Source organism: Callionymus lyra, chromosome 17 (assembly GCF_982586985.1).
Source record: "Callionymus lyra chromosome 17, fCalLyr1.hap1.1, whole genome shotgun sequence".
Taxonomy (NCBI): Eukaryota; Metazoa; Chordata; class Actinopteri; order Syngnathiformes; family Callionymidae; genus Callionymus; species Callionymus lyra.
Window position 1 is genome coordinate 11400515 of NC_141834.1, and position 142454 is coordinate 11542968.

Below are 142454 nucleotides of genomic sequence, written 5' to 3' on the forward strand. Positions count from 1 at the left end.
CACCGGGACACCAAACGCGGAACTGGCTGCTCTCGACACTCTGTTAAGAGAGGAGAACAGCCTCTGGATCACGTCATCAGAATGAGTTTCCGTATTTTTAACAACTGACGGAACCCGCCGGACCAGAACAAATGCCTACCTTGGTGAACCAGCCGATGATGAAGGCTCCCCCAAGAATAAATCATTTATATTTATCGAGTTTGTGCGCTTCATTTTCGGGGGGAAAAAAAGGACATTCTACTTGAATTTACATGATTGTTTCTCAAAAGTAAATCTTATTTGTGTTGTAGTAAAAAGTAACAACCAACAACAAAGTTTAGTGCTGTGTCCATTTATTAAAATAAAGCGCCATACAATTCTCTTCTACTAAAAACATAGGCACTGAAGTCAACCTGAACACTGGAGTAAACTGTAAACATTCAAACTGGGCGAGGTAGCTACACAGCTGAGAGCAGGAGCAGAACAAAGCTGTGTTACCCTTCTGCCTTTAAGTGTGCATGTGTGAGGGAGAGAGAGACTCACAGAAAGGCTAAACGACTTTTAGTAGAGTGGCAGGCGGCGTCTGTGGCACAGTGACACCATCTCTCTCCCTGATGTTCAAAGTCCCAGATGTTTGGATACAATCAATAAAAATCACTCTGAGATCATAGAACTAAATCATATTTTAAATATGTATTCATTGTTTTTTACTATGCACCTCTCAAAACATTTTTAAATTGATTTTCATATGTTAACGTTTGTCAAAGCAAAATTGATTGAATTTGTCTGGAGCTTCAGTGACTCTTGGCAGTTCTAGCGGCTGCTTTCAGTGAGCTCTCTTCGGGTGTGTATCAGGCAATGACTCGCTGGAGCGAATGTCTGATGAATATCCAATATGAAACTAACTTCACCACAAGACAACAACGTCTGCCAGGTGCGTTCAATGCGCTCAACACGTCTGCCAAGTGTTTCTCTGCCTGTAGTTTTGATTTGGTTTCTTCAGCCTTCATGTTGAAAATGTGACTTGTGAGACGTCAGATCGACTTCTCTGTTTACACTGTTGTGTCCAAGATTGGGCTCAATCCTTGAAGGTGTGTTTTAGTAAAATACTGTTGTTGTGATGTTGTCAGTCTTTTTGTTAAAATAATTTATTTGTTTTTATTTATATTTTGATCTTTGGAGAATTTTTCTTGCTGCTGTACTTGTAAAGTTGGCATGCATTTGTGGTATTCTCTGTGTAAGATTGTTTTCTCTGAATTTCTGTGACTTGACTGAGAGTTCATGTGTCTGTGGAAACTATTTCTTGGTCATAAGAAGACGTGCTTCTTGGCAGACGTTGTTGTCTTGTCAGCTGCCAGACGTTCAACTGAGCTTTGGAAGAAAGTTTGCTGGTAAGTGGGAGTGGTTTCACTTATGGGTTGGTCTTTTAAGACTTCCCTGTTTTAATGTTTCTTACCTTCTCTAAAGCACAAACATTTTCTCGTCATCTCGAATTGTCTCCCATGTCCGTCGATTATAAAACATAATTGTTTTTAGGTTTTCGGATGCGGGAAGATGCCCGAAAGACTCAAGCGGTGACGTCTTCTTAGGCCCGCACCCTCACCGGCGCTTCGGAGGCTGACTTGGATCGATCACACACACACACACACACACACAACACACACACGGTTGAGCCAGTGACATGATCAAAATATACAGACACCAACAATTTTAACAAAAAGATCGAAAACACCACAAGCGCCGGTGCTTTTTTCGAACAAACGCTGACCGATTATTTCATGGATTATTTCTTGTTTTTTTGCTATTCTCTGTGTAAGATTGTTTTCTCTGAATTTCTGTGACTTGACTGAGAGTTCATGTGTCTGTGGAAACTATTTCTTGGTCATAAGAAGACGTGCTTCTTGGCAGACGTTGTTGTCTTGTCAGCTGCCAGACGTTCAACTGAGCTTTGGAAGAAAGTTTGCTGGTGAGTGGGAGTGGTTTCACTTATGGGTTGGTCTTTTAAGACTTCCCTGTTTTAATGTTTCTTACCTTCTCTAAAGCACAAACATAGGTTTTCGGATGCGGGAAGATGCCCGAAAGACTCAAGCGCCGACGCCTTCGTAGGCCCGCACCCTCACCGGCGCTTCGGAGGCGCTGACTTGGATCAGAATTCGTTCACTCTCTCACTCACACACACACAGGGAGCAGGTTGAACCAGTGACACGTTTTTTCTTATTCAATTTTACATTTAAAGATCAAAATATACAGACACAAACAATTTTAACAAAAAGATCGACAACACCACTTTTTCGAACAAAAAAGCGCTGGTGCGGGTGCTTTTTTCGAACAAACGCTGACCGATTATTTCATGGATTATTTCTTGTTTTGCACAGACTTTACGGTGTAGTAACGTCGTTGCTTTGAGCCACAGTGTATCGAGTTCATTGTTTGGGATTATTTTGTGGACGAGCGTTCGGTCAGCGTCGAACACATGAGAGACTAGCGACGTCTCGCTGGGAAGCACGCGTTTGTTCGAAAAAGTCACCCGCACCGGCGCGTCCGAACGCCCTGAGGATCTCCACACACACCTCCAGAGCTCCAGTCTCAGTGAAGGCACGCATCTCTCCAGCTGCCTGACCAGCAGGAGCGGTAGCTCCTCGCCCTCGTCTGGTCTCGGAACGGCGAGAAAACCCGCGCGTAAAAGGTTCCATGTTGGTGCGTCCGTTCCATGGCGATCCTGATCTTCAAACATGTCCCCAAATGTCTCGTCATCAGGGGCGATAGTTTCGCGACCCCGTAGGTTCCCAGGACGACGCGCCGAGAAGCTCCGTTCCATGGCACTCCCGCCCCGAAACACCGGGACACCAAACGCGGAACTGGCTGCTCTCGACACTCTGTTAAGAGAGGAGAACAGCCTCTGGATCACGTCATCAGAATGAGTTTCCGTATTTTTAACAACTGACGGAACCCGCCGGACCAGAACAAATGCATACCTTGGTGAACCAGCCGATGATGAAGGCTCCCCCAAGAATAAATCATTTATATTTATCGAGTTTGTGCGCTTCATTTTCGGGGGGAAAAAAAGGACATTCTACTTGAATTTACATGATTGTTTCTCAAAAGTAAATCTTATTTGTGTTGTAGTTGAGACAGACCCGGCCAAAATCTAAAAAAAAAAGTAACAACTAACAACAAAGTTTAGTGCTGTGTCCATTTATTAAAATAAAGCGCCATACAATTCTCTTCTACTAAAAACATAGGCACTGAAGTCAACCTGAACACTGGAGTAAACTGTAAACATTCAAACTGGGCGAGGTAGCTACACAGCTGAGAGCAGGAGCAGAACAAAGCTGTGTTACCCTTCTGCCTTTAAGTGTGCATGTGTGAGGGAGAGAGAGACTCACAGAAAGGCTAAACGACTTTTAGTAGAGTGGCAGGCGGCGTCTGTGGCACAGTGACACCATCTCTCTCCCTGATGTTCAAAGTCCCAGATGTTTGGATACAATCAATCAAAATCACTCTGAGATCATAGAACTAAATCATATTTTAAATATGTATTCATTGTTTTTTACTATGCACCTCTCAAAACATTTTTAAATTGATTTTCATATGTTAACGTTTGTCAAAGCAAAATTGATTGAATTTGTCTGGAGCTTCAGTGACTCTTGGCAGTTCTAGCGGCTGCTTTCAGTGAGCTCTCTTCGGGTGTGTATCAGGCAATGACTCGCTGGAGCGAATGTCTGACGAATATCCAATATGAAACTAACTTCACCACAAGACAACAACGTCTGCCAGGTGCGTTCAATGCGCTCAACACGTCTGCCAAGTGTTTCTCTGCCTGTAGTTTTGATTTGGTTCCTTCAGCCTTCATGTTGAAAATGTGACTTGTGAGACGTCAGATCGACTTCTCTGTTTACACTGTTGTGTCCAAGATTGGGCTCAATCCTTGAAGGTGTGTTTTAGTAAAATACTGTTGTTGTGATGTTGTCAGTCTTTTTGTTAAAATAATTTATTTGTTTTTATTTATATTTTGATCTTTGGAGAATTTTTCTTGCTGCTGTACTTGTAAAGTTGGCATGCATTTGTGGTATTCTCTGTGTAAGATTGTTTTCTCTGAATTTCTGTGACTTGACTGAGAGTTCATGTGTCTGTGGAAACTATCTCTTGGTCATAAGAAGACGTGCTTCTTGGCAGACGTTGTTGTCTTGTCAGCTGCCAGACGTTCAACTGAGCTTTGGAAGAAAGTTTGCTGGTAAGTGGGAGTGGTTTCACTTATGGGTTGGTCTTTTAAGACTTCCCTGTTTTAATGTTTCTTACCTTCTCTAAAGCACAAACATTTTCTCGTCATCTCGAATTGTCTCCCATGTCCGTCGATTATAAAACATAATTGTTTTTAGGTTTTCGGATGCGGGAAGATGCCCGAAAGACTCAAGCGGTGACGTCTTCTTAGGCCCGCACCCTCACCGGCGCTTCGGAGGCTGACTTGGATCGATCACACACACACACACACACACACACACAACACACACACGGTTGAGCCAGTGACATGATCAAAATATACAGACACCAACAATTTTAACAAAAAGATCGAAAACACCACAAGCGCCGGTGCTTTTTTCGAACAAACGCTGACCGATTATTTCATGGATTATTTCTTGTTTTTTTGCTATTCTCTGTGTAAGATTGTTTTCTCTGAATTTCTGTGACTTGACTGAGAGTTCATGTGTCTGTGGAAACTATTTCTTGGTCATAAGAAGACGTGCTTCTTGGCAGACGTTGTTGTCTTGTCAGCTGCCAGACGTTCAACTGAGCTTTGGAAGAAAGTTTGCTGGTAAGTGGGAGTGGTTTCACTTATGGGTTGGTCTTTTAAGACTTCCCTGTTTTAATGTTTCTTACCTTCTCTAAAGCACAAACATAGGTTTTCGGATGCGGGAAGATGCCCGAAAGACTCAAGCGCCGACGCCTTCGTAGGCCCGCACCCTCACCGGCGCTTCGGAGGCACTGACTTGGATCAGAATTCTTTCACTCTCTCTCACACACACACACACACACACAGGGAGCCGGTTGAACCAGTGAAACGTTTTTTCTTATTCAATTTTACATTTAAAGATCAAAATATAAATATACAGACACAAACAATTTTAACAAAAAGATCACAATCGACAACACCACGACAACAGGCCGTAGACGATCAGGAGTACAGAGAGTTGACCCAGGACTTCGTGGACGGGTGTCAGCTCAACCACCTCTATATCAATGCGGGTTAATCCAAAGAGCTGCCGAATGTTCTCAACTGGCACAATGGTTGAACACTGCGATGGCGCCATCTACAAGTACACTTTAATGGCACTAGATAAAACCTTCAGTACCAGACTGATGCAAGAAAAATAATGACCTAGAGAAATTGTTTCACTGCCCGAACCAGGTAAGTTATCTGGAACAGCCGCTAGACGAATATGTACAACATGGATTCACATGTGAGCGTCCTATCCGTATGATTTGCAAGGTTCAGCAACTCTAGTCTCGCACCGGCAAAACTAAAGCTGCATGGAGTCAGTATTGGAGTCAATACAAGAACACAACAACACTCGTACGAAGTTACTTACATGATCGCAAAGCAGGGCAAGTGTCACTGGCTCAACCTGCTCCCTGTGTGTGTGTGAGAGTGAAATAATTCTGATCCAAGTCAGTGCCTCAGAAGACGTCGGTGAGGGTGCGGGACTACAAAAGCGCATCTACTTTAATTCCCAAATCGCTTTTCGGACGCGGGTAGATTTTTTTTTGAAAAGTGAAAGAATTCTGATCCAATTTAGTGCCTCAGAAGGCGTCGGTTTAATTCCCGAATCGCTTTTCGCGGGTGAGTTTTTCGAACAAAAAAGCGCTGGTGCGGGTGCTTTTTTCGAACAAACGCTGACCGATTATTTCATGGATTATTTCTTGTTTTGCACAGACTTTACGGTGTAGTAACGTCGTTGCTTTGAGCCACAGTGTATCGAGTTCATTGTTTGGGATTATTTTGTGAACGAGCGTTCGGTCAGCGTCGAACGCATGAGAGACTAGCGACGTCTCGCTGGGAAGCACGCGTTTGTTCCAAAAAGTCACCCGCACCGGCGCGTCCGAACGCCCTGAGGATCTCCACACACACCTCCAGAGCTCCAGTCTCAGTGAAGGCACGCATCTCTCCAGCTGCCTGACCAGCAGGAGCGGTAGCTCCTCGCCCTCGTCTGGTCTCGGAACGGCGAGAAAACCCGCGCGTAAAGGTTCCATGTTGGTGCGTCCGTTCCATGGCGATCCTGATCTTCAAAAATGTCACCAAATGTCCCGTCATCAGGGGCGATAGTTTCGCGACCCCGTAGGTTCCCAGGACGACGCGCCGAGAAGCTCCGTTCCATGGCACTGGCTGCTCTCGACACTCTTTTACGAGAGGAGAACAGCCTCTGGATCACGTCAGCAGAATGAGTTTCCGTAGTTTTCACAACTGACGGAACCCGCCGGACCAGAACAACTGCCATCCTTGGTGAGCTGTTAGGGTGAGACACACCTGCATGTGTCGGTGACAAGTTATTTTTCTGTCTCTTGAATTTGAGATGATTATTTCTCAAAAGTAAAATCTTATTTGTGTTTCAGTTGAGATGCTTCCATCAGGAGCGTGTGCTGCTGCAGATCGTGAGTTGAATAGAAAGAATAATTATAGTCTAACAATATTAATATTAGTTCTGAAATTCTCATTCTCTTTCTTCACGTCGACACCAGGTATCTTTGATCCAGAGAGTGACCAACATCCCCCCGATTTTGGACGAGCTCCTGGCAGCTGGTGTCGCCCACGACCAGCTTTATCCAATCACAAACAACCGGAAAAAAAGCGAAGAGGACCTCACGACCTTTGCGGGGAGACTCATGCGGACTTGCCCGACTTTCAGACACTTTGTCGCGGGCATCTGAGCGACCTCCCTTTTTTTTCTTTTTTTTTTTACCTCCAACAAGGTTAAGAAGCACTGCTCTAGGTGATCTGTCGATCAAGTCTGACATGGTGTAGACCTTGTAGCGAGCGCTCAGAGAGAAAAAAGTCCAGAGAGATCGTTCGGATCTCAGGAGAGCGCTCTCATACAATTGTCCAGGTTGTGACACCATAACCTTTTCACTTCAATAAAAAAACGACTTATAACCTATTTTCACTTCAAGGAAAAAAAACGTCTCAAAACTTTTCTCACTAATGATTCCCAGCATGTCTCTGGGAAGTTAAGATTAACATCTGCTACTTGGCAGATTCAAATCTGCTGTTTTGCGTTTTATTTGTGTCCATTTGTTGAGCGTGTAGTAAGACATTAGCCGCCGCAGGTCAGGTGGAGAACAAGGACTACCTGGGAATAAGTGACCTGACGGTGTGTGTGGAGATCCTCAGGGAGGTCGGATGCAACGACGAAGCGACGTCACTGGGTAACATTCATCTACTTGAATACAAATCATAAAATTATAAAATGTAAAAAATGATTATGATCTATAAAATACACTGTTTTTTTTTTTTAATAAAAAGATTAAAAATTCAAGATTTTTATTTGTGTCCCTGTGGGGCAATTGGTTATGCTGCTGTTAAGACAAAGACAGTGACGCACGAAAAAAGATAAATAACATAAAATATAAAAGCATACACTAAGATACTGTGGGACGAGCTATAGGTGAGTTGGTGGGTCTGTCTGTACTGTGTGGAGTAAGTAGTGAGATGGAAGAGGTGATGAATGAGTGTTTGAAGCGGTTTGTTTGGCTGTTGGTTGTCTGAGAACCAGAGGGAAGAAGCTTGTAGTACTTGAGTACTATCTGACATGATGGATTTTGCTTTCTTTATTACCTGGTTGTTGTAAAGATCAGTGAGTGTTTGCTGTTGTGAAATAATCTTACTGCTAGTGATCCTGATGAGTGAGATTTTCTGCGTCACTCGAGAAGTTTCAAACAGACTTGACAGGGAGAGATTATGAAATTGTATCTATTAATCAATATTTGTTTTCATAAGCGGCTTGTATTCAATGTTTACAAAAAGTATACAAATCCACGTAAGTTACACACTTGGTCGAAGCAAAATAAACACACACATAAACAACATCGACAGGTTTAGGAACTGGCGAGTTTCGAGGGCGAACCTGTCAGTACAGGATCGAGACAGTCTACAGTATTCCGGCTGCGCATGTGCAGTGACGTCGCAAACTTGATGACGCCACTAATTAAATGTATATTATTATTATCTTCTGTTGAGCATCAACACTGGGCATCAAAGCCTCTCATCCCTCGGCTTCCTGCCCATGGAAAATGGGAGGATCCAATGTTGCAAAACATTAGAACCAAGACAGTTGTTTATTTACAGAAGTAGTTTAATTAATTATTAAGTTGTGTTAATATAAATAAATGTGATTGTGTTCTTGTACACGCTGAATATGTCTGTTTTTATGTCTGCATACAGTAATTGTACTATAGTTGGAATTTTCTGTATTTTTAAATCTACAACAATTTAATTTATTTATAATAATCAATGTAGTTATACTCAAAGGCCACTAGATGGTATAAAAAATGAACTTAAATGAAAATGTAAGTAATGTGTTCAAAAACAACAGTTCTCTCACAGAGACGAAGCTCATTCAGCCTACAGTATCGTTGCTGCGCATGCGCGGGATTTGATATAAAGCGTTTTGAAACTATTTACCGTGGAGAGTCAAAGTAATCCAACAATGATTTAAAACATATTTTCATGCTGTCATGAAGTAAACACGTGACAAAGATCCGACCTCTGTTTACTTTATTAGTATTTTATTCACATCGCTATTATTAAACGGATAATAAATACATTTTTGGACAGAGAATAATTTAATCTAAATATAAACTTTGACTGTTCGATATGTAACCTTTGGCTCATTCCGCTTCTGATTCGACCAATGAAGCTGCGCGCGGTGGATCCCTTGTCTTTTATTTTGTAGGATTCTCATTGCAGTCCTGCACGTAAATACTGTCTGAGGATGGATCGCTCACACACTCGTTTCTTTCGCTCTAGAAACACCACACAACATGTACATAAGTTACACGCTAAACAAACATATACAATACTACGGCTACTAAACAAAAGAGAATATAAAGTACGACAATAGAATGAAAAAGGTGTTTCTATCATAGTTTTAAACAATAATGTTCACAGAGCATCTCATCCTCCTGCCTCATTGCAGTCCTCGAGGCAATGAGAATATCCCACAATTCAGTGCTACAGTTCAAAGGGCAGAATTGAACAAACAACTATAATAACAGTAGGTGGCACTGTTGCCCCATTTTAGTGAATTTAATGCACAGTCCTTCACTATGTTACAGATGAAAACAAGTAATTTGTTTGAAAATAATTGATCCAAAAATTAGCTTCATTAGTATTCAGTTATTTATAAAGTAGAATTTGATGATCTACAAAAAAACGTTTTATCAACGCTCGTAGTTAAGTAATTTTCATTTAAGTTCATGTTTTATACCATCTAGTGGCCCATTAGTATAACTACATCAATTATTCTAAATAAATTAAATTGTTGTAGATTTATAATTACAGAATATTCCAACTATAGTACAATTACAATTAGTTTGTAGACATCAAAACAGACATATTCAATATACAAGAACACAATCACATTTATTTATATGAACACAACATAATAATTAATTAAACTACTTCTGTAAATAAACAACTGCCTTGGTTCTAAGGTTTTAGCCGAAAAAAGACAATGTGCCGATTATATTCCATGTTAAGTTGGTAACAGGTAACTCCACTGCTCACTGAACTTGACGAGAGATCAATCTCCTAAACGTCATACTGTAATATGACATTTGGAAATTAATTAAAGAATAGGAATTAAAATAATAAGAGAGTTGATAGAGCAAAATGTTTTATACATTACCAACAAAATAAAGTTACATTAATAATCATTCCATATAAAACAAATTACTTGTTAATACAGAACCCTTAGTCAGTCACCACTTGAAGTCTATTCTCATGTTTTCATTATGTTTGACGATATAATAATAATACAAAAAAAATAATAATAATAATAATTATTATTATTATTATTATTATTATTATAAAACCAAAAACACATCGTACTTGAAATTCGAAAATTAAGTTAACAACGTTTTGACAGTCATCAAGTGGTTACTTCGTGACAGCACGTAAATATGTTTTAAATCATTGTTTGATTACTTTGACTCTCCGTGGTAAAGGGTTTCAAAACGCTTTCTAGCAAATTACGCGCATGCGCAGCCGCACAAACGACACACTGATAACAATCTTGCTACATTAACTAACATTAAAACAACACACAACAAAGTCGTTTTCAATGTAACTGAACGCAGATTTGATCGTAATTAAAACGGATATGCAATAAGATGATCAGTAGAATTATATTTGTTCAGTCTAATTATAGATTATTTTGCGAAAATATGAAGACTGAGGTAAACAATGCACTCCATGACTCCTCCACCTGTCATACTTAGCGATAACTCGCCCCTGAGTCATCACTTCGACCGCCTTCTCTCCTTTGAGATCCGAGGGATCTCTCAAATTGTTTTTCTCCTCTCGCTCGACACAAATTCTACAACTGAGTGACGTCACCAAGTCAGGATCGATCAACAGATCATCTAAAGTAGATCAATTACGTATTTTTAAAAACTTGGAGGTGTCGTTCTGGACAGAACAGATGCAGTGGCTGTTCTAGATAACTTACCTGGTTTAGGAAGTGAAACTATTTCTTTAATTAATTCTCTAAATGACTTTTCAGGTCCATCATTCAAAATATTGTATGAATACTGCATTTAGACTTTTAAAAGTAAAAAAATGATATCAAGTCAGATTTTATTTATAAAGCACGTTTCAAAAACAACCAACCATTTTGTCCAAAGATGACGACTTCAGTTTTTTTCATCATTAAGGTTTAAAAAGCTTCTTTTCATCCAGGATTTGACATAATTTAAGCAGTCAAACAAAGTCTGAGACGAGGGAGCTATAAAAGCTATACCTTTGATGCCTACACATTAATTCAGGTGTGGTAAAAGAATTTAGTGGTCCACCGTATCAAAAGCTGCAGTTAAGTCCAGGAGCACTGGAACAGCAGAGTTACCCGAGTCAACGGTTAACAATAAGTTGTTTGTGACTTTTTGTATTGTATCTATGTGTATTATAATTTTTTCGATCGATACTTTTGAACATGGAGAGAATCGTCTTGTTTACTCAAGAGAGGATCTGCAGTCACTGAAGTCAATGGCACGGGCTGGAGATCGTCATGATATCCGGACCGAACTTCAGCGCCAGTATCGTGTATATAGATCCAGCAAGAGAATAAAGGCTAAGCTCACGGACAATCGGAGCCGTCACAGACCATCGATCCCACGATCAAGATGGGGAACGTCAATTCACTGACAAACAAGATTGACGAGCTGTCTGCCCTCGACAACCAGTGGATCTACCGAGAGAGCAGCTTGTTGATCTTCACAGAGACATGGCTCACTCAGCTGTCTCGGAATGCTAACATGGACCTGCTGGGCTTCACCACCGTAAGAGTGGATAGTGACGCACATGCTTGCGTGAAGTGCCAAGGAGGAGGTCTCATCATGTACATGAAAAAGCGCTGGTATAGTCCGGGACATGTTTCTCTGAACAAAGTCTTGTGTCAGGATTTAGAACTGTTGGCTATCAGCCTGCGCCCATACTATCTACCACTCGAGTTCAGCCACGTGATCGTGCTGTGTGTACATACCTCCGAGCGCTGCCATTTGCCTGTGAGAAGATCCACACAAGGACAGCTAACATAATTTCTGCTAAGACGTTGTTGCCCCTGCTAAGACTGTCCGCTGTTACCCTTATAATAAACCGTGGGTAACAAAGGAGGTCAAGGATGTCCTTAACAGGAAGAAGGTGGCTTTCAGGAGCAGGGACAGGGACCCCATGAGGTCAACACAGCAGGAGGTGAAGCGATGCTTGACGGAGGCAAAGGACACCTACCTAAGAGAGGTCTGGGATGGTGTTAATACCATCACTGTACACAAGACCAAGTCCTCTCTGACTGCAGTGGACACGGTGGAGAACAGTCTCAACAACTTTTTCAACAGGTTTGAGCAGGTCCCCTCAACCTCACTGCTGCCCGCTGCACTGACTTCGCAGCTGATGAAGACACTGATAAAAACTCTTAGGCCACAAGTCCAGCACGCGCAAGACCCCTGCAGTTTGTCTCCTGGCCCGCGGTTTGTTCACCTCCTGCATCGGACCTACTCCTACCTAAATAAAGAAAGTGGCTCAGTGAGGATCCTGTTCCTGGACTTTTCTAGTGCCTTCAACACTATCCAGCCCACTCTGCTCCAGGACAAACTGACACGGATGCATGTGTACCCTGGTCTGGTCTCCTGGATTTCAGACTATCTTACTGATCGACCACTGTATGTCAGGCTGAAGGACATCAAGTATGACACTGTGTTGTGCAGTACAGGAGCACCTCAGGGGACAGTACTGGCCCCTCTCCTCTTCACCATCTATACTTCAGACTTCTGCTACAACTCAGAGCTGAGTCTCGTCCAGAAGTATCTTGACGACACTGCCATTGTTGGATGCATCAGGGACAACAGCGAAGATGAGTATAGGAGTCTGATACGTGTTTCTTCGTTTGTTTAAATTGATATATGCTTTACAAGTGTCTATTTATAATGGTACTGTTTATACCTTAATATTTTGTAGTTACTATGTCACAATAAAGACATTGTTATTATTCATTTAACTTACAAAGATTATCTGAAAACACAAACTCGCCCATAAAATAATTAAGGTAAAGTAACGTGATGCTCTTTGTTCTTCTTTCAAGTAAATGTTATTTAATTCTTTTGCATCATCAGCTGGTTCCTTGGTTCCCCCGAGAGTAATTCATTTATGTATTTGTCGAGTTTGTGCGATTAATTTCCGAAAGAAATAGATGAAATTCGACTTGAATTTGAGATGATTATTCTCAAAGTTCAGTAAAATCTTACTTGTGTTTCAGTTGAGATGCTTCCATCAGGAGCATGTGCTGCTGCAGATCGTGAGTTGAATAGAAAGAATAATGATAGTCTAACGTGCTTCAATTAATCCTAGTTCTGAAATTCTCCTTCTCTTTCTTCAGGATGACACTTTGTGGACAAACACCGGGTATCTCTAAACCAGGTCAGTGGCTGGTGGAGAACAAGATCTACCTGGTAATAATTTCCCTGCTGGTGTTGACCTTCACTGCTCTGGAGGTGTTTGTGGAGATCTTCATGGAGATCGGATGCAACAACGAAGCGACGTCACTGGGTAACATTTATCTTTGATTTTTGATCTTTGAAAATCTTACTTTCACTATCAAACACTTGGCTCTAAAACGTCGAATACTAAATATATTTAAAAAAAATCTAAATGAATTATTTTGACTTACATCAGTTAATTTATGTTGATGAGTAACATTGTTGATTTATAGCATTGATTAAAACCTGCTTATTTAATATTATCGGTATTTATAGTTAAAACAGATGAAAAGGAATGAAATGTGCGAAAATAATTGTGTTAGAAACCGGATGTTGTCTGACAGATAAAGACCTGAATTTTTTTTTTTACAATTTGACAGTGAATGAGCCAAGACAAGACATTTTTTCTACACATTTTTTGGTGCCGAAACCCGGGATTACAACGAGCCACGGACACAGAAACGGAGAAACACCTCAGACTGAAGAGGAACGTAGAACAGAAATGGAAAGAATGAGAATAAAGCGAGGAGCGATCAGAGGAGCAACGACGCGTCTTTTGAACCAGATTGACGGAGAAATGACGAAGCCAGATCCGGACATGGATAACTTGAGCACTTTGTTGGACATGTTGTCCGCGAAGGAGAGAACTCTACTTGAACTGGACTCTGATATTGAACAGCTCACGGCGATGGAGGATTTGGAGAAAGAGGTTGAAACGACGGAGATCTATAAAGAAGGCGTCATCTCTTGTAAGAGCCGCGCACAGCTTATGATGAGGCAACACGTCCCTTTGAGGGATTCATATATACTCGAAAAATTAAACACAAAAAAGGAGAGTGAAAAAAGTAGATAAGTGTTATGTGAAAATGTAAAATAATAAGAAATACATTTGCTAATGCATTAGAACCATTTCTACATGATCACACTTTGACTTTACGAGGGCCGCATAAGTCAAAAGGCCGCACACAGGTCTGACGTAGACAGTGCGTGAAGATACACAAATTTATTATTGACAAATACCACGAAGTCAGTGAATGGCGGGAGTTTTGGAGCATGTATGAGACTGCAATTCACACAAATGAGCTTTGGAACGATCTTCCTCTCTGCGTTTGATGGATCTACTGAGTCCTTCAAGAAACATCTTAAGACGTTTTTATTTGTTCAGGCTTTTCCTTGATTTTCTGGAACTCCTGTTGTGTTATCAGTTTTATCTTGAACTTTAAAGTATATACTTTATTGAATATTGTTTTGATTGTTTAAGCGCTTTGTGACCCTGGTTTGGAAAAGCGCTATATAAATAAAAATGACTTACTTACTTACTTACTTACTTTGCAAACATGAAAAGTTCACCTATTTAAAAATCTCTCTGGACCTGATGCGAAAACAGTAGCAGGACTGACTCTAACTGAGGCAAACTATGACAGCGCCATCACTCTGCTGCAAGATAGATTTGGAAGAAAAGATCTGGGATCAGTGCTCACATGTCAAGGCTGCTAAATCTAAATCCTGTCAAGAGATCCTCTGATGTCCATGCATTAAGGCAGCTATAAGATGAATGTGAAATTGTCAAATTAGGAGCTCAAAGTCACTGGGTGTAGTGTCAACACCTATGGAAGCCTACTGTGTAAGTAAGTAAGTAAGTTAGTAATTTTTATTTGTATAGCGCTTTTCTAAACCAGGGTCACAAAGCGCTTAAACAATCAAAACAATATTCAATAAAGTATATAGTTTAAAAGTCAAGATAAAACTGATAACACAACAGGACTTCCAGAAAATCAAGTAAAAGCCTGAACAAATAAAAACGTCTTAAGATGTTTCTTGAAGGAGTCAGTAGATCCATCAAGCACAAAGAGAGAGGAAGATCGTTCCAAAGCTTAGGAGCAACAGCCTGGAAAGATTTCTCTCCTCTGGTCCTGAACCGTGTGCGAGGAACCATCAGTAGATTCTGATCCACAGACCTCAGAGCCCGAGCCGGGGTGTAAGGCTGGATCAGATCAGTGATGTAAGGAGGAGCCTGACCATGAATAGATCTGAAAGTAAGAACTAGAATTTAAAAGTTGATCCTGAAAGAAACTGGAAGCCAGTGAAGAGTTTTAAGGATTGGAGAAATGTGAGTTCTTCTACTTGAGCGGGTCAGAATTCTCTCTGCAGAGTTCTGAATCGACTGCAGGCGAGACAGCTCCTTCTTGTTAAGACATAAAAAGAAACTTTTACAATAGTCCAGACGAGAAGACACAAACGCATGGATTACAAGCTCCAGATTATGTTCCGACAACATTTTCATAAATTTAGAGATTTTTCTCAGTTGAAGGAAACAGTTTCTGGTCAGTTTTCTGCAGTGTTGAACTAGAGACATGTCTTTATCAAATACAACACCCTGGTTTCTCAGGCTCAGTTTGACAGACTGACCTAAGTCACCCAAGTACTGACTCAACCCTGGAATCTTATCATCAGGAGCTATCACCAGAGTTTCAGTTTTGTCCACATTTAGCTGCAGAGTCCAATTATAATGAAGATGATTCCAGATGACATAACTCTCGAATATAGTCGTCAGAGGAGAAGTGATGATGAATGGAAAGTTGACGAGATAGTCAAGTTTCTAGTGAAGGAAATTCGGAGCAGAGAATGCACCCCACGCCCCCACCGCTCAAGATGTCAACGAAGAAAGGCGAGAAAATTGATGCCGTCCCAACGCTGCGCGAACTTGATATTCAGATGCGAGAAGATGAAGGGCACCGGGTGGAGCGGGAGCTGAGCGGCGGTGATACGTGGAGCAGAGCCGGGAGGAGACGAGGAGCGCGGCCCGCGGTGCTGACGAGCACGGATGTTAAAGCCTTGTTCCAGGAGCCCGAGTGATTTCCTCAAAACGGATATGCCGAGTTTGAAAAACGTTTGGAGTTCACTGTGACACAGTTAGGATGACTTTGACTTTATATTTTTCCACTTTTGACGGAGCTTAACGACGGCTCTGAAAGCGAGTTCTTTCCTCATGTGCAGCGACTGCTTAGTGAACCTGACCACAGCTGCAGACTCACACTGGGTGTGTCAACCCCGGGAGGAAGTGTCACCATCCTCTGCCCAGGATACAATCGGGCAACTGGCTCTATCAGGTTTGAAAATGTAATAGCTGCATAAGACAACTAAGGGACCAGTCGGGTATGTGGAAGTTATTTTTGAATCTTGTTTATATAGTTTTTGTGTGTGTTTTGTTCTACCTTGAGACCGTGTTGAAACTTCATTATTATCTTGGGTTTTTGTTCGAGTTCAGCAATGGAAGATTTCGGGAAATGTTTACAATGTGGAGGGTTTTTGAGAAGAAGGGAATGACGAGTTTACTTATTCACTAACTTATGAACAAGTTAAAGTTTGTGACTTACAATGTAAAGGGTATAAATAATCATATAAAGCGGAAAAAAAATACTTATTCAACTTAAACAACTGCACTGTTCTACAGCAATGATCCAGGAGACTCATTTAGACACAAATGAACATAAAAAATTGAAAAGAGAATGGGTGGATCAGGTATTTAGTGCTTCCTTTAAACATGGTAAAAATAGGAGTTGCCATTCTTATAGGCAAACTGGCATACTTCAAACATGAAACTACAATAGAAGATGAGCAGGAGATATGTGATGGTCATCGGATTCATAAGCGGCATAAAAATAACACTTGTTAACATATATGGCCCAAATGAGAACGCTGCAGACTTCTATAAAAATATTTCATTATTACTAGCTAAACATGCAGAAGGAATTATTTTATTTGGAGGTGATTTCAATTGTGTTTTGAGACAGAACTCGGACCGACTTCCCGCAGGACCATTAACCAAAAAATCACGTGCCCTGAAGTGTATGATTGAAGAACTGAGTTTAGTTGATATATGGCGCTTGCGCCATCCTAGAGTAAAGGACTTTACTTTTATGTCACAGGTTCATGGCAGCTATTCAAGACTGGATATGTTTCTTATTTCAAGTTCTGACATGTGTAGAGCTGTTGAATGCACTATAGAACCCATAAACATATCTGATCACGCCCCAGTCACACTAAATTTACAAGTAGGGCAAAGTGATGGAACAAAATATTGGAGATTAAATGTGTCATTACTTAACGACGAAACTATCAGAAACGACATTGCCTAACAACTCTCTGAATACTTTACTATTAATGATAATAATATGGTGTCACTATCTACACTATGGGATGGCGCTAAAGCAGTAATGAGGGGCAATATTATTGCCATCTCATCTAGAAAAAAGAAGGAGAAGCTAAATGAACAATTGCAATTAGAGAAAGAAATCAGAAAATTAGAGATAGAATATCAACGAGCAAAAAATCGGATTACTTTTGATTTACTAAAGGAAAGCCGACAGAAATTAGATAATCTCTTGACATATAAAGCAGAAGGGGCACTTTGATTTGCAAGTAGAAAATACTATGAGATGGGTAACAGAGCAGGCCGCCTGCTGGCCTACCAGTTGCGTAAAGCTCAGGCCAGTAGAGTAGTGCACAAAATTAAAGGTCCTAAAAATAATCAGATGCTACTACAACCTAAAGAAATTGCAGATGCATTTGCTTCTTACTATGACACATTATACAAAGGGCATGAAGGACCCGACAAAATAGAAAATATTGAATCATTTTTTGAATCAGTGAAACTAAACAGTTTGACAACAGAGGAGGCTGATATGATCATCTCAGAAGATGAAATCAAAAACACCATTCTTAAACTTAAAAACAACAAAGCACCAGGTACTGATGGCTTCCCTGCCGAATACTATAAAACATTTATCAGTGAGTTATGTCCAGCTCTATGCAGAATCTATAACTATTCCTTGACTAAGGGAGATCCACCAGGTTAATGGTCAGAGGCATTAATAAGCGTAATTTACAAGGAAAATAAAGACCCAACTTTATGTGCCTCATATCGATCTATTAGCCTCCTCTGTGTTGATCTTAAAATTCTGAAATCTATTATATCAAACAGGATACAGAAATATATTCATAAATTAATAAAAAAGCCAGATCAGACAGGTTTTTATTAAAAACAGACAAGGTACTGACAACATCAGAAAAGCTCTTAACTTGCAGCCAACCGTATACAAATAAGAAACTATGTCAATGTTCCTTAGCTTAGACACAGAAAAGGCCTTCGACATGGTTGACTGGGTCTTTCTCCAACATACCTTAAAGCATATGGGCTTCAATGAAACATTCAAAAAGTGGATTCAAGTGTTCTACAAAAGTCCTAAATCAAGAGTTAGGGTTAATGGGCATTGCTCGCAGTGGTCCACGCCAAGGGGATTTTTTTTTCTTTCTTTTTGATTTGCCTTTGTATTACTGTGTTTCTTGTATCTACCTGATGGGTGACTTAAATAGGAGTACCTTGTTGTATGTATACTACATATTATGGATATGTCATCTTTGATTGATGTGAATTGACAATAAACAAGTTCAACAAAAATGTATATGATAATGTATAAACAGTACCAATTATGAATACACACTCATAAAGAATATATCAATTTAAACGAATGACAAAATAACGAGATACATTATCGAAATAAATAAAGTTTATCCTACTCATGATCGCTATTAAAAATAATACATAACACAAACAAAATCTTGTTTTTTGTTATATTAAATCAGACACGCTTCCATTTTAAAACATATGAAAATATGTATATATGAATATTATAAATACACATTTTCAGTTCACAATTGTTCGTTGCATCTTGAATAAATGACAGATAAATACGGGCTGAATTGAAAGGGGCGCATGCGCACGCAGCGACCGGCAACAGTCATGTTTTTACGGTGCGTTTCAAACACCTACAGCTTAACTTATCAAAAGTCACTTGATAAGGCAGTCCAAACTCAAAATAGTGACCAGTTCGTCTATCACTATTACAAATAAACGTTGCAGGCCTGAATCGTGGCTCGGGTGCGTTGAGACCAAAAACGATGAGGCCGCTTCGCTCCGTAGAGACAATACTTTAAAAATAAAAGAAACTGAGCGTCTGGTTCCGTGTCCAGGGGACTTGGAGGTGGCTGGTCATCTTATCCAGCTAACCAGCTTCAGGTGGTGTTGGCGATCCTCTCAGCTGTGCGACGTTAACGAGAAGTTGCGTGAGTTGAGTCTCCTTCTTTTTCACTCCTTTTTGTGTGTAATTTTTCGAGTATATATGAATCCCTCAAAGGGACGTGTTGCCTCATCATAAGCTGTGCGCGGCTCTTACAAGAGATGACGCCTTCTTTATAGATCTCCGTCGTTTCAACCTCTTTCTCCAAATCCTCCATCGCCGTGAGCGCTTCAATATCAGAGTCCAGTTCAAGTAGAGTTCTCTCCTTCGCGGACAACATGTCCAACAAAGTGCTCAAGTTATCCATGTCCGGATCTGGCTTCGTCATTTCTCCGTCAATCTGGTTCAAAAGACGCGTCGTTGCTCCTCTGATCGCTCCTCGCTTTATTCTCATTCTTTCCATTTTTGTTCTACTTTCCTCTTCAGACGTCTGATGTGTTTCTCCGTTTCTGTGTCCGTGGCTCGTTGTAATCCCGGGTTTCGGCACCAAAAAATGTGTAGAAAAAATGTCTTGTCTTGGCTCATTCACTGTCAAATTATAAAAAAAACAACTATATCAGGTGTTTATCTGTCAGACAACATCCGGTTTCTAACACAATTATTATCGCACATTTCATTCCTTTTCATCTGTTTTAACTAAAATACCGGTAATAATAAATAAGCAGGTTTTAATCAATGCCATAAATCAACAAAAAATTAACTGATGCAACTCAAAATAATTCATTTTAATGTTTTTAAATATATAGTATTCGACGTTTTAGATGCAAGTGTTTGATAGAAGAAAGAAAGATCAAAAATCAAACATGAATGTTACCCAGTGACGTCGCTTCGTTGTTGCATCCGAGCCAGCGTGAAGACAAGGTGAAGGCCAGCAGGGAAATTATTACCTTTATTATTATTATTATTATATTACCGATGTTGGTCACTCCCTGGATCAGAGATACCTGGTGTTTGTCCACAAAGTGTCGACCTGAAGAAAGAGAAGGAGAATTTCAGATCTAAGATTAATTGAAGCATGTTAGACTATATTTTTCTTTCTATTCAACTCACGATCTGCAGCAGCACACGCTCCTGATGGAAGTTTCTCAACTGAAACACAAATTAGATTTTACTTTTTAAAGACAGTCATCTCAAATTCAAGGTGAATTTAATTAATTTATTTCGGAAATTAATCGCATAAACTCGACAAAAAGGAACCAGCAGATGATGCAAAAGATGATGCAAAAATAATCAAATCACAATAATATTTACTTGAAAGAAGTAAAAAGAGCATCTTATTTATTAATTCATCCAACAAAATGTTTCTTTATTTCTCCAACAACATCTCGTCACGCTTAATATTTCACCATCACCACCATCTTCCTGTTGTAAAGACAAACAAACATACACACGTCAGGGACATATTTTTTCTACAAAGAACGTTTATTTACTTTATATAGACAATTCATATTGACTGTAAATAAATGTATAGAGATGTGTTCAGCACAAATTAAATTTATACCTTTAGTAAAAACTGTAGTTATTCTTTCAAACCGTGAAATTCTGATCATTTAATTATTTGTAAAGAAGGCTTTTCTTTTAAAATAATGAAAAAAATACAATTCTAAATATTTAACGTTACTTTACTTAAATTATTTATTGGCGAGTTTATGTTTTCAGATAATCTTTGTATTTTCAATGAATAACAACAATCTCTTTATTCTGACATAGTAACTAATATAAAATATTAAGGTGTAAACAGTGCCATTATAGATACACACTTGTAAAGCATATATCAATTTAAACAAACGAAAAAATTGCGATATACATTATCAAAATATATAGTTTCTCCTACTCATGATCGTTATTAAAAATAATACATAATATAAACAAAATCTTGTTATTGTTATATTAAATCAGATACGTTCTTATTTTAAAAAATCTCTCTCTATATATATATGAGTATTATAAATGCACATTTTTAGTTCACTATTGTTCGCTGTATCTTGAATAAACGACAGATAAATGCGTTTTTATGGGACAAATACATTATATTTATAGATCACGCTATAATCATTTTTACATTTCATAATTTTTAGAGTTTTTTTTAATAGTATTCGACGTTTTAGAGCCACGTTTTGATGGTAAAAATAAGTTTGTAGTATAGTAGTTTATGGTTCTCCTATAAGCACATCGAGATCGGCTGCATTCCTTCACTTCCGTTTTAAACACGCCGGTCCGACGGGGTTTGACGGTAAAGTGAAAATAGACCTGAGACCGGAGGTTGTGTCTCCCGCAACAGTGTTGTCCAGAAACATCTGCGCCATCGATGGCGTCACGTTTGGCGGCAGAGAAACGCCTTGGAACGGACGCACCAACATGGAACCTTTACGCGTAAAAAGCTGACTTGGATCAAAGATGAATGTTACCCAGCAACTCTGCTTCGTTGTTGCATTCGATCTCCCTGAGGATCTCCACACACACCATCGGAGCTCCAGCCTCAGTGAAGGTCGAGACCAGCAGGTCACTTATTTCCAGGTAGGTCTTGTTCTCCACCTGCCTAAGGCTGACGTGCGGCTCCTCTTTGCGGTTCCTGAGCCTGTGGCAGAACCTGTCCAGGTTATCCTTCGACAAATCTTCCAGAGCACCAGAGATAATGACCGCAATGTTCGCCATCTTCCACTGAATAACTCTATTTCCCCGATAATATACTTAAAGAGGACACGCCCGATTTGACTTGTCATACCATGCAGAAAAACATTTTGAGCATCTTAGAATATGTTTTGCGCGCATGTAAGTTATAGTTTGCATTTTATTTTTACTCGAGCGAAAAATAAAGTGGTTTGAACAAACAAAAATCTATCTTTGACAGAGACCTCAGAAAGCTCGTTTCTGATTGGCTGTGTAGAAGTCGAGCAATCGCAAAAAGAAAATCCGAACGCGCCCAGGGAGATTAAGTAGACAGCTGGTACCCACGTTACCGCTGTTCACTTCAAAACTAACAGTGACGCGGCGTCGTCAGTGACGTCATCGGTGCTGAATGTGGGACTTCTTAATGTTCGCTCCATTACTAATAAATCCTTTATTCTTAATGATCTTTTCACAAGAGTTAATTTGGATTTATTATGTCTTTCTGAGATTTGGCAGAGAGAGGAAGAGTTTATTCATCTGAACGAACTCTGTCCAGTAGGGAGCGCTGTTCTGGGGAAGCCTCGCCTCTCTGGTCGTGGGGGAGGTCTTGCTACTGTTTTTAGGGAGAGTTGTTCTTGCAAAGTGATTCAGACACAGGAATTCACTTCTTTTGACTCTCAGATGATCTTGGTTGGTTCTACAAGACCTTTATATTGTGTGTCAATCTACCGCCCGCCTGGTCCTGCGGCGGTGTTCTTGAAAGACTTTAGTGACTTCTTATCTTCCATTATTAAAATGGAATCTGTCCTTATTCTTGGAGACTTTAATCTTCATGTTGATGACGTCACATCTTGTTCTGCTAAAGAACTTTTAACTTTAACTGAAGCCTTTAATTTTGAGCAACATGTTTCTGAACCCACTCATCAAAAAGGCCACATTTTAGACTTAGTTTTTACTCTTGGCCTGGCCATTTCTAATGTATCTGTACATGATGTCCATCTGAGTGATCATTCTCTTGTCTTGTTTAACCTGGACTTCATCCCTGAACCTAAGCCTTTGAAAGTTAGGTCTCAGAGGCGTGTCATCTCAGCCGATACTGCAGACAGTTTTTCTGCTATGTTTGACGCTCTTTCCTTTGATGACTGCCCAGACGTGGACAGTTTGATTCACTGTTTCACTGGTCATTGTGTTGAAATACTGGATCAAGTGGCACCTGTTAAATCGAACTTGAAAATTCAGAAAAAACGGTGCCCTTGGACAAATGAAGATCTCCTGAGTCTGAAGAGACTTTGTCGAAAGACTGAGCGTCTCTGGAAGTCCACTAAACTTGAGGTGCACAGACTTCACCTCAGGGATCTGTTGACTTCTTACAATGAGATGGTAGAAACTGCTAGATCTGATTACATCAGAAAACTGGTAGCAGCAAATAGAAAAAAAAACCAAAGTTTTGTTTGACACAATTAATTCTCTTGTGTCTCCTGCTCCTCAAATCACGCCTGTTTTCTGTGAAGCTGACAGCAATGCATTGTTGAGATTTTTCATTGACAAAATTAAATTGATCAAAGAGAAAATCTCTCCCCCTTTGTTTGGAACCCCTACTGTCTCTGAGCCCATCTCCTCCTCTTGGTCCTCCTTCACTGCTGTATCTTTGGGTGATATTTCAGCACTAGTGAACAAGATGAAACCCTCCTCTTGCTCAGATAACGTCCTTCCTTGTAGGCTTTTTATCAAAGTATTTGATGTAATTGGCCCCTGGGTTACCAATATGGTGAACCTCTCACTTTCCACAGGGGTTTTTCCCAATGCATTTAAACATGCCATAGTGGAGCCTCTGCTCAACTGACCTCAGTAATTTCAGGCCTATTTCTAAGCTCCCTTTCTTGTCCAAGATCTTGGAGAAGGTGGTGTCTGAGCAGCTGTCTTTGTTCCTGGATCAGAGCGACTTTCATGAGAAGTTTCAGTCTGGCTTCCGTAAACATCACTCTACGGAGACAGCTTTATTGAAAGTGTCCAGTGACATCATGATGTCGGCTGACTCAGGTAAATTCACTGTTCTGGTGCTCTTGGATCTGTCCACAGCCTTTGACACAGTTGATCACCAGATCCTGCTGAGAAGACTGAGGGATGAAGTGGGACTGTCTGGGTCTGTGTTACAATGGTTCTCATCTTACCTTTCTGGGCGCAGTTTTGGTGTATCTGCCAATCAAATGAGGTCTGAATCGGCAGATCTGTTGTGTGGAGTCCCTCAAGGTTCTGTTCTGGGTCCTTTATTGTTTTTGCTGTACTTGATTCCCCTCGGTAAAATCATTCAGAGATTTCCAGATGTTTCTTATCACATTTTTGCTGATGACATCCAGCTCTACTGCTCTTTTGACCCAACTGAGCCCCAAAGGCTGAACAGCTTAGTCAATTGTTTGCTAGAAATCAAACAATGGCTGAGTGAAAACACTTTACAGCTAAATGTGGACAAAACTGAAACTCTGGTGATTGCTCCTGATGATAAGATTCCAGGGTTGAGTCAGTACTTGGGTGACTTAGGTCAGACTGTCAAACTGAGCCTGAGAAACCTGGGTGTTGTATTTGATAAAGACATGTCTCTTGTTCGACACTGCAGAAAACTGACCAGAAACTGTTTCCTTCAACCTGAAAAATCTCTAAACTTAGGAAAATGTTGTCGGAACATGATCTGGAGCTTGTAATCCATGCGTTTGTTTCTTCTCGTCTGGACTATTGTAACAGTTTGTTTTCATGTCTTAACAAGAAGGAGCTGTCTCGCCTGCAGTTGATTCAGAACTCTGCAGCGAGAATTCTGACCCGCTCAAGTAGGAGAACTCACATTTCTCCGATCCTTAAAACTCTTCACTGGCTTCCAGTTTCTTTCAGGATCAACATTAAAATTCTGGTTCTTACTTTCAGAGCTATTCATGGTCAGGCTCCTCCTTACATCACTGATCTGATCCAGCCTTACACCCCAGCTCGGGCTCTGAGGTCTGTGGATCAGAATCTACTTATGGTTCCACGCACACGGCTCAGGACCAGAGGAGAGAAATCTTTTCAGGCTGTTGCTCCTAAGCTTTGGAACGATCTTCCTCTCTCTTTGCGCTTGATGGAGTCTACTGACTCCTTTAAGAAACACCTTAAGACGTTTCTATTTGTTCAGGCTTTTCCTTGAATTTCTCGAACTCCTGTGTTGTTCTCAGTATTATCTTGATCTTTAAAGTATGTACTTTTTTGAGTATTGTTTTGATTGTCTAAGCGCTTTGTGACCCTGGTCTCGAAAAGCGCTATATAAATAAATATTACTTACTTACTTACTTACCAAGACAGGATCGACCTAGTAATTATTGTCTTGTTATAAATGTTCACGGTTGTTGATATATTTCGAATTTTCCATTATTTATTATTTAAATCTTATTTATATTTATAACTGTATTGTTATTATGGAATTCATGATTCTGACAGAGACTTGGATCCGGGCTGGTGAGTGTTTCCTCCTGTTTGCGCCTTTTTTTTTTTTTAGCTCCCCACGCATCTCCGGTAAAGGTGGGGGTCTCGCTTTGGTGTTTAAGTCACATTTTCTGTGTCGCCAAACTTCACCTGACACGTATTCCAGCTTTGAACTGCAGCTATTGGAACTGAAACTGTCCTCTCCTGTCCTGTTTGTGGTCCTTTACAGTAAAGTATGACCATATCCTAATCACTGGGGATTTTAACATCCATGTTTGCTGTGAATCCAGTCCAATGGTCAATGATTTCTGAACTTTCTTATACACATGGTCTGTGTTGCAGGACCAGTCCAGTTTACTGTCCAACCACACACCGAGGTACTTATAGTTGTGAACTATCTACGCCTCGTAGCCTCTGATGGACACTGGACGTGGCTTTGTCCTGGACCTCCCAAAGTCCAAGACCCTTTGTCTTTGAGGTGTTCAGCTGCAATTGGTTCCTCTCACTCCAGTCCACAAAGTCACGTATCAGACTCCTGTACTCGTCCTCACTGTTGTCCCTGATGCATCCAACAATGGCAGTGTCGTTAAGATACTTCTGGACGAGACTCAGCTCCGAGTTGAAGCAGAAGTCTGAAGTGTAGATGGTGAAGAGGAGAGGGGCCAGTACTGTCCCCTGAGGTGCTCCTGTACTGCACAACACTGTGTCAGACATGATGTCCTTCAGCTGACATACTGTGGTCCATCAGTAAAATAGTCCGAAATCCAGGAGACCAGACCAGGGTCCACATGCATCCGTGTCAGTTTGTCCTGCAGCAGAGTGGGCTGGGTGGTGTTGAAGGCACTAGAAAAGTCCAGGAACAGGATCCTTACTGAGCTGCTTGCTTTATCCAGGTGGGAGTAGGTCCGATGCAGGAGGTGAACCAACCACGGGCCAGGAGACAAACTGCAGGGGGTCTTGCGCCTGCTGGACTTGTGGCCTAAGATTTTTTAGGCCCAGCCGCTCCAGTGTCTTCATCAGCTGTGAAGTCAGTGCAGCGGGCAGCAGTGAGGGTGAGGTGACCTGCTCAAACCTGTTGAAAAAGTTGTTGGGACTGTTCTCAACCGTGTCCACTGCAGTTCTAAATCCTGACAACACAAGACTTTCTTCAAAGCAACATGTCCCGGACTATACCAGCGCTTTTTCAGGTACATGATGAGACCTCCTCCTCGGCGCTTCCCGCAAGCATGTGCGTCACTATCCACTCTTATGGTGGTGAAGCCCGGCAGGTCCACATCAGCGTCCGGAGACAGTTGAGTGAGCCATGTCTCTGTGAAGATCAAAAAGCTGCTCTCTCTGTAGATCCACTGGTTGTCGAGGGCAGACAGCTCGTCAATCTTGTTTGTCAGTGAATTGACGTTCCCCATCGTGATCGTGGGGATCGATGGTCTGTGACGGCTCCGATTGTCCTTTTTGTTTGGCGTTTATTCTCTTGCCGGCTCTACATCCACGATACCGGCGCTGAAGTTTGGTCGGGATATCATGACGATCTCCAGCCCATGACATTGACTTCAGTGACAGCAGATCCTCTCTTGAGTAAACAAGATGATTCTCTCCATGTTAAAAAGTATCCATCGAAAAAATTATAATACACATAGATACAATACAAAAAGTCACAAACAACTTATTGTTAACCGTTGACTCGGGTAACTCTGCTGTTCCAGTGCTCCTGGACTTAACTGCAGCTTTTGATACGGTGGACCACGAAATTCTTTTACCACGCCTGAATTAATGTGTAGGCATCAAATATATATATAATATAAGGGTTATCCATGCATTTATCACCTCACAGCTGGATTAATGTAACTATCTCTACTCTGGGATTGACAAAACACTCATGTCCCGTCTGCAACTCGTGCAGAACGCTGCGGCACGCCTCCTGACTGGAAGGCGCAAGCGTGAGCAGATCACGCCAATATTAGCCACACTCCACTGGCTACCAGTCAAAAAAAATCAATAGATTTTTAAAATTCTTTGTTTTTAAAGCATTTAATGGCCTGGCACCCGAATATCTGACTGAATTGCAACACATTCATACCCCAGACAGATCTCTTAGATCAGCCAACCATTTATTGCTCGATGTTCCTACGGCAAAACGTTAGACCAGAGGAAACGGAGCTTTTGCAGTGGCAGCTTCTCGGCTCTGGAATGCCCAGCCTTGGCACATCCAAAGCACTCGGACCGTTGAACATTTTAAATCATCTCTTAAAATGCACTTTTATTCTGTGGCTCCTAAACTCATGTTGAGTTGGACCCCTGTTGTGTCTGTTTGTGTGTCTTGATGTGCCCTGCATTGTGTGTCTTTTATGTCATTGTATCTTATGTTTTTGTATCTTATGTTTTTGCATCTTATGTTTTTGAAAACCTTTACAGCACTTTGGTCAACCTTGGTTGTTTTCAAACGTGCTTTATAAATAAAATCTGACTTGATGTAATTTTTCTAAAGTCTAAATGCACTATTCATACAATATTTTGAATAAGTCGTTAAGAGAATTAACTAGAGAAATAGTTTCACTGCCTCAACCAATTATCTGGAACAGCCACTGCATCTGTTTTGTCCAGAACGACACCTCCAAGTTTTTTAAAATACGTAATTGATCTACTGTAGATGATATTTTGATCGATCCTGACTTGGTGACGTCACTCAGTTGTAGAATTGATGTCAATCTAGAGGAAAAAAAAGTAGAGAGATCGCTCGGATATCAGAAAAGAGAGAGGTCAGGTTTAAAATGGCAAAATTAGGTTTTTAAGGCCCAATGTCTCAATGCGTTATTTTCCTCATTAGGGGTGTTTAGAAGAAAAAGAAAATAGAATCGCGTGAACCGGAAATAGTCCCCAAACACCTCCGGCTGACAACATCGACGTAGCGTTCGAGGTGTTATAAGTCACAGATGGTGATGCTTTCAGGCAGGTGGAGGAGTCATGGAGTGAATTGTTTACCTCAGTCTTCATATTTTGGCCAAATAATCGATAATTAGACTGAATAAATATAATTCTACTGATCATCTTATTGCATATCCATTTTAATTACGATCAAATCTGCGTTCAGTTACATTGTAAACTACTTTGTTGTGTGTTGTTTTAATGTTAGTTAATGTAGAAAGATTGTTATCATTGTGTGTCGTTTGTAATCAAGGCCATGACGTTGTGTTTTTCTTTCTCGTCATAGGTGTTCTCCGTGGCTCTGAACATCTCCAAAGATTCCCCCTTTTTGTCATCAGATGTACAATATAACACAACTTCTGTTAATGTGTGTTTTGTGTCGTATACATAGTATAGCGGTTTATAAAAATGTGTATAGCAATGAATGTATATACTTCGAACCGGTATACCATGCAGCCCTATTATATACTCAGTATTATCAGTAATAGTTTTGTGATGTTGGTTGAAACCCAGCTATTATGTTGCTCCATGTAACCCAACTATAACGTTTATGACATGATACTCAACTATTATGTTATTACATGATGCTCATGAAGCGTAACTATTATGAAAGAAAATGATAGTCATTGATCATTTTATTTGAGATAGTTTTAATTGACATTGCATTCACGCTTAAAACCGCTTGGCATAACATTTGGGTTGACTAATTTGACCCAGCATTTTGGTTTGAACATAGAATTTTGAAGAGAGAAGTGATCTAGACTAGCTTAACCATTACTAGACAATGAATAGGATAAAACACAAAAAGTGGTTCAAAACAAAACAGATCAAAGATACTGTTATGTTCTGCGATGCTGAACCCAAGAGCAGACAGAGGCGAAGTTCCAGAGAGTACAAAAGGGGTTTATTGAACGAAGGGGAAGCAGGTAGTTGAAGGGGAAGCCGGAGGGAGAGCGAGATCGGCGAGCTGGAGTGAGGGATCCGAGTTACACGGTAGAGTAGAGTACGATCTGGCGCCGACCGCGGGGAATCCAAGGGTAGATTGGGGATCAGGAACAGGTGAGTGTGATTGGTGATGAGGACCAGGTGTGAGGTGAGGCGACAGGAGGAGTGGCAGACCAGGGGGAGGGGAACACAGCAGGCTGCTGTGACCACAACAGTACCCCCCCCTCAAGGGACGACTCTAGGCGGCCTAGGCCTCTCTGGGTGAGCCTGATGGAAGTCACGGATGATGGAAGGGTCGAGGATGAGACCCCGCGAAACCCAGCTCTTTTCCTCTGGCCCATAACCCTCCCAATCCACGAGGTATTGATGCCCCCTGCCCCGACGACGAACGTCCAACAACCGCCGAACTGTGAAAGCTGGGTGACTGTCAATCAAACGGGGAGGAGGGGGGAGGGGGGGAGGGGGAGAGAGAGAGCTGACGGAGACTGGCTTAAGGCGAGAGACATGGAAGGTGGGGTGAACGCGCATGGCTGGAGGCAGCTTGAGTGTGACAGCTGAGGGGTTGACGATGGACACAATAGGGAATGGACCAACAAAACGAGGGGTTAGCTTCTTGGAGCCAGTCTTTAGGGGGAGATCCTTTGAGGACAGCCACACCTGTTGGCCCACCCGATAGGCAGGAGCGGGAGCCCGGTGGCGGTCGGCAATGCGCCGGTTCTGCTCGGCGGAGCGCAGCAGAGCGGAGCGTGCGACCCTCCACATCTTGCGGCAACGGCGGAGATGGTGTTGAACCGAGGGGACAGAGATATCCTCCTCCTCGGCGGGAAACAAGGGTGGCTGGTACCCCAGGGAACACTCAAATGGAGACATGCCGGTGGCAGCGCAGGACATGGAATTGTGGGCATACTCAATCCAAGAGAGATGGTCGCTCCATGCAGAGGGGTTGCGCGCAGCCACACAACGAAGTGCAGTCCCCAGGTCCTGGTTAGCTCTCTCAGCCTGCCCATTCGTCTGTGGTTGGAATCCTGAAGACAGGCTGACAGAGGCTCCAAGTGCTTGGCAGAAGGCCTTCCAAACTTGGGAGATGAATTGAGGGCCACGGTCGGAGACGAGGTCAGTGGGAATCCCGTGGAGGCGGACGACATGCTGCACAAGCAGCTGGGCAGTCTCTATGGCACTGGGGAGCTTGGGGAGGGCATTGAAGTGAACTGCCTTAGAAAATCTGTCCACCACCGTTAGGATCACAGTGTGGCCCCTAGAGGGAGGAAGACCGGTCACAAAGTCCAGGCCGATGTGAGACCAGGGCCGACCAGGAACGGGAAGGGGACGTAGCAGACCAGCAGGAGCTTGATGGGAGGACTTGGCCCGAGCACAAACCGTGCAGGCGAGCACGAATGCCCGAGTGTCGGCGTCCATCGCTGGCCACCAAAAGTACCTCTTCAGGAGGGACAGGGTGCGGACCACGCCAGGGTGACAGGCGAAGCGTGATGTGTGGACCCACACCAGAACTTGGGAGCGAACCGCACTGGGCACGAAGAGACGGTTAGGAGGACCGTTACCTGGATCTGGTTCTGTGACTTGGGCTTCCTAGATGAGGGACTCAATTTCCCAGGTGACGGCAGCGATCCGGAGGCAAGAAGGGGAGAGGATCGTGTCAGGGGAGGCCGGTGCGTCCTCAGGGTTGAACTGACGAGAGAGGGCATCAGGCTTGAAGTTACGGGAACCCGGACGGTAAGTGAGGGTGAAATTAAATCGCCCAAAAAAGAGGGCCCATCGGGCTTGGCGGGAATTAAGACGCTTCGCTGCCTGGATGTAGGACAAGTTCTTGTGGTCCGTCCAAACCACGAACGGTTGTTCAGCCCCCTCAAGCCAGTGGCGCCATTCCTCCAACGCCAATTTCACAGCCAACAACTCTCTGTTACCAACATCATAGTTGCGCTCAGCAGGTGCCAGCCGCCGAGAGAAAAACGCGCAGGGGTGAATCTTCTCGTCAGAGGCAGAGCGCTGGGACAGGACTGCCCCCACCCCTGTGTCAGACGCATCGACCTCCACGATGAATTGCCTGGAGGGGTCAGGTTGGATGAGAATGGGGGCAGACGAGAAAAGTCGCATGACACTTGCTAAACACCTCTCCTAGGTCGTGATAGGCTGGGGGAACCAAGGAGAGGTCGGGGGGTACTTGGGGCGAGGGAACAACTCCCTCTGCTGGAGGTAGTGCAGATTGAAGGCATGTGGAATGACAGAAGGTGCTCCAACTCACCACCTTGCCAGACGACCAGTCGAAATGGGGGTTGTGCAGTTTGAGCCAGGGGTAACCCAGGACCAGAGGGGTACGAGGAGACTGGATAACGTGAAACTGAAGTTTCTCATGGTGATTACCAGAAACAATTAATTCCAGGGGCTTGGTACGATGAGTAATAAGGGCCAGGTGGCGGCCATCTAAGGCGTTAGCGTTAAGGGGCGAGGGTAATTTTTCGAAAGTGATGCCAACCTGAGAAGCGAACTTGGCGTCAATGAAGTTTTCGTCCGCTCCTGAGTCCACCAGGGCGGGTACTGGCAAGGGACGTCCGAGGAACAGAATAGTGGCATCCAGGAGAGAGCGTGAACCGAGCGGAACGGGGACGGAAGGAGGGTGGCTCAGCAGGGCCCCGAGTCTCACTGCTGGGCCTTGTCTTTTGGCAGTGACGAACAGGTGGAGATGAGATGTCCGGGTTGTGCACAGTACAAACACACCCCATTCTTTAAACGACGGGACCGCTCAGCTTCGGTGAGACGAGTGCGCCCCAGCTGCATGGGTTCCTCTTCGGGCACAGCACATCTCACGGGGGCAGAGGGGGTAGCTCTCGGGAAGTGTGAGGAATGGATAGTAGAGAGTGCTGGGGATATGGAACTCCCTGTCCTCTCCCTACGCCGCTCACGTAGGCGGTTATCCAGCCGGATAGAAACGGAGATAATTTCGTCCAGAGTCTCAGTCTCCTCCCTAGTAGCCAGCTCATCCTTGATGGACTCACTGAGACCAGAAAGAAAAATCCCACGTAGAGACTTCCGATCTCGCTGCATAGGTCCTAAACTCTACGGAGAACTCAGCTACACTGCGGGAGCCCTGGCGTAAGGAAATAAGGCGTTTGGCGGTGTCCCCTCCCTCCACGGGGTGATCAAAAACCTTCCTCATTTCCGCAACAAAAAGATCAAAATTATCCCTGACTGGAGAATCACTGTCCCATACTGCTGAGGCCCACGCTAAGGCATTCCCCTTAAGTGACCCCATAATGTGAGCTATCTTAGCCTTCTCAGTGGGGTAGGTGAGGGGTTGTTGACTGAAGACTAGGGAACACTGAATCAAAAAGGCCCTGCACGTACCCATGTCCCCGGCGTAGCGTTCGGGCGCAGGAATGAGAGGTTCTCGGGCTCGTGGCAGGTGTGCTGGGGAAGTGGGGGCAGGCGGAGGAGTCGTAAGCAGTGGGGGTTCCGGTGTGTGGGGAACCAATGCATCCAGTTGTGCGGCCATCAGAGTGACTCGGGTGGCGATGTTTTTGAAGGCTTCCATAGCGTCCCGGAGGGCTTGGCTGTGCTCGGCAATCTGAGTGCCTTGAGTGGCGAGAGCTCCGTGGACTTTTGCCATGTCCGCTGGGTCCATCTTGGCCAGATCGTTCTGTTATGTTCTGCGATGCTGAACCCAAGAGCAGACAGAGGCGAAGTTCCAGAGAGTACAAAAGGGGTTTATTGAACGAAGGGGAAGCAGGTAGTTGAAGGGGAAGCCGGAGGGTAGATGAAGGGGGTTGATTGGGGATCAGGAACAGGTGAGTGTGATTGGTGATGAGGACCAGGTGTGAGGTGAGGCGACAGGAGGAGTGGCAGACCAGGGGGAGGGGAACACAGCAGGCTGCTGTGACCACAACAGATACCCAAAGACAAAATAAATACCCTGCGATCAAAGTTCCAATGTTCATGTCCAAAAAAAAATCTGTTGGTGATGTATAAAATATTTTGCTCTATCAAATCTCTTATTATTTTAATTCCTATTCTTTAAAAAGTTATGCAGCTATACACATAAAAGCTTGAATAAATAAATATTGATGTATGATTGACCTAAATTTATAAATAATATTCTGTTTTTATTCATTACTACTCAGTTACTATTTCAGTTAGTAGATATATGTAAATTGCAAATGTCATATTACAATATGACGTTTAGGAGATTGATCTCTTGTCAAGTTCAGTGAGAAGTGGAGTTACCTGTTACCAACTTAACATGGGATTAAAACATTAGAACCAAGACAGTTGTTTGCATTATTCAATCTAGAACAATTTAATTTGTTTAGAATAATCGTTGTAGTTATACTAATGGGCCACTAGATAGTAGTAATGTGTATGAAAAATGAACTTAAATGAAAATGAATTAACTACGAGCGTTGATAAAACTACATTTTTTGTAGATCATCAAATTCTACTTTAGAATTAACTGAATACTAACGAAGTTTATTTTTGGATCAATTATTTTCAAACAAATTACTTGTTTTCATCTGTAACATAGTGAAGGACTGTGCATTAAATTCCCTAAAATGGGGCAAAAGTGCCACCCACTGTAATTATTGTTTTTTGTTAAATCCTGCCCTTTGAACTGTACCACTGAATTGTGGGATATTCTCATTGCCTCGAGGACTGAAATGAGGCAGGAGGATGAGATGCTCTGTGAACATTATTGTTTAAAACTATGATAGAAACACCTTTTTCATTCTATTGTCGTACTTTATATTCTCTTTTGTTTAGTAGTCGTTGTATTGTATATGTTTGTTTATTTGTTTAGCGTGTAACTTATATACATGTTGTGTGGTGTTTCTAGAGCGAAAGAAACGAGTGTGTGAGCGATCCATCCTCAGACAGTATTTACGTGCAGGACTGCATGAGAATCCTACAAAATAAAAGACAAGTGATCCACCACGCGCAGCTTCATTGGTCGAATCAGAAGCGGAATGAGCCAAAGGTTACATATCGAACAGTCAAAGTTTATATTTAGATTAAATTATTCTCTGTCCAAAAATGTATTTATTATCCGTTTACTAATAGCGATGTGAATAAAATACTAATAAAATAAACAGAGGTCGGATCTTTGTCACGTGTTTACTTTTTGACAGCACGTAAATATGTTTTAAATCATTGTTGGATTACTTTGACTCTCCACAGTTAATACGCTGCATCACGATACTGTAGGCTGAACGATCCTTGTCTCTGTGAGAGAACTGTTGTTTTTAAACACATTACTACCACCTAGTGGCCTTAAATATAACTACATCGATTATTCTAAATTAATTAAATTGTTGTAGATTTAATAATACAGAATATTCCAACTATAGTACAATTACTGTATGCAGACATAAAAACAGACATATTCAGTGTGTACAAGAACACAATCACATGTATTTATATTAACACAACCTAATAATTAATTAAACTACTTCTGTAAATAAACAACTGTCTTGATTCTAATGTTTTGCAACATTGGATCCTCCAATTGTCCATGGGCAGGAAGACGAGGGATGAGAGGATTTGATGCCCAGTGTCGATGCTTAACAGAAGATGAAAAGCGCTATATAAATAAATATTACTTACTATAATATATATTTAATTAGTGACGTCATCAAGTTTGCGACGTCACTGCACATGCGCAGATACCGCGATACTGTAGACCTGCCCCGATCCTGTACCGACAGGTTTGCCCTCGAAACTCGCCAGTTCATAAACCTGTCGATGTTGTTTATGTGTGTGTTTTTTTTACGTGGATTTGTATACTTTTTGTAAACATTGAATACAAGCCGCGTATGAAAACAAATATTGATTGATAGATAAAATTTCATAATATTTAACTCTCTGTCTCATTCGCAGATGACAGAGTTTTTGGTGCAGTTTGCTGAGTGGCGCAGAAAATGTCACTCATCAGGATCACGAGCAGTAAGGTTATAGGTTCAACACAACAGCAAACACTCACTGATCTTTACAACAACCAGGTAATAAGGAAAGCAAAATCCATCATGTCAGATAGTACTCAAGTACTACAAGCTTCTTCCCTCTGGTTCTCAGACAACCAACAGCCAAACAAACCGCTTCAAACACTCATTCATCACCTCTTCCATCTCACTACTTACTCCACACAGTACAGACAGACCCACCAACTCACCTATAGCTCGTCCCACAGTATCTTAGTGTATGCTTTTATATTTTATGTTATTTTTCTTTTGTCGTGCGTCACCGTGTTTGTCTTAACTGAAGCAAAACCAATTGCCCCACAGGGACAAAAATAAAAATCTTGAATTTGTGTATTTTATAGATCATAATCATTTTTTACAATTTATAATTTTTTGATTTTTGTTTAAGTAGATTAGACAAACACTGACTTGGATCAAAGATGAATCTTACCCAGCAACGTTGTTCGTCGTTGCATCCGACCTCCCTGAGGATCTCCACACACACCGTCAGGTCACTTATTCCCAGGTAGTCCCTGTTCTCCACCTGACCTGCGGCGGCTAATGTCTTACTACACGCTCAACAAATAGATACAAATGAAACGCAAAGCTTGCACATTTGAATCTGCCCAGTACAGCAGATGTTAATCTTAACTTCCCAGAGACATGCTTGGAATCATTAGTGAGAAAGGTTTGGGGAAGTTTTATTGAAGTGAAAAGAGGTTTGAAGTCGTTTCTTTATTGAAATGAAAAGGTTATGGTGTCACAACCTGGACAATTGTATGAGAGCGCTCTCCTGAGATCCGAGCGCTCTTTCTGGACTTTTTTTTCTCTCTGAGCGCTCGCTACAAGGTTTACACCATGTCAGACTTGATCAACAGATCATCTAGAGCAGTGCTTCTTAACCTTGTTGGAGGTACCGAACCCCATCAGTTTCATATGCACATTCACCCCTCTTTAGTGGAAAAAAAACAAAACATGTCAACATCGGTGGACACTGGTCCTGAACGAAGTTCAAATAGTTCCATTATTTGAAAACTTGTAGCTGCAAGTTGACACAAGGATTTTTTTTATCCCTGAGCTTTTCAGCAGCACCTTTGGGTTTTTTATGCTCCATTTTCCCAGAATTAGCTTGTTATCGATTGTCTATCAAAGTTCTAGCTTTGCTACAGCAGCTTGATTGACAGGTGAGAAATGGGTGGGACTTACCGGCCGAGATGAGATTTGATTGGCTATCAGCATAAACAGTGAACCGTGCACACATGGAGAGCCTATCACAACAATAGCCGCCGACCCAGCCACACAGCTGGACCATAACGCTGTTGGCCGATGAGATAGCCTTTAAAAAAAAAAAAATGTAATTCACAGCCCAACGGCCCACCGGGGAAAGTCCCCGGTAGCCCCGTACGCCAGTCCGCCCCTGTAAGTAAGTAATTTATATTTATAGAGCGCTTTTCTAGACCAGAGGCCTGCAACCAAAACCTTCTTATTGCACAAAAGTAGGATGGAGACATCCAGGATAAATAAGTAAGCTGGGTTCGACGAATCCAAAACATGAGCGTCCAGGCTTATTTGGTTGCACAAAGGCCAAGATGAGCAGACACGGATCGATCAGGTTAAACCAATCCTGGATAAATGAAAATCACGGCTTCCTCAACGAGACCCTGCGGTCGATCGCCGATTCACTGATGCACTGAGACAACAAGGGCAACAAGACATCCTTTTAGAAGCCTATGAAGAACTCAAAGACAAAATAAAAAAAACCAGAAAACATTGCTTAATATAATGCCGGTTCAAACCATGTTCCGTGTGTTACGGTCTTGGGTTCAAATCCCAGATGTGACATCAAACTTTTGTCTCTTCCACTACCTAGAGATTTGGCTACTAAAGGCTTTCAGTGCCTGAACCATTGAGTGTTAGCCCTGACATGTCATATACAGTGCCTTGCGAAAGTATTCGGCCCCCTTGAACCTTTCGACATTTCGCCACATTTCAGGCTTCAAACATAAAGATATAAAATTTTAATTTTTTGTCATGAATCAACAACAAGTGGGACACAATCGTGAAGTGGAACGAAATTTATTGGATAATTTAAACTTTTTTAACAAATAAAAAACTGAAAAGTGGGGCGTGCAATATTATTCGGCCCCTTTACTTTCAGTGCAGCAAACTCACTCCAGAAGTTCAGTGAGGATCTTTGAATGATCCAATGTTGTCCTAAATGACTGATGATGATAAATAGAATGCACCTGTGTGTAATCAAGTCTCTGTATAAATGCACCTGCTCTTTGATAGTCTCAGGGTTCTGTTTAAAGCGCAGAGAGAACCATGAAGACAAAGGAACACACCAGGCAGGTCCGAGATACTGTTGTGGAGAAGTTTAAAGCCGGATTTGGATACAAAAAGATTTCCCATTTTTAAATATCTCAAGGAGCACTCTGCAAGCAATTATATTGAAATGGAAGGAGTATCAGACCACTGCAAATCTACCAAGACCCGGCCGTCCCTCCAAACTTTCATCTCAAACAAGGAGAAGACTGATCAGAGATGCAGCCAAGAGGCCCATGATCACTCTGGATGAACTGCAGATAACTACAGCTGAGGTGGGAGAGTCTGTCCATAGGACAACAATCAGTCGTGCACTGCACAAATCTGGCCTTTATGGAAGAGTGGCAAGAAGAAAGCCACTTCTCAAAGATATCCATAAAAAGTCTTGTTTAAAGTTTGCCACAAGCCACCTGGGAGACACACCTCCCACACACAAAATAAAAAAAACCAGAAAACATTGCTTAATATAATGCCGGTTCAAACCATGTTCCGTGTGTTACGGTCTTGGGTTCAAATCCCAGATGTGACATCAAACTTTTGTCTCTTCCACTACCTAGAGATTTGGCTACTAAAGGCTTTCAGTGCCTGAACCATTGAGTGTTAGCCCTGACATGTCATATACAGTGCCTTGCGAAAGTATTCGGCCCCCTTGAACCTTTCGACATTTCGCCACATTTCAGGCTTCAAACATAAAGATATAAAATTTTAATTTTTTGTTTGTCTGTTTTTTGTTTGTATGTATGTTTTCCTAAGCTTTGGAACAATCTTCCTCTCTCTTTGCGCTTGATGGAGTCTACTGACTCCTTTAAGAAACATCTTAAGACGTTTCTATTTGTGCAGGCTTTTCCTTGAATTTCTCGAACTCCTGTGTTGTTCTCGGTGTTGTCTTGATCTTTGAAGTATGTACTGTTTTGAGTATTGTTTTGATTGTTAAAGCGCTTTGTGACCCTGGTCTCGAAAAGCGCTATATAAATATATATTACTTACTTACTTACTTACTTACACCAAACATGTGGAAGTAGGTGCTCTGGTCAGATGAAACGAAAATCGAACTTTTTGGCCACAATGCAAAACGATATGTTTGGCGTAAAAGCAACACAGCTCATCACCCTGAACACACCATCCCCACTGTCAAACATGGTGGTGGCAGCATCATGGTTTGGGCCTGCTTTTCTTCAGCAGGGACAGGGAAGATGGCTAAAATTGATGGGAAGATGGATGGAGCCAAATACAGGACCATTCTGGAAGAAAACCTGTTGGAGTCTGCAAAAGACCTGAGACTGGGACGGAGATTTATCTTCCAACAGGACAATGATCCAAAACATAAAGCCAAATCTAAAATGGAATGGTTCACAAATAGACGTATCCAGGTGTTAGAATGGCCAAGTCAAAGTCCAGACCTGAATCTAATCGAGAATCTGTGGAAAGAGCTGAAGACTGCTGTTCACAAACGCTCTCCATCCAACCTCACTGAGCTCGAGCTGTTTTGCAAGGAAGAATGGGCAAGAATTCCAGTCTCTCGATGTGCAAAACTGATAGAGACATACCCCAAGCGACTTGCAGCTGTAATTGCAGCAAAAGGTGGCGCTACAAAGTATTATTGCACGCCCCACTTTTCAGTTTTTTATTTGTTAAAAAAGTTTAATTTATCCAATAAATTTCGTTCCACTTCACGATTGTGTCCCACTTGTTGTTGAATAAGTAGATTAGACAAACACTGACTTGGATCAAAGATGAATCTTACCCAGCAACGTTGTTCGTCGTTGCATCCGACCTCCCTGAGGATCTCCACACACACCGTCAGGTCACTTATTCCCAGGTAGTCCCTGTTCTCCACCTGACCTGCGGCGGCTAATGTCTTACTACACGCTCAACAAATAGATACAAATGAAACGCAAAGCTTGCACATTTGAATCTGCCCAGTGCAGCAGATGTTAATCTTAACTTCCCAGAGACATGCTTGGAATCATTAGTGAGAAAGGTTTGGGGAAGTTTTATTGAAGTGAAAAGAGGTTTGAAGTCGTTTCTTTATTGAAATGAAAAGGTTATGGTGTCACAACCTGGACAATTGTATGAGAGCGCTCTCCTGAGATCCGAGCGCTCTTTCTGGACTTTTTTTTCTCTCTGAGCGCTCGCTACAAGGTTTACACCATGTCAGACTTGATCGACAGATCATCTAGAGCAGTGCTTCTTAACCTTGTTGGAGGTACCGAACCCCATCAGTTTCATATGCACATTCACCCCTCTTTAGTGGAAAAAAAACAAAACATGTCAACATCGGTGGACACTGGTCCTGAACGAAGTTCAAATAGTTCCATTATTTGAAAACTTGTAGCTGCAAGTTGACACAAGGATTTTTTTTATCCCTGAGCTTTTCAGCAGCACCTTTGGGTTTTTTATGCTCCATTTTCCCAGAATTAGCTTGTTATCGATTGTCTATCAAAGTTCTAGCTTTGCTACAGCAGCTTGATTGACAGGTGAGAAATGGGTGGGACTTACCGGCCGAGATGAGATTTGATTGGCTATCAGCATAAACAGTGAACCGTGCACACATGGAGAGCCTATCACAACAATAGCCGCCGACCCAGCCACACAGCTGGACCATAACGCTGTTGGCCGATGAGATAGCCTTTAAAAAAAAAAAAATGTAATTCACAGCCCAACGGCCCACCGGGGAAAGTCCCCAGTAGCCCCGTACGCCAGTCCGCCCCTGTAAGTAAGTAATTTATATTTATAGAGCGCTTTTCTAGACCAGAGGCCTGCAACCAAAATCTTCTTATTGCACAAAAGTAGGATGGAGACATCCAGGATAAATAAGTAAGCTGGGTTCGACGAATCCAAAACATGAGCGTCCAGGCTTATTTGGTTGCACAAAGGCCAAGATGAGCAGACACGGATCGATCAGGTTAAACCAATCCTGGATAAATGAAAATCACGGCTTCCTCAACGAGACCCTGCGGTCGATCGCCGATTCACTGATGCACTGAGACAACAAGGGCAACAAGACATCCTTTTAGAAGCCTATGAAGAACTCAAAGACAAAATAAAAAAAACCAGAAAACATTGCTTAATATAATGCCGGTTCAAACCATGTTCCGTGTGTTACGGTCTTGGGTTCAAATCCCAGATGTGACATCAAACTTTTGTCTCTTCCACTACCTAGAGATTTGGCTACTAAAGGCTTTCAGTGCCTGAACCATTGAGTGTTAGCCCTGACATGTCATATACAGTGCCTTGCGAAAGTATTCGGCCCCCTTGAACCTTTCAACATTTCGCCACATTTCAGGCTTCAAACATAAAGATATAAAATTTTAATTTTTTGTCATGAATCAACAACAAGTGGGACACAATCGTGAAGTGGAACGAAATTTATTGGATAATTTAAACTTTTTTAACAAATAAAAAACTGAAAAGTGGGGCGTGCAATATTATTCGGCCCCTTTACTTTCAGTGCAGCAAACTCACTCCAGAAGTTCAGTGAGGATCTTTGAATGATCCAATGTTGTCCTAAATGACTGATGATGATAAATAGAATGCACCTGTGTGTAATCAAGTCTCCGTATAAATGCACCTGCTCTTTGATAGTCTCAGGGTTCTGTTTAAAGCGCAGAGAGAACCATGAAGACAAAGGAACACACCAGGCAGGTCCGAGATACTGTTGTGGAGAAGTTTAAAGCCGGATTTGGATACAAAAAGATTTCCCATTTTTAAACATCTCAAGGAGCACTGTGCAAGCAATTATATTGAAATGGAAGGAGTATCAGACCACTGCAAATCTACCAAGACCCGGCCGTCCCTCCAAACTTTCATCTCAAACAAGGAGAAGACTGATCAGAGATGCAGCCAAGAGGCCCATGATCACTCTGGATGAACTGCAGATAACTACAGCTGAGGTGGGAGAGTCTGTCCATAGGACAACAATCAGCCGTGCACTGCACAAATCTGGCCTTTATGGAAGAGTGGCAAGAAGAAAGCCATTTCTCAAAGATATCCATAAAAAGTCTTGTTTAAAGTTTGCCACAAGCCACCTGGGAGACACACCAAACATGTGGAAGTAGGTGCTCTGGTCAGATGAAACGAAAATCGAACTTTTTGGCCACAATGCAAAACGATATGTTTGGCGTAAAAGCAACACAGCTCATCACCCTGAACACACCATCCCCACTGTCAAACATGGTGGTGGCAGCATCATGGTTTGGGCCTGCTTTTCTTCAGCAGGGACAGGGAAGATGGCTAAAATTGATGGGAAGATGGATGGAGCCAAATACAGGACCATTCTGGAAGAAAACCTGTTGGAGTCTGCAAAAGACCTGAGACTGGGACGGAGATTTATCTTCCAACAGGACAATGATCCAAAACATAAAGCCAAATCTAAAATGGAATGGTTCACAAATAGACGTATCCAGGTGTTAGAATGGCCAAGTCAAAGTCCAGACCTGAATCTAATCGAGAATCTGTGGAAAGAGCTGAAGACTGCTGTTCACAAACGCTCTCCATCCAACCTCACTGAGCTCGAGCTGTTTTGCAAGGAAGAATGGGCAAGAATTCCAGTCTCTCGATGTGCAAAACTGATAGAGACATACCCCAAGCGACTTGCAGCTGTAATTGCAGCAAAAGGTGGCGCTACAAAGTATTATTGCACGCCCCACTTTTCAGTTTTTTATTTGTTAAAAAAGTTTAAATTATCCAATAAATTTTCGTTCCACTTCACGATTGTGTCCCACTTGTTGTTGAATAAGTAGATTAGACAAACACTGACTTGGATCAAAGATGAATCTTACCCAGCAACGTTGTTCGTCGTTGCATCCGACCTCCCTGAGGATCTCCACACACACCGTCAGGTCACTTATTCCCAGGTAGTCCCTGTTCTCCACCTGACCTGTGGCGGCTAATGTCTTACTACACGCTCAACAAATAGATACAAATGAAACGCAAAGCTTGCACATTTGAATCTGCCCAGTGCAGCAGATGTTAATCTTAACTTCCCAGAGACATGCTTGGAATCATTAGTGAGAAAGGTTTGGGGAAGTTTTATTGAAGTGAAAAGAGGTTTGAAGTCGTTTCTTTATTGAAATGAAAAGGTTATGGTGTCACAACCTGGACAATTGTATGAGAGCGCTCTCCTGAGATCCGAGCGCTCTTTCTGGACTTTTTTTTCTCTCTGAGCGCTCGCTACAAGGTTTACACCATGTCAGACTTGATTGACAGATCATCTAGAGCAGTGCTTCTTAACCTTGTTGGAGGTACCGAACCCCATCAGTTTCATATGCACATTCACCCCTCTTTAGTGGAAAAAAAACAAAACATGTCAACATCGGTGGACACTGGTCCTGAACGAAGTTCAAATAGTTCCATTATTTGAAAACTTGTAGCTGCAAGTTGACACAAGGATTTTTTTTATCCCTGAGCTTTTCAGCAGCACCTTTGGGTTTTTTATGCTCCATTTTCCCAGAATTAGCTTGTTATCGATTGTCTATCAAAGTTCTAGCTTTGCTACAGCAGCTTGATTGACAGGTGAGAAATGGGTGGGACTTACCGGCCGAGATGAGATTTGATTGGCTATCAGCATAAACAGTGAACCGTGCACACATGGAGAGCCTATCACAACAATAGCCGCCGACCCAGCCACACAGCTGGACCATAACGCTGTTGGCCGATGAGATAGCCTTTAAAAAAAAAAAAAATGTAATTCACAGCCCAACGGCCCACCGGGGAAAGTCCCCGGTAGCCCCGTACGCCAGTCCGCCCCTGTAAGTAAGTAATTTATATTTATAGAGCGCTTTTCTAGACCAGAGGCCTGCAACCAAAACCTTCTTATTGCACAAAAGTAGGATGGAGACATCCAGGATAAATAAGTAAGCTGGGTTCGACGAATCCAAAACATGAGCGTCCAGGCTTATTTGGTTGCACAAAGGCCAAGATGAGCAGACACGGATCGATCAGGTTAAACCAATCCTGGATAAATGAAAATCACGGCTTCCTTAACGAGACCCTGCAGTCGATCGCCGATTCACTGATGCACTGAGACAACAAGGGCAACAAGACATCCTTTTAGTTTTGTTGATTCTTGACAAAAAAATTAAATTGTATATCTTTATGTTTGAAGCCTGAAATGTGGCGAAATGTTGAAAGGTTCAAGGGGGCCGAATACTTTCGCAAGGCACTGTAAGTGTGGCCTGTGCTGTTCTCCACCATGTGGCCTGAATGAGAAAGAAGAGCGCCCCCTACAGTGCTATCACTGTATATACTGGGACAAGGCTGCCGTCTTCCCGGATAATGACAGTGGTCGGCTGGTCTGAGACCAGTATATTTTTAAATAATTTTCATTAAGTTGAGAACTTAAGTTAAATATAGGTAAGTTTAGGTAGAACCTAAATAATAAATATGAAATATATATATATATATATATATATATATATATATATATATATAATATATGAAATATGGCCTGCAATGGTAAATGCAAAGGGTTATTTTTCATTGATTTGAGTGAGTTGTTAGTATCATTGTATACAGGCCTACATGGAGGCCCCTGCATCCTTTAATGTCTTATGCCACATAGAGACTTTTTGTATAGGCAATTTTAACAAACAGTTTGTCACAAATCTGTGTTTGTTTTTTTTGCTTTGGTTTATCCTTAAATAAAGTAACATCATGTTACTCTTCGCGTATCTATATGGTTTGTGTATAGCCTGTGGAAAAATGTAAATGAGAAAAATAATCTAAGATAATCAGTTTCTGAACCTATGTAAACTAATGATCACACATGCTTTAATAATTAAAGAGGGTCTAGTTGAATATTTTAGAGTGTGAAGTGTGAGGTGTAATAAATATTGATTGATTTGTGGTGACTTCTGACTGAGATAAATGATGAGATCATATATATCCTGGAACTAGTTCCACAGAATACATCTCCAAGGTAACTGATGACATAACATATCCCACTTCCTTCAATCCCGCTTTGTGCAACATGATCATAGATAAATTGAGCCAGGATAACCAAGATTGATCAACTTAATCCCTTATCCTACTTTTGTGCAATAGCCCTCAGGGTCACAAAGTGCTTAAACAATCCAAAAAAAAATACTAAAAAGGTCAAGATAACACCGAGAAAAACAGGTGTCCCAGAAAATCAGGGAAAAGCCTGCACAAATAAGAGTCTTATGACACTCTTGTAGGGAAATATCCGTTGAGAGACTTTGCAAGCTCATCTAAGTGCGTTGCAATTTATTTGCATCAGTTCCGTGGATACAGAAATATCTATATCATACACAGTCGTCCAGAACCGGGAAGTTTGCGAAGTTATTGTTCTCTGTTCGTAGCCATGTACGCTAAAATGAGAATGAACTCAGGATTTTTGAAGCAATCTGCATGACAGTGTTGGTGCTCTTGCAAAAAACAGGGCTAATTCCACACACATGGCAAAAACATGGTTCAGCACCTGTCTTTGGGATAACCACCGAACATTAGAACGGTACAGAAGTACCTCGAATTCAGAGCCCATTTCTTTACACAGCTCACTGAAGATGCAGTGCCTCAGAGCACTATTTCGCACATGGTTCACATGGCTTTTACTAGCGCACCAAAACTAGACTTTCTTCCCAGCAGGACCGGAGCTTCGTCCGTACAAACTGCAGAAACCATATCCCATGAAAGATGGTTGTCTCTGATGAAGTTGTCCTGAAGCTTCTTCACATTGGCTGCCTTAGCTGCTGTTGTAAGAGGATTGCAAAATAAAAAAAAATCTTCTTTTATTATGTCCTCTTTCACATAGCGAATAAAAACAGCAAGCTGGCTTCGATTAGAAATGTCCGTGGTCTTGACGGGCCTGAAATCAGATCCGCGACTACCTGAGCCGAGATGTCTTTACTCGAGTCTTCTATTCTGTTGACTTCTTCATTTGAAAGAGGAATTTGCCAATCATACGGATAGGACGCTCACATGTGAATCCATGTTGTACATATTCATATGACCACTTTCTTCTTTTGCCCGACATAGTGAGTATGGATTAAAATATTGGGGTGTCTTTGCTATTTGTCGACTTTTCCAGTAATAAAGGTTTTGGATGTATTAGATTAAAAATTATTATACACTATATGTATATGCCCTACTTAAATTAATGCTAAAAGATAATCAAAATATAAAGTATAAATTACTAGCTTCATCTAAGAGCTTAAACCTTTGAATACACATTCACAATCAACATTTCACTCAGACTGATTTACACTGTCTCAAGACAAGCTTGGAACAGTATTAGAAAAATGACAGCGGTTAGTTAAACGTCTGTTCGTCTGCCCTTTTCACACCTAGGGGCATGAAACAAAGAGCGAAGTGGGACACACCCAGGAGAAGGAGCTGGAAGACAAAGGCATCCACCCAGGAAACAGGGAAGCTAGGAAGTTACTCTGCATGAGATCGAGACATAGAACAACTTGAAAGAGCCATTTGCCCCAGAAGAGACAACCCCTGGGTCGGGAAATTTGCCTTAAATATAGCGGTGTTTCTACAGTACGAGACCGTCTTTCCTGGAGCTATTGAACTGTAGAGCTGCCGGCAGAGAGTGATTCCTTGTATTTTGTTTTACTTGAAGTGGCGAATAAAGGACCCGTGACACTCTCCATTGACCATTTATCTCCACAAAGCAAAGTACAAGACCCGGCGGTGACGGCGTGTTGGAACACAATCAACATTTCACTCAGACTGACACACTGTCTCAAGACAAGCTTGGAACAGAATTAGAGTCATGACACCGGTTATTTAAACGTCCGTTTGTCTGCCCTTTTCACACGTTGGGTCGTGGATCAAAAGAACGAAGCAGGGACACATCTGTGAGAGGAGGGCTAGGAGACAGGAACCCCCATCCAAGAACATTTGAATGATTAGAAAAGGAAACAGATTAGGGAGGAATCTCCACAGGAGAACATGACACAGGGAGTTTGAAGGAAATAATAGGGCGATAGGGGGAGGACTTCTCGGCCCGGAAATTGCCTTAAATATAGCCATGTTTCTACAGTACAAGACTGTCTCTCCCGGAGCTATCGACCTGAAGAGCTGCCGGCAGAGAGCCAGTCCGATCGATGGTAAAGCTTTTATTTTGTTTGACTTGAAGCGGCGAATAAACGACCCGTGACACTTTGCATTGACCATTTGTCTCCATAAAGCAAAGTATTAAGACCCGGAAGTGACGGCGTATTGGAGCGATGGAAACGGACTCCAGTTTTGACCTTTTTAGACGGAACTGATCAAGGGGCTGTTCCAGATAACTGACGTGGTTTGGGCAGTGAGACAATTTCTCTAGTTCATTATTTTTCTTGCAGCGCAGGTGTAACAGTCTGGTACTGAAGGTTTTATTTAGTGCCATTAAAGCAGGGGTGGGCAAATAAAGAAAACCATTTTTTTTGTTTTGTCAAAAGAAACAACACATTTTAAAAAGTACAGTTAATAGTCAATCATTTAGCTGGGATAACAATAACAGTTGATAGTACACGCTACTGCTGCTTCAACATTACATTTTCCATCATGATAAATGCTAAAGAAAATTTTCAGACGTGACTTCATTTGTGGAGCATCTTACCCGTTTCTTCTCTTCACACTGAATCTGTGATTCATATTTTATTTAAATATACTAAGTTAGTTTATAACAAAAGGTAATATGCTAAGTATGACATGATGACAACTTACCAGGGGCTTTGCTAATGGGTTAGTGTTGTTGTGATTAGCAGGCGATCTGTAGATCGATCTTGACTTGGTGACGTCACTTCAGTTGTAGAACTTGTGGCGAGCGAGAGGAGAGAAAAAATTAGAAGAAAAATAAAGTCCGGGTTGTGACACCATAAAGCACCCGCCCACATATGACACGTGACTAAATTAGTCTTTTCACTTCAAGAAAAAAAAAAAAAAATTCAAAACCTTTTCCACTTCAATAAAACATATAAATACTTGTTTCACTTTGATTAAAAACACAAGATTTCAATTGATTGAATTGATTAACTTATTTTTTGATTTAATAACTAAGACACAAACGTCAAACGTTCACAAACATGCAAAAAAAAGACAACTTCAATCAAAGAAAAACGTTTGAAAATGTTAGTTTTTTTGTTTAAAGTAACTTTTTTTTTTTTAATTGAAAATATTTTTTTGATTGAAGTAATTTTTTTGGATTAAAGAAACTTTTTTTTTTTTATTGAAAACCTTTTAGTATTTAAAAAGTTAAAAAATTAACAAATCTTACTCCATAAAGGCCATGGTCGATGTAATATTATAACCTCACTATAAATATATCTTTGTGTTTATAACTTTCAGACTCAGTAAATATCTCAATCGATTATTTTAACTACATTCACTTCATGAATTAACACTGCTTTATCAGCTAGAGACGACAGTTGCATTCATTTCTGCAATGGGGGAAATTCTGATAGTACTTAGTGAATCATGTAGGAAAAAAAAAACGACTAACATATTTTTATATTGTTGCTGGAAAAACAGTTGCTATTTCAATTTTCTAACACTAGGGGAAACTAAACAGCTGTTCAATCCTATAACACTGACTGGTTAAAGGTCAGGAACATATTCACGACCGACGTTCAGATAGAAAAAAGTAAAAATACAACAGTACAACCTGCGATAAAACTACAATTAAGTGCAGAAAACATCTCACCATAACAATGAATCAGCAAGAGCTCTGGACTGGTTACAACAAGATGTTTGTGTATTTAAATCTATGTACATTTAATTGTATGCCGATGATGTTGTTGTGTATGTGTTTCCTTTTTTTAGAGACTTTGTGTCAATGTGTGAGGTTTGTTTTTAAGGCAGAATGAGGACTCTGAAACAGAAGTTTCTAAATAGTTTGTTTGAATAAATTGAGTACATTTCCAGTGGTAATTTATGTGTATAAAGTTTATTTACATGCTAATATGTTTCAAATACAGTGATGAATAGAGGTAGACATAAGTTTTGTATAAAAAATAACCCTCTACATGCAGACAACTCTCAATACACGACATATAAACAATATTTACAAGTGTAGAATAATAAAAAAAAAAAAAATAAGACAGTTAATGGCTCGAACCCTCTTTAGATTTAGTGTAGAACCGTTTATGACAAAGAAAAACATTTTCCTGTCCCTGATCGTCTCAACAAATGTCTTTTGCTGTCGCGCTTCAATCCCATCGGTCGCTGCTGCTCTCACACGCCGCCGGTGCGTCCGCTTGAGTCCACGACTCGGGGTTGGCGGGCAGGACGTTGAGACTGGCGAGCACCTCCTGCGCCGTCTTCCCCAGCATGCCTTGCATGTCGCACACGAAGCGGTAGACGTAGCGCTTCCCCGCCGTCTTGTGGATGATGTTCTTGTGGTAGTAGTAGCGCAGGCCTCGGCTCAGCTTCTCGTAGTTCATCTTGGGCTTGTTCTTGCACTGACCCCAGCGTTTGGCCACCTGTGAGGAGGACACGACGGCTCAGCACGAATGGTGGTGCACCGCTCCTCGCTCGCACTTCCTGACGCTTCACTTACCTCGGAGGGATCGGACATCTTGAACTCCCAGCCGTCACCCGTCCAGCAGATGAAGGTGCGACAAGCCGAGTCCAGGAGAAGCTCGAGAAGGAACTGCCACAGCTGGATTGGACCGGAACCTGCAGGAAATTAAAACAATTCCATGTCAACCCCGGAAGACGATCTCAACGAGCCAGACTTATAAACCTGGAAGAAGACATTTCGCTGCTCCTTTCTACACACTTTTGTCAGGATATTTATCAGAAAAATATAATGTATAATTTGTGTATGTCACTTCTTTACCATTAAAACATATTATATAAAGACAAAGTACACATAATATCAAAAACAACAAAAATAATAGTATAAACAATAATAAAGACACAATTGATAACATAAATGATAATTAAATTATTTTTTATTTTTTTTGAGAAACACAATAAAATAATAAAATATAATACCAATAGAAATAATAAAAAGTAATGATAAATGTATAACAAAAAAATCAAGATTATTACAGGTACACAAGTACTCATAAAAAATTAAAACAGTAGGGTTTAGAAATCAAGTTAAAGGCAAGTTTTTTGGCAAATAATTGTATAAGTTAGTTGAGTAAAAGGTGTCGAGTTGCAAAAAAATGAATTAAGACAGAATTTGATTTATTATTTTTACACTAAACTCACCTAATACTATTAATTTAAAAAAACAACCAGTATAAATGAAATGAATTAGTTTTTTTATTTCAGAGTACATGTATACTAATGTTTATTGATGTTCATACATTTATCTTTACTTTACATATTATTGTGTATGTTATTTGTATCATAATTATTATTTATTTGAACTATAATATTTTTTTATTATTGTTTTATTGGTGTTGTTTTTTAAGACTTTAATCTATTATCACTAGTTTTGTATCTACCATTGTTTTTGTAAATAATCATTATTTTTATTTAAAAAAATCATTGGGTTTAATTAAATGTATTAAGACTTTTTAATCAAATAATTGTAACAAGTTAGTGTAAAATAATAATTAAAATTGTGTTAAACTCAACCGACTCTTAAAAGATTTTTTGCAATAAAGCATAATAAATGTATTAAAAAACCCACCGTTTTATTTGATCAGAGTTTCTTATCTTATGGTAATAAAAATAAACGGAGCTACTGTACCTGGATACGCCGACATTCCTGTCACGTGGCCTTCCCTCTCAGGCCTCTGCAGGTGCGCGTTCTTGCGTTTGACCACACGGGGGCAGTATTGCTCGGCCGCTCGGGGACCGGCGCTGCTCGGACATGCGGGGGGTCGTGGGTGAGGTGGGCTAGTGAACGGCGGGGAGGGATATTCAGGCCAGAAGGAATTCGAGTCGTACACCTCTGAGGAGTGACAGGAGAAGCTCCGGTCTGCCTCACCTGGACAAAGAGGAGAATTACACTCTGACCTCACGCTTAATAAACTTAACTTTATTGATCCATTTCGGAAAAATCACGCACTTTGTATTTTCCCTGGAAAAGGACTGTGGCTTCCCTCCATGACCGGACTGTACTGACCAGTCTGTGGAACCAGATTCTGGTAGGTCTGTGCGGAGTCCTGGTACGACACGGTCTGAGACTGATCCACTATGAGGACCACAAAAATAAAAAAAAAGTCAGTCAACTGAAAAAAAAAAAAAATGCAAGAGAGACCAATAAGAAAACCCACCATGCGGATATGTAGACCACCAGTTGCATTCCTGGTACGAGTCCAGGTTGAAGAGAGGGGTGACGCTGGTGTTTACTGAAGGAGGAATAAAAGGATCACGAATAAGTGATGATAATGACTCAAATTCATGGACAACAAACAAATTAAATCTACTTTTTACCTTTGGTCGTCTCCGGGAAACTTCCGTCAGCCTCGAACTGCAGCTGCGCTGGAGGTTTGCAATCTAACAGAAAAGAGAGGTCTTCACCAGGGTAGTCTGGGGGGGTCAAACACAGTCCAGCAGGACGGGTCAGTACTGAGCTGAATTATCATTTTTGACTGTTTTCGGTGCTGAAGTTTATTAGTGGCACTAACATCATTGAGGAACAGCTAGAATCCTCTGATATTATTATTATTATTATTAGTAAATGTAATTTAAAGATGCTCAAAGAAACAAACGTTTTTTTATCATCATAACTCCAGCAGACATGTTTGTTGCAGCATAAAAATAAAAATAAATTGTATTTATTTATTGATAATTTACTAATTTAGTTCAACTAAATATAACTTGATTAAGTCCTTTGCTTTAGGACTTTTCTTATTTTTTGGTCATTTCTTAAACCCTTCCTAAATTTAATACTTTTCTTTTTTTAATATATTAAGATATTTGGGTTTCTATATTTGTTGGTTTTCTTTTTTTTAGTTGTGTAAATTTCCCCTGCAATTGCATTTATTTCTATAATAGTTTAAGTAATGAGTGACATTTTTGTTACCGTTAATATATTACTGACCCAACATGAGTTTTTTTTTCTGGTTTAGTAAACAGATTTTGTACAGTGGTGAACAAATGAGATTATCAGCCACAATTGCAATTACACTGTCCCACCACTAGGGGAGCGATAAACACATTGAAGCTTTTTACAGTATCAAATGTTGGAACAAACGATACAAAATTCTCACTTTTGATTTCTATTCATATTAAGTATAAATAGTCACACATCAATTCCTGGTTAAAAGTTTTGAAACTTTTAATAAACGCAAAGGTTTAGATATAACTTTGTTGATCCCTTTTGGTTTCAGGCTCGGTTCTGGACTACCACAAAATCGTGTGAACAAGTTGAATTAAAATGTAAGAAAAGAAAAAAAAAAAAGAAAAAAGGAAATTATTCAAAATCTAATGGTAGAAGAAGAACGAGGAGTGGGAGTTGAAAAGCATTACACTTTTCTTACACTGGGAGGCGCCAGAAACAAACGTGTTGAATCAGACCTAGTGCAGCTTTAAAGCTAGAATTTCAAGAGCGACTCAGAATGCTTTAAAACATCAGTATTTCTGCAACAACATCTCATTACTTATTGATTCACTAGTACTGTATTGTATTTGGTTGGTTAAGGCCTGGTACAGAAGTGAGTGAGTTGAAGTTTGTCAACCATCTCTGGACTCTAAAATCTCAATGAAGGGAGGAAACAGGAGCGGGAGGGGGAGGAAGGCGGGAGGAAACAACAGTGGAGGGAGTGCGACAGAGGAGTGATGAAGGGACAGGAGGGGGAACTCTAAATCTGTTGGAGAAGGAAGTCTGGAGTCCCGGATTAGGAGAGACTCAGAGCGGGGAGCGACACGGAGGGAGTCTCTAACCCGGGACCACCCTGATCCTTTTGCCGACATCAGCCCATTGAATTCTGATTCACGCCCACGGTCCTGACACCGGCCCGGGTGTCAAGGTCCCATTGAGAAAGTTCTGACAGATGTGAGGCAGTGACTGGGAAAATATTTCCTCTGTCCTTCAGATGCTCAGGTTCACAGGAAACAGACTGCACAAACATTATGACCCTCTATCGTGGTGTGTGTGTTCAGGCTTGTTTGGGGTGTGTGTGAGTGTGTGGGGGGGGGGGGGGGTTATCTCATCATGTGATGGATAAATACTAATATTGCCAACTGATGACTTCATGAATGCACGTATAAACCATGTACGACACTCACCATAAGATGCAAAATCAAATCCGACGGGTACTTCCTGGGTCCGAAAGTCGTCGGTGTAGTACGAACTCTGGCAAACTTCCATCTGTGAGGACAGGAGTGTAAAACCTTTGATTGAATGAAAGTTGTTTAATTTGAACACAAGATAGACTTAAGACCAAATAAAGTGCGTTGTGGATTAAATAAATAAATGCACATTAACAACAGTCATTACAACAAACAGTATATGGACTTGCTCGTGACAATTTGAAATAAAATCATGAATTGATCACAAGAAATCTGTCATTTAATATAAAAAAAAAACGTATTAAGTTTCATTTAATCATTTAGAACTGGAAGTTGCATTTGAAGTCACATTAAAATCAACTTTTAGTTGATGTTCAACTTTTATTTTTGTCAAAAAACAACCACATTCTATCAAAGCAAAGTACTTTCAGACTAATACGTTTAGAAAATAATCATGAATGATGTATATATATATACACACAGTATATATATAGACAGGTAACACAATGTGTCCCAAATATAGATCAACGCTTATAATTTACTTTTAATAATATACTTTAGAACTCCTACTGAACATTTTGGATACAAACAATTAAAATTCAAGATAATTAATATTTAATATTTAGACATCCATCTGTGGTTAACAGTTTAGAATGTTCTTACAAACAAGTGTCACAAATCCTTGTCACAGCCGTATAAACGAATAACATAAACCTATAAGAAGCTAGAAATGTAAGTAAAATTGTATTTCTTGCAGAATGAGAATACATTTTAGGTTAAACTTCAATGACATGTTCTGTACTTCAGAATTCTACTATATCTCGTAAAGTAACCGAATTAAAATGTAAGTGGAAAACATGAAAACATTCTTAAAATCGAAGCAAAAAATTAAATAAAAATAAAGTTAAGGCTTCAAACTCACCTTCATGTTGGTGTTTTTGCTCTCGGAGTTTCCAGATCTGTCCCAGTACATCCTTCTCTCGCTCATGCGCGCGGCACAGTGCGCGGCCCCGTTATAAACGCGCCGGCAGACGAGGGTGAGGGGCGGGGTCGCGCTCACGCCGCCGCCGCGTCGTGACCAGCGCTCGAAGCCTGTTTAACCGTCCGTGACGTCAGCCCCGCCCCTCTAACCCAAACACTCATTCATAAAACGACCATTACGCGCAGTGACGTCACGACAGAGAAATAACTTTGACATGAGTGGTCACTTTCTGGAAATTACCTTTAAAAAAAAACAAACAGATTTATTAAGATTTTTTTTATTGTTTTATTACTTGTTGCTTTGATTTAAAATACATTTAACTGTGTTAAAAATAAAAACATGTCACGTGCAAAATCAAGGCGGTAAAAAACCGAATGATAAAAAAGTCGATTATATCGCAGTTATTCTGGGCGTCAATCGTCGCCCGAGTCCACACAAAAGGAAAAAAAGTTAATTCGGGGGTGAACATATTATGGGGTGGCGCTCAGCCTTGATTGTCTGGACCTGATCGTTCCCGTTTAAAAAAAGAAAAGAAAAAAATCTGCGGGTCTAATGAGAAGAAAGGAAGAGAGAGAAACAATCTGTATCTTTAGAAACCATTTGACAAAACAATGGCGCGCGCACGCCCGCACACACGCACACACGCACACACACACTGCGCGCCTGAAATCAACGTGTGAGTGGCCGGAGAGATAAGAGCGAGCCCTGGGTCTTATACAAACAAACAGTCTCCTTCACACACACACACACACACACACGAACGTCCATCTGGAAAAGTGGACACGGGGTCGAGATCGTGCGCGCGCGTCGGTGGGAGCCAGGAGTCGTGATTGGGGTCTCGAGCTCGAAAACAAGGAGTGGGATGAGGTTTCACGAGAGGGTGGTTCAGTTCAGTCTGGTCCAGAGATTCTCTGATAACACCACAGTGTCATGGAATCTGATCACAGGAATCTCAATGATCTTTAAAACGAGTGTCTAGTGTTTTCTCGTCGAATGTGTTGAAATGTTCATTTCAGTGAATATGTTCCTGGAAATATGATCATGAAATGAACCAAATCGTGAAGTAAAACACAAGAAACGAGTCGTGAAATAGATCTAAACTTTACAAGACAACGATGCTACAAATTTAAGATAAGATAAGAAAGCCCTGAAGTTGCACGTTAGAAGCTGTATCACCATTGACGTCTAATCCAAGTGAATTGTTATTAATTTAATCAGAACATTTATAAATTAATTTATATTACCAAGTTAATAACAAATAGCTTGTAAACAAGAATGAATAACCTTATCAAATAGTCAAATAATCAGATATTATTTTTGATACTTACCATACTAATACTAATTTTTAATTCTACATAATATTTAGGGGTTACATTTTAATCTATATTTGGGACACATTGTGTTACTTGTCTTATGTCTTTGCATAATTCATGAATACTTTTTAAATGTATAATTAATTTGAACGTATTTGCTTTGATTGAATGTGGGAAAGTAAACTATAAGTTTTGATCTATAGTTGGGACACATTGTGCTACCTGTCCTATATATATATATATATATATATATATATATATATATATATATATATATCTTTGTATCATTCATGATTATTTTCTAAACGATTATTCATCTGAACGTACTTTGCTTTGATAGAATGGTTGTTGTTTTTGTTTTGACAAAAAAAAAAGTTCAACATCAACAAAAAAAAAAGTTTTAATTTGACTTAAAATGCAATTTCTAGATGTAAATGGGTTATTTTTGTTGTTGCGACCAATTCATGATTTTATTTCAAATATTTATGAGTATAAGTCAAAATACGTTGTTGTTGTATTGCCTCGTGTTAATGTGCATATTTTTATTTACTTAAAATCCACATATTTTATGAGCCTTAACGCTCTTTTTAGATCTTAGGTCTATTTTGTATTTATATATATATTAATTTGTAGTTTTAAAAAAAACGAGTGATGATCTAATTAAATAGCTTTTTACTTACATTTTTAGGAAAGTGATGAAAAGTGCTTAGGGAGACAAAATTACACTTGAAAAAAATATACAAGGAGCAACTAATGTTCAATGAAGGTATTAAATATAAATATATATATAGCATTAAGGGACGTCTATTCAATAATCGGTTGCAGCAAAAACGAATACAATGGTTCAAACAGTTAAATAAAAAAATACAGTAAAAAAAACAAGTATAATTTTAACGTTAAATATCAATTAAAAACTTTCCGCATTGTAAAAAGAAATTAGAAAAAAAAGCAAGATGCAAGTGTGAGTCATGAGCTCTAACTTTATCTCGAGTGAGAGAGCGAGGAGGCGGGAGAGGAGAGGAGAGGAGGGGGGGGGGGGGGAGAACATGACATCCGGTTTATGGTCTGTGCGCAAAAAAAAAAAAAAAAAAAAAAAAAAAAAAATCTAACTGCAATGTTTTTGCGCCCTACAGTCAATGCAGCGGCGCATCGTTGGAAGAACGATTTGCTGTTTGAGGCTGAAATAAAGTGCGTTATTTCCACACTATTGGAGTCAATGACCGAGAGCGTCGCGCTGCTGTGATGGACTGCACCATAAAGGTAAGAGTTTGATGCGTTTTTCACGGTCCACATCCACCCACCGCGGAGTGAGAGAGTCCCCACTCTTTCCTTCTTCTACAAAATTTCCTCTTCCTTCCCGTTCGTGGTTGAATGTCGGCTCTATAATAACACAACTAACCGCTACATCTTTACACTCACTTACTAACGCCTATTGAGGAACGACATTTACGCGTGGATTTTATTCTTTTTTTTAACATTAAAAAAATTAAAACGAGGAGATTGTTTAAAACAGAGTCTCGATCTTATCTCGAATACATTTAATACAACTTTAACGAGTATAGAACAACGAGTATGGATGATAAATGCGCGCAAAGCGGGTGAGCGTGAAGGCATCATGGATGGACATGGGTGCAGTTTTCGACAGACGAGAGGATCCATTTCGACCGATGACCGGTATTTAACTCATTATTTTTAATTTGAATCGTTTTCAAACTCAAACATCTGGATTTTAAAATGGAAATAACCGACGATAAACCAACGTTGCTCACAATATTCACCCTCATATTTGAAGTTTTTCGCCGCGTTTTTCTTGTGCGTTTAAATATTTAAAAGTAAATGACTCGATATTAAACATTATTCTACTTCTATATTCGTTTAAATGTCGCCATTTCTTTTTTAACACCAACGAAACGTCTTGTTGCGCAACACACGAAAAAACATTTACGTCGAGATAAATACACAATTAAAAAAAATAAAACTATATTAAATGGAGTTTAAGTAATAACGTTGGGGATTTGTATGCTTCGAACGAAAAAATAAGTTTTTAAAATAAAGTGTGTGAAAACTAAGAGTAAAAACAACATGAGGAGTTCTTCAGTGAACAAACACAATCGCGATTATCCACAAAGTTGTTCTTTGCTCGCAGCAGATTGTGCTCGGAGTTATTTTAAGTATAATTTATTGCTGAAAACGGGAGCTCTTGTCAGGTGTCGTTATCTTAACTCTACAGGCATCCGGTTTAAAACCTCAGACTTTCCGCGCACATTTCCGCACTCTGGACCTGAAAAAAAAAAGAAGAAAAAAAAAAAAAGAAAGGCCAAAAACAGCAGCAGAGACTTCGACAAAGACACACAAACGTTCCCCGAGAAGAAGGTTGAGGCCTGAGGATTGTGTTTATGACAGAATGAAGCTTGCAAAATCAGCTGGATTTGACTTTTACTTCTGCTTTTTCGGACGCTTGCCTCAGACTTTGTCTTTTACTCAACTTGAACTGTCGTGAGTTTAGGCCTCGCGTTTCATGGGGAGGCCCTTTGGCGCAGGAGACGTTTATTCCTGGATAAATCACAGTACTTTCGTCGGTAATGAATTAATAAATAAATAAAAATAGCTCAAGAAGTAACTAAAATATTAATAAATTACGAGTATTGTTTTTCATAATTAAAAACAATTTAAATTTACAGTAGAACTCCAGATATTCGTTGATGAATACATAGAATAAACATTTAGATAAGGTTTTCATTTCAAATAAAAAGGTTATCATTTACATTTTAAGCTGTAAAGAAAAAAACTTGACAAATAAATGTATACGTAAATGTACGAGTACAATTAGAAAATTAAACAATCAAAAGTATTTTAATATGAACTAAAGTCATTTGTTTCGCAGCTGGTTGTATATTATTGAAAAAAACAAATGCAACTTACAAAAAAAACAAATAAAAATTTCCACTGAGAGTATGAAATGGTAGAGTCTGAAGGACACGTTCCATTTGTGATCATGGTTAAGTTATATAGCAAAAAACAAATACACATTTTTTACTTGTTTAAAAAAAACAACATAAAACGTTGGGCCCTAATGCAACTGTTCTTTGTATTTTCTTTCGGAAAACATTTTTTTTCTTTTTTTTTTTAATGAAAACTATCATTTTATGTGATGCATTCAAACAAAAGTTTCAGTTTAAAACTATGGGGCCAACATGTTTCTACCCTAAAATATCTAGAAAGTATCATCCACTCTGACTGTACATTCAAATATCCCTGCAGTCTTAAACTCTCACATAAAATAATATATATATATCACCTCCATCACGGCTCATTACTTTCGTCCCTGTAGTTTAAACTCAAACCACAAAACGAGGTTAGCTTGTGTTTAACAGTTAGCTCAGCGTCATCACAGTGACCAGCACATTTGCTTCCTTGTGTTCCTCCTTTGATCTCAAATACTTAAAGAAATAGTGCATCAAATCACCAACAATACTTAAGAATAAAAGGATAGATCAACACATAGTCCACACCAAGAAAACAGTTTCAAGAGTTGTCTTCAAAGTTCAGGTATTCTTAATTTCTTTTTGTTTTTTTGGGAGGTTTATTTAAAAAATAAAAAGCGAGAAAGAAAAGTAGAATTTTAATTTATGTCTTATCATTCAGGCTCGATGTCAAGCTTTATGTTAGCTAAACCTTCTTATACAAGAACAAACATTTTGTCCATGAGAGTTTAACATAACATCCTAATTGTTGTCGTTTTTATTGTATTTATTCGTTTTCTGTTCCTCATATTTACACCCTGAGTTTTTTGAGATGGTAAACATTTATTATGGGATGAAAACGGATAAGAAAATGTCTCACTAAAATTTTAAATAGCATAATATGTGTGGAGTTTGTATGTTCTAACTATGTTGCGTGGGTTTACTCCGGGCACTCTGGTTTCCTCCCACAGACCAAAAACATACAGTGGTTGATTGGTGAATTTGGGGAAATTGTCCGTATAGGTATGAGTGTGTGTGAATGGTTGTCTGTCTTTGTGTGTCCAGCGATGGCTGGATTAAAGCAGAATGAATGAATGAAACAAGTTTAAAAGGAAAAAATCTTGATTTTATTTTTCCCTCCAAAGTTGAGAGAACATACTAAAACAATGGTAACTATCCCTTTAACCATCCCTTTTATGTAAATTATTATTTATTTAATTCGTTTTTTCAAAGAGTAACTTTAAAAAAAAGAAGAATTAAAAGTATCAGGACAGTGTTTTATCTACAGGAGAGGCCAACACATGCATCATTCAGTTCACTTCACCTCAGCTCAGACGTCATCTGGAAGGTTGATCTACAGGTTAGCTGGTTCAGGCAGGATGTTGTTGTGACCACATCCTCCAGAGAAGCTTGCACCACAACTGACTGCAGGACAGCAACAAAAACAAATCCAAACTTTTCTTTTAGAGTTTCATTTTACTGTTGAGCTCTCAGCTTTTGATGGACAGATGTCATCCATGCATCTCTTGGATGACCTTTCATGATATTCAGGTGTGTTTTGGGGATGATCTCTCCGTTTGACCGGTAAAAAAACTAATAATAATTGGTTAATTAAAAGTTCAGATTTAACTCACAGGGAATACATTTGAAACCACTTTAGCCTTGTTATTAATACATGGTGCAGAATATAAACTGTGAATAAATATTTATGTTCATAATCATTTCTTACTCTAAAGTAATTTAAAGAAATATTTGTTGCACGTTGTGTTGTGTTAAATATTTTTCTAAATTATGAATTTCTTTTTTAATTTAAAAAAGAATACATGCCATTTTATATCGAAATATACTTCACTTTAGAAATAGAAAATATTGTAACTTGCAAAACACACGAAAGAAACATTTTATCTTTACTCTGCCACTTCAAATGTTACAAATACTTGGATTATAACAAGTTGATTATTCAATTTTTTTTATTGATACATAAATGACGGACGTTTCAGTGAACGTGTCAGACATCTTTCCGCAAAACTAATGGTTGGTTCAATTCCCAAATGGACCACATTGATAACAAAAAAAGACTCAAATTCACTAAGACCAGTTGGATTTACAGAAATTGCATTATTTTCTATGTAAATTATTTGGATTACTTTTGCATATAGTTGGACTAGTTTGATACAGTTTATCTTATAGCAACTGTTCAGTAGAAACTATTTCAGGGGGGAAAAAAAAAGGATCACAACTTCAACAGATTTTAAAGGCTTTAGGTGTTTAGGAAAAAGTTGAAAACCTGCAAAAACTTGGATAAATTTGCTTCAATGGTAACTTTTAGAAATGAGGTTGTTTGTTCTGTGATACAACTTGTGAAAACATTTTTAAATTTTGTTTTAGTGTGAGTAATAATCCCCATTAAAAGTCAGATCAGCAAAAAAAGGGCAACTTTTTTATAACCACTTAAAAGCTTCAAGTTTATCACCAACAACAAAAACAAGTATAATAATGACATTCGTTCTTCAGTCACGGAGCAACTGACGACGCAACGAAACACCCTGAACAGGAAGTCAGTTGTGTGATTAGTGGTTACGCAAATTGTAATATATTTGTATCAGTTTGCAGATGAAGAGAAGCAAGAGAGAGTAAAGAGCAGGAGCTCCTGTGGTGGTTTAAAACATTCTCGCAGCTGCTCGTCATGTTCAGACGCTTGTTTCACTTCTGCACTACAATAGAGGAGGAGCTAACATGCTAACATGCTAACAGACACTTTACAACCTCCGACTTCTTCTCAAAGAGGCTTCAACAATTTAATCTGTAAAGAATGCGACAGTTAAGTCTTCTTTTAAAAGTTGACCAAGTTAAAGTAAGATAAGTACGATAATTAAATAGAACTGATCATTTATTTTATCTGAATAAATAAAAGGCTAATCCTATTTTAAAATCAAAACATTCAAACTTTATTAAATACAAATGAAATAATCATCATTCAAATGTTTTCTTTTCAATTATTATCAGTTTCAGCTGGTTAGTTTAAACTCAAAACTACAAATTGTAAATAAAACAAGAGCCTCTGCATTGTTTGTTTGGATAATATTTTTCTACCAACTTCAAATGATTGAATATAACAATTTTATTTAGTTGATACTGGAGAAAATATGTAATTCATTGGTTTTCTACCCTTAAGTTGGAGTCAAATGAACATCTTTATTGTTAATCGCATGTAAAGCATTTCCACTACACATCCCAAAATGTACAGCAACAATTCAAGTGGTCGTATCAGGAGATAAATTGAGTGGCAGGTTAAACAATTTTGTTTAATGAAGAAATAAATTAAAATCAATGAATTCGGTTCTGTGGGTGACTTGGACAGAAGTTTACATCTATATTTAAGTATTTTCTTTATTTAGAATTGTTTTATGAGTTTTAATTTCATTGAAGGGAATCTGATTGCATCATTTTTTTCTTAAATATTTTAGTCAGGTTTACATTTTGGAATAAAAAAAATCTAGAATCCAATTTTTTTATGAAAAACTAAAATATTAAAAGAAGTTGGTTTGAGTTTTAGAAAAAAATTATGTTGTCACTTTTTAAAATATTGTCCTTGGGAGTTCTTTTCTCTCTGGTTTCCTCCCACGGTCTGACAACCTGCAGAGGTTTATTAATTTACATAGGAAAATTCCTGATTTCAATAAGACAATTAAAAAAAAAATGTTGCTGCAAATCAAAATCTCAGCATTCACCATTAGATTCAATTTGAACCAGACCAAGAAACTAAACTCTTAAAACTAAGATACGCCGCCAAAAACGGGGGCAAACGAAGTAAAAAAAAAAAGATTTCATTTTCCTTAGGAAAGTTAACAGTTGTGTGAGTCAGTGCAGATTTGAAGGAAGTGTCCCACATCACGGCCGCTTTACAATCGCGCAGCAACAATAGAGCTAAAAAAGGTCCCACAGTCCAAAACACAAACAGACAAACAATGCACCGGGCGGCACTTAGAACTTCAATCAAGACTCTCCGAGTCGTCCAGTGACCTCAAGCCTCTCCTCTCTGGACTTGTTTTCCAAAGTGACACACATTTTTTTTTTTTTTTAAGTGGACCCCCTCCTTCCCAGCCATTTCCTCTCCCTTGGCCTGTGCCAAAAGGTTCCCCTGCACATGGAGGCCAGGTTTCCGGCCGAGCGCTGAAAAGCCCCGGCGCTGACGTACGAGGGCCCGAAGACAATGCTCTGCTCCTCTAAACAAACACGCACTTGCACCCACTTAAGAGCGTGCACGACTGAACAACATGTCGCCCGATCGCAGTTGAGCCGACAGGAGCTCACTCTGAACATCGTGGGGTTTGATCCTCTGTTACGAAGAACTAAAAAGTATCATCGAAATTGTAACTATTAACCATTCATTGGTTATGATATAGACTTGGGGCGTGTCCCAAATAGGCACTTCTGCACTTGTGTGCTAAATTGTAGTGTGCAATGAGCACTCAATTGGTGCACTCAAATGGCCAGAAAATGTAGGGTGCATCGATAAACACTTTCCACCCTCAACGGCGGCCATTTTAGTGACGCTACGTCTAGACTTGCAGGGGTGTCAAACTGGTCCAGAAAAGGCCCGAGACGGTGCAGGTTTTTGTTCCAACCAGTCAAGCACACGAGTTAACCAATCAGGCGTCGGCTTAAACAAGCAACACCTGACTATTAATCAATTGATTACCGTCTTCAGACACCTGATTGGTTCAACTATAATGTGCTTGACTGGTTGGATCCAAAACCTGCACTGGCTCGGCCCTCTTCTGGACCAGTTTGACACCTGTGGTAGAGCTACGTCGCTAAACATCACTACTTTTCAAATGGCGACGGTGGCGGGCGTCAATACCGGCGCAAATGTCTCGAGAAAACACTAATTTTTACCACAAAACACCCCAACAGCAATAATAACAAAATGAAACACAACTTAATAACTTGTTTCAATCGGTACCACGTCAAGGACCCTTACAATATAAATATCATTTTAAATTCCATTCTTCCCTTCCCTACAATTTGCTGAGCTGCCCCCGATCTTTGGCCATCTTTGAAAACAACTGGCTTATTCTATAAAGCAAAGGTGGTCATAAAAAAAAATTAAAAAAATGATATGCATCACTTGTGTCGGGGGGCCAAATTCTGACTGTCCACTCATTTTATGTGGCCCACCAGAGGGTTAAGCTTAAAGTTTATTATTATTCATGTTGATATGTCTATAGATTTACAAGCGTTTAAGATAAGGAACAGAGATTAGGAATCTCAAGGATTATACCGAGATTTCCAGAGAGTAAAACTGTAGTCGAAGTATAGGAACACACAGTTAATTAGAGATTAATGCTGTGTCTCAAATCACGAACTTCGCCCGAGTGCACTGCTTTACAGTACACTGTAATACAGTGCACTTACTTGCACAGTGCACATATTTCAACAGGGTAGTACTGTCTCAAATCAAACACTGTCGCTACATACTTACCGGAAATGACTCGACAGCTTCTTCTTCTACTACTTTTTAACACCTATTGTAACCATCCGTTGGATCACTATTGCAAGTTATTAAGTTGTGTCTCATTTTTGTTGTGTTGTTTTCTTGTAAAATGAATTTGCACCGGTATCGCCGTCCGTCACCATTTGAAAAGTAGTGACGCATCTTCCGTTTAGCAACGTAGCTCTAGACGTAGCGTCATCTACGTCACTATAAATAAACATGCACACTTTTAGGCCCGTGACAAACAATTCGTTTTGCCCTTTCGTCAATGGGTTCGGACCGTTGTAAGGGGCTGCCAACCGCAAGAAAGAAAATTTAATTGGAAATTGGAGTTGTGATAATTTACTGAATTAAGCATACATAGTAGCACAAATGATTATAATTTTTTTTGTTTTCATATACATTTTAAATCAATTAAAATCCAAGATTGTTTGTTCATTTGTGTGATCCAATTTACCTTATCGCCGCTAGATGGCATTAAAGCTAAAGCAGCTAAAAGAGCAATACAATCATGGGAGTACCTGGTGATGACTGAGGACGAGAGGATACAGTCGACTCCAGCATCTTTTAAAGCTGATGTTTGGACATATTTTGGTTTCAAAACAGACGAAAACAGTTACGACTTCGTCAAGAGTCATGTGGTCTGTAAATTCTGCAACACCAGAGTCAAGTACTCGACAATACTACAAGTATATCGATGGTCCTATAGTACAGCAATAAAGTGTATCTTTGTACCTGTATCATGATGCATATTGTATCGTTAGATTCTTCCAAACTTCCTTTAACTTAAAATGAGTTTGACACTAGTGCAATAGTGTCGTCAATCAAGATAAAACAACCAAACTTAAACTCCCTCCAAACATTTTCAACAACTATAAAATGACAAACTTTACTATATGAATGTGAATAAACAGTAACTTAGCAACAACTCTGACCCTTCCTTCTCTACAGGAAGCGTTGTCAGTGGTGAGCGAGGACCAGCCCATATTCGATCCCAGCTTCACCGCCGCCCCCAACATCATGCACATGAAGGTAGAGATGTCGTCGCCCGGCGGGTACGGCCACGCCTCCCGACACAGCCCGGACCCCGAGTCCGAGTGGGTGGGATCGGTGGCTCAGAGCCACGGGAAGAGAGGCGAGCAGGTCAACGGAACCAGGTGAGTCAGAGCGACCAGGGAGTTCAAGTTCCCGGACCACCTGAGTGAACTGGGATTTTCCTAAACCATGAAATATTATTGTTTATTTCCCGAAATACAACAATGATTCTATTCTGGCAGGTGTTTACTCAGTGACTATTAATAATGTCAACAACAAAAAAATCCACTTTTAATCATTCGTAGAAGAAATAATGATTTTGTTCTTTTGTTTATCTTATAAATAATAAGAAGCATTTATTAATTTTAAAAAAACTAAAAATGTTGAATACATAAACACAAAGTCTTGGCATTGGAAGTGTTTAAAAACTACCTAAAATTACAGTATTTACAAGTCTTTATATGATGGTTAACAGGTAAATACATTGATAAATGTTAGAGATTGTAACATTATTTTTGTTAGCATCATTCAGCTAATTATTTAATCAATTTATTTTAAAATCTTATTCCACGCTTCATTATCATTTGAAAAATAATCGTCATTATCATTAGATATTTTATCATTATTTTGCGAGCATCATTCAGTTACAAAAATCCATTTTATTATTTAAAAAAGGTTATTTTCACAGTATAACTTTATAAAAAAGATATTGAAAATATGCATTTGATATTTAGCATTATTGTTATATTTAATTTCAAATGCCACTTTTAGGAAATTATTTGATAAACATTAATTTTGAAATCTGATTTTGGACTTCATTATTATTTCAATAATATTCATAGGTTTGATATTTTACTTGCATCATTCAGTTAAGAAATAGTTTGATCCCCATTAATTTAAAATATAAGTTCACATTGCATTATTTTTTTTAATTATTCCCATTTAAAAGTTAGAAAATGATTTTATTCAATTTTTTTTTAACATGTCATTTCATCCTTCATTATCTATTTAATAATATGAGACATTTTATCATTATTTTTCCTAGCATCATTCATATGCAATAGTCAGGTAATTATTTTTTTATCAACATTAATGTTCAGTTTCAAACTTAATTATTATTTCAACAATAGACATAGCTATTATCATTATTTTGCTAGCATCATATATAAAAGTTATTTTATGATCTTTTCTTTTTAAATCTTACCTTTAAAAACACTTAACAAAAAAAGGAAAATCTGTAAAACGCAAGACAAAAATATTTAAAGAAAATAATGTAATAATTTTAATGGTTTAAAAAGCGGATCAATCACTTTGTGGATATTTCGGGTCATTTTATTTTTATTTTTGAGTAACAAAGATGCAAAATTCCCTTCAACCTCCAGCAGCCGTGAGTCTCCCGTCGACTGCAGTGTCACCAAACGCTCGCGACACATGAGCAACGACGGCGCTCTGATGTCATATCCTCCCTCGTACCCCGAGCACAGAGTGAGCCCCCCGACCACCAGCCCGACCAGCAGCACCACGGAGGAGAAGAGGGTGATCGTACCGGCAGGTCAGACACAAACGCACATGCCCAAAAACTTTGTAATAAGATCAAGATAAAATCAAATATATTTATGAATATCACTTGAGTTTTTTAAATGATATACTCAACTAGAGAAATAAGACAGGCCTCATTTAAAATAAATATTGAACATTAAAGTCACAAGTACCTAAAATCATCATCAATAACTTTAAATAAATTGAATATTAATTTCTTATTTTAACAAGTCACTTGCTAAAGTTTTTTGTTTGTATAAGATGCTGTGAAGAAATGTTCTTAATGAGTCAGAACACAGTTGCTTGGGTACATAATAAAAGGAAGTTGCATCAGAGTGTGCGGTATGTGATTGTGCACGAGGGTGTGGTCCGTGCACGGTTAGTAATGTGAGCAAGTTTTACCGTCATGAGATACACATGAGGTACATATTAACCCCTGCTCAACATTCAATAGTGAACATTTTTATTATATTTTTTTGGACAAAAATCCATCTTTTAATAGGCTCAAGTTACACAAATGGGGTTTTAATAAATATAAAAACTACAAAGATGCATATCTTTTCCATTACTATAAGAATGTAATCAAGATCAAATGATAAATATATATTTATAAATATCCCAGCATCATTAAATGTGATTTTTAATGCAAAAAAACTAAAACAAGTGTATTTTTTTTAAAAATAAATACTTCATTGTCCATTAAAAGATTGTTAATAAAGTTAGAAAATGAACAAACAACAAAAAAAACCTTAAGATTTACCCTTTTTTTTCTGTGAAAATCAATTTATGAGTTTATTTATAAAAACAGATATTCCTGACGTGATATTAAGCGTCCTTGTGGTCTCCAGACCCGCAGGTTTGGACCCAGGACCACGTGCGGCAGTGGCTGGACTGGGCCATCAAGGAGTACGTGATGGAGGAGGTGGACGTGATGCTCTTCCAGGGTCTGGATGGGAAAGCCTTGTGCAAAATGACCAAGGAGGACATGGTGCGCCTCACGTCGGCCTACAACTCAGACATCCTGCTGTCGCACCTCAACTACCTCCGACAGAGTAAGACATCTGTCCCACACATTAGTCCCGCCATTGTTCGTTTTTTTTTTTACTATTTTAAGGGTTTACAAGTTCATTGTCTGAGTCCTGCAGGGCAGAATAAAAACTAGAGCTGACAATTTGTTAAAACATCATAAATTACATTACACACACATATATAAAGTATATATATAAAATGTTATTTATAAGTTTGAAATAAGAAAAAAAAAAAAGTAAGAATACGATTGATTTATCAGCTCATCCAGTTACAGAAGTTTGTGAACACATTTTTCAAACTAAAATAATGTTTTATTTTGAGATAACTCAAAAGGATGTAAGCAGGTACATGTTGATTCTATGAAGATCTTATTATTTTCAGTCATTTTTTCCAACTTCACATATAAAAATTAACCTCACTTGAGTTTTATGAAATTAAAAACTAGTCTCAAAGACACCAAACAGTTTTTCAACTTCTCTTGTCAGATGGAATTTTACTAAGAAGTAAAACAATTTTTTTTTTAAACCTTTTTATGATATATTTTAATTATAATAATTAAAAAAAAACTAGCCTAAATTTCTTTTTTTTTTCTTTTTAAATATTGTGGTTAAATAAAATGTATTTATTTATACTAAAGACAGAGAGAGAGATAGAGAGACAGAAAGATAGAAAGGCAGAGAGAAAGATAGAGAGAACGATAGAGAGGCAGTGTGAGAGATAGAGAGACAGAAAGATATAGAGAGACTGAGAGAGAGAAAGAGAGACAGAACGATAGAGAGGCATAGAGAAAGAGAGGCAGAGAGAGAGATAGAGAGACAGAAAGATAAAGAGAGACTGAGAGAGAGAAAGATAAAGAGAGACTGAGAGAGAAAGATAGAGATAGAGAGAGAGAAAGATAGAGAGAGAAAGATAGAGAGATAGAAAGAAAGAGAGACAGACAGACAGATTGAGAAAGATACATTAGAGCGAAATATCCCGACATTATTAACCCTTGCTTTATCTCAGGGTCAAAGTTACCCGAAGGCCGGAAAACAAATATGTTTGTGGTATCCCTTGCGACGCCTCTGGGTCAACCCATTTTTTTCTCAGGCCTTTGGGTCACCTTGACCCTGAGATAACACAAGGGTTAAACATGATATTAAATGCATAAAAAAAAACTCAAATGTTTTGTAAAAAGAATCTAATACTCAACATTTTTTCATTTTCCTTTAGTTAATAAAGTTAGATGATGGAAAAAAAAAAAGATTAGCCTAAATGATGTTAAGCATTTCTGAAGCTCTTCAGTCGTTTCTAAATCAATGATTGGTTTTCCAGGTAGTCCAACATTTTCCTACTCCACGGCGCAGACCAACAACACACCACCTCCACAGCAACCACCACCACCACAGCAACAACAGCCGAGGCTAGTGAAAGCAGGTGAGACGCTGCATTTATCGGACGACATGATCCGATCAATCAATGAAAAAATGTTTTCAAGTTCCACTCAACACCGTTTCAAAAGCCTAAAGAGAAAAAAAAAAGGTTCCGATCGATGAGCGCGAGCTCAACAGCTACTTTCAGACAGGAAGCAGCTGCGCCAGCAAAGGAAACGGGGGGTATTGAGTCGACTCCCGGGGACACCCGTCGCAATCACGCGGCACCAGAGGTGGCCCCGAACAAAAGAGCCTTCACCCAAGAAACTGGGGGGGTCATCTTCAGACATCTCAGCTCTCAAACTCTTATCACCCTCGTGTGCATCTGCTGGCTTCCTTCCTGCTGGTGTTCCACTGTCTCCTTCAAAGCCATCACCGAACTCTTGTGCTTGCAGAAAGCAGTTTTGATGAGATCAGCCGCAGGAACAGCTGGCCGGCCAACACCATGGCGCCGCTGCCAAAAGGTACATAACGATAGCATGTCGTCAGACAAAAGAAGGGACAATGAGATTGTTCTGGGGGTTTTAATGAAACTCCCCCCCCCCCCCCCCCTCCTTATTTTTCCAGGTTCCTCCATGGAGCACCAACACAACACTCGCATCCCAGAACCTGCTCCCAGACTTGTTCAAGGTCTGGCTTTTAAAAATAAAAAATTTAAAAGGGATAATTTTCACGTGTTGTGTTGAGAAATGTAAAGATTAAGTTCTGAAACTCAACCAAGTTTTGTTCTAGTGTAAAAGTTAATTTATATTCAGTTAAAAATACAACAAGTTAAAAGACTTTTTGACTAAAATAAATATATAAATGAAATTTGAAAGAATGAACGAAGGAAGTTTTTAAAAGATTATTCAATCAGAAAATATTTTCATGAAAAAAATGACTTACAGATTGAATCTACTGTTTGGGGCTTGAATAATTAAGACACAAATTTCCTACTCATGCTTTGACCAAAACATAAAAAGCTAACCTTAGTGAAAAGATAAAAGTTTTATATAAAGACCATGGATTCAACACCTGCTTTAATTCATTTTTTCCATTAAATTTTCTGATTGAATCAACTTTTTGGGGATTTTAATAATTAAAGAAACTCATTTTCTACTCATATTATGGCTGAAAAATAAAAAAGTAAAAAGGTTTAAATAACAACAATGGGTTCAAACTCTTATTTTTATTGAAAATATATTTTTCAACTTCAAGAAACGTTTAGGGGGATGGGAAACTATCAGAATTGCTTTTGATCGAAGATTTTTATTGTTCATTTATTGAAGCAACTTTTGGGGGATTTAATAATTAAGACACAACTGTCTTAAAAATAATATTATACACAATAATACACAAAGAATAACTTCAACAGTTTCAATAAAAAACGTTTTTTTTATTGAATATTTGTATTTACTTTTTTGGGGGGATTGAATAATAATAGACAATTGTTCTAACCATAATATGGCCTTGAAAGTTGTTGTTTTTTTGGAATAATAAAGACACAAAAGTACCTTCAAATAAAAGATGTTGTTCTTCACAGACCCGTATCAGACTCTGGGACCCATTAGCAGTCGACTAGCCAACCCAGGTAAGAGTGAGAGTGAATAAATAAAGTACATCAATACACAAATGTGACCTTCATATGCTGACTCAGAGTTCAATCGGGACGCAGGCGAATTTTTTCTTTTTTTTTTAAACACAAATCTGGATTCATGCTGACCACAGTTTGTCCTGCTGTTTCCTCACAGAAGGACAGGCCGTCAGCTCAGCCAAGATCCGAACAGGCAAACAAAGTCCGTACAAGCCCCTTGACCCCAGCGCTCACAGGCCTGTGGGTAGGTTTCTGGCCCCGTTTCAGTTTCTAAACTCGAAAAGCTTCAGCTGTGAAAAAGGTCACATTTGGGTCTCGTTGAGCTTCTGCTTGTGTTCAAATGCAAAACTTCCTTCTGCTTCTGACACGTTTCTGAGATCGACATGTTTGCTTGAAGGTTCTGGCCAGATCCAACTGTGGCAGTTCCTGCTGGAGCTGCTGTCCGACAACAACAACGCCGGCATCATCACCTGGGAGGGAACCAACGGCGAGTTCAAGATGACGGACCCGGACGAGGTGGCCAAGCGCTGGGGCGAGCGGAAGAGCAAGCCCAACATGAACTACGACAAGCTGAGTCGCGCCCTGCGCTACTACTACGACAAGAACATCATGACCAAAGTGCACGGGAAGCGCTACGCCTACAAGTTCGACTTCCAGGGCATCTCACAGACTCACCAGAACCACGCCGCCGAGGGGGGGATCGTCAAGTACCAGACGGAGATGTCCTACGTGCAGCCCTACCACAGCCACCAGCCCAAAATGAACTTCATGGGCGGCCATCCGGCGCAGATGCCCGTCTCGCCCAGCAACTTTTTCGCCCCGCCGACCACATACTGGAACTCAACCAACAGCCCGATTTACCCGGGGTCCTCTATGACCAGACACCCCGCCACCCACTCCCACCTCAGCTCTTTCTATTGAAGAACGAAACGGTCTCGCACACGTCCTCCTGGACCTTCACTGGAAGTTAGATTTTTAAAGGGATTATGAAGCTGTAATGGACTCTGTATTCAAAAGTGACATCGTAATGACCGTTTTGTTTTTTTTAGCTAAGCAAGTGCCTTGTTGGTTCGTGATTGCTCAGGCAAAAGTAGCCACTGGAGTTGAAGGAAAACCCACCCCAGGAAAAGAAAAAAAAAAAAAGGAGGTGAACCGTCAGGTAAACATACTTATCGAACTGTATTACAAATTGTACAGAATGTTTATCATGTAGCAATAAATGTACTCAGTGTGTAAAATAAAACATTTAGAGAAAAAAATGCTGACGTTCCTCACTGCCAACTTAATGATGTCAAGACAACAATTTCGTAACACAATACAGCCTCTGCCATTGGTCCAATACACTATACCGTTAATCATTTGTATTTTTAATCTTACTTAGACAAAACTTTCTCCCAATGGTATAGCAAAAAAAGTACACAACTTCCATGACCAACACTTTTATGGTCTTTTTAGTGGTTATTATAACTTGATGAACAGATAATCAGATATTTTTAAGTGACACAATTTGCTACGATCTCACCTCCATTACCTTCTCAATAACAGACTGAATTTTGCATAATAACCAAGGTATTATTTCTGAAATATACGCCAAGATGTTGGTTAGTTGTGATCAGTCAAGTTCAAAAGATTTCTGAAATTTTCTTCGTTCTTAATCTTTTCATAATTGATATAATCCTTTGGAGTGGTGTAAAGAAAAATGAATTTATGTTTGACATTATGTCTTGATAATAATATATATATATTAAAACAAACGCATAAATGTCAAGAAAAAAAGGGTTTTTTTTGTTGTTTTTTTTTAAACACAAGGTTTAGGTGAAGGTCAAGGTGACCCGAAAACAAACGCGTTATCTAAAGGGTCCCACAAACACACAGGTTAACCAAGTTAATCACAAACTAAGAGATTTGAAAAAAAATGTACGTAGATAATTGGTAATTCCAGGTGTTATTTATTTTGCAGGTCTGGCTTTTAACTCTCAGAATGAATACTTAAAAAAATAAAAATAAAATGGTGTAAAAGCCATCACTTAAGACAGCAGCTAGCCAGAACAAACTAAAGATAATCTGAGCATTATTCACGGAAATCGAAGACGTCTTCAAATAATTTCCTTTGAGCGACCTCCTCGACGACGGCGAAGCCGTCCGTCCATCTCTCCTCGACCCGCTTCAGACCGCGACCTCGGATCGGATTACTCACGGCGCTCGCGCTGGAGGTCACGGCAGAGGTCACAGTGGAGGCCACCGTCGGCTTCTGTGTGACGGTTCCCTCAAACACTTTTCTGGACCTCGCGGTTGGCGGCGGCTTCACCTTCGCTCTCGATGAAGTCATGGGTAACTTCCTCGTTGATGATGGCGATGATGATGGCGATGATGATGAAGTCGTGGGTAACTTCCTCGTTGATGATGGCGATGGTGATGTCGACATGGTGATGACACTGGTGACGTTTTTCTTCTGTTTCACATCTGGCTCGATGGGCCAGGCGGCACTACTGAGGATTCTAGGGGCTTAAAAATAGAACAAAAAAAATAAATAATAACATTAAAATAAGTTACCATCAAACATCCAGTGAAAACATTCATTACAAACTCACCCTCCGAGTGAGCGGTGATACACATCGACTCACAACAGGAGCACACATTGTCCGAGCCGTGAAGTTCAACCCATCTAACGGACGAGTCAGAAAATGTTAAAATATGATATGGTTCACGTTCATGTTTGAGAGGAAAATAAACAAACCTTTTCTGGGACTTGTCATAGTTGCAGGACTTGGAAGTAGCAGTGGGAAGATTACTTCCTACAGACATGGTGCAATGCATGTAAACCTTAAAACAAAAAACACATGTATTGATTTAGTTATAAATGATAAACGGATCATATTTGTTTTAGAACAAAAATATCCGACAAAAATATTCTGTAATGAATGGATCAAGCAGTAAAACTCTCTTTTTAATCAGGCTCTTCTACCCAGAGAGTGTTTACATATAAAGAACCATAAGACTAACCAGGAAGATAAAACAATAAACTGACCCAACAAGTGCCATTATCTATTAATTTTTATTTTTTTTAACCTGGTGAGAACTAGGAATATAATAACAAAATTGCAGTTACACTGTTCCGCCTTCAGGGGGAGACAGAAACAATATTCTAAAAAATGCTTATTGTCACTTTATCAAATCTGCACTTATGGAGTGATAAAACAATATTACAGGAGTATGGTTAGGGTTGCAATAAAATACTTAAAATTGCGATGTTTTTTCAGAATTTAACAGCACTGTGCAAATTTAATTATTGAAATATATTTACGGCTTTCAAATCATATTTTTAATCAAGGTTATTTTACAGTTTATTTTTTTAATTGAAGCTTGTATATAAATACAATTCATTACATGCATGCAATTTAACAGAGTTTGTGTTTTTTCTGTATTACAAAATCAACTTGCGATTCAGCTAAGGGAAAAATGACTAAGGACGAGAGGATACAGTCTACTCCAGCAGCTTTAAAATCTGATGTTTGGACACATTTTGTTTCAAAACAAATACAATTCAACATATTGTACTTTTGCCCCTGTATTGTTATACGTATAGTACGCCAATAGAGACCACTGTGTATGATACATGAATCTCATTTAAACTCGTTTACTCACCTGACTTGACAGCCCGTTGAACATGAAAGCATCCACCGTGAATCTGACGACGTTGTTAGTATACGGGATGAATCTTGAGCGGCTGGACTTGCTCTCCACCATACATCTTGATAAAGACGGAGGAGAAGAGTATTTGTAAACAAACTGAAAAATTGTTTTTTTTGTGTGATGGTCACTCCAGTGGTATATTACCCATAATTTTCCACCACAGAAAACTTTATTGAGGAAGCCGTGAATGTCTGTTCCGGAGTCACAAAACACAAGTGAAGATAAAGTCGTTGGTTCTCGGAGACTAAGGAACTCTCTGCCTGGAAGTACATTGGATTTCCTAGAAAATACTGGTCCGACGGAGAGAGTGGCTGCCACTGAGCTGCAACCAGAGAAGCAGTTGATCAGCACCAGATATTGTTTCAAACAGTGTAAAGTCATGAACACTTTTATAAAGCGTAGAAAGAATCTTTACCATTTCGAGGAGACAGAGTATAATCTAATCTGTTCTGCATTGACTTGTATATTTTCTTCATCTGGAGCTTTGGCGTGTATCCAACTTTGTAAGAGTAGTGGTACCTAAGAGGTGAAATAAATGTGCCATTGTTAAAACCTTAAAAGGGAAACAAACAGGTGGAAATAAATGTTATAAAAAAAAATACCTGCTATAAAAGCAAGTAACAGGCAAAGTGAAAGGAACCGCTCTTCTGATTGAACCTTGGATCTGTGGAGGGTCGTAGTTTATAGTGTTCAGATAAGCCATACGTCCGTTTATCATCTACAAATAAACACAAAATAAATGCCTTAGTCTTTGAAATGCATGCTTGACTGTGGAGTTCAGAACAGATGTGGCCCTTGTGAGGTCAAAGAAAAACTCATTAGACGGACCATGTAGAAACTAACCATTTTATTTTGCATTTACATATTTTATTCATCACTAGCTCAACTGTAAATATGATTACTGGGATTTTGTTTCAAAACTTTTGTCCTCCAATTTTGAGAACATTTATTTCCCATCAAAAAGATCTGGAGTATATTTTAAAACATATTTCTAACCTTATTTGCCTTAATTGTATCAGATTTGTTTTCGCAGTTTAAGTTTGTTTAGTCCCACCCGCCCATTATATTTATACTTTTCGCTCCTTTATTTTTTTTCCTGGTGGCGCCTCACAACGGTCACCGTTCAAAATGTGGCCCTTGGAAGGAGATTAAATTGCCCACCCCTGGTTTAGAAGTTGTTATTAATAGTTGAAAAATTAAAACTCTTCTTTAGAAATAAGAAAATGATAAAAAAGGATAATTATTATTACAATTAACAGAAATGTGCATCATACAAAGAAAGGAAATTAAATATGAACACATCTTTACTTTATAAGCAACACCTTGAGCATTTTTATACTTTAGATTCGATTTATTTTGTTTATACTTCCATCTACAGTCGAGACCTGTTGAGATGTTTGACTGACACTTGTTTACGTTACACATAAAAGATCTATGGAATTTACCAGAGACTCGGAGTCTCTGCAAAGAGATGACGATTTTAAAAGTTCTGGTCAACATTTTGTCACGTGATTTTTTACTGAACCATTCAAAGAAGCATAACATTTTTGAAAAATATGTAAACAATTTTTTTTTTAACTGGATACCAAAGAGCCATTACTTTTTTGTCAATAATTATGAAACAAAAAAAAAAGAGAAAGCAATTTTGTGGACTCAATTCAATTCGATACTTACACGTAAATATAAAAGTACTTTATCTACTGACATCCTAACCGGAAGCTAACCGGAAGTTAACGCTAAAACAAAGATGGCGACTAATTGAACAGTAGATTATATATTTTTTTCAATACAGTTTTCAGACAAATGTGTGATTCTTATTGTATTTAAGTGCAGAAATATATTTTAAATCAAATCGTTGTCATACATGTTAAACATATTAACATTATATATAACTCACTGTTGTTTGGGTTCCACACGAATCCACGTTGTACTCAAAGTAAACATGATCCGCAGCAGAACTGCTCACCGAACACGATCCGAGCTTCAAGTGTAAAAGTAACGCATCGTTTCCCAAAAGAATCCTCGGAACCTCGACGTGCATTTTGTTGGCGTAACAAGACGCCTTGACGGAAAAGCCCGAGTCCGTCGCCGGGCTCGACTCGTGCGTCTCCGGCAGCAGCACGCTCCGCAGGAACCCGGGTAGACCTTCGTATCCGGTCCCCCAGTCCGGGGACAGATGGAGCTTCTCCACCGGCGGCTGTCCCGGGTCCACGTACACCGGCAGGTGTAGGTAAGGACGCGGGGACGTCGGGACATCTCGTCGGTACACTTTATTATTCGCCGTCTGGGCCGTTTGATTGACAGGTTCTCCTCCGTCGATCAAAGTGATCGACAGCAGAAAAGTTATTAACCGAGAGAATCTCATCGTGTTTTGATTCGTTTTTCAAGCCAAACGACCAAAACAATCTAAACACACTTTAAGCTTTTACATGGAGGCAAATCAAGATCACCTGTTTGAGAAGTGGACCAGACACAGTGTCGACATCTAGTGGTGAAGTATGGAACATAACAGCAAAACACACATGTAAAGCAAAATAAACATACATAAACATACATAAAGGAGTCGAACGAAGTGCACAGGGATGGGTATTTCAATTATATACATACATGTACTCATTTAATATAAACATGGAAATAAAATCCAAAAATATTTTAAAGTAATTGTTTGTTGCCATTACCACAATCTGTACTACTTAGATATCGAGATAGAGACATAGGGAAAAATACAATAGTGTACAAATGAAATATAAGTGCAATTTAATTGCAACGATAAGATACAATATCATAAAAAATATGTATAAATTATGAACATTGAAAATAAGTTCCGATAAAATGTGTTATTATGGAAGCTTCTTGATTAAAAAATAGATTTTTGCATTTGAATCCATTTTTAACCACATATTTGGCTAAGAATTGATGATAACAATAACAAATATATATACAGTATATAAATTATAAACATTGAAAAATAAATTCGGATAAAATGTGTTATTATGGAAGCTTCTTGATTAAAAAATAGATTTTTGCATTTGAATCCATTTTTAACCACATATTTGGCTAAGAATTGATGATAAAAATAACAAATATATATATAAATTATGAACATTGAAAATAATTCCGATAAAATGTGTTATTATAGAAGCTTCTTGATTGAAAAATTATTTTTGCATTTTAATACATTCATAACCACATATTTGGCTAATAACTGATAACAATAAAAAAATATATGTATAAATTATGAACATTGAAAATAAGTTCCGATAAAATGTGTTATTATGGAAGCTTCTTGATTAAAAAATAGATTTTTGCATTTGAATCCATTTATAACCACATATTTGGCTAAGAATTGATGATAACAATAAAAAAAATATATATAAATTATGAACATTGAAAATAAGTTCCGATAAAATGTGTTATTATGGAAGCTTCTTGATTAAAAAAATAAGTTTTTTGCATTTGAATCCATTTATAACCACAAATTTGGCTAAGAATTGATGATAACAATAAAAATATATATATATAAATTATGAACATTGAAAATGAGTTCAGATAAAATGTGTTATTGTGGAAGCTTCTTGATTAAAAATGTATTTTTGCATTTGAATACATTTATAACCACATATTAGGCTAAGAACTGATGAAAACAATAAAACATATATATGGTTCAATTCAAATCAAATCTTTGTTTTAGCGTTAGCTTCCTGTTAGCATGTGTGGGTCTGACGAAGCTTCATGAAGCAGTGTCATTTTTTTCAGAGTCCACTAGATGGCAGTCTCTGCACTATTTTTTTTCCACCTTGTTCTGAACAGTTCTAACGAAACATCACGTAATTCTAAAACTGACAGCGCCACCTACTGACCTCGAAACAACATGACACTGCTTCATGAAACTTCATTAGCATCTTCACACTTGAATTGTGACCAAAGAATAATAATAATAAAAAAAAGTTATATGAGCAAAAAATTTAACACGTTGCACTAAACGGACTTTTAAAAACAAGTATTATTCACAATGGTAACTGTATTATAAAATAAATATTATACTCTAAAACATCAATATATTTTTTTAAGTGCTTAGAATGCATAGTATCAACATTATTTATAAGAAATAAACTATTTTGTAATGACGGATACACATAAAACTGAATAATATTGATTAAAATATATCTCATTTATCGATGAATAACATTGTAGTCAGAGTAATATTAGGACATTCTTGTACACGAGTATTGAAAAAGTGACACAGATTTTTAGAAAACCAACTTTAAAATACATCGACACATCTAATGTGTTTTATATTTTTAGTGTCAGAAGATATAAACGTATACATTGAGCTTCTGGTTCTTCACCAGACGGTGTGAGACACCATCACAAGCGTCAGGAGAGTCGCGGAGGCGCGTCCGCCGGCGTTCGTCGTCGCTCTTTCATTGCAGAGGTGAGTGTCGCAGCAACTGTTTCTGAAAGTAAAGTTGAGTCCCATGGCGTACTTGCTCCCGGCGACTCCGCACAGCGACGGCAGGACGCAGCTCCTCTCGTACAGGACGACGCGATAGCCTCCTGGAGTCGAGCGAAACCAGTCAGACACCAAAAAAAAACAACAACAGTGGATTCAACTCCGTGGGTTTTTACCTCTCACTCCCACGGCTTTGCTGGACAAACAGATCTGCCCCGGAGGACACCTCTGAGGGAAGGCGATGCAGGCGGCGGGAGAGACGGCAGGAAACACACAAGTGTAGCAGAAGAGTGAAGCTGAGATGCAAACATTTTTAAGTTAATCATGGAGGAGTCTGGGCAAGAAAAGCGATCGGACATCACATGAAATCGTACCAGAGTACAATCTGAATTAAATTAACTGTAACAGTATAAGGACATTTCTGGACAGATGCTGCAACACAGACCATTGCTGTGTCTCAAATTGCATACTTCTCTTAGTATACTAGAAGTTAGTATGCATCAGGATAGTGTACGTACTAACTAGTACACAAATTCTCCACAGATAGTATGTCTCAAATCAAACACTGCTGCTACACACTAATAGGAAATGACGCAACAGCTTCTTCTTCTACTTCCATTTAACCAGCTATTGGAACGCTATCACAGACACCTGCTTGCAGCACGTTTTACAAGTTTGGAAAAAGAAATAAAGAAAAAATATGAGAATCGAAATATTCGCGAGATATTTAAGCTGGTATCAGCACCGAAGACATCTCATCCTTCTACTGCAGCAGAACATATACCTGTACGTAAATTAATATATACGACGTAACTTCCGTTTAAAACGTCATGCTGCTGGCAGCTGTTTAGGGTGGTTAGTGTCCATCGAACCATACTCAGTTTTGTGGGCATTTTAGTATGCCAATTTAGTGTGCATGGCGGACTAAATTTCACATACTAAGAATTGAGACGCACTTACGCGCTAAAAATACTATCTTTGAGTACGCAAGTATGCGATTTGAGACACAGCACATGTGTATAAGAAAGTTCAGAGTAGACTGTACTTTCTGAGGAGGCTTTTGATCATTTAACATCTGCAGGAAGCTCCTCTACATGTTCTACCGGTCTCTGGTGCTCAGTGTTTATGCTGTGGTGTGTTGGGGTGGGAATGTGTCCAAGAGGAGTGTCAACAGGTTGGACAGAAAGGCTGGTTCTGTGGAATGAAGCTGGACACACTGATGACCGTTGCTGAGAGGAGATCACTGAACAAACTACTGTCCATCATGGATGATGACAGTCATCCTCTGAACACTGTCATCAGTGAGCAGAGAAGCAGATGAAGTGCACAAATGCTCCTCCCATGATGCAACACTAATAGACTCAGGGACTCATTCATTCCTCTTGCTATTAGATTGTTTAATTCTGTGTTTTTGTGGCAGGAGTGCAGAGAAAATATGATTCTATTCCATGTTAATCTTTGTATTCTTTGTCTATGTTATCTTTTCTTTGTTCTTTATCTTTTTATTGCACTTTGTTCTTGTTTTATGAATCTATCGTCTGTATCATTGTGAGCTGGAAAAATAATTTCCCGAAGGAAAGTTAATCCATCCATCATTAATATTATATATTGACCATCTACTGCTTCTATTTCTCCATCGTTCGAAACATGACGTAAGAAAAAAATTCACTTACCTGTAGAAGGAATTAGAAGAAATACCAGCAGACCTGAAAGTAGCAGCAACTTCATCCTGAACTGCCAGACTTTAGATTCTTGTGCAACTTAATTTGGAATATCAGAACTGTATCTTTTTTTCCAAATCAGCAAAGGATAAAAAAAACGCTTTATATTCTCCTGAAAAATCCGTCCAAATTCCGTTTTCTTCTACTTCCTTTGCTGGTCCTTGTGGAAGTAAAGGTCAATCTTTGCATTTTCCTCATGTTGTCTCGGCTCCAAGAATCTCCATTGACTCCAGTTGTAAGCGGACATTAAGAAGAACCACAAAACCTTCCGAAATCTTCATTCACGAGCAAATGTCAGTGCTGCCGAAGCTCGTAAACTGTGGTGACATTTCTGTCTCTCCAGCGAGTCAATTATGAAAATCACATCAGCTCTAATGAAGGACGAGGAGCCGGACGGTCAAGTGACCTGAAGTCTTGTGACTTGACAGAGAAGCTGCTTTTGGTTGTTGTTTGGTCCAATATTTTCAAGTCTCAAGTTTAAAATTGTTCTTTTTATGGATGAATTAACAATGTTTTCATCAGATGTTAAAAAATACGAGCTCATTTGAAGTGAGTGTATCTTGTTAAATAATTTAATTGTAGTTGTGTGTGTTAGTTGTTAATGTTGAACAATGAAATGTTTGTCATGGGATATTATGGGATTTTGAAAATTAAATGAATGTATTTAGAGATCATTATAAGCGTGACAGTAATTGAGATTTGCACGCCAAACATTCAAGTTTAATTAAAGTTTAATATCTTCTTCGATTCGAATTTGATTTTGTATAATTTTACTTTAACCTTTTTTTTACAACCACTTTAATGTTTTTTGTTTTGGCAACGCTCGGATCTTCTGTCAAAATAACTGATAATTGATTAAATGGATTTTAAATATTGGTCCGGATCTAATAATCATTTTTAGGTTTGTAATTCCGTTCTGCAGAACGAACTGCACATCGCAAGAATTGCTTATATAAAGTAAAAATTCAATCGTTATGATCACATTTTTATTAATATTTTGTGGATTAGTTACATGTATTAATTGAAATTCTCCATTGCACACAATACTGTAAAGGTTTTCTGGGCTGTTTTTATACTTTAACATTCAATTCAATTTAATTATTGTGTATTTGTTTTGTCTTCTGAGCACTCGACAAAGACAGCTGTCTTCTGTACGCCACCTGCTGGAGAAGAGCGGGCATCGCGCGCTTGTCGACTCGATGTCGCCTCATGCGGATGACGTCAGCGTCTACCTGCGAGGCCTTCTGTTTACTGCGCATGTCGTCCAGCAGGTGATGGCAGGTGAGCTGCAGAGAGGCCAACTCCGCTTCAGAGGATTTCAAAGATCGTCTCAGATCTGCGCTGCCCTGGAGGGAGAACCACGACGCGGTTAGAGAAGGATTTATTTGATTTAAATCAATACATTTTGGTTAAATGTTTTATTTAAATAGAAAACTGTTTAGTTTATTTTATTTTACGCCCCTTTCCCTTTAGAAAACAGTGTCATCTTTGTGAGTAAATTGAATAAACGTGCCTTTTATCATATTTTTATTTAGTTTATTAAGCTTTTTAATAAAATGTAATGGCTCAATTACGTGTTTTCTTAGATTTTTTCCATGTATTCCTTTCTATCTATCAAAAACTGATTGTTTTTATAATAAAATTGATTTTAATTTAATTTAAAACAACAACAACAACTGATTTTATCAGATTTAACACGGCTGTGTTTTGTCCCAAGGGGTCAGTTACTATTATTTGTTCCGATGAACTAAAGGTTATGTCTCTATATTGTTTTTAGTTGGAACAGACCTGGACAAAGTGAGACCCCAGGGGCCAAATATGGCCCTTTAACTGTGTCCATGTGAACCTCATGAGGTCAAAGATCATGTAGAAACAAACTATTTTTATTATTTATTATTTAAGTTCAACTCTAAATACTTTTGTCTTGTGTTTTTTCTTTGTTTTTTCTTTTTATTCATAGCCCGTGAAAAAGATCAAAATGAATTAAAAAAAAACATTTTTTTTATCAGATTTAGAAGAAATGTAAGTTATAAAAAAATGTAAAAGCTGAATCAGAAAATAAAACGTTTTAACTTAATTTTCATTTTTCAATTTTAACCATTATATTCAGGCTCTTCACTCCTTTATTTTTGCTACGGCCCCTTACAACATACCATGTATAAAATGTGGCCCCTAAGACTCACCTGTATGAGCCGTGCAGCTTCAGGTAAGTGTGTCCCCGGGTGGCGCTGGTACACCTGCACCAGAGGTCGGTCCAGTTTCTCTCTGGCCAGTGTGTCTCCACTGTACTCTGGACCCTTCAGACGCACGGTGATGATGTCACATTTTCATTTCTTTAATGGTGTCGCTCACCTGAGCTCTGCCATAACTGTGGCGAACACAGTCGACCTCTCTCTGTTTGCGGAATAAAGCCTGTCTGGTGGCGGCAGCCGTCAGCGTCAGTTCTCTCTACGAGCAAGAATCGATTAGTACTGTCTGGACTGGTCTGTGAAGCTTCAAGGTCACCTGAAGATCCACCGTCTCGGCTACTTTCTTCACCAGTCCATCGTTGACCGCTTGATGAGCTTCTCTCTGCCTGATGATGGCGCTGGTGAGCAACTCTCTGACGCTGCTCCTCAGACGTTCTGATTGTTGCAGTACCGTTGAGGAAGACTCCAAGACACTCTTGCATTCTGAAGATAGACATTAAGGCATTGAAAGTCCATGAAGAAAAGAAGATGTTCAAGAGTCCAGATGATGTTTCACCAGGAGTAAAAGGACTGATGGGATCTGCTCTGGTCCCGGGAGACGATCCACGTCCACCGGTCGAGCTCCTGGGAGGAACCAGCTCCAGGACTCGGGCTCGTTCTCCAGCACAGCGGAGAAGAAGTTTGTTGCTCTGGCCCAGATCCTGGAACAGATCCATGATTCTTGGTGATTATATGTTTTCCAAAGTCAGCTTCTACACCAGGGATGGGCTGGTTTTTTTTCGGTATAATTTATTATAAGATTAAGATAAGATTAATACAATTTCCTTTAGTGAGTTATATGTTATGTACTGTGACTTTTGTTGAGGAAAGAAGCAAAATGTACTGCATGTAAAGTGAAGAAATGTGTTATTTTTATTTTAACTTTTATTTTTTAAAATCTGATTTCAATAATCATTTAAATGTTATTGTAACTTTAAAACTGTAGCAGTGCATCATGGGATATATAACTTTAGCTATGCAATATTTAATAAATTATGTATTTATTCTATTTATAACATATTGAACTATTTTTTAACCTATTCATATTTATACTTTTATATACATTAATTATTCAATGCAATATTTAAAACTTTATTTATTGATTCTGTTTATACTATATTGCACTATTTGTAACTTATTAATATTATATTTATACTTTTATATACATTCATTATTCTATGCAATATTTAAACCGTCTGTTCATAATATATTGCGCTATTTTCAACTTATTAATATTTATATTTATACTTTTATATATACATTCACTCTGCTGTGTTTTTTTTAACGGTTGCCAAGCAACGAAATTTCGTTGCCACTTTCACTGCTGTGTTTTCTGTGCAATGACAATAAAAGAAAGTCTTAAGTCCAGGTATATAATAATAATAATAATAATAATAATAATATGTTTATTATATATGTATATATTTTATTATTTCATTTTAATTCATTATTTAAAATCTAATTATCATTATAGGTTAACTTCCATGTATGCATGACCTTTTCCATCAAATAATATATATTATATATATATATATATATTTATATTTTTTTTAATGTATCCACACATTTTTTTCTGATTCTGATTTTTAATTCTAATAGAAAATGAAATCGCAGGCCATTAGACCGTCACATTACTCTATAAAAGATCAACAGTTTTATTAAATTAATATATTTTAAAACATAGTTACCTGAAGAAGACCTCGTGTGTTCCTCAGAGCTTCCTCCACATCACGTCTCAACTGTAGAAGCTCCTTCTTTTCACGAGCCAGCAAAAAATCAGCTCCATCTCTCTCCTAAAACACAGATGTTTTCATAAACCACAACTTTTGTCGATCACAAACCCTGATGAAGAGGATTCTCGGAGTACCGTCTCCCTCGCCGAGGGTCTCCTGGTCCTGCCCTCGGAGCTCCTCCTGTTGACCCTCATGTCACCGCCCAGTTGACGCAGCATGGCCTCCAGGTGTGACCTCTCCCGCTGCAGCTTCACCGCCTCCTGGTTCACGGCGCCGGCCTGTCTGCGCAGCTGACCTTCGACCTCTCGCACCCCGCGCATGTACTCGCCGGCCACTGCCACGCTGACCTCTGCGCAGCGCTCACGCAGGCTCGAGAGTGGGAATGGGGCCACAGTCTATCAGTGGGAATAATGGAAATTTAATTATAAATATTTAAGTTAGAAGAAATGTAAATTCAATTTGCACTTATGAGTATATTATAATTAAAATCCTGCTAAAATACAATAAATAAATAACGTTTTTAAATAGTAAAGTAGTAGATGTATCGTATATAAAGCAAAATATATTCCTTTTTTTCCAATTCAATTTTATTTAAAGTGTCATCATAACAAAGTGACGTCATCGCTGAACATGTCTCACCAGTGACCTTGCGGATGGAAGTTTATATCTGTTGTTTACAGGACTAACTTCTCCGGTCTCCTGGTCCGTCTTGCCGGTGGTCTCAGGGTCATGACCTCCGGACGGTCCCGCGCGAGTCTGCCGGACCAGACGCTCCGCTCGCCGGATGGATCGGATCGTTCCATCTCGCCACGACTGCGGTCCGACGGTGATGGATCCGAGGGGAACCAACTGCGTTTCCATGTCCTCGGTTTCTTTCTGAAAATCGAACAGGTAACAACTTCAGGTCTTCTAAGTTTTCATCACCATGGCAACAAGAGGCGAGCGATTTTATGACCGGAAGTGGTCAAATTTCATAACGGAAATAGCCGACAGTAATAATAGTTGATGACGCTGATCCTATGTCTTCATATAGAAATAAGGTAAACGAGAAATAATTTAGTATTCGCTTTACAAAATATATTACCGTTAAGTTTTTGTGCTTTTAATTTGAAGGGAAGATTCGACGACACCGGAATATTAACACCAGATAATTTATTTTTTTGTTGTTGTTGGAAGTAAGTAAGTAAGTAATATTTATTTATATAGCGCTTTTCCAGACCAGGGTCACAAAGCGCTTAAACAAACAAAACAATACTCAAAAAAGTATATACAGTGGCGCTTATACGATGTTTTGTTAAATATAAACATTTAATTAACGTGGAACGTATTACTAATAATAATAATTGCACTTTGTTGACCTTTTTTTAACAGCTATTATTAACCACAATATATTATGGCAAGTACATTTAAAACGGCACAATGATTATGATTTGAAGGAACCATCGCCACCATTTATAAAGTAATAACTAAACTGAAAAATCATTGTATATGTATGAAATGAAATGTAACCGATTGGTATTCCTGGATTATTTACCCAGATTGGTATTATATTACTATAATATTAGATAATGCATTTAAAATACAACAATATAAAAGAGCTAAGTGGTTATTTTAATGTATTAATAAAAAACATCTAAAGAATACTTTGATCAAGATTATATCAATTAGCCGCATATTAGCAGTCAAGTCTGGTTCTGCTCGAGGTTCCTGCCTTTTACATGTTTTTCCTTGCTGCAGTCAAAAACTGTGATTCACTTATTGATGGTTTGCTGGGATCCATTTTTCTTTTCTCCAAATATAGTCATACTTAAACTGAAACGTGTCTTGAGATAACTGTTCATAACTTTCAACAAAAAAAATAATTGAAAAGGTATTGAATCAAAGCCTCAATCTATTCCCACTTTATTCTGAAATAATAAAGTGTGATAAAAAAGAAGTAGAATCAGACAGTGTCTTACTGTGTATCTTTAATTTAATTGTTATTACAATCAACCAAGACAAAAATACACCAGAAAAAAAAACAAGAAAAACAATCACAAAAGGAACTTTTAAATAAAGGGTTCGGTCCAGTGCTGTTCATGAAAACGACAGATCTGCGAAATAAAACTTTGATGCACAGCAGTATCAGTTAAACGATCACGAGGTGATTTTATATGTATTTCTGGTTAAGTTACCTTACAATGGTAACTGTTGAATCAGCGAGTTCAAACAAGAACCAAATCAACGGATATGATCTAACCCTTAGTTTAGTCCAGTGACGAGACAGTTTATTATCAAACATAGATTCCAAAAAACAAACAGCATTAAGATCCCACCTCAAATTCAAGTACCAAAGGCAGTGTCTGACTTCACGTTAGGGACCCTTCTAGGTTTGTTCCTTCTAACCATTAAAATCTGGAGATAAATAAAATACATAACAGGAAACATTGCAAAAAAAAAAAAAAGTTGTCTTCAAAAGTGCAAAGTCTGAGTGTTCTTCACAGAGTGTGCTTGACAGCTTCGTGCCTCCTCTGCAGGTTCTGCTGCAGCTCTCGGAACAAATGGTCTCGTTCTTCCGAGTCCAAGAGAATTTGCTGTGATAGAAAAAAGACAGTGAGACACACTTGAACACGCATGCATGAAAAAAACTAGAATAAAAACCTCTATGAGTTTGTCCCTCTTGTCCAGGCTGTCCCTCAGCTTCCTCTCCTCCTTCTGTCCATCCTCCCTGCTGTTGTGCCAGGCTCGCTCCACCTCCTTCTTCTGCTTCTCCTTCTCCCTCAGTTCCTGCTGAGCGTCTCGGAGTTTGGCCGACGACGAAGACAGAGCGCGAGCGTGACTCTCCTGCTGTTTCTGATGGTAGTGAACAAACATCAAGTTGAGTGACCATTATTAAAACACGTCAAGGTTCGTTCGCCGTCTCACCTGCACGATCACCTGGTATTCCTGCAGGACCGTGGTCAGCTTGGTGACTTCTTGACACATGGTGGCGCCATTGAGCTCCCGGTCCTTCAACAGACCCGCCATCTGGTTCTCCTTCTCCTTGAGCAGGGAGGCCAGAGCGGCTTCGGCTCCGCCTTCAGCCTCGGCTCGGCTGATCAGGGACTCGGAGAGAACCTGGAGGGGGGCAACGGTAGTCGGACTTGAGTCAATATTCACTCGGGAGAGGAGGCGGGTTTTTGCTGCGGAACAGGCTCCTCGTTCAAAGAAGGGACAGAGGGAGCGAGTGTTTAGGCTGAAGGGAAGTTTATCGAGTCGACAAACACTTATTATGTGTAATGTTCCGACACCACTGAGTTTTTACTGACTTACTTTTCACATCTGATTTTTAAACATCTTAAAGATGATCATAGTTTAGCTCGTCAACAAGTCGAGTCAATTGTTTTTAGTTAACATTTTTGGGATATTAAAAAATGTAAGTAACAAGGGGAATTTTAAAATAAGAGGTTTCATTTGATATTAATTGTATTTAAATATAATAAAGACAAGAATATTTAAGAGGCACAAAAATAAAAGTCAGAGTGAGAGGACTCGAACCTCACTCACTTAACAAAAAAGTAAATATAATGACATCATACTTAACAGGCTTTACCAGATCTGAGCAAAGAAGTATTTATTTATAGTCACTAGTTGTCCCTTATTATGAGGGGTTTTACTTCATTTAGTGCCCCTTATTTAAGTAAATATAAAAGCAACATTTTTATTTAATCAAAAACATGATGTAAAATACATCAAAAATAATGATTTAAGCATATTTAGCTTTATTTTATCCTTTTCACTCATGTTATATTTTTGCAGCAGCGAGTGTATACAATGTACATTCACATTTGACTTGTATCGCTCGTTTTCATGTCACATAATACACATTACTCTGTGGTTCAAATACATTTATAAACTTTCTACTAATGAGGCAGAAATATTTTAATTATGATTTTTTTCTGGAATATAGGTTACATTTTGAACAGTCTTGACTCGTGTGTCCTCTTGATGACTTTACTTTAAAAGTTTCCAGAAAGATGAAACTAGGAAGTGCCTCACCCTTATTTTGTAAACCGAAAAGAAACAAGCTGTATTTGTCAATGGTGCAATAGAAATTCAACAGAATGTAGTTTACATGTTCCTGAAAACCAGCAACAAATAAACTTTCCAAATGAATATATATGGCTGTTTTAATTCCTGTTGGGGTCAAATTGGAGGAGAGTTTTTCAAAAACCAGAACATTGTCTCTATGTTTCTGAACTATGGGAGGAAACTGGAGTGAACAGAAGAAGTGAAACCACAAAAACCACTGAATACATTTTTAGTTTCTACTTCTTCTTACTGAACATAAACGTATTCTTGGTACCTGCACATTCTTGTGAGAGTTCTGCAGCTGTTCCTTAAGAACGCAGATCAACTCCTCCTTTTCCTGTAGGACGGCAGCAAGTGCTCTGTCCTTCTGCCTCCACATCTTCCTCTCTTTCTCCACATCGCCCAGCAGATGCTCCTTCTCTGTGGCAGAAACTCTCAAATCCTTGAGGGGAAAAAAAAAGAATCACAGAATGAATTCATGTACTTGTCAGAGACTGATGACTCGGTCTTCATACGTCGATGACGTCCCGGTTTCCCTGCAGAACAACGGTCAGCATGTCGAGATCTTTCTCTCGATCTCTGCCGGCCTTCGTGAGCGACTCGATCTCTCGCTGCATGTTCTTCTCTTTCTCGGTCAGCTGGGAGACCATGTTATTCAGTGCAGTCTGTGGAGTGGGAAAGAACGAGAGACATTAAATTACAGACGGGCCAAATGACTATTTATAAGTCAGCGGTGATGAAATGGAAACCAAATGTCCTGCTTCAAGACTGAGGGAGCTGATGCAATACACAGACAATAGAACTTCTCCTTTGAGGGATCAATAAAGTATCTGTCTGTCTGTCCATCTATCAGTCGGTCTGTCTGTCTATCCGTCTGTCGAGTCTATCTATCTGTCCGTCTGTCCATCTATCTGTCCGTCTATCTGTCCGTCTATCTATCTATCCGTCTGTCCATCTATCTATCCGTCTGTCCGTCTATCTATCCGTCCGTCTGTCCATCTATCTGTCCGTCTGTCCATCTATCTGTCCGTCTATCTATCCGTCTGTCGAGTCTATCTATCTATCCGTCTGTCGAGTCTATCTATCTATCCGTCTGTCGGGTCTATCTATCTATCCGTCCGTCTGTCCATCTATCCGTCCGTCTGTCCATCTATCCATCTATCTATCTATCTATCTATCTATCTATCTATCTATCTATCTATCTATCTATCTATCCGTCCGTCTGTCCATCTATCTATCTATCTATCTATCTATCTATCTATCTATCTATCTATCTATCTATCTATCTATCTATCCGTCTGTCTGTCCGTCTGTCTGTCCGTCTGTTTATCTGTCCGTCTGTATATCAATCTGTCTGTCCTTCTATCCGTCTGTCTGTATATCAATACGTCTGTCGGTCCGTCTATCTATCTATCTATCTATCTATCTATCTATCTATCTATCCGTCCGTCCGTCCGTCCGTCCGTCCGTCCGTCCGTCCGTCCGTCCGTCCGTCCGTCCGTCCGTCCGTCCGTCCGTCCATCCATTCATCCATTTATCCATCCATCTGTACGTCCGTCCATCAGCCCGCCTGCCCGTCCATCCTTCCTTCCTTCCATCCATCCATCCATCCAACAGTCCATCAATCCATTAATCCATTAATCCATCTTTATATCCACCATTAATAAAATTGTAGATATTAAAAAAAAGTACAAGGATATAAAATAAAACAACATCCAACAAATTAAAATGATTGCTCAGCTTTTTATCTTTTACCACATACGTCTTCAGTTCTTCATATAAATGTTCTTTTGATTCTTCAGTAAATTCATGTGGGACAAAACTCCTGACAGCAGTCCTAGTACTCAGGGGTTTACTCGTACATATATATAGTTTAAATAGAAAGAAGCAATCTATATGAGCTTATATTTCTGGTTTCATATTTATATACATTTATATTTATAGAGGTCATGACAATGAAACTTTAGAATTTCTCATATAATAATAATCTCTATTATATGCCAAAAAAGTATCAGAGGTGAGGAGATTATTAAATAATATCTTCCAATGGAAGAAAATGTGTTTCATTAATTTCAGCCGAATTAAACTAATGAATTTTCTTCTAACCATTTCAGAGAGTACCTTCGAATAATAGAGTTTAAGGTTTTAAATTGACTAGAAAGGAGTAACAGCTCATGTTGAGACAAAGTCGTAAAGAAATGCCCTCTGGTGAGCTTAAAATATTCTTCTCTACTCCTCAGAATCATCCAAGAGGTGAAGAATGGAGCATTTTATTCTTATTTATTAACCGTTTTAATCTCACCTTGTTGTCAGACAAAGTTTCCTTCAGATTCTCCATCAGTTTCTCTGTGAGTTTGTCGGCCAGCTCTGATCCTCCTCCTTCTTCCAAGCACAGTCTTCGGATCAGACTCATGCACTCCTGGAACAGAAGCAGTGAAGGACCAGGATGAGCAAAAAGAACCATTGCTGACCTTCAACTTTATCTCCAGCTTTTAATCATTTAAACCCAAATCAAGGTTAGGGCTTCATAAAATGTAAAACAAATGAGAGTAAATAAAAGCTCTTGATTTGGTAACAGTGACTTTATAATTGGACATTTTCTTTGTCTTAAAGTGCACACATTCCAAAATGACAAATACAGAGCTGAACAAAAGAAAATTGTCTCCGCTGTCAATCATTCATTTAGAAACAAATGATTTTAAAGTGTGATCCCTGCACATTTGTCACTGGTATATTTGAATGAAAAGAAAAGAAAGGTTTTTTAATTTAGGGAGTCTCTCTTTAAGGGCGTAAACCATTTGAAAGACAAACAACATTCCAGTGAGCTTTTGAGACAGTGGGAGAAAAGCCGACTGCCATGTGCATGACTGACTCCAGTCGCCTCTTATATCATCACCCACCTGGATCAGATGTTCCCGGCTGTGAAGGGAATGACCGAGGCTGAGCAGAACCGAGCTGCCGCCTTTTTCAAGAACCTCCTGCATAACAGACAAAAAACAAATTACGGTTAAAATTCTCTTACCGAATCATTTAAACAAGACAAGATGGGTTCATAAGATGGGTGGGTACTTTTGGTCGATCAATTGTACTAGTGGATTCATGTATACATAAGTGCAACCCAAATGTCATGCATTCTTCTCCTCCCTAGAATAACACGAATCAAAAGGTGATGATCATCTTAAAATTAAACAGGAACATGCACCGCGCAAGTGTTCTAACAAGTTCAACCGAAGCATTGTTGGAATGCATTCATCATTATTACACACCCCATAACTACCTCACATCAATAATCAGTGAATTGAGAACAAGATACACAATCAAGCTAAAAATGGACAACTTGGGATGCGAGAAAACTATATTTTGTTATACAAAAGGAGAGTTTTTGTGGTTGCTGTGATCTCTATTGTTGACATTCCAGCCATTGTGTCTTCACTGAAAATCATTGTAATGTTTTTGTAGTTATCAGTACAAGATGGTGAAGGGTCGTGTCCCTAAACACGGCGAACAGATTTTTAAAAAAGGAAAAAGGGAGCTTGATTAAAGGTAACATGTGATTTCCTCATATAAAGGGTCTCAAGACAACAATAGAAAATATAATGTACAAAATATTTTTTAAATAATTAAAACTCACTTCAGGCCAAAATGTTATAGCAAGCAAGAAAATTTATATTTATCAAAAAACATCTAAATGTGAATTCTATTATTATTTGAAGTCTCTATACAATTGTTAATGATAGTTCTTGATCTTATCTTAAACTGTGGCATCTTTGTATGTCAACAAAAACATAAATCTACTTGGATTTTGAGCCAGACATCCGGGGGGCCACATAAAATAGCTTGAAGGGGCCGCATCTGACACATACAATAAAAGTTATGATGTGCTGATGAAGCTTCATGAAATAGTTTCATGTTGTTCATAGGTCAGTAGGTGGCGCCATTATTTAAAAAAAATGAGGTGATGTTTCATTAGAACAGTCGTTTTTTTAAAAAAAAAAGGAAATTAGTGCAGAGACCGCCTATCTACCACCGATCTAGTGGACTCTGAAAATAATGACACTGCTTCATGAAGCTTCATCAAACCATCACTACGATAAAGCATTCAGAACATTTTAACGCTGCAAGTAAAAGTTCATAAACTAAAATATAAACTAAATATAGCCATGATGGTTTACCCAGCAGTCCAACTGGTTTTCTCTCATCTATTTTTGGAATTAACTTTTAGCTTGTATTGCGTCACCTACATTTTTCGGCTTTCATAATCTGTTATATTTTAACAAGCCGAGACTAAAAGCTTAAATATTTAAGCTAACCGCCTGATGTCACATTATTACTTGAGCTTTACTCGTCATGTGAACAGAGGAGCTACAAAGAGCGGTAAATGATATCCTGGATCATGAGACTCCTGAGCCCGGGGCAAACTCCACTGGTAGGAGAGGATTCCAGAATCAGTTTGTGTGTTTGTGCAGTTATCAGCACCTGCCAACGAGGAAATAGCGACACACCCTCGCACTGGGACAAAACACAGGGCAGCCACCCGTCATTCCTGCCATAATGCTATACGTGTGCTGTGTTGACTGGGCGTGTGTTTTGACATGTTAGGTCCATTTATTTTCCAGCTCCCAGCCTGGTTTTTGCACGAATACTAACCTGATTTGAAAGAGTGGCCCCTGAAGTTATAAGCTCTGTGCAATGGTACCCATAAGTCAACAATCATGATTCGACAAGTAGTGTTTCCTTACTGGATTCCAGTCCAACCCGTTGACTTCTGCTGGTTTGGTTCTGCCATCCTTCTGTTCTGACTCCAGGAGTTTAATTTTCGCCAAAGCTTGGTCCAGTTGACTTCGCAGGTGCTTCAAAGCATGTTGGACTCTGCCTGAGGTACCCTGGATCAACAAATATATTTCAGATTAAACTTTCTTTTTTATGAAACCAAAAACCGTGAAAGCTGCACCCAGACACTACACTCTGTGTCAATATTTGAACACACACACTCACTGCCGGTTTTACAGTGCAAGCTGATTTTTAACACGTTAAAAAAAACACCTTATCTTGATGTTAGTCTAATCTTGACACGACTGTTTGAGAGAAACTTTAAGAAAAAAATGTAGACTTAAGAACAGTTGTTAACTTTAAAAACGACTCTTTTTGATTAAGAAAACATATAAAAACATTTCTTTAAGATTAAAAATGTCATATATAAATACAAAAATGGCTGCCTTGGTGCTTGGTTCTGTTTTTCAATTGCTTATTTGGTGTGTTGTCTTATTTTAGTTTTTCTCTTCTGTACCGACACCACAAGTGTTTACAACACTGGCAATACAGGTTTCTGATTCCGACTCTGATAATGACTTAATACTGTTTTACATACCTCTTAGTATCATTTGCATGTTCTTGCCATTATAAAGACACTATTTCATTACACAACAATCAAAGACAGTGACATCCCTTTAGCCCTAGAAAGGTCCAAGTTCTCAACTAGGTAAGTTTTACAGTGTAAGCTGATTATTAACATGATGAAATATACAAGAAAAAACATTCGATGTTACAAAATAATCTTGAAGCTACTGCTATAGAGAAAGAAATTATTAAAAAATAATCCGGATAAAAAAAACAAACAACAGTTACACAAGTAACTTATAAAAACATTTAAAGTTGTTGTTGTTTTTAACTATTTCATTTATACCCAGTATTATCATGTTCTTGCTATAAGAAATGAACCGTACAACTGTTTTTTAGACTAATGTGTGTCAATATGTGCGTCAATATTTGAACTCACGCTCGCTCACCGGTTTTACAGTGTAAACGATTATAAACAGGTTTAAAAAATACAAGAAAACACATCGTCAACATGAAACAAAAGAATCCTGACAACTGCTTGAGAGAAACTTTAAGAAATACTAAATAATATCTAGAATAAATAAAAAATAAAACCACTATTTTGGATCATTATATTGGACATTTTTTAAACATTGCTTTAAAATTAATTCAATTTCATATATAATAATCATGATTTAGGTCATTACAACGACATCATTTCTTTAGGTGAACTCCCAGAAAGTCGATTACTCAAACCCTTGCAGGAGACAAGGTTTGAAGCGGGTAGATTTATATGACCATTTTATGCTTAAATGGGATGCACTGGATCAACGACATCATTTCAAAACGCATGGAAGCGTGTTTCAATGTTTGAATTCACACGCTCACAGCGTAAGATGAAAATTAAAACGATGGAATACAAACAAGAAAACACATCATCTAAAAATCATCCTAAAATGACTGCTTTGGAGAAACTTTAAAAAACATTCGAGATATTAAAGGTTACCTTGTACAGGGTACAGTTAAATTTAGACTTAGACTTATACCATTTGAAATTAATTTGAATTAAAACATCATTAAAAATAAAATAATACATTAATTTCCAAGGTTTAGGGACAATTATACCCAAATGTATATTTTAGCACAAAATAAAACCTGCTCTTTAGTTATTTAAAAAAACTGTTCCGACTCTGATCTTGCCAGATGGAAATGTACTTCTTAGTACATAGCGAGTACACAGTGTCTAACAGTCTAACAAACCACCCCGTAACATTTAAATGTTATTGCTTTTACAGATACACCGTTTCTTTAGGTGACATCACACACAGTGGATGACATAAGTCAAACAATTGCAGGTCTCAGGCAGGCAAGTTCCCACAGTGACTCCTAACACGTTCCCACAGCGACTCCCAAGAACAACATGAATTACGCCATGAATTAAGGCACCTGTGATTATCGTCAAACAGGAACAAGCACTGAGCAAATAAGATTCATCCTACTTGTAATTTAAAGTTAAGCTTAACCCTACCACCATGTAACACTTAGTAGAAAAAGGGCAAAACAATAAATAGATGAATTTTGTTATGTAAATTTAAGGAATGTTTAGATTGAATTATACTTGTACTTTAACTAGACAACAGTGATTATTTGCTGCCATTTTAAATTAAGGGAAATGTACTTATTTCTCTCAATCTCTAATATTAATTTATTTTTTAAAGAGGTTATACGACTTGCAAAATGTCTTTAAAATTGGACCTACCACTGATCAAAATGACATCGGTTTCGTAGAATTGAGCCTCGTAATAATTATAATTCAAACAACACTCACCCCACGATGGAGAGGCATGAACTCATCCCTCAGCTCGGTCAGCACGTCACCATCCTCCTCGTCGCTCTTATCCACTCCATTCCTCACGTCGTTCTCGAAGCTCAGCACTCTCACGGCGGGCGAATCTCTTCTTCCCCCACTCTTCGCCAGGATTGGAATCCTGCTCCCGGACGGGGAACTGACGGGCTTCCCCTCTAAGAATCTCAGCTGCTGGAGGACGAACTGAACGGCCTCTTCACCCGGTGAGTCGAAGGGATCTTCGCCGTCCAGGGAATCCAGCGAGTGAACGGACTCGGCGACGGAAGATGCAGGAAAGGAAAAAGTGGATCCTGCCAGGGAGGCCGGACTGGAGCAGGAGGACGATACCCGGTGCCAGTGGAGCGGCATGCTCTGGGACTTGTCCCGGGACAAGGGCGAAGGAGAAAAGTTACGAGGGAGGCGACGAGGAACTCCGCACACTGACTCGTAGTCCGAGTCCGACACCCGTAGAGAGTCACATCCTTCGCATCCTTTCCCTTTTCTGCACCTCTTCCCCGTCTTGATGAAGTAGGGACACATGTCCCACTTCTCGGACCAGCACTCGTACTCAGAGAGCGACATATTATCCCGGAGAATCTCCCGGTACCCCTCTTTGACTCCATCCACCTCGTCGTCGCTGATGCTCTCCAGGTTCCTGAAGTCCTGCTGGTTCTTGCGCTGGTAGCTGTGGCGGACCCACTGCCGCAGCTTGTCCCGCTCCTGGGTCAGCTTCTGGAGCCTCTCGGACGACATGACCCTCACCCGGGCTATGACCGAGTCGAACTTGAAGACTCGCTCCAGGGTGGCGACGCATTTGCCGCACACGAACTCGCCCTTGCCGCCGCCCCGAGACACCGACTGGCCCAGGATGTGGGTCAACACAGCGAGCGCATCCACTCCTTTGGCTGAAGAGTTCAGGGATAACTGCGACCTTGACATGGAGCCGCATGACCCCAGAGATAAAGTGCTGCCTGCAAAGACACAGATATTAATTCTAAAAACTAAAAACTCATCTATCCAAGAATTTTTTTAGGGACTTTTTCGTTTTTCTTTTTGCTTGACGGTCCCTAAAAACATTCGCAGAATTTAATGTGGCCCTTGAAGAATTTTAATCGCCCACCCCTGCTGTAAACTTACCCCATGGACTGCTTCTTGACGACCTGGACAGGCTTCCATCTCGTGAACAGTCGGTCGGAGTCTGAGGACTTTTATGTCGAACCCCGAAAAGCCAGCGCCTGTGGTTCCCCTGGAGAGCGCCTCCACATATCCGACACAAGTCGCGTTTGCTCCGAGACGACATCATGAACTGATGCAGACCCACTTGTGAAATGACCGTTACGCAGCAATGCCTGATGGGAAATGCAAAAAGAAAGAACATATTCAAAATGATATTATTAATGACACTTTATTCTCAGAAGTAGTAGTGCTGTGTAGAAAATTAATTGTATTAGGACGTACGGAAGCAGACCTGGGGCAAAAGCACCCCAGGGGCCATGTGTGGCCCCTTTGACTGTATTGAAGTGACCTCATGAGGTCAAAGTTCATGTGGAGACTTGCATTGGTTAAATTTCTATTATACATTTAAACTCTCTTAAGTCGACTATAGGGTTGTTTTTTTTTTTACTGTTGTCATATTTGGAGTATTTCTAAGACAAGATATACCTTAATTCTTACAACATTGTGAATTTTCACAGCAGTTCACACAAAAAATAATAAACATAGATACACATATTATAATAAAACACTAAAGTACACATATACAATTATTACAAGATGAATAAAATAAAAAATGATACAATAAAATAAACACAATAATACATTTAAAAAAATAATAATATATCAACACCAATAACCATTAGTGCACACATTAAGAAGTACAGAATTTGGGGGAAGGGATTTATTAAAAATTATTTTTGATATAAATGTTTAATTAAATAGCCTGTGGACAGATAGGAGCAGCGGAACCTCTCCTTCCGTCTGGATCTGAAGGTAACCCTCAAAAAAATATTTTAAATCAGATCTTAACAGTTAAGCAAAAGAAAACTTCAATGTTATAATATTTTGATTGATTTAATACGTTTACTACAGCTACTGTATTAAATGTGGCAACTAAAGAAATGTAATATCCCACCACTGCACTAAGGTAACCATGGTCTCTTTAAAAATATATAAGTTAGAGAAAATTGCCAGTCATTTCAATACTGATTAATAAGTTCAGAAAAAAATATGTCATTGATTTATAGAAAATCCATAAATGTAACCCTGTTAAACTTGTTTTTCCATTGAGACAAAACCACACAAGAATAAGGTTTTAAATAAAGTTTAAAACAAAACAAAAACAAAAAGGTTATTACAGTTATTATTTACATTTTTTCAAGACGCCATTTTAAAACATGATCTCAGGGATTCTGACAGCTCACTGCTCCACGAATGTCCACGTCTTTCCTACACATGTTTTTTTTTTTTTTCCACTGGACACGTCGACCTTTTATATCCTCGCTGACATGACGTTTCATGAATGAAAGTTTCCACTTTTGTCGAAACTCTCTTCACTTCTTTGATGGTTTTAAGGTGAAACCAGACGCGTCACCGTCGTTTCCGACGAAGCCGGATCAGGTTCAAACGAATTTCTCTTTAACGTTTTTTGTTGTTTTTTAAGTAAATGTTTTAATACGTTCAAAAAAAGTAAGTCGAAAGTATGATTTAAAACAACTAAAGTAAGCGTCACAATGATGCGTTCAAACACTCCATGATGTTCTTGCACTTTACACTTTCCATCATTTTTATTTTTTTAAAACCCATTACGTACCTTGTTTCGAATCTGGACCTTCTGTCTCGAACCGGGTCGACGACGGACTGCTTTAAGAGTTGAAAAACTCCTCCATTATCGCAGGATATAAGAGAGTTTATTCCGCGAGTGTTTCGGAGTTTTGGAGCAGACGACAAATCTATACGAGCCTCGTTTCAACTCAAGAGGGGCGGAAACACAAAATGGGCGTTACTCGTGATGACGTCACCGCAGTACCTGTTAACTCTGCCCCCTTTTTTTTCAAATGTATTTATAAATAATAATTATAGATTTGATGTTCTTTTTTAGTGTTTAATACGCATTTAAAAAATACTTGGATTTTTAAAAAACTATTTTTAAGCTGGCATTGCTCAAAGCTAGCATGACAGACAGGTGCTAGCTGAGAGTAGCACCATCTACCTGTAAATAAGATGTAGTAGTAAGTAATAGTTATTTGTAAAGCAATTTTCTAGACAAGATGTTAAATAAAAACATCCCTTTTAAATCTTAACATTGATAAGAAACTTGACACTAGCTTTCAAGGTATTAAAAAAGAGAGAGAGACATCAGCTTCCAACTAGAAAATAAATACATGTTTTTTTTGCTCAATCTTATATATTTTTTGGTTCATCTGTGGTTAAGTTATATATTGACATGCTTTAAATCTTTATTTATTTAGAGTGCTGATATACATCATCAAAACAATTGTGTCTCATGGTAGACCTATACATTTATTTCATTAATGTATAAGTAAGTAAGTAAGTAATATTTATTTATATAGCGCTTTTCGAGACCAGGGTCACAAAGCGCTTAAACAATCAAAACAATACTCAAAAAAGTACATACTTTAAAGATCAAGATAATACTGAGAACAACACAGGAGTTCGAGAAATTCAAGGAAAAGCCTGAACAAATAGAAACGTCTTAAGATTTTTATTTTCTTGTTCTTTGATAACTGTTGACATTGAATAACCTATATATATATATATTTATATATATATATATATATATACATATATATATACTAATGTACGTCATTGTGAGCTCTCAAACACTTTTTTTTATTTACTAGATACCTGAAGGAGAAATTTCAAAATAAAGTGAACGTACAATAAAAGCTTGATGAATTTCAATCACTACAGTTGTATCAACATTGAATGTAAAAAAAAAGAAAAAAAAGGAAACATTTACTGATAAGACAGTGTCACGTTTACAACGATGTCAATAATCTCATTACGGAAGATCAATACGTCACATTGATTGACCTCTCTAAGTGATTCAATCAACGCTTCAAAAGGTCAAACAACAGATTGAACTGGCGACCTCAACTTTTTAAAACTTCTAAAAAATGTATCTGCCGCTGCTTCCGTACATCTTCCACTTGTGCATACATCAGCGAAAAAGTTAGTAAATATTCAAAAAGAACTTTGTTTAAAAAGACAAACTTCTACTATTGTTAAAAACAGTGACATGTTTGCAGCAGAAGTGATCACTCATTACTTTCAGTGTGAATCATGAAACTACAAAGCCCTCACAGAGATGTGGAAGTTATTAATCATATTAATTCTGCAGAATTGTTATACAATGGAAACCGTTGAGAAACAGTGAAACGGTTCATGTCAGCCACTTCTCTATGCAGCTGTGGAACACCGTGTGGTTGGAGTGCCAGTGGAGGTGCTGGACTCCAGACTGGACGCACGTGGACACGTCTCCCCGGGCGTCCATCGTCCTCAGTCCGAACGTGTCGTTCTTGTAAAACTACGAAGTGAAATTATAAATAGGAAACGAAAATAAAAGGGGAAGTGCCCACAACTCACCACCTGATTCTTCATATCAATAACATTTTCATTGCTGTCATAGAATCCCAAGGTGCTGTAACAAAAAAAAAAGGTTTAGTTAGACTTTAATACATGGTCCAGCTTGTTATGATACTTAAATACCTGGACTGCCACGGGGTGATGACGCCATCGTTCGGCCCTCCAATCAACACCAGCTTCTTGAGTCGCAGGAAGTTCCTCCTCCAGTCTAAAAATAACACAATGAAACTGAAAAAAAGGGGACTTTTTTTTGATATAAAATAACTTTTACTTTTCATTTCCTTATGTTGTTTGTCGCCGTTCAGCAGTGACAGAAAGTGGTTGCCGTTCACATAGAGAGCTCTTTGGTGAGGATCTGGAATTGAAAGGTGTGGAATTAAATAAGAATTCAAGAACTTTTGTGATCTTCTTCACCATTCCAGTAGTCACATATCGAAACCCTCTGTCCGAATCTGCTGTAGCATATCCGGTAGATGGTCTTCTCCATGTAGTCCGGGAACAACCACCTCAGATACTCCGTGTCTGTGAAAGTTATCACCGGATCAAATTTGACGCTCAATATATTTTCACATGTTCCAGACCTCCATATTGTCCGGCCAGGGGGGACGACAGAGCGATGAAGGAGTGGACATTGTGATCTTCCATTGTGGAGAGAAGCGCTCGACATATAAGACCACCTGGAATCAATGAAAGGTCGAATGAGCTTATGACGTTCACACGTCCATCCATTTTGAAGACACATATTCCAGTGTATTAAATACATTTTGGGTCAAATGATCATCTGATTCCATCACCAACACTTTGACGAATTGGTTTTGGAATATGCCTTTTATTTAAAGTGATTTCCTGATATCATATATAACATAAAAACGAGACATTTAGGATGTTTAATAGCTCAATAAAGTAGAGGTATATGTTAAAATATGTAGAATAATTTAGTTCCAAAGGTATGTCAAGATAAATAGTTCCTTTTGGATGTGTCCTAATGTAAACCTACATTTTTTTAAGTGGTTAATTAATTTAAAAGTTCATTTATTGGATGAATTTTACAGGAAGTAACTCTTTTTTATCTTTGTAAATATCTACAATGTACAAATCCCACATGTTAATAAATGCATATTGTAAATTTAGTCATAATAATAAAAGCTTCTAGTCTGTCAGAACGTTTCGTTCGTGTGTGTGTGTGTGTGTGTGTGTGTGTGTGTGTGTGTGTGTGTGTGTGTGTGTGTGTGTGTGTGTGTGTGTGTGTGTGTGTGTGTGTGTGTGTGTGTGTGTGTGTGTGTGTGTGCCAAACCTTGTGAGAAACACAGTAGGTTGACTCCATCCGGGGCCTCCTTCATCACGGGGTCCACTGCCTTCCTGAAGCCCTGGACCTGCAGCCACATGGACTTGAGACTGGCCAGTCTGTCAAACAGGTCTACCACCATCACCTGGGTTCCCGGATGTGCCTTTAAAACAAGATAATCATATCAATCGAATATAAACACTCGTTTTTATGAGTTCAGAAAAGAAGATCTTAAAAATAGTTTTAAAAAAAATCCTAGTATTTTTTAAATGCGTATTAAACACTAGAAAAGATACATGGAAACTATAATTATTATTTATAAATAACTTTTATTAAGAAAAATCATAAAATATTATTTTTTGTTCAAAATGCTAGTCATTTAAAATAATTCATATATAAAATACCAATTGCTTCTTTTTATATGTATATTTTTAAATGATAATATTTAGAGAGGAAAAACCTCAAACATGCAGCAACAAAAATAAAACAAACTTTTATATCCTACCTCCGTTATGAAATTGCTGAGGGTTGTAAAAGTCTTCGGGTTGTCGAAGAGTCCGTGGACGATGATGACCGGCCTGTAGGCCTGAAGGTTCACCGCACACAGGAGCAGCAGCAGAAGGAACCCTCGGAGCTCCAGGAAGGTCCTCATCCCTGACCGACTGATCCGCGTCTGCGGCGAAGGGTTGAGTCTGTAACTTATCGCTGCGATTTATTTTTATCTCTCGTCGTGAAGTGTTTGTTCCTCTTTTCTCACCATGATCACATCCTCCCGAAATTACATCAGAATCTCACTTCGGTCTGTGGTTCCCCCGCTTTAATGCAGAGCCAATCACAACAAGGCAAAAATATTTATTTAATAAATAAATATAAACACTTAAAAACAGGTTTATAAACTAAAAAACTCAACAACGTGTGTTTACATTAACAATTCGTTCATTTTAATTAAATTATTTTTCGGGAACACATAGTTTATCTGTAACTGAAAATAACATATAATGTTTATTTTCATGTCTTAGAATAGTCACAGGTTAAATTGGCATTGGAAAAAAATACTGTCCGAAAGGAAAATGGATGTAAAAATGAAATGAGGCTTATTTATTTTTATTTTTTTATTTGTTGTCTTTCTGTTGCTGTTTTAGCGTTTATTTTCTATTCCACTATTGTTTCAACCGGTGTTTATTTATATTTAACGCCAATATATTTTTTTCCGGGCAATATTTTTCCTTTCAATGACAACTTAAGCTAATTCTGAGTTAGATCCACATAGCGTTGTCTTCAGTGAAAACCACTAACGTTACATGGCTGTAGTATCTTACATTAACCAGCAGAGAGCGCTAACGGATCTTCTTGTCACCTTCGCTTGTCGTTGCTCACAACTTGACTTTCTGAATGTGAGAAAGTTCTTAAAACAATCAAACTAAGATGTATTTTGGTTTTAAACGTCTTTTATTTTAATCTTTTAAAAAATAACTGAACTTGCTGTATATTTACTTATATTACTTTAGGTAAGTAAATATACTTATATAATATAAGTAAATTATATTAACTTATTTATATTACATTTAAGGCATTTCAACACAAATGTGCGTTAAAAATAATGTTAACTTCTATTTTTAAAAAATCATATTATTCAGCAGCGTAAAGTATTCTAGGCTATACATTTTACTGTTTTGTAATCAATCAAATATATTTGTCTTTAACTTAAAAAAAAACAACATATTTTTTATTTCAAGCAGAAAAGATACACAACCACAATTCTACACAAGTATTGTTCAGATCACTTGTTTTATATATATTCATCAGTTTTAAATAAATACATTTAAACGGATTATTATGGTAGGAGTAAACTGTATATTTGTTTATTTAATTGTTGTGTAAAGTACTCAATCAGTTCAAACATAATAGCTTTAGTAGACAATACAACTGAAAAAAAAATCAATCCAAATATTTGCTCAGATGACTCCCTTTGTTATTCAATAGGTCTGTTCTTTTCTTTTTAACCCTCTCTTGTCCGTGACTTATGTTAACAATGTCTGACTTGAAGCTTATTAAACACAGAGATCACGCAGATTTGAACTTTACATTTCAGGATGAAGTTTACCTTGAAAAATGCATTTACATCAACAACTGACGCACTTTTCCGGTCGGTCTTGTCTAAATGATTTGAATGATGGCAGTTAAATAAAGCAGGCATTGGTCCAGAAGAATCACTTCCTTGTTTAACATCAAGATAAAAGCATCATGTGAGTCCAACAACAAAATGTTTTCCTTTTATATAACTTTGTTATTTATCTTTATGCTAATGAGGTAAACATGTTCACTGACCAAAACCTATAAAGTGTATTCAGGAGCCATCAGTAGATTCTGATCCACAGACCTCAGAGCCCGAGCTGGGGTGTAAAGCTGGATCAGATCAGTGATGTAAGGAGGAGTTTGACCATGAATAGATCTGAAAGTAAGAACCAGAATTTTTAAAATTGATCCTGAAAGAAACTGGCAGCCAGTGAAGAGTATTAAGGATCGGAGAAATGTGAGTTCTTCTACTAGAGCGGGTCAAAATTCTCGCTGCAGAGTTTTGTATTAACTGCAGGCGAGACAGATCATGTTGTGACATCATTTTCCTAAGTTTAGAGATTTTTCTCTGTTAAAGGAAACCATTTCTGGTCAGTTTTCTGCAGTGTTGAATTGTTCAAACACAATTATTGTTTTGTGTAAATCATCCAATCTTGTCATTTTAAGCTACAATCAAAAGTCAATTTTCGACCAACGTGTACCAGCAAGTCTTTTTTAATATCTTTTTGTACTATTATAAATGGGTTTCTAACAGGAAGATTAGAATTATAGTGAAATAATCATATCAGTTAATTTATATGACAAATGCACAGAATTCTTTAAAAGCATTAACATTATTTGAATTCTAAATAATGAAGGACCTCCTCAAAGTTTGGGGAATAGTAAATATTTTTTGTTTTTCATGGACAAAAATGTATATTTTTAAATTGTTTGATCAAAGTGAATCTGGCCAAGATGATGAATTGTCCTTTTCTTTATTAATTTATTTTATATATATATTTATTTAATGAAACTAATAAATTAGTTGGAGTAAAGTGTGTAAATATTTTATTTTAAATGTATATTCAATCTGGGAACCTTGTGATTTAAAGGGAAAAGGGTGAGTGTCCAGAAGTTCCTAACAACTATATGTTTACTTCATTTATATAACCAATGCAAACATTTTTCTTTCTACAATAATATGAATTTATAACTCAATTTTAACACAAGCAAACAACCTGAAATATTCATAATATATTGAGGATTACTAGTTATTACTAGGGGATTTTACAATTTATTTAACATTTACTCAAATTCTATCAAATCCATTATTTGCACATTATTGGAGATATTAGGCAATTTTTAAGCATAAAAAACACGGTTTCTTGAGTAAAGGTGACTTTTGATATCAGGGGAGAAAAGAAAGAGTAATATACTTCAAGTCAAGTCAATTGCTAAATATTCATTATCATTATTCATGTTATTTTAATTACTTTTGATTTTGGGGAAATCTTTAAATGAATTTGAAGAAACTAAAATGAACAGAAAATAAATCAAATAAAAAGTCCTGTTGACAACAAACTGGGACTAAATGTTGATCAAGTCAAAGTCGCGTGAGCTGCGTCGAGGACATAGCAACCCGAGGGATTTGAAAAAGTCATGAATCATCCTGAGAGAAGACGCTTGTCAGCGAAGTAATCCTTCTGACTCAAATAATAGGTTCATGTTTTGAGGCGACACAGGTCAAAAGTTCATCCTCTTACCAATATTTCCCAGGTATCCTATGAAGACGGTGGATTGAATATAAAAATGTAGCAGACGAATGAACCCAAGTAGGGGATTGAGTTTAAAGTATCAACATAAGCAACAGGTTTAAATGAGATTTTATTTACGGTGGAGTCAAGACTCTTCAGTCAACTTGACCTTTTTCTGTTTTCATCACAGCCGCACCTCGCTGGAGACGTGTTGTTGTGAGAAGATTCTTCTGCAAGTAATACACGTTGAAAACTTTACAGATTTTCCCAGCGGTTGGAAAGTTCGATTGTTTTGACCGGATGTTATAAAATAACAAGGTTGTTTATACATGTTTAATCTAAACATACTGTAGTTTTTATTATTCAGTGAATCACTTAAAATGATCGATTTATTAAATTGTTCTATTTCCCCACAATGTAGTTGTTTCATAAGTTCACAAGAAAAAAGATGAAACATACATGGACAACATATTAGGACGTAAAGTTCACATATTAAAAACAATTATCAATAAAAAGTAATATTTTAAAAAACTATTAAAAAAATGAAACAAGAATGATAATTTCTTGAAAAATCATAAATTAATCACCATTATAAATAACATATTGATAACTATATCAACCACAATACAAATTAGTATAAGATAATAAAAACTACAGAAGTACAGAAGAGTGTGTGAAATTAAATAACACTAATTAAAAACATCATATTTTTTTATTTAAAGGTCAACTAATGTCAAACTCCAACTCTCCTAATTCACATGTTTCAAATGTTGAAGTCTTTCTCTCCAACACGCATTCATTCTCTCATTACTACCATGTTTTGAACTTGTTACTTTATGAAGTTCTCCGGAAATATAGAATCTGGGCGAATGAGAGGTTACGAGAGCGGAGTCCGTTATGACGTGATAATGGCTTCGCTCTTCCTCCAGCCAGCTCCCCACTTTGTTTTATACACCGAGTTCCTTGTAGGCGGAGACGTCCGAGATTGATGACGTGCGTTGATAAACCGCAATGCTTGGCCAATCACAGCAGAGTGATGGTGTGGTTATGGTAAACAAGATTTAATCTCCAGAAAGTGGGCGGGGTTTAAACACTTTAAATATTTTGAATGAAAAGAGAGGTTTTTACAAACAGACGCCTACTGATGAGTACAATAGAGTCAGACATCAGACACTTAAATCCACACATTAGTTATTAAAAAAAATTAAATAAAAATAAAATAAATAAAATGTATTCATGTACAAATAAATAAATTACTAAACCACCATCATGAGTTAACGTTTAATTTAGTTTATTTTGTTTTTTAATTCATTGTATTATAATAGATAATGAAGAGATAAAAATAGTCGTGGTTACAGTTTAACCAACAATTCATTATGACAAGGCTTTTTTTTTTTATTCCAGGAAAACCATCAGGAATAAGAAATACAATAGAATAAGGAACTGGGAAAAGTTCAGGTCAATATTAAACAAGATGATGAGGGTTTGGAGAGGAATGCAGGAAGAAGCTGCACGTGTGTGTGTGTGTGTGTTTGTGTAGGTGTGTGTGTGTGTGTGTGTGTGTGTGTGTGTGTGTGTGTGTGTGTGTGTGTATGTGTGTGTGTGAGTGTGTTTGTGTAGGTGTGTGTGTGTGTGTGTGTGTGTGTGTGTGTGTGTGTGTGAGTGTGTTTGTGTAGGTGTGTGTGTGTGTGTGTGTGTAGGTGTGTGTGTGTGTGTTTGTGTAGGTGTGTGTAGGTGTGTGTGTGTGTGTGTGTGTGTGTTTGTGTAGGTGTGTGTGTGTGTGTGTAGGTGTGTGTAGGTGTGTGTGTGTAGGTGTGTGTGTGTGTGTGTTTTTGTGTAGGTGTGTGTGTGTGTTTGTGTTTGTGTAGGTGTGTGTGTGTGTGTTTGTGTAGGTGTGTGTGTGTGTGTGTTTGTGTAGGTGTGTGTGTGTGTGTGTAGGTGTGTGTGTGTGTGTGTTTGTGTAGGTGTGTGTGTGTAGGTGTGTTTGTGTAGGTGTGTGTGTGTGTAGGTGTGTGTGTGTAGGTGTGTGTGTGTGTGTTTGTGTAGGTGTGTTTGTGTAGGTGTGTGTGTAGGTGTGTGTGTGTGTGTTTGTGTGTGTGTGTGTGTGTGTGTGTAGGTGTGTGTGTGTGTGTGTGTGTGTGTAGGTGTGTGTGTGTGTGTGTGTGTGTGTGTGTGTGTGTGTGTGTGTGTGTGTGTAGGTGTGTGTGTGTGTGTGTGTGTGTGTGTGGGTGTGTGTGTGTGTGTGTGTAGGTGTGTGTGTGTGTGTGTGTGTGTGTGTGTGTGTGTAGGTGTGTGTGTGTGTGTGTGTGTGTGTGTGTGTGTGTGTGTGTGTGTGTGTGTGTGTGTGTGTGTGTGTGTAGGTGTGTGGGTGTGTGTGTGTGTGTGTAGGTGTGTGTGTGTGTGTGTGTGTGTGTAGGTGTGTGTGTGGAGGGTCCACTGGTTAATGTGTGACATAAAAATGACTCCAAATATGGTGGAAAAATAAACTTCTGACTAAAGTATGAGACGAGTTTTTATTGTGGAATCACAACAAAAAGTTGTATCGCCTCAAAGAAGTGGGTCATGGACTGCGAGTCAATGGTTAACCAGCGGAGTCACGACTCCTCCAGCAGCCGTGACTCCTAGTGTGATGGATTCAACTCTCGTGTTCCTGTGCACAGACTCTTTCTTTTGTTCCTCTGATCCAACACTCATCAGTGACAGAACCGGGTCAAATCCTGCAGCCGTGGCCGACAGCGTTTCTATTCAAGTGGAGACAGAATCAAAATAAAGAGATTTTTAACTGCCGCTTATCTGTGGAAGGTGTGTAGAGGAGCTGTAAAGTTTTACAACTTTGTTTTTTCGTTCCACAAAGAGGGGAGTCTCTGCATCTCACGTGACCGTGTTTGTGTTTATCTGTTTCCCCGCTCGTGCCGGGACATCCAGGAAGCTGCGCCCTGTTAGGGTCAAGGGTCGACCAGAGACGCCTTTTTCAATTATCGGCCGTAAACTGGAATTAATAAAATCATTATCCACAAAGAAACTGTTCACAGTTCTGGGAATTTTAAAGTATGATTTCCTTTTCCAACAGGGAAGTCGCTCCCACTGGACAACAAGTTAATTGTGTTTTTATCTTACGGAAACAATATTGATTATTATAGTTTTTTTATACCGTTTTTTACTATATCCTCAATAAATCAAAGTGTTTACATATTTTATACTTGAATGTACTACAGAGGAATATTAGAATTGAATTATATTATAGTTATATAGTATATATATAGTTATATAATATATTTTGTCCAATGCAAAACATTAACCCTTGTGTTGTCTCTGGGTCAAGGTGACCCTGAGACCCGAAAACAAATGTGTTTGTGGTATCCCTTGTGTTGTCTCTCAATCAAGGTGACCCGGAGGCCCGAAAACAAATTTGTTTGTGGTATCCCTTGTGTTGTCTCTGGATCAAGGTGACCCGGAGGCCTGAAAAAAAAAGTGTTTGTGGTATACCTTGTGTTGTCTCTGGGTCAAGGTGACCAGAAGGCTTGAAAACAAATGTGTTTGTGGTATCCTTTGTGTTGTGTCTGTGTCAAGGTTACTATGAGGCCAGAAAACAAATGTGTTTGTGGTATCCTTTGTGTTGTGTCTGTGTCAAGGTTACTATGAGGCCCGAAAACAAATGTGTTTGTGGTATCACCTGTGTTGTCTCTGGGTCAAGTTGACCCGGAAGCCCGAAAACAAATGTGTTTGTGGGAACCCTTGTGTTGTCTCTGGGTCGAGGTGACCCGGAAGCCTGAAAACAAATGTGTTTGTGGTATCCCTTGTTTTGTCTATGGGTCAAGGTGACCTGTAGGCCCGAAAACAAATGTGTTTGTGGTATCCCCTGTGTTGTTTCTGGGTCAAGGTGACCTGGAGGCCCAAAAACAGATGTGTTTGTGGTATCCCTTGTGTTGTCTATGGGTCAAGGTGACCTGTAGGCCCGAAAACAAATGTGTTTGTGGTATCCCTTGGGTTGTCTCTGGGTCGAGGTTACCCGGAAGCCCGAAAACAAATTAATTTGTGGTATCCCTTGTGTTGTCTATGGGTCAAGGTGACCTGTAGGCCCGAAAACAAATGTGTTTGTGGTATCCCTTGGGTTGTCTCTGGGTCGAGGTTACCCGGAAGCCCGAAAACAAATGTATTTGTGGTATACCTTGTGTCTCTGGGTCAAGGTAAACCTGGTTTCCAGAAATACATATGCAGCGATGGAGGTCATTAGCTTTGATTATTATTGTTTAAAGTTTTGTGGTGAGAAAATGTAATTTAAGTGTTTGGTATTATAACCAAAATACAAGTATTTAGTTCATTCATTCCCCTTTTTTCGAGTTTTCGGGAAAAGTTTAATTGACCATTGGAATGTGGACCACAGGTGACTTAAGTCTTCTTTAGGTCGCAGGATATCAACCAAAGAACGTTTTATGATAATTACTTGTTGACCTAACTTAACCTTTACTGGCTCTACAAATACTAATGATTAACTATAATTAAACGATAAATTGCCAACATCCAGCTACACCTTCAGTAAATGAAGGCTTTGTGGCAAGTGTTTGATTAGGAACTAGAAAGAAGGAAGTTGTTTTCTTTCTTACTATCTTATCGTGACTTCTGCATTTGGATTTATTCAAGAATTGCTTGACCTGAATAACTTCGATGGATTGATAATCTTTATATCTGGAGATCTCTTTTGGGGAAATTGGGTCAATTTTGAAACTTGAAGTGACAAAAGAAATTGTTTTTTAATCACTTGAGAATACGTTAATAATGTATTGTTGTGTGTTTGATATATTGATCAGTGCAGTCGGAATACTACAGAATATTATTTTATTTTTGAATTTGTATACTGTCTGATCAATGCTGCTGTGACTCAGCCAGTTTCACAACAACTGAACGAATAAAGGACAATCTTATCTCATATCTTATGTTACTAGTATTGAACCGACACTTCCTGGTTAATGTCTACATCTCACGTTTGTCCCTGAAGAACCTGTTGAGCAAAGAAAAGTTGATGATACAAAATGTATTTATGGACAGAGAATTAATTTCCGTAAAAAGCCACACGATCGTTTTGTGACTAATCACTTTGCCCGAAAGCAAATGTGTTTGTGGTATCCCTTGTGTTCTCTCTGGGCCAAGGTGACACGAATTAATCCTTTTGTTAAAAAATGTTTATAGATTATTTATGGATTATCGTTACCATTAATCAAATAAGACAATAGTAAAATCATTTTTCCCTTTAATTGCTACTGTCATGCGTTTCGTCATTTCTTTTGTTGTTTTGAACATGAAATAAATAAACAAACAAGTCGTCGTTCCTTTTTTTTTTTGTCCTTTTTTTGCTCAAACGATTGAATGTAAGGTTGAGCTAACACTAGTTAGCGACATAGCTAACAATTGGTTCAAAGGTCCTTTGATGTTAATTTAATTTCCTTAAACCAATAAATCAATAATATAACCCTGATTCTGAGAACTAATAAAAAACTGGACTATGATGGTAGTTCAAGCTCAAATCTACACATCGCCACATCGTTGGATGACAAGGTAACACATCTGTCTATTCAACATAAATATCTACGAAGACTGAATACAGCATCCAGAGACACATACAAGAATTTATATTTATTAATTTATATCGCTATGAAAAATGGTTTGTCTTTGGAGGTTTTTTACCTACAGAGGTCGATGCGCTCAACAAAGGATAATTACAGTACATGTGTCAGTACCCCTAATATAAATCTTTGGTGTTTAAAAACTTTAAGCAATATTTTAAACATATTTACTGAGTATAGTTGCAAATATAAATATGGAATTGTGCTTATTTCTTAACCCTTGTGTTGTCTCTGGGTCAAGATGAACGACCCCCCTGGCTTCCAGAACTACATATGCAGTGGTGGAGGTCGTTCACCTTGACCCAGGAGACAAGACAAGGGATACCACAAACACATTTAACTTTTACGATCAGTTTAACAACAGAAGTTTTATCTTCCTTTGGGTGTATTTTAACCAAGTTAGGTCGTCAAATTTGCCACAGAGAGTTGAATTTAACAGGATAAAGACAAAGATTGATTTTTCTACCGGAATCCAACATGTTTTATTGTAACTTTATTTACAATATCCTATTAAGATCTGTTTTTTAAAATCAAAAGCAACAGAAGGCAGGTCAAGAAACTGGCTTCTCTGTGTATTCTATGATCACAGCTCCACACTGTGACAAAAAAGAGCCGAGAAAGTATTACAACAATGTGTTGTTGTTTCTGGACGTGTTGACAGCTCACTCCGGCAGAGACAGTGGAATTTTTTACGAACAGCCCATAACGTTCTTTGATTCCTATCTCGCAAGGAAACATATTTCTACTCTCAGGAGACTACGAGGAGTTGCAGGTTCATTCAAAAAGTTTTTGTAAATACTCTGAACTGAACCTAAAGAACCGTTCCAATCCATCAAAGTAAACAACTTTACTATCTCCATATATTCCGCTGTCGCTTAATCTTGTCCGACAGGTTTTCCCGGAGCCGGTGAGTGAGTGAGTGAGGGAGGAGGAGGAGGAGGAGACGAGAAGGAGGAGGCGTTCCTTAGGATACCATCAGAGAAAAGACGCTATAAGAAGAATGATACAAACACAGACGCAGGAGTCTACACAGCTTCTTTAAGTCAAGAGGAACCTTAAAGTCAGATGATGAATAGGGTGCGAGGGCGGACGTCACCGTGGAGCCGTGCGTGACCAACATTCATCTACCACGAAAAGGTCAGTGTGTTTGTTAAAATATCTGAGTAATTATTGACTTTAGGGTTTCTCTTCGAGGTGAAAAAATATGTTGCCATCGGGAGTGAATTTATTCTTGACTCTAGTTCATTGTAAATGAGTAAAATTGAGGTTTAAAACTAGAAGAAACTTGTGGTAGTCTTTCAAGAGCAGTGCAGTGGAGCTGTAGTGTTTGCCAACCTCTTGAGCAAACACATGCTAATCGTAGAAACTTGACTTTTACGCAGTATTTTTGGATAATCGCGGAGTAAGAATGACAAGGCAGGTGAATTCCTGAGTGCAACTTCCTGCTCTCGCTGAACTCCCCTGGTAATCTCTCTGCAGCTTCTGAGTGACCAGAAGGACCCACGCCTCCAGACAACATGAGCGAGGACCGAGGCCGGCATGGACAGAGGCAAGGCGACCCGCCGCCGCCCAACGTCAAACCCAAGCTGGTCCCCAAGGACGGCAAGGGCGAGCAGATCAAGAAGGAGAAGTCGGTGAAAGTCAGGAGGTCCCGGAGCACCGGGTCGGAAGGTCGGGGCGACCGGGGTCGGAGGCGGGAGCGCTCGGGGCGACGCCACGGGGACCGGAGTCGCCGTGGGAGGAGCGAGGAGACCCGGCGGCGAGACCGGACGGAGAGCGCCAAGAAGCGCCCGGAGGACGACGTGGAGGAGACGGAGTGCGCCATCTGCTTCTGCTCGTACGACAACATCTTCAAGACGCCGAAGCTGCTGGCGTGCGGGCACACCTTCTGCCTGGAGTGCCTGGCTCGCATCAACGTCACCTCGCCCGAGCTAAAGACGCTATCCTGCCCCGTGTGCAGGGAGGTGACCGAGCTCCCCCACGGCCAGGACCTGCCCCGTCTGGGCAACAACGAGGACATCATCGGGAAGCTCCCCCCCGAGATGCAGAGGGCGCTCTCCATCCGTTTCCAACGCAGCAAAGGGAAACTGGTCCTCAAGAATCCTCCTCCGACCAGTCCGAACAAGTCCAACGTTATCTCCCTGCCCCACAAGAACCAGGAGATCCAGTCGCCGGCAGGGGGTCAGGCCATCGATCAAATGGAGCAAGGGATCGCCCCGACGACCGTGCTGAACGTGGGCCGGCCTCCGAACCCGGTGAGGGGTCGCCTGCGCCGGCTGTTCCGATCCGACCAGTGCTACTACGCCGTGGTGGCGTCGGTCATCGCCATCACCGTGGCGCTGATGCTGGTGGGGATCCTGGCTTTCGTGATCATACCCACCGTGGGTTCGAGACCCATCCGTCCCAACAACAACACGACGTTACCCGCCACGATCACCTCAGGACCCTGACCCGGTGTTTTTCTCGTAAGCTCCATGAAGGATACCCAGAAGCACTGGAAGAGACGTTTTTTCAAAACAAGGACGACAACATATTTCGATTGAAGCGAGACGAAGGGTTACACGTGAAGGAAGCAGGACTTGTTTATCCCGTTTGGTTCCATAGCTGTCGAAATAAAGCGTCTCAAGCTGCACTAGCTTCTAAGCTGCATCCCGATGAACCAAAGACGAATGTACATATCCACAAATACTGTATTTTTGTAAATGTCTAATTTATAGTTATCCATTAAAGCTATTTTCTCATATCACAAGGCTTCTCTCTCACTATAGTGTGATGGTGGTTAAAGACACCATTGTTCTCCGAAACCTGCATATTTCCGCCTGACATTTGATCACCTCCAGTGTTGTAAACAGTGCAGCCTTGTGGAGGCACTATCTGTTTGTTTTTTCACCGCTCTGACGCCCGGCAAACCAGTTAAGCGGTTTATATTTTTGGTATGTTTTCCTTGGACGCTCGCCGTAGTGTCATCTGTTGCTTTGAGAGCATTGTTCGTGGAAACTATGTCATAAGTCAATTATTGACCTAGTTTAAGCCTATTTATTGTAACTTCAAATCAGGTGTTCATCCATAGGCAGGTATTTTAAATGTTTTAAACATGTATATAATTAAAATAGTGAATATATACCACATAATTGTAAAAACATAAGCAGCAAAAATTGAGATTTAGAATTTTAGTACCAAATTGTATTCAAAATGAAACAGTGTCTTAAAAATATTTTTTTTTACGACCAACCGTTTTTTCAAATATAGATAATATATCTGTTAATTGAGTGAAATACTATTGAAATATAAGTTCTCCTAAAGCTTATAAATACAGCAACTACAACAACAACTTATAAAACACTCCCGACTTCCGGTAAACCGAAAAATAAACAAAGAAAAAACTAAACAAAAATTTACCTGGAAATAAAACTCAAGCTTTGTTGCATTTCTGAATTTCTAACTTGTTACCAAGTCAATCTAAAACAATGTCAAATGTGAAATTACATCACATTTAGCTGATTTTATGTTTTGTTTTGTATTATATTGTATGCTGCGTTTCATGAAGGTTTGTTTGTAATCGGAGCAGAAGTCATACAAGTTCAAGACGAGCTCTTCCAGAATACAGACAGAAATGCAGACAACATGTTCAACATTATATTCTATTATATAAAATCTATATAATAAAACTATCATACAACATTAACTAACAAAACCTGCTTTGCAGAGAAACATAATATAAAGTCATAACATTAAATAACAATACATTAAGCCACTAAATTGCAATATTTTTTATTTTACTTAATGGAAAATGCTAAATAATAAAAGTAATTAAATATATATATTTATATCCATTTTTATTCTAATAGTGAAAGTTGAAATTTTTACAAAGCAATTCTAAATTTGTTCAGAAGTGTTCAGTGAGGGACAAATTCCTAAATATAACCTCAGGTCATGCACATTGTCAAAGTCAAATTTAGGTGAAGGTCTGTTGCATCATCCTTCAGGTTTAAGGTTGACTGACGATGACAGCCTTGAATGTATGTTATGTATCTCACACGTACATTCAGTGACATTTCTCTGATTTATGACCAAAGCAAAAATTGTTCACATTCATCAGTTGGAAGATATAATCAGACAAAGTGGAATCAGGTCTGACTGTACTAAAGGTACATAAGTATTTATGTATATTTAAACACAATTATAATGCTCTAGTTTCAAACAAACAGGGTTTTTTCATGTTCTTTTCCTCACATGACTAGCTAATCTGAAGAGGATAGTGATAAATAAAGTCAATCAGGAAGTCTCTGATAACATCATCATCTCAACTGCAGTATCAACTGCAGTTTTCCCGGACCAGTCCAGGGGTTGTAAAATCCATCGCTGCAACATTAGCTCTAAAGAAGTAAGGACTCAGGGCGGCGCCAAACCTTTGGATGCCATTCGACTGAATACCTCTAACCTCTAAAGAAAAAACTTTCGGTATCTGTCAGAACAGATACTTCCTGTTGTCAATGAAACAAAACAGGTGTAACCAACAGCTACTCAAACTATTCTACAGGTATAACACACTTTAAAAATGTCAGTTTTAAATATAGATATATTAAATTACTATAGAGACAGATTTAAATGTAATATTTAAAATTCTAAAAACAAAATGGAATCATATTATGTTGACCCCAACGTCACTTCTTTAACGTGGCTATAGAAACGTTTGTGAAAAAAACTAATATCTCCGAAAGATGTTGAAATTTACAAAAGATGCTGTTGGAACATTATTATTAAGTTTAAATACTCTAAGTCCGTTGAGCCAAATGCCAAAAAGCGATAGATATTGTCAACTACAAGGCTAAATAACTTTGATATAAAGCTGATTAATGAACAGAAAATATTCCTAAAATACTTTTAAAAATACAGAGTAAACCATAATATTACTGTGAATGATCTTAAAATGTACCAATAAAGTTGATATAAATCATGAAGTTTCATTGGTTAGATTCATATATAGCTGTAACAGGAAGCACCAAAATAAACAATGTAATTAGAAAAGAAAAATATGACACTTAACTGGGGGACAAAGATAAAAATGTATGAATTTTTATTTGTTGGATTAATCAGCAGATGTTTCTAGTATCAAAATAAATAGTGTCATTACAAAGAAGAAATAAAACACTTAACTGGAGAAGAAAGATTTGTTTTTAAATTATATAAAGTCAGATTGAAAACTATAGATATATTTGATAGTATATTTCGGAAATGAAGATAATATACCTGTATATATATTTCGTAGGAACTTCCATCACCCATTTATTTGAAGGTTGACTAGCTTGAATAATTACATTATTATCAGGATATTATTAATTAATAGGTAAATGGTCTTATTTGTGTCAGATTTTATATTTGAATCAAACATTAATGTTGTGTTACACGGTGACAAGACACTCCCACTACACGGGCTATTAGAAGCAAATATGGTCCTGGGGACCCCCCACCCTTGTCCCCCCTCCCCTCCACTAATATTCCTAGACATTATGAGACCGTCCGATCCACGACCCCCAAAAGTCACTGGACGACGATGGCGTCCGCTCCCTCTGGCTCAGCATTGACCGCCGTTCTTCGGTGTCGCGGGAACATGTGGTCCGGGAACACGGCGGGAAAGAGGTCTTCGTCCGCGGGGTACAGACCCGCTGAACGGGGTCAGGCGCCTCCATGGGGGGTGTTTCTCCACCCAGAGAGAGTCGTGGCGAGAAGAAGGTTTGAACTGGAAGGAATCGATCAGTCAAGGACACGATCGAAGGAATATTTACGACGCGAGCAGCCAGTTGGCGGGGAATTTACGCGCCATCTGGCGCGAAAAAGTTTCCGCGGATCTGATAGTCGCCCGAGCTTCATCCGGGTCACGTATCACCCACGCGTCAGTGCGGTAGAAGTTGATCAGGAAAATAACAATACAGTATTCAGGTGTTTCGGTTCATGGTTCGTGTCCAGGGGTTGGTCCACTCTCAGGGACACCTGTTTGTCTCTGACGACGCGGATTTCTGACGTCATGTTGCGCAAGCTTGCAGGGTTTGGATTGCCCAGCAGATGGCGTCCTTACATTTCACAGGGACACAATGAGAGCCCAAACCCCTTAACACAAGTAAGTACACACATTTACTTTACAGGCATGTTTTTTTTTTTCAACTATAACTCAAACCTACATATTTCTCTTGTTGTTGTTTTTTTTACAGTCGACAAAACAATCTCACAGAGACAGTAACTTCTCCAAGAACCAACGAGGACTGAAGGACGCAGAGGAAACATCGGATTGAGTCCAAACACAACAGTGTTACGAGATTATTTATTGACCTAAACTTCGCAATACTTTTTTGAACTTTGGACGACAGGAGAATGGGGGCTAAAGAACACTTTCTGTCTAGATAAATCAACTTGAACAATCTGTACAAGGCTGAGCAACGTTTTAGGTTTGACACAAAACTAAAACTTACAGCTCTTATTGTACAATAAACCAGAGGATACATATTAAATGCATTGTTTACATACATGCAACTGTAAATGACATGGTTATATACGAGAAATGTATGCACACGTCCCCTTAAAAATGGCCATATCAAGTTAAACCAAGTCCTCATTGGAGCTTCTCTTTTTTTCTTTTTACAAAATAGTCCATGTATCTGTGGACACGGACAAAACATTGTAATTTGTAGTAACACTATTGTTGATTTGTCGTTTTGAATGAACCCAAATAAACGAGTTTGCAACCTGTGTTTAAAAATAAATGAATAAAAATGAAATAAAAGCAAAGCTTTTGCAGAGATATCTTGGAATAAAGTTACTTTTGTAAACATAAGTAAAGCTAATGCAAATGTATTTATCATTTAAATATCTTACCACGATACAAAAGTAAAGCGATCAAGTTCTTTTTTTATGGTTAAAACCGGTCATCGCACCAATTGAAAATATCAAATATTACTCGAATGATATCGCGTAAACAATTTGACTAATTTAATTCTTAACTTTATTAACTGTTGCTTTAATACTGCCTTAGTTTATTTATTTGTCCGGTAAAGGACTTACTTAACTTTTTTTTTTTTTTTTTAAATAATCTATAATTTAAGTTACCATAATCCTGTTCTTTCACACATTTTTTTTTTTAAAACGGCTCTGATATTATTTAAAATGAAGCATTATTGGTTACACTTTTTATGGTTAAACCAGTCATTGCAACACACCATCTCTCTTTGTTGACATTGGAGAATGACCATTTCATGACGAAATATATTTTTTAAATAATAGTTTCTCAAAATATTTCACAGGTAATGTTTGTCCGATAAATAAAAAATTACTTGTACACATTCAAATGACTTTTAATATTATTGTGTAGAGGGAAAAAAAGGTGTCGTGTGGGAGGCGCAACTTCCGGTTTCGCCTCTTTACCGGAAGCGGTCGTGTTACTTTCTCCCTTGTTGGAGTCACAGTAACTCGAACAAACTCCACTTCTGCTTCAAACAGCCGGTAAACGCGACGTAAGGTTAGTAACGTCACTCTTACCCTTCGTCGCCCACCCAGACGGTCGGACTCGAGATGGAAAGGAGTTTCCTGTGCCGGAGTAAGTTCTACTTTGTACACGGTTCTTCCTTCAAGATACAGTATTTACATGCCGTGGTGAGGACGTCGGACCAGAAGCGCGCCTGACGAAAAAGAATCGTTTATTTAACTCATTTAAAAAAAGTGTCTTCAGGTTGTGTTTGTCAAGGGAGCTACAGTTGACTCTGATGATTCATCCTTAGAGTCACTTCCCAACACAACAACACTACACGAATGTCATTTTTAAATGTGTTGTTTAATCCTTTTTTTTTCTTCTTTCTATTTCAGATTGAAAAGAAGACATTCCCAAAAAAAACTGCCACAATATGATATCAGTCATATCCCCTCCTCAAAGTTGGACAATGATCTCGGCCTGACTTGATCACCATCAGACTTTTTTCCATGTCCTGTTTGTGATGACAAACACAGAATCTTATCCGGATCTGGTTCCCCATTGCCTGCGACGCCCACTGGTTAGAAAATCTCATGTCACCGCCGCCCTTCAAGTGCTGGGCCATGCTTCGCAAGAAAGGATCCGCCGTCGTCTGCGGCGTGGTCCTGTTCGTCGTGTGGAACGGCGTGCTGGTCCATCTGCTGTGGAGCCGGCCGCCCGCCGACGACGGCCTGGACAAGAGGGATCTGGCCGACGGGCCTTACAACGAGGTGGTCGGGGACGTGCTCCGCATGGCGAGCGCCTTCGAGTCGGAGCTTGAAATGCAGAGGAAAATCCTTCTCCAGATCAAGAGCTACCAGGCGCTGGTGGGACCGTCGTTCAACAGAAGGAGAGCGAAGATCGTCTTCCCTCAACTGCCGGTCATACCCGTCCTGGTCATCGCCTGCAACAGGGTCACGGTGCGACGCTGTTTGGACAAACTCATACTGCATCGACCTTCGCCGGAGCATTACCCAATCATCGTGAGCCAGGACTGCGGCCACGCGGAGACGGCCGAGGTGATCGGCTCGTACGGGAAGCAGGTCGTCCACCTGAGGCAGCCGGACCTGTCGGACATCGCCGTGCGGAAAGAGCACAAGAAGTTCCAGGGCTACTATAAGATCTCCAGGCACTACCGTTGGGCCCTGAACCAAGTGTTCAAGAACTTTTCCTCCGTCGTCATTGTTGAGGATGATCTGGAGGTAGTTGATTTTTGACTAAAAAGTGCTGAGAACTTTGTTGATACTTAAAAGTTACCCTTGTCTTTGAGGGAAAAACAAACGGTGAAGTTTGAATCAGATTGAACTTAGTTCACAAGTGAAATTTACTCAGGGGCCACATTATATACAGGGTCTGTTGTGAGGGGCCATACTGTATATAAAGAAGAGAAAAGTAAAACAAAGTAATACAATTACTTACCCAACTAATAAAAAACGCAATAGTTACATTTAAAAACTACTAATGAATAATAGAAATATATACAAAATAAAATTTGGTGTATTTACCTGGCCTTATGTAGGAACTTATTGGCCCCCGAGAACCAGGTTTCATTTAAGGTGTTTATTGTGGCGTAAATTGAATAATAATGAGGAAGTGTACATACTGTGTTCTCAGTGTTATCTTGATCTTTTAAGTATATATTTTATTGAGGTATTGTTTTGATTGTTTAAGCGCTTTGTGACCCTGGTCTGGAAAAGCGCTCTATAAATATAAATGACTTACTTACTCACTTAACAATAACTTATGTTTATTGGAACAATGTTTGATATGAACATTTTTTATTATTTAAAAATTCTGATGCTAATTATTAATTTTTCTTATCTCTCCCTCCAGGTGGCGCCAGACTTCTTTGAGTATTTCACAGCGGTTCTTCCTCTACTGAAATCAGACAAAAGTCTCTGGTGTGCGTCGGCCTGGAACGACAATGGCAGAGATGGATACGTGGATCCCGGCAAGGCGGACCTGCTCTACCGGACGGACTTCTTCCCCGGGCTGGGCTGGATGCTCCTGAAGGAGGCGTGGGAGGAGCTGGAGCCCAAGTGGCCCGCCTCCTTCTGGGACGACTGGATGCGGCAGCCGGAGCAGAGGCGGGGTCGCGCCTGCCTACGCCCGGAGGTCTCGCGGACCATCACCTTCGGCCGCCAGGGAGTGAGCTTGGGTCAGTTTTTTGACAGATACTTGCGCTACATCAAGCTCAACACTCATTTCGTGCCTTTCACGAAGCTCGATCTCAGCTACTTGAAGCAGGAAAAGTACATTGAACGTTTCGAGAAGGAAGTTTACAGCGCTCCGCTGGTTACATATGAAGAAGTCAAGAACGGGAAACTACAAGGATCGGGGCCTTTTCGCCTTCAGTATTCCACTAAGGACGGTTTTAAAGTGCTCGCTAAGAACATCGGGGTCATGGATGACCTTAAGTCCGGGGTTCCTCGGACGGGATACAGAGGAATCGTTAGTTATTTTTCGAGAGGGCAGAGAATATTTATCGCCCCTCCTCCGGGATGGAGTGGATACGATTCCAGCTGGAGCTGAATCATCCGAGAGACACTTCTACGCCAAAGATTTAATCAATATTCCCATTTTGATCGTCCCGTCTTTAATGCAGGAGTTATTGCCAACACCGCTCAGGTCCTACTGTGATTTCAACAAAGAAAAAAAATGATGTAAAGCAATAATTTTGTCAAACAAAACTGCTGAAATGGATCATATCTATTTTTTTTCTTTTTAATCAAACATTTCTAAAAAATCAGTGCCACAAGATTGATTAAAAACTCTTCGTATATATTTGCAATATTTGGGGTGTACAGTATGTGTCTGGTACTAATGTGAGAAACAATCTGTGGTGTGTTGTTACAATCTTTTACTGTCGGTCATTGGTGGAAGTGGGATCATCCTGAACATGCCTTAATGTGTGACTGTGTTTCGTCTGTCCATTCCTCACTGTTGTTTGTTCTAGATTATATTGCAATTCACAGCATTTCTGATTGTATTTTTGTGAATAAAACTAATTTCAACAATGAATAGTGGTTCTCCTAGAAACCCAGCCAGAACACTCCAGTGCTTGTTCCTCTAAATGAGAAAGATATTTTGAAAAATGAATTGTACCTATTGTAAACACATTACCTAGTACAATTTACTTATTTATAACTAAGTATTTTCGTATAAAAATTTGTGAAAATTATTGTATATTTGTTCGGGTATAAATATGCTCTTAATCAAAAGTATTTTTCTTCCCAAATTTGGGACATTTAAGTAGTCAAAGCAGTTGAAAAAATATTAAAATATACATTAAACAAATATAAAAAAAACAATTTCCCGAAAGAGACCTCCTGAGAGATCAATTAAGTTCTTCCTAAACATGTTTAAAAAATAACAAATAACCTTAATAAATAAAACTACCATCACATAAATAAAATAATAATAAAAACATACAATAATTTAACTAAAATCACAAAATAAACAGCCCAAAGTCAACAATTTTCGATCTATAGGTGTGTCAAAATAAACTATAATTTTTTAAAATAAATATAAACGAACTCACATTTAGTAAAGACATTTATAAGTTGTTGAATCAGCGGACATACCACTAAAATGTATTTTAACAAAAACTTCTAGTTGGGCCCTCAGATTCTGATAATAAAAATAATAATACAATAATAATATGATAATATGTTTTCTATTAAATAACGAATATTAGTACTTTAACTGTCAAGCATCTGTAAACATGAAAGGTATCACTTATGATGCGTTTAAGTTAAACAAAGGCCCTATTAAAACAAGGACACGAACAATAACTCAAATAAGACACAGTAGAAATATTAAGAAAATACTCTTAATTTGAAAAAATCCCAAATCTACGGAACCCACGGTGGTTCAAACAACGTGTTGCGCGTTCCTCTCCGCGAGCGCTCCTGTGTTTACTTGTCATGATGGTGTGAGGCGGCTGCAGCTAGCTAGCTAGCCTAGCTGAACTTACCCATGAGCTCGGCGTATTTGCGGGGAAGCGAACCTCTGCGTGCGGAGGGGCTTTAGTGATGGACCCCCCACCCCCCTCTCACTGCTGACTTACAACGTCTCGGAAGGTGTAGCCATGTCGTCACGCCGGGTCGCCGTTTTAAAATGCTAGCGACGCTAGCGTGCTAAGCTACATGCTAAGCTACATGCCATAGCCTGTGCGGTTCGTGTTTCGAGGCGATTCGATATGGAAGGACGCGAACTCTGGAGCAACCGTTAGGGAACCTGAAACTAAAACACGCTCCTCTTCCTCTAACAGATAAATAACTTCATTTAATGAAGTGAGACACTTGTCGCAGTTTTAAAAAAAGAAAAAAAAGGCGTTGCTAGCGAAAACTCCTGGCCCTGACATGGAGCAGGTGCTCCGCGAGAGCCCCGCCGGTTCCGGGGAGTCCGATGCGGGGGACTGGAGGGAGGTCATCCCCGGGGAGGGCGACGAGGTCAAGGCTGTTGAAACCGGAGCGAGACGACTGTCGGTTCAAGAAGATCCACACGTCGAGGGGGAAATGGTGAAGGAGAACATCTCGGTGGAAGAGACGCAAAGTCCCTATGAAGAGGAGCTGGACCCCCGAATTCAGGTAAATTGAATAAATTTGAGTTATTTTATGTGCGTGTGTCATCAGCTGACCATATGGATATAGATCTATAGATTAGTATTAACTTTAAAATGCATTTGTTTTGTATTGTAAGTTAACTATACGTTTTTATTTAAAGGAACTTGTTTTGCAGGCCTTGACTGATCGACCAAAGATAAGCATTGGTTAAAAAACATGTACAGTTACGTGAAGCAAAATGTATTTATTTAAAAAGAAATTGAATACTGATAATGAATAAAATATGATACAGCTTGTTTTTTGACAATACATGAGTATATCCTGTTTTATCGTTGATGAAGCATCAGAATACTGGTTGTTACGTGCACAAAGCAGTGGAAATGGTAAAAAGAAATGTTTTGTTTCTATAAGTACCTTTTGTTGGAAAGGAAAGGTCTGTACTTAAACTAAGCTCACACGGTATTAATACATAGTGTACCAGTGAGGTTAGAATACAAAGTAATTCAATGAATTTTCCGGTATTTTCTGCATTATGCTGTAACCGATCTTATTTACTTTCAATGCACATTTCACAATCCAAAAAATTTAAAAATAAAAGGGGCGACTGTTACTGAACTCTCAAATTTTGGGAATTATCTGTACTTCAGAAAATGTGTACCTTCATCAACATCTCCTATAACTGAGCTTTTCTTGTCCCTCAAACGAAGGTGATATTTCTCAACTCAAAGGGCAACTAATGTGTTGATTCAAGTGTGTCTTAAATAGATCTTGGACTCCATTTTACTCATCAGTATATGTATGTTTGTACAAAACTCTCTTCATTGAAATATTTACATTGTGCTTAATTAAATTCTTCTAGTGGAGAAATTGCGTTTACTTCAACCCCGCTCTGCTTTGATTGGTCAAACATTGAGGTTTGTCACCAATAATCGATAACGAAATTCTTCACCTCCAAGGGACTCGTTGTATAAACAAAGCAGGGCGGGACTACAGCTGGCTGAAGGAGGAGTTAACCCATTATTACATCATAATGGGCTCTCGTAACCCCTCGTTTGACATTTCAGACGGAGGCGAACTTTATAAAGTAATAACTTCAAAACCTAGTCATGATGAGAGAGACTTCAACAGTTGAAACATGGGAATAATTCAGGAGAGTTGAGTTTTCACATTAGTTGCCCTTTTAATGAAGCACAAATGAATGGCACCGTTCATGTCAAATTGACCCTGAACGCTAAAAAACCCATTGCTGTGATTCCTCCCTCATGATTCATAATAAACGGCTGATAAACTGCTCTTGGGAATTTTCTAACGGCTTCTAAGTAAGGCGGGCAATAAGAGCATTATGACATCATCACCATCGAAATGACCTTAATAATCTGATTCTTTTTAAAGCTGTTTTCTACATAAGTACATTAGCAGTTTTTTTTGTTACATTGTTAAAACAATGTATTTTATTGATGCATTTCTGCTTCAACAGTATTTTCCAAATCTAGTTTGGACGAGCAGACAAGGACTCATTAAGATTTTAAATTTCTCCGCCTATTACTTCCCACGTTCGTTCCAGATTGCACAGTAATTAGAGCCCATCTGTCTGAGGGGCTTTAATTAATAAGACAATAAAGCTACAACTTTATTGTTTCTCCAGGAGGAATTGGAGCACCTGAACGAAGCCAGCGTGGAAATCAACAAATTGGAACTCCAGTTGAATGTAAGTTACACATTTGATCCTAATTCACATTAAAAAAAACACAGAAAATATTACTTTGAATGTATTATTATTCCTTTATACAAGATGCTTTAAACGGATGGCTTTGTATTTTCAGCTAATTGAAAAATAAGTATCAATTAAAATTGTTGCCTAAGGATGAAATTAAGTATTTCTTAATTAATAGGGGATGATTAAACCACTTAATTTGTAGTTGTACCTCTGGTTTATTACTGACATGCAAGTGCTATTGCCAGGAAATAAATCTTAAAATACGTTTCTAACCTCCAGGATGCCAGATCTGGATATCGTAAAATTCTGACAGAGTCGGCGAGGAAGCTGAACGCCCAGAGTTCTCAACTTGGAAGCTGCATAGAGAAAGCAAGACCGTATTACGAAGCACGTCGCCTGGCCAAAGAGGTGCCTGTTGTTTTGTTGTCTCTCTTATTATCATGTATCACAATTAAACATTCTAATGCAATGATACGGGTTTTAATAAGTGAGAACATGATTCGTTTTTATTAGGGCTGCACGATATTGTAAATGAGCGCGATATTCGATATCGGTGTCTTATATTCCGATATTGATATTAATGCGATATTTGTTTCTTTTGCCTAAAAATGTAGCCGCGTGCACACGCGAGTACTGCAGTGGGGGTCCGTGGCTTTAGATAAGGAAAACGATGCCATATTTCCCTTCGTTTATTTACGCGCTACGCTCAGTTTCAAGGGACTTGCATCGGTTTCCCGCGAAACTGAGTGACATCAGAGAGGAGACGCCGGCATGTCGCGTATCACCAGATCAATAATAAATCCCACCTCCTTGTACACGCACACATAACAGTTTATAAATGACCTGACGCTAACAACTTAGCTCATCAGCATGCGGGGAAGACGGACAGGTTTACACTTGTTTGGAAGTACCGCGATCTTATAAGAACGCTGAATACAACTGAGACGAGAAGTTCTTACAATATGTTGCTTTAGCAAAGGGTGTTTAAAGAGATGAGTGACTGGATTACTATCGTCTGAGTAGATCATAAGTTAGTCCTACTTACGCCATAGCAACCGAGTCTGGCAAGCTGCGCCGCACAGCTCACAGACAGACGGAGACGTAAACGACAACAAGACATAGAAGTACAAATTGCTACTTCTTTATTTCCAGTACTTTCTGAAATAATTGAATTAAAAAAAAACGATTTAGCATTTTATGTTTTTACTTAGTTGAGCAATGTAAATATATATTTGAAACCACATCCTAAAGATATTTCCTTTTTCCTGCATCAAATGAAATTATCTTTATTGAATTTGTCTCCTAATATGTACTTTTAATTTCATTATATTGCTACTACTGGTTTCTTTTCTTTCCAAGCCTTTTCATTTCTTACAATGTTTTCTTTTCCATGATCTCACTTTCTGTTTACTCGAGTTATTGACTTCATTTCTGGCCGTCAGAGCGACCCTAGAAAGGATTCACAAGTCTTTGTCTAAACCAAATCTCTGTACAAGAGCTGATTTAATAATAGATTTGCTGAATTAAATCATGACTTTATTGATTTTAAGGCCACGCACATTCATGCTACGAATCACACCAGGACGTCACGCGAAGTCGTTTAGAACAGAGCGGCGTGTTATCGAGACGGATTTTTTAATGAAACATGGATGATACAAGTATGCGTCTCTGAAATGTTCTCGTCCCTCCAGGCTCAGCAAGAGACTCAGAAGGCGGCGCTGAGCTACGAGCGAGCAGTTTCTATGCACACAGCTGCCAGGGAGATGGTCTACGTGGCGGAGCAGGGCCTGATGGCTGATGGCAAGAACACTCTGGATCCCACTTGGCAAGAGATGCTCAATCACGCCACTGCCAAGGTAACGTCCTGAAGACAAAAACAAGGTGGCGGTGACTCAGACGGCGGATGCGTCAAGTAGTTTCAAAAAGTACAAAATAATGTTTTAAAGGAGAAAAGTGGGCTGAAGTCTCATAAATAAATCATAAGCGCTGTCCAGTTTTTTTTTCCCAACAATGGTGTGTTTTTCCATCTTGATCGCAGGTGAACGAAGCCGAGGAAGAGCGACTCCGCAGCGAGCGAGAGCACATGCGAGTCACCCACGCCTGTCAGGAGGCTGAGGCTCGGGTTCAGACGCAGCAGAAGTCTCTGAAAAGAGCCATCGTGAAATCCAAACCATACTTCGAACTCAAGGCGCAGTTTAATCACATACTGGAGGTAAATGCAACAACACCAAACCTCACCTGTGTGGATGAGTTCTGATCTTTGACAAGTGCCTTTAAATTGCTGATTCATGATGTTCATCTCAGTTCCATCAGAAACTTGAGTTCTTTCAAATGATTGAATTCAATTATTTCTATATTGAAAGTTTGAACATGTTTTATTAAAAAAAGGTAACATTTAATAATAATTTAAATAAAAAACAAAAACTATTCAATTTTTTCAAATTAATTCATTTTGTTTCACATATTAAAATTCCAATAATTACAACATATCATTTATTTTATTTCAATATTCTTTCATTTTTATTTTATATTTATATTATTTAAAAGGCAACACATTAAAATGAGTGAATATGAAAAAAGGGTATTTATTAATTATTTTAATTAGAATATCAAACCCTGTGTGTAAAAAAAAAAAAAGAATAAAGAACCTTCAAATTAAATAATATTGAAGTATTACCTTTTTTCCCTCTTTTTAAATATTAGATTTTGTTAAATGAAATTATTTAAATAAATCCAAAACAAACAAATTCGACCTTTCAATATTTAAATTATAGTATTCAATTATTCAAAATAATAATAAAATGCTTAAAAACAACAACATTTCACTGAATTTAATTTCTTTTTTAAATTATTTAACATCCTGATGGCACTGATATACTTCCATATTCATCCAAGGCCAGTCAATTTTCTTTTTATTCACTTCTCTTGGCGCCAGAATAAATCCAGTTTTCTGATTATTCATATATTGAATCGCAATTAAGAAATAAAAAACGAATTACGGATCATTAATTGTAACTCATCAACAGAAGCGTCTTGGGAGTGGAAGACAATGAGCCATGACGGCACTTGTCTGAGCGACATTGTGATGGATAAATTACATTGGATATCACGAGCGAATCGTCTCCTCAACAATAAATACTTTCAAGTGGCTTTAAGCACTTTTTTGAACTGTAATCACAACTTGTATGTTGTGAGATAAAGTATATCAGTCACACCAAACCTGGGCAAGAACTTGTCTTAGTCAGGTCCAACTTCGTGCAAACATTATATACAGGCTGTATAGTCTGAAGAGCCTTTAAATGATGACGAGAAACCATCCTGGGTACGAGTGGCGTCTCCTTAAGAGTCGTTCTGTTGATCCATGAGCCACCGGGGACTTTAGAAGTTGAGCGTAAAGTGGAATCTAGTGATGTGACATAGATTGAGAACGACACGTCGATAGCATATCATGAGCTGAGGAAGCTGAGAAAGGGAACTTTAAACTAATGCAGCAACTGTGTTTAATAATTAATGGATAAATAAGGTCCATCAGCGTTTATATTCATTTTTATTTTGGTGATTACAATTAAGGACATGGAGATAAGTACTTCTTGTTTAGTATTATTTATTCTATTTAGCTATCTCTATTTATATCTATAAATATATGTTAGTGTGACTGCCGGATAAGAGTAGAAATTCCAGCGGTACATCTAGTGACTTTTATTTTTCAATTGTTTCAAATAAAAAACGTTATTTGATAACGTTTATTTCAACTCGACATTACATATGAGGTTCCAACCCTCTCGGTAAGGGTGTTGAGAACAGCTTGCATAATGCTTTGCCGCCCAGCCAACCAATTGCAGGACACAAATAACTTTTGACATGGAAACATAGACGTAGAATTTAAATCCAGTAAACTTAATAGAGCAGTGTGTAGAAAAGGTGTCATGGGAGTTCACTGTTTTGATGGCACTATAAGTAAAGTGGGTGCATTAATTTGTGCCTCACACTAAGTTCTGATGATGTGGAAGTTAATCCACGATACAATGAAGTTTTTAACCTTTTGCTTTCCTCCCAAATACTTTCTTTCTTTTGCCTGATGTTCATCTTTTAGACCGACTCGCACATGTTCGTTTCCAACATGAGCAAAAACAAACTTCGCTTTCTAAGCAAAAATGTTTTCGACTATTTCCAAGACCCAAATTTGAGATCTCTGTTACCCGAGTATCTATACTGGAAGAAAAAAAGGCTAAAATAACTTAATTAATGTTTCACATTTCGTCTCAAAGGTCATCTTGCTGGTAAAACTGTGTGACTGGCAGATTCATAAAAGAGCTACTCATGCTTGGAGAAAGAAAAAAAAAAAAAAAGGCCTGAGATATGACTCATAGATCTGCTAAAGGTCACTTGTCTGATATTGTTCAGTTTGGCATTAAATCAATGTTGAAATGGATGCTGGAAAAAAAAGGGCCTTCGTCCTCTGTGTGACTGCAGGAGCACAAGGCGGAAGTGCTGCAGCTGGAGCAGAGCGTAGCCAAAGTCAAGACCCGGTACTCCATAGCCCTGAGGAACCTGGAGCAGATCAGCGAGCAGATCCACGCCCAGAGGGCCGTAGGGGGGCGACTCCTGGTCTGCGCCGCCCGGAGCCCCCCGGTCGGCGCCGAGTCGGACGCCGGCGTCCGGGAAGAGGGCGGGGCCTGCGGCGGCGGCGGGCCGAGGAAAGATGGGGCGGGCGCCCCGAACCACCTGGTGGAGAGGTACAAGGATAAGGAGAGCGAGCGAGAGCGGGCGGCGTCGGATTCCCTCTCGGTCATCAGCCTGCAGACCATCGCCTCCGACCTGGAGAAGTACGACTCCATCGAGCACCTCGGCGATCTCAGCGACGTGGGCAGCGTGACGGGGGACGACGGGGATCGGGGCGCGGCGGACCGGAGGGACCACCGGCTAATGGAAGCGACCACCAAAGACCGCAAGCAGCTGTTCTTCAAGCAGCACCACCGCAGCTTCAGCTTGTGATCCTCCCCCGCCCCGGTCACCGGTAGAGCACGAGGAACACAACCACCATGAGTTAAGAGTCGTCAGTAAGTCTATGTGTTGTCGATCCTGATATCGATCACGATAGTAACGGACACCATTTTGAGTCAAAAGCATTGGGATCAAATAATGAGATATTACCTGAATAATCTAGATATTATTTCATAAATAATCAAGTTCAAAGGCTTATTTTGCCCATAAATCTAAATGAATATCCTCATATTTAAACCTTAAAAATGGCACCGAGTGGTGGTTCTTGAACGATCCCGTAATGGATTAAAAAACTATCCACAATTAAGTCCTTAATTGTTAAAATGGTGTCTCGATAGATGGTCTTCCTCGCCGACCGACGACGTTTAGCTCGTCCGTGCACTTGCAACACGCAGCACAGTTCAAAAGTTTTCACCTGAAACCGTTCAAAGTTTGCCGCTTGAAAGGGGGAACATTTGGCTCCTGACGGATCGATTCATCGGGGACTAGCGTCGGGCCGTGCGATCTGTGAATATAGTTTGCTCAAAAGTGGAGGGAAAATATGACGAAGACGGTTCTCTCGGTGCGAAAAAAAACCATTTCATTTTTATTCGCTCACGACGAGCGTTCCGACGTATTGAAGCACAAAGAGAGAAACGCATCTTTTGAGAATTCCTTACAAGCATCGCTCGTTGAGAATGATGAAGCACCTGAAGCGCATGCATGTGATGTTTGTGGCTCGTTGTTCGGTGCAAGTGGACACTTAATCGCTTCCATGGCTGTAGAGAGAGGTCGCGAGAATGTAATGGGGTCGAAAAACCGGTGCTTTCAGGTTTGCAATAGAAACTATTATGAGGATTTGGATGATATTTACTCATATTTAACGATACTTCCAATAAAAAGTAACATTTGCTATTATGTGTTGCATTGGAAACTTCATGCTGGAAAAGATTTCTCTCTCAGAGCGGAATGAAAATTTGCTAAGGATTGAGTTTTAAACGATAAAACCTTTTGTCAAATTCACTTGAAATGTCACTCGCTTTACCCTTGAGGACACTTTTCTTTCTAAACCTCTTCAACTGAACAAAAGTTTGTGCACCTGGAGATATGTTGGCGTTAAACACACCAATTTACCTATTTTTTAAGTCATGAAAGTGCATCGAGTGAAAAAAAAACACAGCCGCGTTTCTTATTCAGGTAAACAGGATGCACTTTGGAGCGTAACACTGAGGAGGCATTAATGTTAGCTATTTTGTATTTTCTGTATATCGTTTACATGTTAACAATTGAACATCTCTGGCAGCGATGATTTTATTAATATCTTGTTGTTGTTTTTTTTAATCTTCCCTGTCGTGGTTCGATGTGTGCCTCGCCACAGAACAAATTATTTAAAGTTTTAAATAGTTTAAAACGAATCCGTAGTTCTGAATAGAACAGTTTTTGAAGAGCCTTTGTGTTTCTTTAGTTTCAGTGAGTGTCAAGTCGTACTTAATACTCTTCTTTTTTTTTTTTAAATTAATTTTGCATTGTGTGTTTTGCTTGTGCAAGACTGCATAATCTGTAAATGTGTGTAAGTATGATAAAGCTAGAACAATATTCAGATGTACAGTTTTTTGTGTTTTCTGCTGATTGTGTTCACCCTCAAACGTGTAGTGCTTCAGAGAACCTCCATCTATTCACTCTCCTGACCTTTTTCGAGCGTCAATGTAACTCAACATTTTTCTGTCGATACGGTAATCAATAAACTGGCATACCTCTTGACACGTCCATTGATCAGATTTTTATTTAATGTTTTCTGATTTACACTAGGGGGGGGGAAACGCCTGTTGAAATAATGTACTTCAGTAGTTTTATGTTACTTTCCATGACCTTGCCAGTGGCTATGAAATGTAGGTCACGGCTCAGAAAACAAGATCACGAAAAGCTATCTTCAGTTGTAGCTCCCGTTTGAAGATTTAGTGTATTCTTCTCTCTTTGATGCAAAAGTGTGGTTTCTGAAGCAGATTTCTTTCCTGTGAAAATTAAAGTGGGAAAAACTGATGAGAAATTAATAGGGGTTGTGTATTAGAAAGAATCTGGTGTAGGGATGAGTATCATAATACTTACGATACTCGGAATGAATGATGGTATATTTGCAGTATTGTCCGAGTACTTGAGTCTGGGTTACAGACCACGTGACTCTAGCTATAGTCGTAACCGCTGGTATACATTTTGAAACCAAAATATAATCAAACATCAGCTTTAAAAGCTGCATGAGTCGACTGTATCCCCTTGTCCTCAGTCATCGCCCCGATTTCATTTTAGATTATCATTGCGACAGAGCGTTAAAGCAGCTCTATGTGTTGTTTTTTTTTTAAGTTGAGCGACGCCAGTGGACTAAAGTTAAGTGTTAAGCCCGGCAGGAGACCACATTTCCCATGAGCACTAAATGTCGCAAAAGTTGCCATGTCCCGGTTTGCAGCAGTTGGACTCATTTTCTGTTTCCAGACTTCCATTGATGAATGAAGGATGGATATCGATGAGGTAATGAAATATGATATGCGTTATGCTGGCTTTGTAAATAACTTAACTTTAACTTTGTTGTTTTTACCGTAAATCGCCCCCGCCCCTCCCCCACTACAACCAGCGCCATATGTAGCATGTTCACACCATCCCCAAGAACTTTTTACAGTGAAAATAAAAATCAAACATGGTCACGGTATACGAGTCATTCAACTAGTTTTAAGTTGATGTGTTACATCACAAGTTTTTTTTAGTACAAAAATATTAAGGTACCCAAAACTACACAGAGCTGCTTTAATATTTGCATGTTATCTATAAATAAAAATTGAAATTTAATTGTATAAACTCTTTATTGGAATGTAAACCATAAAATAATTATTATATATGATTTGAAAGGAAAAATAAACTGTGTATATTGATACAGATGCGTTGATATTTTCTAAGACCCCTAGAAATGTTTTTGGCATCATAGTTCCCACACTTCGGGGTCACAATTCGGGGACATTAAGTGTGAAACTTGGAGCACTTTGGACCGGTCCTGTTCCAGTCCAGTTTGTCAAGCTTACAGATGGAGGAGTACTTATGTCTTCTACATTTTCAATAATTCAAAACACATAAATATGAAGCGAGGATCTCAGAATAGATGCAGAACAGCAGCAGCAGGGAGAAGAAGAAGAAGAAGAAAGAAAGGAAAAAAAATGGTGGACTTGGTGAGCGATCTGCTGCTTGGATGACCGACAAAAAAAAAAACGAGTGGAATTCTTTGGAGCTTTTAAGCTTCTCCTGATCTCTTGAGTCTCAGCTCAGCCATGAAGTGCGAGAACAACAACAACAACCACCCGTTAAAAAACCTGCATCTGTGGCGCCGCAACATCCCGCTTGTAAATGAATCAAACGGTTATTTAAAATAATATATATATATATATGGTCGTTCCAGAACCGTTTAATCGAGGGGGGGGAGATAAGCCTGAGGGGGGGAGGGATGTTACGCACGGTGCGTCTCCATCATGACGTCGGGTTCTGAGCTCCAGATCGCGGGGAGGGAGAGAGGAAAGAGGAGGGGACTCGCTGGCGATCGTCGTTTTTTTTTGGGGGAAAAAAAAAAGAAAAGGGATGCGTTTGTATATAGTGCATGTATGTGTCGCGGGGGGGGATTTTATTTTTTAACGGATTATTCCCTCGTTTCCTCGCAGAAAGACGACGAGACCAGGATGAGAGACATTTTGTTTATGTAGAGAAAAAAAAAATCCTGTTTACGCACGGAGCAGCTTGCACATCTAACAGCCATATTTAAAAAAAAAAAAAAAAAATAGAGCCATAAGAAGAAGAAAAAAAAAATGCACATTTCTACCAAATATTAAAAGCACCGGACTAGAGTTCCGACCCGGAGGATCCACTGTTACCACGGAAGGAGCACCGTAACTAAACAGTAGGTGCACATGCTAACTGCTAAATGCTACTGCACTTGTAATGTAACACCTTCTGCCTTAATGTGTACAAATATCATTTTACTGAGCTATGTTTGGAACTACTATTGGATCTTGATATGTTTTTATTTTATTATTATTATTGATTTAATTATTTTAAATTTACATGGTGGTCATAGTGTTTTTTTTTTTTAAAAGGGTTGGTTCAAATAGGTGAACATGGTTGTGTGTGGGGTGTGTGTGTGTAGTGGGGGGGGGCAACGATCGGCCTTTTTTTCTCAGCAGGCCGTCGTGCCCCCCCCACAACCACCACATCCCACCCCACCACATCATGAGCCGATGACAAGTCGGTACCGGCAGCATACGGTTGGTGGCAGCCTCACTATGACCCTCACGTCTCCATCGTTCAGACTCAGTCGTGCTTGAAATACAACATATGGCTCCATCAGCACCAGAGTGATGTTCAAACCCGTGAGAACCTGCAGGAAAGATGATGCTTTTTTATGATCAACTACAGGGATGTTTTGGGGAAGATGATGGGAGTGCTGTCCGTGGTGCTGAAACCCTAATTGAATTTAAAGCTTGAGGCTAGTTGATACCCTCCCTTCCTCCGTCCCTCCATCCCTTCCTCCCCTTCCCTCCTTCTGTCTTCCATCCATCCCATTGCGGTGCTGATGGAGTTTTTCGACGTTCACTCTCACGCTTTCATCTGGCTCGGTGTGCGAGCGAGATTGCCGCTATTAATGACTCCTGCTGGGCTGTTCCTTTCTTTCTTTCTTTCTTTCTTTCTTTCTTTTCTTTCGCGCTACGCCCGGCGTCTTACCTCCCGCACGCACTCTCGCCGGTGAACTCTAAAAATACGCTGGATATTTGCTAATGAAGCAGAGTTTTCGTCTATCTTCACGCCATCTGCTTCTCTTTACTTTGGCGGTGCCCTTCACACACACACACACACACACACACACACACACACACACACACACACACACACACACACACACACACACACACACACACACACACACACAAAGCTCCACGTTTTTTGGTCCGAGATATGGTTGTTGACTCGAGTGTTTCGGAGACACAGGGATGGCTAAAAGTTTTCGTTTACATTGTTTGATTTAATTTTCATGTCATAATGGCAGGCGTGTGTATCGGCAAGACTCTTGTTATGCAACACGATACAGGGACAACGACGTATTGCAATACGTTGCGATACTGTAGGAACTGGGGGTCTGAAAAGAATATCCAAACCGGGATGTATTGTCATATTATTGTGCAGTATAGAACGTTTTCTTTTCAAAAATACTTTTGCTTATATTTTACAATTTTTACAAATTCACTTGCAAATATTCACGGTGTTCATTTTTTTGTGTTGCAATTATACTCCTGGAAACTAAAAAGAAATTCCCATGAAATCCAGGCAAAAACTGAGGATGAGAGGATACAGTCGACAGGGGCAATGATACGACATATTGCAATACGTTACGATACTGTAGGAACCAAGGGTGTGAAAAGAATATCCAAACCTGGATGTATTGTGATATTATTGTGCTGTATAGAACGTTTTTCTTTTCAAAAATACTTTTGTTTATGTTTAATTTTTAATCATACTTCTTTTAAAGCTTATATTTTACAATATTACACTTCACTTATAAATATTCACGGTGTTCATATTTTTTGTGTTGTAATTATACTCCTGGAAACGAAAAATAAATTCCCACGAAATCCCGGCAAAAACTGAGGATGAGAGGATACAGTCGCCTTTAGCAGCTTTTAAAGCTAATAAAAATGATAATATTGGGTTTATTTTAAATAATTTAGTTTAAAAAAACTTCATATTAAACACACAATGCTGTTAAAATGCTTAGCATCAGATTACTCTGTATTTGTACTTGCACAAGAGAAGAAATACAAGTGAAATCAAGTGAATGTTTGCATGTTGATTGTTATATAATGCATTGACATGGTGCTGTTGTATATCAATATGGTATTGTAAGAAAAGAAATCGCAATATTTAAGTGTATTGATTCTTTTTTAAACCCTTTTCTTTTAGATCAATTGATTCCTACATTACAACATGGGCTTCTTGTTCTATATATTTCACTGGTTTATTAAACTAGCCATGGGGAGAGAGATGGTATCGTTCGTGACACGGGTTTGTAGTCGATAACAAACAGGAGAGCAAAGACTCTCTCTCTCGGTGGTTCAGCCAGATTTGACCAGATGGAGAAGGTTTCTTTCGACAGAAGCGAGGCCAAGTATTGGTCGGTCTGTCGCTCATGGAAATACGAAAAACCAACAAAGCCATCAAGGCTTCAAGATGGTGATTCTTGGACCTCCTAAGCCACGCGTGGTTTCGGGTCAAAAGTATTTTTATCTTGTCGGCTGAATGGTTGACTCAAAACCAAAGTAGATTTATCTTTATGTTGTTGACCTTTGGTATTGGCGTTTAAGATAAGACAAGGGAAAGATTTTGGCCCCCCTGTGCGATTGAGTTTGACACCTCTGACCTTGGCTACCTTAGAAAGCGCTGACACAGTGAGTACCTCTTCTACGGAGCTAATCTCACTTGACTTTATATATATGTCACAGTACAGATTGGTATCCAGGAGGCTCTGGAATCATACTAGTACAGATTGGAATCCTGCTACTCAACTGGGATCTTAATATTGATGTGGTTTAGGGTTTGGGTTTGATTACGATTCCAAATCAAAATAACATTTTGATCTAATACAAATTCCTACTATTAGAATTGGAGATTGTCCTGGTAGAATTCCCATTTGTACTAGGACAGATTGGAATTCCAATATTCAGATCCCAGTTCAGTAGTAGGATTACAATCTCTCCTAGTAGAGATTGGATTTTACTTGTAGAATCTGGAATCCTACTAGGACAGATTGGAATCTGTACTAGTACTATAACAACCTCTACTAGTAGAAATTGGATTTTACTTGTAGAATCTGGAACCCTCTTAGGAGAGATTGGAATCTGTACTAGTACAATTACAACCTCTACTAGTATGATCTGGAATCCTACTAGTAGAGATTGGAATTCCAATGTGTACTACTAGGATTCCAGATCCTACTGGATTCCAATCTGTACTGTGACATATATACAATACGTCACATTCCAATCTGTACTATTACAAGTAATCTGAATTTCTCCTATTAGAATTGGAGCTTGTCCTGGTAGAATTCCCATTTGTACTAGGACAGATTGGAATTCCAATATTCAGATCCCAATACAGTAGTAGGATTCCAATCTCTCGTAGTAAAGATTGGAATTCACTGGTAGAATCTGGAATCCTCCTTAGGACAGATTGGAATTTCAATATTCAGATCCGAGTTCAGTAGTAGGATTCCCATCTGTACTAGTGCAATTACAATCTCTACTAGTAGGGTCTGAAATCCTACTAGTAAAGATTGAAATTCCAATATTCAGACCCCAGTTCAGTAGTAGAATTCCAATCTGTACTAGGATCTGGAATCCTACTAGTTCAGATTGGAATTCCAACGTGTACTAGTAGGGGTTCCAGATCCTACTGGATTCCAATCCTTACTTTGGAATATATATATATATATATATATATATATATATATATATATATAAATAAACATACAAAACATCTTTCATGATCCAAGACTTGTGTTGTAGCCTGACGTTAGCTCGATTGTATCGCAGAGATTTAAAAACTAGAGCGACCAACCGACGTGAATCGAAGTAAGAAGCCGTACAAGTAAATGTCTTAAATTAAACTACAAAAAAAATATTAAAAACAAAACTAATTAAACAATATTTAAGCATCTGTTTCTTATCCTTTTATTAAGTATTTTACTCAAATTGTTAACCAGTATTTTTGCTGACAGACGGTCAAATATGTGGATCACGTAACTAGAAACAAGTTGGGAACTGATCACCTATGATTGTTCAAGGTTAGCATCAAGTGATTTTTAAGTACTATATTTTAAAAAGCATGATTAAATGACGATAATAAAGAAAATCAAGGGGTTCATGGGTCAATATTTGTATTTTGGTAAAGATATAAAGCAGGAAAAGGGACGAAATAAACAGTTTATAATAATATATACATTTCATTCTTAACAAAAATGGTGACTTTTAATCCTATTTCTGAGACTATATCCATGGAGATATTTTCTGTCCTATTTTAACACCACAAATGCTACTTTGATCCGACTACTTATTATTATTCAAATATTATATTAACAAAGCAAACGAGCCTTTGGCTGCTCATCACGCTGCCGCTTGTTCAGCACTTTTCCAGCGTCGATCTTTCCCAGATTGGAATCCGCTCACAAGAGCTCTGGCAGTAAAAAATACACAATATTTGGCAGCCACTGTTACGCTCCACTAATATACATGTCTTTTTTTTCTTTTTCCACGGAATTGTACTGAGTGCAGAATAATAAAAGTCATTAAAAAACAATTAACATTATCTAGAAGGAACAAGACGTACAAACGTCTCTTTTCTCGCAAGGATTTCATTACGAAACGATTGATGGAGACGTACAGTAGAACATGATATATTTCCTGCCGATCATTGTCACCACTTCTCCTCCGGTTACCTTTTCCGCCACCTTTGGCTGAGCAAAGGAGAAAATAACGGAGTGCAGGCAGGGTTGAGTGGTTGCTGAAGTGCAGCAGGAGTAAGTAGAAGTGGCAGCGTTAAAAAGATGCTGAGACTTTTTTGTTCACAGCGACAATGAAAAAGTACTTTGCGCCGGATAACATGATGATTTGCGAGGGCTGTACATAAGATGAGAGAAAAAAAAGAGTGAAGATTAAATGTCTGCCGGGGTCCGGGGTGGCCTCATAAAGCAACATCAGTATTCAAAACTGCAAATGAGCGGCTATATATAGTGTTTGTTGTGCGTACAGTGGTGTCAGATGTGTGTGTGTGTTTTCCCTCTAACTCTAAGAGGCCTGGCAGCTCCTGAGACACGACTTTCTGCTGCTTCGTGTTGCGGAGATGTGTAGCGTGGTGTCATTTCAAGCAAAAAAAAATACAAACAAGTGCCTCTTTCTATTCGTAGACTGAAACACATTGTGTCATACACATGGCCTGGGGGCTGCATCCCGGCCCGCCTCGTCAATTTATGGGGCCCTAGTTGGCTCAACATCAAAGTTTATTCATGTTAATGTTTGCGTTATGACGTATAAAGGTTTCAACAAAAAAAATTGCAGCTTTGTTATTGCGCAATGTTTTATTTATTATAAATGCCAGAATTTATGTTTTAATCAGAAAAAAAGGAAACAATGTTAGCCTTTGACTCTTGACTAGTGAAAATTAGTAAAACACAAACTCTAAGAAATAAAACTTCGGTTTCATAGTCTTCCATATTAATAAAGCTTAAACACAAACATTGGCATACAGTCCCTAAAAGCTAGGACACGTACACAACACCATCGTCAGCATACGATCAAATATACACAGATATAAATACACAAACATCTAGTTATACTCCTGTGTTGTTCTCGGTATTACCTTGACCTTTTAAAGTATATATTCTATTGTTTTGATTGTTTAAGAGCTTTGTGACCCTGGTCTGGAAAAGCGCTATATAAATACAAATTACTTACTTACTTACTTACTTATAACCAGTCCAGAGATCTTGCTGATTCAGCGTTATGGTGAAATGTTATTTTTTTTATTTTTTTTTATTTTACAAAAGCCCTATTCTCACAGGATTAGTGTAACCTGTGGACCTTTGGTGATTTCTAAATTAACCCAAACCTATGTGTTATTTTCAGTACGTTATTAAGTCTGTAAAATAGTCTGTTTTACTGACGTTACGGACAGATTTGTCGTCACATACGTTTCTACTTCAGGCAATGACAAGTTGGCTGCGCCCATTGTACCTCGCAATTTGCCCCCGTAAAGCTGTCAAGACCACTTATCAACATTTCCACCGCAGCCTCCATTATTCTATACCAATGGCCTAGAGATACACATCTAGAAAAAGGCCTGCAATTACTGAAAGAGAACGGTAGCACATACGCGGCAAGATGGAAAAGGGCGCAATTACAATAATAAACACCGGGATGCGGATTCGCAACCAGACGAGTGTTATCACCCGACGCCTGTGTTAGACGAAATACAGTAGGTCATTTTCGGCGTAATTATTACATTACAAATCACAGACATTTGGACGGGATTAAATCTCCGACATTATCCGCAATTATTACAAATCGCCTTCGGTCCACAAGTAATATTTTGTAGTTTTTTTTGCCGGTCATGCTATTGTATTTTTACGTACAGTCGTTTATATTCCTGAAATTTAACCGGTACGGGTACAAGAAAGGTCCAGGATCCTTACTTTTGATCAAGAGTGCTGTATACTTCCAATTGAAATATCAAGGCTGGTATTGAGCTATGGGGCTAGTGTTGAGTAGGGTTGTGTGTTGTAATATGTTGTGATATTGTAAGAAGTCGAGTACTTGACTCTGGTGTTGCAAAATTTACAGACCACTGCCTCGACTACGCCTAAGTTACCGAGTTTGTTTTTCTTCTTTTCTTGTTCCTCTTAAGTGAGTGTTTTTTGTTTGTTAATCATTTCTTTAAAGTGAAGTTTAGGTTATTCCTCTTTTGTTTGCGTCCGGAGGAAGTGCCTCTTTTGTTTCTTAACTTTCATAGATTTTGTCTTCCTCCTCTTTGGACCATCATTGTTGTTTTTTAGTAGAGTAGTTTCGTTTATTACTATTTTATTTCCCCTGCATAGTGACATAAATGTATTTATATTTGGTTTTTATTATGGTTCTCTTTTGCCTCAGTCTTTTTAGTGTTTGTGGTTCATAGCATATTACTTTAAGTCATGTTGCTTAAAAGAAACAAGTAAAATAAACATACTACGTAATAAACTTGATTTAATTGCTTTAATTTTGCGTCCAAGTCCTGTCTTTAAACCCCACCCCTGAACATTTGTTTTGAAACCAAAATATATCGAATCACCAACTTTAAAGGCTGCTGGAGTCGACTGTATCCTCTTGTCCTCAGTCATCACCGGGACTACGCAGGATTTAATTGTTCCTGTAGCTGCGGCAGACGTAAAGACTGCTGCTATCTAGCGTTCGCAAATTGAACTGCAACACAAATATGAACAAACATTATCAATATGCAGTGCTGTCCAATATCGATATGGTATTGTAAAAAAAACAAAAACATTGCAATATATTGTCGCATCAACAGTTTCCTGGGCTAATATTAAGTAAATAAGTAAGTAAGTAATTTGTATTTATATAGCGCTTTTCCAGACCAGGGTCACAAAGCGCTTAAACAAACAAAACAAAATTGAGCTATCCAGGTTAGCATCGAGCTATCCAGGCTAGTATCGACCTATCTGAGCTGGTATTACCGGGGCTAGATTATGCAAAAAGATTCTGACTCGTACTTCCTGTTCACAACAGTTTGGTTAATAAAGATTTAGTTTGGCTAGTAAGCTAGACTAAACATTTTTCGACGCCCTCTGATTAAAACCTGGGCTGTCGGATCCAAATTAATTTGAAGTAAAAACCTTTGTTTTTGTGCTGAAATTGAATATCTAGGTCAGTAAAACCGCAAGACGGGTCATGTAGAAATATTTTGAGAAAATGAAAAAAAAAAAGGACTTATTATTCATTATTCATTTCTAGTTCAAATTCCAAATATTGTGTCTGTGTATTTTTAGGACAATTATTTGGCAGTATTCAATTGTATTTTCTTCAAAATTTTCCTTTTTCAAACTATATATATATGTAAAATTGCATATTCTTTCATGATGTATATATAAGGCAACTGAACTCTAGGTTGGATCTTAAAATACGGCACCTTTGCGCCCACTTGACTAAAAAAACCTTTTGTAATAAAGGTTTTTTTTCTTCCAACATCTGTGCCTGATCCAATTTCTGCAACGCTTGGCACACATATTTTAAGATGTTTCTAAGGCATGACAAATCATAGTTTTGGCATTTGAAAAATAACGCTTGTTATGCTAATTCAAGATATTTTGGTTTGGGCACATCTTGAAAACCACCCCCCCCCCCCCAAAAACAAAAACAAACAACAAAACAAGCAGAATGAGGTAAACAAGGACAGTTGGGTGACTTCAGGTCAATGACATTATGTCATAACAGTAGCAGAGATTAAATAATAATAGTTTTGCCTTAAATTTATGCTCAAATTTAGACCTCTGGCGTTTTTTTTATTTTTTTTTTACACCTCTGATTGAAAATCTAGTGGCTGCAGAGTCAGTTTGTACCTATATCACATAGAATTCTACCTCCTACTGGAACTTAGAAACATGGTTTAACAAGTGTCTGGAGAGTTGCTTGACTTGTCGATGATTTATTGTCGTCTCCAATTTTCTCAGGTATGTTCTCTGCAGGAGCCAGAGGTAAGGCTCCGTCGCAGCAGTGAGCAAGACTTTTTTACAACCCCACTTCTATGCGTTTTATCTTTCCGTCCGTCATGCCCTTGCCGAACCACCAGGTGTCGATCTATCTTCTGATGACCTTCCTCCATCCATCATTAACTTTGCCTTCACTTCCTCCATGAACCTTTGGGAAGAAAGGTTTATCTCATAGTGGCTGTTTTACGGTGACAGTTTTAGCCCTTTATCTTGAGGACATAGTCTTGTCACTTCCCTTTCCCCCCTGGCGAGGGAATGTCTCGTGACCATGAGTCTGATGTGCTCAAATGGAACCTGAATGCTACCAAATCCTTTTAAAATGTTGAATCATTTACTTGCCTCTTTCTTTGATCGTGACGTTTTATGGTGAAGCTAACGGGAAGCATGCTAACTGTCCTGATAGACCAGGGGTCTATGTATTGTGTTAAACACAAACGGGGTCATGGGTCGAACAAAATGTGTTGAATATTCGTTGGCTTGTCAATAACTGGCTCTTCTCTTCGGTGAAAAGACGATAAATATGAGTTTTAAGTCCGACTTTTAATTATTTCTGGCTCAATTTATAGTAAAGTATTGTCATTTGTTATTCTTGCTTACAATAATATATACTAAGGGTGTGTATTTAAAAGAATCTGACACGATACGTATCACAATACGGAGTTATTATGGATATATTTGTAGTACACATGACTCTTGACGATGACGTAACTTTTTTTGGCTTTTTATTTGTTTTGAAACAAAAATATGTCCAAACATCAGCTTCAAAAGCTGCCGGAGTCGACTGTATCCTCTCGTCCTCAGTCATCTGATCTAGGCAGGGTTGGCTGCGGAGGACGCTGCCATCTAGCCCCCCTGGAATGTTATTATTTTCATCAAATTATTACACACTTTGTTGAACTATAAACTACAAAATAATAATATTGAATATAGAATATTATTGCAAAGCCAAAAAAACATGTTGTGTATACAGTATACTATAAATATTTATTTA

At 39.0% G+C, this 142454-nt stretch overlaps 11 protein-coding genes and 3 long non-coding RNA genes across 20 annotated transcripts in view; 7 read left to right on the forward strand and 7 right to left on the reverse strand.

Annotated features, from left to right (window-relative positions):
* The first annotated feature begins 6269 nt into the window (after positions 1-6269).
* On the forward strand, positions 6270-6849 carry LOC148062432 (uncharacterized). The gene is made up of 3 exons (XR_015709209.1): positions 6270-6478; positions 6589-6627; positions 6715-6849. It is a non-coding gene; the product is annotated as an uncharacterized LOC148062432 (long non-coding RNA).
* An 8946-nt stretch (positions 6850-15795) lies between these two features.
* On the reverse strand, positions 15796-35737 carry LOC148062433 (uncharacterized). 2 transcript variants are annotated; one of them, XR_015709205.1, is made up of 4 exons: positions 35637-35737; positions 20349-20387; positions 20113-20268; positions 15796-19826 (listed from the first exon to the last, which is right to left on the reverse strand). It is a non-coding gene; the product is annotated as an uncharacterized LOC148062433 (long non-coding RNA). The 2 variants fall into 2 exon arrangements; XR_015709206.1 differs by lacking the exon at positions 35637-35737 and having other exon boundaries at positions 15796-18528; positions 18575-19826; positions 20113-20485.
* A 12665-nt stretch (positions 35738-48402) lies between these two features.
* etsrp (ETS1-related protein) lies at positions 48403-53644 on the reverse strand. 2 transcript variants are annotated; one of them, XM_087812561.1, is made up of 8 exons: positions 53583-53644; positions 52658-52739; positions 50861-50923; positions 50701-50775; positions 50493-50618; positions 50172-50411; positions 49023-49141; positions 48403-48945 (listed from the first exon to the last, which is right to left on the reverse strand). In XM_087812561.1, the coding sequence occupies exons 1-8, from the start codon at positions 53631-53633 to the stop codon at positions 48673-48675; spliced, it is 1029 nt and encodes a 342-aa protein (XP_087668687.1). In that variant the 5' UTR covers positions 53634-53644; the 3' UTR covers positions 48403-48672. The 2 variants fall into 2 exon arrangements, with proteins under 2 accessions (XP_087668687.1, XP_087668686.1); XM_087812560.1 differs by having other exon boundaries at positions 50861-50956.
* Positions 53645-55906: 2262 nt separating this feature from the next.
* On the forward strand, positions 55907-71256 carry fli1rs (Fli-1 proto-oncogene, ETS transcription factor-related sequence). Of its 5 annotated transcripts, none has more exons than XM_087812763.1 (10): positions 55911-56215; positions 64367-64572; positions 65836-66002; positions 66838-67041; positions 68333-68434; positions 68826-68894; positions 68998-69060; positions 69953-70000; positions 70161-70247; positions 70401-71256. In XM_087812763.1, the coding sequence occupies exons 1-10, from the start codon at positions 56198-56200 to the stop codon at positions 70922-70924; spliced, it is 1488 nt and encodes a 495-aa protein (XP_087668889.1). In that variant the 5' UTR covers positions 55911-56197; the 3' UTR covers positions 70925-71256. The 5 variants fall into 5 exon arrangements, with proteins under 5 accessions (XP_087668892.1, XP_087668891.1, XP_087668889.1 ...); XM_087812761.1 differs by having other exon boundaries at positions 55913-56215; positions 65833-66002; XM_087812764.1 differs by lacking the exon at positions 55911-56215 and adding an exon at positions 56295-56629 and having other exon boundaries at positions 65833-66002.
* Positions 71257-72074: 818 nt separating this feature from the next.
* On the reverse strand, positions 72075-76064 carry zp3d.2 (zona pellucida glycoprotein 3d tandem duplicate 2). The gene is made up of 8 exons (XM_087779104.1): positions 75594-76064; positions 74299-74414; positions 74112-74215; positions 73841-74018; positions 73649-73754; positions 72741-72826; positions 72595-72668; positions 72075-72508 (listed from the first exon to the last, which is right to left on the reverse strand). Exons 1-8 carry the CDS (start codon positions 76059-76061, stop codon positions 72075-72077), a joined length of 1566 nt encoding a protein of 521 aa, XP_087635230.1. The 5' UTR covers positions 76062-76064.
* Positions 76065-78041: 1977 nt separating this feature from the next.
* On the reverse strand, positions 78042-79877 carry lypc (ly6 domain containing, pigment cell). Its single transcript, XM_087779105.1, has 3 exons — positions 79823-79877; positions 78326-78445; positions 78042-78253 (listed from the first exon to the last, which is right to left on the reverse strand). Exons 1-3 carry the CDS (start codon positions 79875-79877, stop codon positions 78042-78044), a joined length of 387 nt encoding a protein of 128 aa, XP_087635231.1.
* Positions 79878-82217: 2340 nt separating this feature from the next.
* Positions 82218-82476, reverse strand: LOC148062438 (uncharacterized). Its single transcript, XR_015709207.1, has 2 exons — positions 82376-82476; positions 82218-82318 (listed from the first exon to the last, which is right to left on the reverse strand). It is a non-coding gene; the product is annotated as an uncharacterized LOC148062438 (long non-coding RNA).
* A 3251-nt stretch (positions 82477-85727) lies between these two features.
* Positions 85728-97985, reverse strand: LOC148062439 (uncharacterized). The gene is made up of 11 exons (XM_087778763.1): positions 97853-97985; positions 96181-96392; positions 95026-96014; positions 92621-92764; positions 90782-90859; positions 90184-90300; positions 88397-88546; positions 88156-88323; positions 86736-86927; positions 86472-86663; positions 85728-86404 (listed from the first exon to the last, which is right to left on the reverse strand). The coding sequence occupies exons 2-11, from the start codon at positions 96344-96346 to the stop codon at positions 86309-86311; spliced, it is 2292 nt and encodes a 763-aa protein (XP_087634889.1). The 5' UTR covers positions 96347-96392; positions 97853-97985; the 3' UTR covers positions 85728-86308.
* Positions 97986-98868: 883 nt separating this feature from the next.
* LOC148062440 (lysosomal thioesterase PPT2-like) lies at positions 98869-101670 on the reverse strand. The gene is made up of 8 exons (XM_087812606.1): positions 101439-101670; positions 100943-101096; positions 100230-100325; positions 100063-100170; positions 99920-100003; positions 99772-99856; positions 99649-99703; positions 98869-99589 (listed from the first exon to the last, which is right to left on the reverse strand). The coding sequence occupies exons 1-8, from the start codon at positions 101583-101585 to the stop codon at positions 99446-99448; spliced, it is 873 nt and encodes a 290-aa protein (XP_087668732.1). The 5' UTR covers positions 101586-101670; the 3' UTR covers positions 98869-99445.
* Positions 101671-111358: 9688 nt separating this feature from the next.
* rnf183 (ring finger protein 183) lies at positions 111359-113106 on the forward strand. Its single transcript, XM_087812684.1, has 2 exons — positions 111359-111500; positions 111843-113106. Exon 2 carries the CDS (start codon positions 111881-111883, stop codon positions 112811-112813), a length of 933 nt encoding a protein of 310 aa, XP_087668810.1. The 5' UTR covers positions 111359-111500; positions 111843-111880; the 3' UTR covers positions 112814-113106.
* A 2811-nt stretch (positions 113107-115917) lies between these two features.
* On the forward strand, positions 115918-117261 carry LOC148062442 (uncharacterized). The gene is made up of 2 exons (XM_087813150.1): positions 115918-116481; positions 116573-117261. The coding sequence occupies exons 1-2, from the start codon at positions 115918-115920 to the stop codon at positions 116651-116653; spliced, it is 645 nt and encodes a 214-aa protein (XP_087669276.1). The 3' UTR covers positions 116654-117261.
* Positions 117262-117788: 527 nt separating this feature from the next.
* On the forward strand, positions 117789-120898 carry mgat1a (alpha-1,3-mannosyl-glycoprotein 2-beta-N-acetylglucosaminyltransferase a). The gene is made up of 3 exons (XM_087778956.1): positions 117789-117951; positions 118218-119063; positions 119695-120898. Exons 2-3 carry the CDS (start codon positions 118416-118418, stop codon positions 120391-120393), a joined length of 1347 nt encoding a protein of 448 aa, XP_087635082.1. The 5' UTR covers positions 117789-117951; positions 118218-118415; the 3' UTR covers positions 120394-120898.
* An 884-nt stretch (positions 120899-121782) lies between these two features.
* Positions 121783-130890, forward strand: sh3bp5la (SH3-binding domain protein 5-like, a). Its single transcript, XM_087779175.1, has 6 exons — positions 121783-122453; positions 124075-124137; positions 124426-124554; positions 125838-126002; positions 126185-126358; positions 128620-130890. The coding sequence occupies exons 1-6, from the start codon at positions 122226-122228 to the stop codon at positions 129139-129141; spliced, it is 1281 nt and encodes a 426-aa protein (XP_087635301.1). The 5' UTR covers positions 121783-122225; the 3' UTR covers positions 129142-130890.
* Positions 130891-132699: 1809 nt separating this feature from the next.
* Positions 132700-142454, forward strand: part of gabbr1a (gamma-aminobutyric acid (GABA) B receptor, 1a) — a 123948-nt gene continuing 114193 nt past the window's right edge. The window contains exon 1 of the mRNA XM_087779176.1: positions 132700-133060. The gene's annotated coding sequence lies outside the window, so the exon portion shown is untranslated. The remainder of the gene's footprint in view (positions 133061-142454) is intronic.

What these genes read in the sequence shown, in the direction of transcription:
- etsrp (XM_087812560.1), bottom strand. Translation starts at nt 53,633, where the DNA reads ATGTACTGGGACAGATCTGGAAACTCCGAGAGCAAAAACACCAACATG. An exon ending in TTTCCCGGAGACGACCAAAG is followed by an intron (nt 50,776 to 50,860) that starts GTAAAAAGTAGA and finishes TTCCTCCTTCAG; the next exon opens with TAAACACCAGCGTCACCCCT. An exon ending in AGGAATGTCGGCGTATCCAG is followed by an intron (nt 49,142 to 50,171) that starts GTACAGTAGCTC and finishes AATTTCCTGCAG; the next exon opens with GTTCCGGTCCAATCCAGCTG.
- fli1rs (XM_087812761.1), top strand. An exon ending in GCCGAGGCTAGTGAAAGCAG is followed by an intron (nt 68,435 to 68,825) that starts GTGAGACGCTGC and finishes TTGTGCTTGCAG; the next exon opens with AAAGCAGTTTTGATGAGATC. An exon ending in TGCTCCCAGACTTGTTCAAG is followed by an intron (nt 69,061 to 69,952) that starts GTCTGGCTTTTA and finishes TGTTCTTCACAG; the next exon opens with ACCCGTATCAGACTCTGGGA.
- zp3d.2 (XM_087779104.1), bottom strand. Translation starts at nt 76,061, where the DNA reads ATGAGATTCTCTCGGTTAATAACTTTTCTGCTGTCGATCACTTTGATC. An exon ending in GTTACTTGCTTTTATAGCAG is followed by an intron (nt 74,216 to 74,298) that starts GTATTTTTTTTT and finishes TTCACCTCTTAG; the next exon opens with GTACCACTACTCTTACAAAG. An exon ending in TCTGTGGTGGAAAATTATGG is followed by an intron (nt 73,755 to 73,840) that starts GTAATATACCAC and finishes GTCTTTATCAAG; the next exon opens with ATGTATGGTGGAGAGCAAGT.
- lypc (XM_087779105.1), bottom strand. Translation starts at nt 79,877, where the DNA reads ATGAAGTTGCTGCTACTTTCAGGTCTGCTGGTATTTCTTCTAATTCCT. An exon ending in TCTTCTAATTCCTTCTACAG is followed by an intron (nt 78,446 to 79,822) that starts GTAAGTGAATTT and finishes TTTGCATCTCAG; the next exon opens with CTTCACTCTTCTGCTACACT. An exon ending in CAAAGCCGTGGGAGTGAGAG is followed by an intron (nt 78,254 to 78,325) that starts GTAAAAACCCAC and finishes GCTCGACTCCAG; the next exon opens with GAGGCTATCGCGTCGTCCTG.
- LOC148062439 (XM_087778763.1), bottom strand. Translation starts at nt 96,346, where the DNA reads ATGATGTCGTCTCGGAGCAAACGCGACTTGTGTCGGATATGTGGAGGC. An exon ending in GTCAAGAAGCAGTCCATGGG is followed by an intron (nt 96,015 to 96,180) that starts GTAAGTTTACAG and finishes GTGTCTTTGCAG; the next exon opens with GCAGCACTTTATCTCTGGGG. An exon ending in AATACCAGGTGATCGTGCAG is followed by an intron (nt 86,664 to 86,735) that starts GTGAGACGGCGA and finishes CACTACCATCAG; the next exon opens with AAACAGCAGGAGAGTCACGC.
- LOC148062440 (XM_087812606.1), bottom strand. Translation starts at nt 101,585, where the DNA reads ATGAGGACCTTCCTGGAGCTCCGAGGGTTCCTTCTGCTGCTGCTCCTG. An exon ending in CCTACTGTGTTTCTCACAAG is followed by an intron (nt 100,326 to 100,942) that starts GTTTGGCACACA and finishes CATTGATTCCAG; the next exon opens with GTGGTCTTATATGTCGAGCG. An exon ending in ATCACCCCGTGGCAGTCCAG is followed by an intron (nt 99,704 to 99,771) that starts GTATTTAAGTAT and finishes TTTTTGTTACAG; the next exon opens with CACCTTGGGATTCTATGACA.
- rnf183 (XM_087812684.1), top strand. Translation starts at nt 111,881, where the DNA reads ATGAGCGAGGACCGAGGCCGGCATGGACAGAGGCAAGGCGACCCGCCG.
- LOC148062442 (XM_087813150.1), top strand. Translation starts at nt 115,918, where the DNA reads ATGGCGTCCGCTCCCTCTGGCTCAGCATTGACCGCCGTTCTTCGGTGT. An exon ending in GCCCAAACCCCTTAACACAA is followed by an intron (nt 116,482 to 116,572) that starts GTAAGTACACAC and finishes TTTTTTTTACAG; the next exon opens with TCGACAAAACAATCTCACAG.
- mgat1a (XM_087778956.1), top strand. Translation starts at nt 118,416, where the DNA reads ATGTCACCGCCGCCCTTCAAGTGCTGGGCCATGCTTCGCAAGAAAGGA. An exon ending in TTGTTGAGGATGATCTGGAG is followed by an intron (nt 119,064 to 119,694) that starts GTAGTTGATTTT and finishes CTCTCCCTCCAG; the next exon opens with GTGGCGCCAGACTTCTTTGA.
- sh3bp5la (XM_087779175.1), top strand. Translation starts at nt 122,226, where the DNA reads ATGGAGCAGGTGCTCCGCGAGAGCCCCGCCGGTTCCGGGGAGTCCGAT. An exon ending in CACGTCGCCTGGCCAAAGAG is followed by an intron (nt 124,555 to 125,837) that starts GTGCCTGTTGTT and finishes TCGTCCCTCCAG; the next exon opens with GCTCAGCAAGAGACTCAGAA. An exon ending in TCAATCACGCCACTGCCAAG is followed by an intron (nt 126,003 to 126,184) that starts GTAACGTCCTGA and finishes TCTTGATCGCAG; the next exon opens with GTGAACGAAGCCGAGGAAGA.